This window comes from Ammospiza nelsoni, chromosome 2, assembly GCF_027579445.1.
Source record: "Ammospiza nelsoni isolate bAmmNel1 chromosome 2, bAmmNel1.pri, whole genome shotgun sequence".
NCBI lineage: Eukaryota > Metazoa > Chordata > Aves > Passeriformes > Passerellidae > Ammospiza > Ammospiza nelsoni.
In genome coordinates this window covers 1,261,119-1,376,388 of record NC_080634.1, presented here as the reverse complement: position 1 = coordinate 1,376,388, position 115,270 = coordinate 1,261,119, and the positions used below count along the sequence as shown (strand labels likewise).

Below are 115,270 nucleotides of genomic sequence, written 5' to 3'. Positions count from 1 at the left end.
GCCCGGCCGTGCCCGCCGCCCTCACGGGGCGCTGCCCCCCTGCCCTCACAGCCGCAGCCGCCCCTCACGCTGCTCAGGGCAGGACAGGAGTGTTTGGGAAGGGATGGAGAACCCCGTGGGTCTCACTCAGGGACTGACCCTCCCCAGATCCCTCACAACAGCGGTTCCGTGTGTTTCGCTGCTGGTTTTGGGGGCGACGAGAGCTGTGGGTGTGGAACGCCTCCCCCGGGAACCGGGGAATGGCGACCGGGCTACCCAGGGTCCGATCCCTGCCCTGGGTCGGGATGAACATGCCGGAGGGAACGTCTGTCCTTGTGCCTTTCTCCTGCAGCATTCCAAAGGGACACGCTCAGCTACAGGAAACGGAGCCTCCGCAGGGATTTTGGGGTGTTTAACCAGGTGCCCACCGGTCCCCGTGGTGGGGATGACAGGAACAGCAAATTCTGTCCCCACGTTCAGCTCTGAACCCCCTGAGCTCCCGTCTCCACAGCTCCCTGGAACCTGGGGAGACCCCCTGTGGAAGACAGGGATTCCTGAGACGTGGGAAGAGTTTGGGAAATTCCTAAAACGGGGGAGATCCCCAGCAGGCAGAGCTGGAGGAAAAACAAACCAGAGGCATCGAAGTCCATGGATTTTATTAAACAACCCCCAGTTGCTATGGAAAATGGGGGGAAATCCAGGATCTGGCTCTTCTGAGAGTGTATTCCCACGTGGAGTCCTCTCCTTTTGCTGGCTGGAAAACATTTCCTGGCTCTTTGGGTCACCATTTCCACCCAAATAATTTATCCTATTTAACATTTAAAAAAAAATCACACCCTAGTTGGCAAAAAATAATAGACAAAGCCCCCCTCAAAATCTCAAAACAGCACTGTTTCCTTCCCAAGAGGAAAACCACAATGGGAAATTTTGACAACAATTAATTCCAATTAATGTCTGTATAGAGAGGCAGCCCAAGCCAGTGGATAAATCCAAATTTCAGCCCAAATCCTCAGGGAACTTTTTTCTGGACTTGTGGCAGGACAAAATCTCTGTCACAGCAGGATTTTCAAACAATTTCCCTGATTCTGGGAATGTTCTGCAGCACCAGGATGTTTTGCAGCCCCACAGCCACGCACAAGGCTGTGAGTGTGGGCTGGCTGAGGAGGAGATTCCCTTTTAACTGCTTTGGGATCATCCAGCAGGCTGCTGGATTAATTTAATTCCTTCTAAAAAAGGAAGTAAAGCCAGCCAGGGAGGGAGAGGAGGGGAAAGGGCTTCACACTGAAAAACGTGCTGGAATAGAAAACATATATATATACATATATATAAATGAATAAAGTGTTCACTGTGCTCAATAAACATCTTTTATTTACAGCTGTCACCTGATTTGTGTCTTGACTTCCCCAAATAATCCAACCTCATGTCCCACAGCCCAGGAGAGTTCTAATTCCAGCAGGAGACAGGACAAGCTTTGATTTTGACCCAGAGGATTCCTCACTCCACTCGGAAATTTATTTCAGATGAGCACTTTGATGCTTGAAACTTTTCCTGGTTTACTTCGGCATGAAACACCTCCTCAGAGCCATTCTCAGGAAAAAACTGAGAATTTTGGGCATCGCTCCCTGTGCCCAGCTCGGTGAGGGGCAGCAGCTCCCCCACGGATTCCCAAATTTGGGCTGGGCACCCGCACTGCTGGGTGGAAACGGGGAAAAGGGGGATTTGAGGGGAGAGAGAGAGCGATGGATGGGAGCGGCTGGATGAAGCGCGGACATCCCCGGCGGGCAGCGGCTTTTTGGGGCTAAATGTCGGGAAAGAGGGGCTAGATGCGTGCAAAGCGGGCTTTTGGCGGCGGGCAGCGCCGGGGACGGCCGTGCCGGACTACAGCTCCCGGCGAGCCGCGCGGGCGGGCGGGCAGAGCCGGGCCCGGCGGCGGGAGCGGAGCGCAGCGCACCCCGCAGCGGCACCGCCGCCTCCGCCCGGTGAGGGATGCGCGGGGCGCCGGCACGGGGAGCGGGGATGGGACACGGCCGCGGGGACGGGGCTCGGAGCTCAGGGTGCTGAGGGGGGAGGAACCGCGCCGCGAAATTTGGCCGCAAAATTCGGGTATGGAGGGGGGGGAAGATGTCAGGGGTGCGGGATGAGGGCAGCAGATGCGGGTACCGAGGGTTGTGAGCACAGCGGGATGAGGGTGAGTGCACAGGGGTGTGCCAAGGGATGGGGGCATCCATCGGCTGGGATTTCCCGGGGATGTAGCAGTAGGGGTGATGGCAGCGGGGCTGCAAACTCCACGGGGAGCTGGATGCTCAGGGGTTCAGGCACTCGGTAAGGCAGGCACAGATTGCTGGGGGGTGTTTGTGCCTTGCCGTGCCCCCGGAGCTGGTGGGAGGTCCCGGAGGCCATGCCAGGGTGCCAAGCTCCCGTCACTGGGAGCTGGGATTCCCAGCGGATACGGGGGATACAGGAGCCATGGCCAGGGAATTGCTCCTGCCTGCCCCTGGGGTGTTGGCTCTGCTCAGGGACCTGGGGAGCGATGACTTCATGGCCTTATTAAGGACTAATTTCCATCCAGGCAGGGAAAATAAACAAGTGGAGGTGTCGTTCAGCATGGAAAGTTACTGGGGCTGTGGGGAGGCACTGCCTGCTTTCACAGCCAGCCCAGATTTCTGCCCTTACCTCCAGGCCGCTAATCCCTAAATCCCAATGAGATTAAGGCAGGAGGCAAGGTGGCCGCAGCGCTTCCCTCCCACGTTTCCCACATGACCAAACCCCGCGTCTGCCTAACCCCGATGAACCCGGGCGCTGAGCTCATCCCCCAGAAACACCGGGAGCAGCAAGGGTGAATCCCAGCGCCGGAGGCTGTGGGGAGGTGGGAGCCATGGCCAGAGGCGGGGGCGAGGCAGGAGCTGCTGTTTCACCCCCGTTGTTGTTCCCATCCCAGCAGATCCAGCGAAGCCCGTGGCAGCCATGGCGCTGGTGAAGAGCGGTTGGCTTTGGCGCCAGAGTAAGTGCCACCCTTGAGCTTTCCGGGTTGGGAGCTCCCCAGAAACACCTGGGGAGGTTTGCTGGGAAGAGGTGGGGGGTGGGGGACACCAGGAGCCCCGAGCTGGGCGGGTAATCCACAGGGAGATCGCGGCTCAGCCGCTCGCGGATTTGCGTCAGCGCAGAGAGAGAGGGGCTGCTTGCCATGAGGGCACGCACGGCTCCGTGCCCGGGGCTGGATCCGCTCCCGTGCCTCGGCAGGGCAGCACCCAGCGCCCTGATGGCTTTTTTGGCAGCCCTTCCCCGCTTACAGCCACCTGCTCACGCTGCCCTGGCTGCTCGTGCCAGGCACAGGTGGCCCAGGAGGGATCCACGTTTGGGGAATGAGATGGGGTCTTGCGAGTGTGCTGGCTGCATCCCACTGGCCCTGCTGGGCTCCTGCAGCTGCTCCCTGTCCCACCAGGCTCCATCCTGCGCCGCTGGAAGAGGAACTGGTTCGTGCTCTACCTGGATGGCAGCCTGGTTTACTACCATGATGAGACACAGCGGGACATGGACGGCCGGATCCACATCAAGTACAGCTGCCGGGACGTGCGGATCGGCCGCGAGTGCAAAGGTGAGCCGAGCCCCTGCTCCGGGCCCTGCCTTCCCAACCCCATCCCATGTGTGGCTGCACCCCTCTTAAACAAGGCTCCGGCTCTGCACATCCAGCAGACCCCCAAAATAACCCATTAATCACCCCAGGCTGCCCCGTGCACCCCTCCTTGCTCCCAGCTGGGAGACCCTGGATGGTCTCGGCCACTGCTTTTCCTGGGGGAAGGAAGGAGCAAGGAAGGAAGGAAGGAAGGAAGGAAGGAAGGAGGAACTCTCCTCCTGGTTAGTGCTTGTAACAAACAGGATCCCACGGCCCTGACTCATCGCTCGTGTCTCGCACAAACAAGGGAACAAAGCAGCAGCTTGGCGGGCCCCGCAGCCCACGCTGCCGCACAAAGCGCCTTTCTGGGGCTGGGAGCGGCCGTGGGAGCACAATCCCACAGCTCTGTGCTCTCCACACGCTCCTGCCAGGCCTCAGAGGGGCAACACACACAAACCTCCGGGATTGAAGATTTTGCCCTTGCTGGAGCTCATGATCCCGCTCCAGCAATGAGCATCTCCCGTTCCCACAAAATTTGGGAGCGCTCCACCAAGTTCAAAGCAAAGGCAGCTCAGCCTCGTGGCCTCGAGCAGAATTTTGGCATTTTGCTGCCCTTCCATGTTCCTTCTGCCACGGGGGCGGAGGTTTCTGCCCATCAGCTCATTCCTTGTGCTGGCTTTCACCCTGTGAGAGCCTGACTGCATCCTCCACCAGGAGACGGAGCCAAAACGAATCCCAGGGCTAATTTCCATCCAGGCAGGGAATGGCACATTGCTCTTGCGCCAGGAGGGATGTGGAGCCCGGGAAGCTCTGTGGGACACCTCCCGGCCCCGGCTGGATGCCACCCCATCCCTCCATCCCTTCCCTTGCAGACGTGCAGCCGCCCGAGGGGAGGAGCCGCGAGTGCCTGCTGACCGTGGTGCTGCGGGACGGCTCCAAGACCACGCTGTGTGCCGAGAGCGAGGACGACGCCGTGTAAGCGACTTTTCCAGCCCAATTCTCCCAGCCCGGAAGGGACCCGGGCTGCAGGAGAGCCCTGGCCTGCTCCCCTCGGCTAAACCGGCCCCCAGCCCCCGTTCTCAAACACCCTTGCAGGGCAAAAGGAGATTTGGGGCTCTCGCTGAATAACCCACAGCCAAAAGCAGCTGGTTTTGAGCAGTCCATCTCCTGATGGGGGAGTCTCCTCGTGGATAAGAAATCCCCTCTTGGGCTGACTGAGAAGGGTTTCATCATTATTTGGAAATAAAAAGTCTGAATGTGAAGCCCTCACTGGCTAGAGGCAAATTGCTCTTTTTAGCACTGTTCCACTCTATTTATTTCTAAAAAAAAAATTATAAATTAAATTTAAAATAAATTATAAGATTTGATTTTTTTTAAATAAGAATTTTAAAAGTTAGCAGTGGCAAACATTCAGCTGAACTTGGATGGAGGGATACATGCCAAGCAGAACTTCATCAACTGAGCTTTATCTCAGCTGAGTGGAAATCCATCCATTATGTGTTCTTCCCCCCAAATTTAGGTGTCATTTTCCTGCCTGCCCTTATTTTAGCCAGGGCCACCCTGTGGTGGCACCCTGTGCCCATCCCTGTGGTGTCAGGTACCTCCCGGCACATTCCCAATCCCAGCTGTTGGCCCAGCACTCATTTAACAGGGAATTAAAGAACAGTGCCACATTCAGGTCCCTGTGGGGAGGAAGGGGACAATTCCCACCCCTCCAGCACCCACCAAAAATTAGTAACTCTGTTTTATTTGCAGTGCTTGGAAGATGGCTGTGCTGGAGGCTAAATCCACCCCGGTGAGGCTTTGTCCCCTGAGCAGGGACACCGTCCTGGCACGGGATTTGGGATTCTGCATTTGGGCAGGGAGAGGTTACCCCAACCCTGAGCTTGGGGGGCTCCCCAACACCCACAGTGCAGCCTCAGGGCACAAGGAGGGGAGGGGTTGGATGCCACCACTGATGGCAGGTGACAGAGCCACGGTGACCCTGTGCACTTGTGGAGCGTGACGGGAGGAGGGTTAAGGTGACAGGGACACAGGTCAGGACATTGTTAAGGTGACAGGGACACCATTAAGTGGGCAGAGTTGATGTGGTGGAACACAGGTAAGGTGACAAGGGCACACAGTTAAGGTGACAGGGACAGTTAGAGGCAACAGGAGCAGAGTTGAGGTCACAGGGACACAGCTAAGATGACAGGGACGATGTTATGGTTATAAGGACACAGTTGAGGGGAATGGGGACACTGTTAAGGTGACATGGGCATGGTTAAGGTGACAGGGACAGGTGAAGGGTATGGGAGCAGAGTTGAGGTGTCAGGAACACTGTTAAGATGACACGGACACTGTTAAAGTCACAGAGGCACAGTTAAGGTGACAGGGACAGGTGAAGGGAATGGGAGCAGAGTTAAGGTGGCAGGGACACTATTAAGGTGATGGAGACACTGTTAAGGTTACGAGGACACTGTTGAAGTGGCAGGGACACTGTTAAGGTGACATGGACACCATTAAGGTGATGGGGCCACTGTCAAGGTGACAAGGAAGGGGCAGAGTCAGGGCGGCCCGAGCACAGGCTGTCCCCAGCCCTTGGGGCCGCTGTCACTCCCCAGCCCTGAGCCCCAGAAGCCCGTCCCCCCCGGGGAGCTGACCCCACAGTCCCCACCCGCCGCTGCAGGTGCACGTGTACGACCCCTACGACGACGACTACTACCAGACGGTGCCCCTGGACTCGCACCAGGCCGCCTACATCAGCTCCGGCCACTACGGCCCCCAGTACGGAGGTGGGTGGCCCGCTGGCCCCGGGGAGGGGTGGCTGAGGCCACATTCCCCTGCTGACACCCTCTGCCCCGCAGCTCCCGGGGTGACCCACGTCATCGTGCGCGAGGATCCCTACCGCGTCTCCGGGGACCAGATGGCGCTGGGGCTGCTGGCCGGGGCCGCCACCGGCGCCGCCCTGGGCTCCTTCATGTGGATGCCCTGCTGGTTCTAGTGGCTGCCAAACCGAGCCGCGGCCTCCCTTCGCTCCCCAGCCCTGCCTTGGACCCTGCCCTGAGCGCCCTCAGCCTTGCCAGAGGGACAGACTCCCACACGTGCCCTGCTCCCGGCCCCAGCTTCTGCATTAAACAACCCCCACGTGCTTCAGAGCCTCCCAAAACCCTCTCCAGAACCCCACAGCACCCAATTCCCATCAGCAAAGGTTCCCTGGGCCATTAGAAGAGCTTCCCCGTCCCAAATCTCCACAGGGAGCCGGCTGCAGAAATTCCGGGTTTGGGAGAAGGGGAAAGTTTAATTCTTTTAATTTAATTTGGGGGGAAGTGGCTGGATCTTTTTTGGCTGGGTGAACCCCACAATGCAGAGGCTTTTAAGGGAATTCTTGGCAGCAGAGGGCACCACAGGGATGCTCAAGAGGTGGATGCAAGATTAAGGAGGATGAAACCCTTTGCAGGATTTCTACCCCTTTCCAACATGCACCAGTCCCCTGGGCCTGGCCAAGTTAGAAACATGGTGCAAAACCCTCAGGAATTGGAGTTTAAACCTTGGGAATGAGGCTGAGAAGAGCCCAGGGAATATCCCAACCTCTCCAGCCACATGGGAGGGACACCCAGCATCCTCAGTTTCACCCTGATTTTTGGGATGGGCAGAAGGGCAGCTCTCCATGGGGACCAGGGAGCCTTTCTGGCAGCCAAGCCGGGACCTTCACAGCAGGGATTTGGGATTGAGGGGACACAGCAGGGACCTGGTCAGGCCAGGGGACAAGCAGCACTCAGGGTTTTGGTTGGGCAGTGGAAGAGGTGAGGAACAGCTGCCCAGTGTCACCCCTAGAGCCAGGATGGGATCCTGGAACCACGACTGACGTTGAGTTTAGGAATTACAGCCCCACAGCTGGATGGAAAACCACCAGTGACACCAGCACCCCAGCCTGCTCCTGCCTTTAGGTCAGTTCCTGTGCCCATCAGGGGATTGGGACATCCCACACACCATTCCCATGCTCTCCTGCATTCCCTGCCTCCCTCCTGCTGCGCACCTGCTCCCGGAAAGGGGAAAAAATACAAAAAAACCTCTTTGAATTCTAATAAAGGCACTGAAAAACCAGCCTGGCCTGAGGGTGAGTGAGGATGAGGAGGGAACGCTCTGGGGGTGGGAAGGATTGTGTCCCCCTGCAGTGCTGCCCAGGGCTGTCACCAGCTCCTCTTGTCCTCCCTGCCTTTCCAGCAGGACAGGGGGATTGTGTCCCTGAGCCCAGGTGAGAGCCCACCTGCAGCCCTGGGGACGCAGCAGGAGCAGGAGAGAGCCCAGAGGAGGCCCCAGAGCTGCTGCAGGGCTGGAGCCAGGCTGGCAGAGCTGGGGGTGCTCCCCTGGAGAGGAGAAGCTCCAGGCAGAGCTCAGAGCCCTGGCAGGGCCTGAAGGGGCTCCAGGAGAGCTGCAGAGGGACTGGGGACAGGGGATGGAGGGACAGGACACAGGGAATGGCTCCCACTGCCAGAGGGCAGGGATGGATGGGAGATTGGGAAGCTTTTCTGGTCAACCTGTGCCAGGGCCTCACCACCCTCACAGAGAAGAATTTTACTCTATTTATCAATCCAATATCCATTTTATGGTTCATGAGCCAAGGTGAGACACACTGGGAGATGGAAAGATCTGGAAACTTGTTACCAATAGGAACACAACCTAGAAACTGTCTGTCCTTCCCATGCCATGTCCAGCTGCTGACCTGTAAAGCTCCTTTTCCCAAGCTCACAGAATCACAGAATTTCTAGGTTGGAAGAGACCTTGAAGCTCAGACCCCATGCTCCTCATCCCTGCAGTACCTGGACATCCTGGACAGTGTTCCTGCTTCTCTCCTGCTGCGCTGCTCTCCCAGAGATCCAGGGACATGGAGCAATTCAGGCTGGAGCAGCCTCCAGCAGCAATTCCCGGGGTCTTCATGCAGGCCCTGCACTAGGGAGCTAAATGAAGCAGCAATTAAATATAAATAATTTTGGAAGCACAAGCAATTGATCCACAGCCCACAAACGCCTCAGCAGGGGCTTCCCAGGAGCTCGTGGTGCCCGAGAGTGGCACTGGGTAGGAGCAGAGGGACCAGGAGTGCTGAGGGACAGGGATCAGGGCTGACCTGCTCCATCCCCAGCTCGCAGCACTCCTCTCTCCCAGCAGGGAGAGCTGCTGAAGCTCCAAAGCCCAGAACAACTCCAGAGCCCCTCGGAAAAACGGGACCCGCAGTAAGGAGCAGGCACGAGCCTTTAGAGCCCATCGTGGCCACAAAATGCCTGGAAAATGAATCCCACAACTTCCCATGGCACAGGAGTCAGCTGGGGGCCACACTGGGCTCCAAACCCACTTGTCTGGAAATGGAGCAGCTCAGGAAATGTCAGGATCAAACCTCCAGTTTCCACACAGCCCCCTTCCCAAACTGGGATAAACACAGTGCCAACCACCAGTGCTGGGAGCATGGATAAACCCCATTTTCTCCCTTCCCTGCCCTGTACCCAAGGAGCCACTGGCTGTGGGAGAGACACTTCAGTGCTTTAATTAGCAGTACCTTTAATCAAGGCTTTAATAACATCCTCGTTGCAGACGTGCTCTCCGGGTGGCCCTCAGCGAGCACTCACAATGGCTCTAATTTATACCCAAACCCTCAGAAACAGGTGGCAAGTCTGGAAAATTCCATTTGGAAACAGCAGCAGCAGGGCAGGGCTGTGGGGCAGCAGGAGCATCATCACCTGCAGCCCTTCCCTACCCCTCATCCTCCCGGGAACGGCAGAGCTGCAATTCCACACGAGTTCCATTCCCAACATTAATGGGAGCCCAGCCTCTCCAGCATCCATCTGGGCAGTCAGCTCCATCCTGCTCCTATAAGAGGATCCTGAATATTTCATAAAAATCCACGTTTGACTTCACCACACGCTCAGACCAGGGTGGGGAAGGGGAAAATGGTTAAAGAAGGGGGGGAAATAAAATCAGTATCTTTGCCAATTGATGAAAAAATCCCTTAAACTGATGAAACAACAATTCCACTGGTGAAAGCCCAAGCCCAGCACGCCTGGAAAGGCAGAGGGAGAGCAGCAGAGGAGGAGGCAGCGCGGATGGGAGGAGAGGCTGCTCCGAGGTCCGGCTGTGTGCAGCTGCCTCCGTGACTGCCGGCAGCCCTGCCGCAGCCCGCCCGCCCCATTTATCTTCCTCGGGGCTGGGACATGCCCAGCATGGCAAAAGGGGCGGCCGCAGCAGGCAGGGAGAGCCCTTGCACTTTGGATTGCCGGGACTGGGGAGCTGGAAGCACAACCGCAGCCAGGGGATGCTCGGCTCGGCTGCCGCAGCAGCTCTGCGGATGCTGCCAGGTGGGTGCTGAGGCTCCTCCAGCCTGGCAAAATCAGGGCTGACCCCACCAGCCAGCAACGGAGCCATCAGCACCTTCCAATCTAAATCAGACAATCCCTCCTGGATTTTGGAGCCGGGCTGGAGAGGGAGCTCGACCCAGCGCAGCCATGAGCGAGTGGCCAGGAGCACCCTTGGAGCTGGTGGGTGCTCCCCACCCATTCCCTGCTCCACAGCAGCTCCATCCAGACCCCTCCACCAGAGGGAAGCTGGGAATTGGGACACCAGTGTGAGCTGAGAGTCCCAGGGCTACCCACAGCAGCAGCCATGGGAATTGAGGAGGTGAAGGTGGTGTTTGCAGAGGCTCCCAGCCAGGGCAGCAGCCGGAGGTGCTGGCTACAGGGAACACAAGTTCCCCCAGTGACAAAAACTTCCAGGAACTCATCTCCACCACACAACCGTTCCCATATCCCTAATTCCAGCACTACCTTCCAGTTTCACAACCCATTTATTCATGGTCCTTTTAACAGTGAAGAACTTGACCAAGAGACCGAGGTTTGGGCACACATCAAACCCAGGTAATTCCCCTTCCCTACTGGATGGGGCTTGGAGCAGCCTGGGCTAGGGGAAGGTGTCCCTGCCCTTGGATGCTCTTTAAGGTCCCTTCCACCCACCCAAGCTGTACTGCAGGATCCTCTCTGTCCCTCAGGAAAGCAGAGGGTAACTCACCCATGTGTCACTCACCTCCCGGCCCCACGGAGCCGGCTGCATCTCCAGCAGGAGGAGGCTGGAGGAGGATCCTCCCCAGGGAAGCTGGGCTGGGTGCACCGTGTGCCAGGGAGCTGAGGCAGGGCTGGGGCCGCACAAGGGGAGCGGAAGCAGCAGCTTGATGCACGGAGCAGGAGGGGAGCAGAAAGGCACAGCTCAGCCGGCACAGGCCGGGCTCCGTCCCTGGGGCGCTGGAAACAATGGCAGAGACACCGCAGCAACAGCAAACGCAGCCCTGCAGCACCCCTGCACGCCTTCCCGTGCCACAGAGCCCCCCAAAACTCCTCCTGCAGCACCCCTGCACGCCTTCCCGTGCCACAGAGCCCCCCAAAACTCCTCCTGCAGCACCCCTGCACACCTTCCCGTGCCACAGAGCCCCCCAAAACTCCTCCTGCAGCACCCCTGCACGCCTTCCCGTGCCACAGAGCCCCCCAAAACTCCTCCTGCAGCACCCCTGCACACCTTCCCGTGCCACAGAGCCCCCCAAAACTCCTCCTGCCCCACAAGAGCCTCCCCTGAGGAGCTGCTCCTCCTGCCCGCGCTGCGCTGCGCATGCTGAGAGAAGAGAGGCAGAGCTTTCCAATGAGACAGGTATTTATTTAGTTCAAGCACTACGGATTTGTTCTCTTGTCGTTGTTGGTTCATATTATCAAACAGAGCTGAGGTACCAGTGACATTCCAACATGAAGAAAAGGAACCTTTTTTTTTTCCCCCCTTACACAATTTCTTCAACTACTTTTACCAAGACAAAACGTGAGGCATGGAATAGCTGCATGATGGACTGTACAACGAGCAAGCCAGAGCAGGGAGGAGAAAAGAAACAGAGCTGAGACCTTCGCTCAGAAAATGGCACAAAAATTAGCATTAAGAACATCTGTTCCCATGGCTCCACTGGCCACACCCACAGAGTGAAAGAAAATCAAAATCTAAAACCTGACAGACAGATGGTGCAAAAAAACCCAAACCAAACAATGAACCTAAAGACCACGCTGCTCCTGTGCTCACCTTGGCAGTGTGCTTTCTCTGGAGAGCTGGAGTGAGCCCTGTTAGGCAGCACAGGCTACCAGCAAGGACATGCACTGAACGCACCTGGCCGTGCTCCTGCAGCCCCCTGGCCGTGCTGAACACGGAGCTGTGGCAATGCTGCTCTCCACACCTTTGTTTCCAGCCAGTTCTGGACAAACCTGCTCTCAGGTCTCCCAGGAAAAGCGTCCAGGCTGCTGGTCCATCACAGCCCGAATGGGCTAAGCCCGCTCCTTAAATCCAGGGCTTAAAGCTTGGGACTGTGGGAAGCAGAGGGTGCTCGTTCTATCAGAAGCAAGGGAAAAAAAAAGGATGTGCTCGTGGGGAACAGCCAAATGAGGACCAACAGAAGCTGCACGGAGAACCAAAGGAGAAAAAAAGCAAACCAAAGCAAAGGAAGAAGCAGCAGGATGAAGCATTTCAGCACGGTTAAGAACAGTACAACAAAGGAAAAGCAGCCAGGTTTCCTTCCCCCAGAGAGTTTCTTTTAAATAAAGAATGATCCTTTGTCACATATCATTGATGTTTATTTCAAGACATGCCACGTCAAAAAAATTCGCCTTTAATATTGCATTAGAAAAGCACTTTTACATCTCGTTCTGCCTTTAAGTTATTGTTGTGCAGAGTTGCTAGAAACCCAGGGCAGGGCATGAGCCTGGCATTCACCTCAGGAATGAGCAAATCCAACTCTTTTATGCCCGCTTCCTGGGGAAAGTGGTGGTGAGGACGATTCCCTTCCTCTCCCCCAGGTGGTTATATTAGATGGTAGAGAGAGGGGCAGAAGAGAACCAAGGAGGAGCCTGAATATTCCCTTGCAATTGTCCATTTAATCCACAATCGCAACACAGACTCGAGAATTCCTTCCTGCACTGTAACTCGGCCAGAGTCGCCCAGCAAACAATGTATTTACAATTGTGTTTATTAACTTACACAGCAACTTCACAATGACTAGTAAAGATTAAAAGGGTGCACTTCTAGTGTGTTTCATTCCGTGTTTCTCGGGTAGCTACATCTCGCAACATCAGCAAAGCTCTACACAGATTCCTCAGCCAAAGGAAAAACAACAAAATCAGCATTGGAAAGAGTAAAAAAACATTGAAGCCGAGAAATAAATATCAAAGAAAAAGAAAGGGTTAATTGTGAGCCTAATTCCATAGAAAACTAAATTACTAATTATTTCACCAAACTATACAGCTCTAGAGAACCAAACTAAACCAACTTGGAAGACTGAACATAATAATAATAAAAAAAAAAAGCTAAAAAATAAAGGCATAAATCTGCATAATCAGGAGTTGGTTTCCATCCTACTCAAGTCCCTCCCTTTCCATCTAAGATGCCTCAACTAGGATTCTGTAGGTTCAAAGTAAACACCCCTTCCCCACGGACCTGTGCCCACGCTCCGGAAGAGCGGGTGCCATTCCCCCTCTGCTGGGGCAGCCAGCTGCTCTTCCCTCTTTCTCCCAAATTTCCAAGGTTTCAATCGGCTCTGGCAGGTTTTAGTGCCAGTCCTGATTTCAATACTTCCCCTAGAAAAGCAAAGAAGCAAAATGCTTTCTCTTCCAAACAGCTGAACTGTTATGTTCCCATCTCTTGGGCAGTAATAATTCACTTCATTGGTGTTCTACTTAAAAAGGACTAAAAAAAAAAAAAAAAAAAAGCTCTGAAAACTCATTTTGCACTCGAAACATTATTTCCCTGTTTCCTGCAAGTGTTTTGCTAATGCACATCCACCCTTTCCTTCCCCCCCAAATCCTCCAGAAGCCACTCATCCCAAAGAGCCCGTCCGTATTTCCCAGTAATGCTTCCTTGGAAACGTGTCCCCGCTGCCTCGCGACAATTCCCAGCTCCAGAGCCAGCAGTGCCCAACCCCTGCTAAGGCCAGGCTGGCTCTGGACACCAGGCAGACTTGCAATTAAGAGCTTGGGGTTTATTTGTGTTTAATAATTATAAGCCTTCAACCCTCGGCATCTGCTGCCTCCCCCCGTGATTGCGCCTGCTGTCTACACATTCCCAGTTTCTGAGAGAAATTCCAATGGGTCAGATTTGCAAGCCTTCTTCTGCACATACATCTCATCTAGGTCCAATTCCAAACTTACTCAGTTGCCATCATTTCAAAGTGCAATATCATAACATATTAAAAAAGGAACAAATATTAAGAAATTGTACCTATTTTTTTTGTTTGGATTTTCTTCTTCTGGTTTTTTTTTTTTTTTTGCTTTTGTTTTTTTTTAAAGTTATACCTAGAATACGGTGGAATATTTTGGCCTTTTTTTTTTTTCTTTTCTTATAAATAATGAAGACACTGACATTTTTTTGGTGTGTGTGTGTGGGGTGTGCTTGTGAAGCTAAAGATCATCTCCACGAGACAGCCAGCGATGATGAACTGCGATACGTTATTACGGAAAGGGGAAGGTTCAAGCCAATATTCACACTGCAGTCAATGAAGAGGACAGGGAGGGAAAGCAGTGATGTTCTGGAGAAAGGTGGAAGCCACATGGTATTAGCAGGAACAGCCTCCTTCACTGACAGGCTGCTCTTGAGGCTTTTCCAGTTTTATGTCAATCACTGGAAGGAGGAAGTTAAGGCAAACGCATCTCCAACTCTGTTTCCCTACCAAGAGTGGGATTTGGAATGGCATTCTCAGTGCTTCCTGCTGAAATACTGGCAAAGACCAGCTCCAAAGCAAAGGTTTCTCACCTGCCCCTCCTGCCCTGGCACATGAAACTTGCAGCAGAAACCATGTCAGACCCCAATGTTTGTGTATAACCAGTCTGCTCTCTTGCTGTGGGAATTCGAGATGCATGGATCCACTGAAAGGTCCAATCACTGCTTCTGCAGAACCACAGAATCACTCAGGCTGGAAGAGCCTGCTGACATCTCCAAGTCCACCTGCTCCCCCAGCACTGCCAAGGCCACCAGCATCTCATGTCCCCCAGTGCCACATCCACAGGGCTTTAGATCCCTCTGGGAATGGGGCTCCGTGACTCCCTGGGTACCACTGCACACCGTGCCACCCCAACCTCCTCACCAAACCTCTCTGCTCCCCCAGCAGGCAGCACAGCCCTGCCACCAGCCTGCACTCCCCCTTGCAGGGACAGCTGATGTCCCACAAGGTCACTGCAGAGCTGGCTGCTCACAGCCTGCCTGTGACAAGCGACTCCCTCTGCAGCAGGGCTCAATTCCCAGCGGATGCCCTCCAGCTACAGCCTCCCAGAGCCCTTCCCAGGAGGAGCTTTGAATGCTAATCCCCAGCTCAGAGCTGTTCACCACAAGTCTCCAGCCTTCCCCTTATCACAGAACACAGAGGCATAGAGATCACACAGCTGGTGCTTCCAACTGATTTCTTCAGGGGGTTGAAGCTGCTTTTTAAAGAGGTTTGGAGAAAATAAACATGGAAATTGGAACAGAAGACAGGCAATTCATCTCCTGTGTTTGGTCCACTTGGCTGATTTAAAGCTTAAAGTGTGTTTAAGTTGGAGATCTTGACATGAGCCTTGCCAGCTTCATCTCAGAGAACGAATGGGTCAAGATCCTTGAACCCCCCATGTTTTGCAGAAGTGCCCCCGTTAATCCTAATGCAGCAGCCTGGGAGAGAGGATTCCATCCATCCCTGCTATCTGCAGGCAGCCCAATTCCCAGAGCCCTAAATGCACTCCCATTAGGGACTGCTGATCAAACTCCCTGCCTGTACACTCTACCCCCTCATTAATAAAGATTGTTGCTCATTAACCTTTTGGGGACCTGCATAACAAAATATTTCTGATCACTCAAGTCCCTACCACACAAAGCTTGTGCAGCTGCAATCCCCATCTTCCCAAACCTTCTTTTCCCCATGAATCAGATGCTCTGATGGAATTTCAATGCTAGGTCCCACAGTTCCTGAGACCTCCTTCAGCCAAGGCACAATTTCTCCTCTATTTACCAGCTCCATGATCCCCGCTGCAAATAAAACCAGCAATCCTGGTAAAGCTGCTATTCCAAGCACACCCCCCTGGCCAGCTTGGTGATTCCAGTGTAGCCATACTGCTTTTCAAGCCTTTTCCACCCCTGCTTTCCCTTGGCTGAGACAGACCCCATCAGTTGAGTCTGAGATGCTGCCTGGGGTCCCAGGCTGCCCTGGGAGTTTATGGGATCCCCAGCCTTGGAGATTTCCCAAGTTTCTCTGAATGTGACCTGGAGAAACTGGCTCAGTTTCGGAGTCAGCCTTGCTTTGAGCAGGAGGATCAGAGAAGGGGCCTTCAGAGGTCCCTTCCAGGACAGTTTGGTTTGGATTCGGTCAGTCGGGTCTGCAAGAACCACAGGGGTTTTTGTTCAGACCTCTTGGCAGCTGTTTCCTCCCACCTTTCACACACTCAAACACCAAGCAAAGAATCCTTTTGGATCACCATTCCTCCCTTGCTTCCCTCTCCACCCTCAGCCTTCCAACCCACCCATCCTCCTTGCTCAGCTCACAGGTTACTTGCCCCGGTTCCCCCTCTCTCTGGGATGTCCAGGGCTGCAGAGGATTCTCCTGGTGCAGGGTAATGCCTGGCACAGGCACAGAAAGGATACTGTCTTCTCTACTTTTGTCTTGTGTGCTTTCCATCCCGGGCAAGGCAGCTGCCACACGTCGGAAAAGCTGCAAAGAACCACAGAGGGAACAGATGAAAACAACGGCTCCCCCCGGCTGAGGCAGCTCAAACAATGATCCAACACATCCCCGGCACTATTTACACTGCTCAGCCCCAAAATCCTGACACCAAATATCACCTTTCTTCACAGAAAAGGGCAGAGCACAGCTCTTGTTAGTGGAGATCAGGGAGCTGTGCGCAGCAAACCTCCTGCACCTTCCCTGCAAACAAGATGGGAGGGATCCAGCATTTCACCCCACACCTGCCATGCATGTCCACAGACCCAACAGCCTCCCCAGGGCAGGTGGGAATTAGATTTCCACACTTCCCCAGAGGATTTCAGAGGAGCATGGACAAGCTGATGAAGGCAAACACACCATCCAGGAGTCTGTCACCACATCAGCTCAGCTGACACACATGGAAGAGTGTCTAAAATGGGATGTAGGAAAGGATTTCTCCCAAGCCTCACCTATCTGTGGCTCAGGTTCCTATGGAACAGAAAAATGAACGCAGCCAAACCTAATCCTCATCATTTGGTGCCCACTCCATGGATTTCCTATGCCCGCATTCAGGGCAAAAAGCACAGAACAAAGGCATCCAAAGCCTCTCACTTGGACACCACCTCCAGTTTCCCAGCAAGGTCTGAGTTCCAAACTCTCCTCAAGGTTTTATTCCACTTGAAGGCGGTGAGATGGAACAGGACCGATTCCCTCTCCTGCATTTCCTACCTCTGCCCCTGAGGTTTAGGCTGGTAATTGCCACCACACAGCTTCTCCTGGGCCCTCTGGGTGAGGACCCTGTGTACAATGCAGGAGAAGTGCCCTGGGTCCAGCTGCCTGTCGCCCTGCCCAGGATACTGTCCCTCCATCACGTGTGCCCTGTGCATCCCTGGATCCTGCGGCTCTGACGTCAGGCCTGGCGTGTTCCTCTGCTGTCCTGCCTCTCCTCAAATGACACAAAGCTAAAGCACTTATTCCCAGTGACCCACTTTGCACAGAAAACACAGCCAAGGCACTGCCAGCCTGTTTACATCAGGGCTGTGGGTACCCGAGCAGTCCTGGGGGGTCCCTGCCCAAGGGCTTTCGCCATCTGGGCTCTCCCAGTGTCCCAGTGATGCTCCCACCTTCCTAAGGTCACTTTGTTGGCTTTACAGCCCCTCCCAAGCTCACCACAAGCAAGCCCCCAGGTCTGTCTGGGATCTTTCTTGGCAGCAGTCTGGCACACACTGCAATCTGAGCCAAGCATGGGTCTGAGAAGTCGGGACTCGATGTAACTCCCTCATTTCAGCCAACGGTTCCGAAGTAAAAAACCCAGTACGCCTCCCTCTGTATTTCTGTGGACCTCTGCCATTAACCTGGACCTTCCAGCCTCCCTGGAAACCTCAGGGAAACCCTCACAGGCCAACCAGGAAGCAACAAAACTCCAGATGTTAAACTCTACCTAAACCAACAGCAGGAATGCCCACATACAGGAAGGGTGAGGAGTCTTTAAAAAATCCTCAGCTGATGGAACCGACTGGAATTCCTGCATTTAAACCACACTGCTGACAGAAAGGCTATTTAAAATGCAGTAATCCTTTCTTTACATTAAGACCAGGAATAAAATGATGCTTTTAGCAGCATTTCTCCCCTAAATTATCAGACTAAAAATAGGAATTTGGCAACTAAGAAAAATCAACTTTATTTCTTATTAAGCTTCTGCTTATCAGCCCCAGCATATGTGAATAAATCCAATTAGGGAAACTTCCTGATGGTTGGAAAGCAGCCTTCCCACAGGGCCCTCTGAGCTTCCTGGTGCTGTCAGCCCCGAGCCAGTGTGTGTCTGTACACACATGTACATGTTTCAATGTTTGTGTGGGTATAAAAACACAAGTATTGATGAGCATCCAGGACTTTTTTTTTCCAAGGCAGGAGTTAAATGCAGCAGCTGAAAGACTAAAAGCCACACAGACTCTCTTTCAGCACTCAACTCTGCAATCTGCTTGCTGATATAAACTCTGGAAAGAAGCCTCATCTCTCACCATCAGTTTCAAGTCATTTGCCAAACTGTGCCTTGCCTGCTACTCCAGCCAATAAATCCCAACAGATCAGGGTCACAAAGGACTGCAGGCACAAACCAGTTTTCAGCAATATGGAAAGGACAGGAGGATCGCTGTCCAGATGGAAAAGCTGGGCATGAACCCTGCTCCCCAACACAAGGCAAACGAAAATCTCTCCCTAATTCTCATTCTCTGCAGCTCTGAGGGTAATTCCTGCCCATCAGATGGGTAAGAATCAGAAGACAGGAGAAAGGCCAGCTCTGTGAGAACAGGGTCACAGAGGGGCTGTGCTCAGGGAGCTGCTGCCGTGAGAAAGTTCTTCTGCCAAGGCCCACATTCATCCCTGGCTCTTGCAGGGCCAGCGTGGAGCGTGCCAGGTACTGCTGGAGGCGGCAATTCCAGGGCCCTCCCTCCCCTCTCTTTCTACAAGACAGCAAAATGAACCCTGACATATTCTGGGCATGAAATCCAGGGACTAACAATAAGATTCCCTGAACTATGGAGTGCCGAGACAGAGCAGGAATCGCAAAGTCTTTGAAAGCTCAGTCAGGGCTGACAGAATGAATCACAGACTACAGTTCTCTGCATTAAAAGGAGCAACTTATCTACTTCTCTTCCCAGCTTAAGGCTCCCCTGGCAATCACGCTTTGCAGGATCCCAAAGCCAGTCTTTTCCCCTCTGCTGCACTGGTTTAACCCTACAATAACACCACCAATGCTTTTATTCCCTAATACCCACTCATTTTTCCTTCAGCACCCCCTGCCCAAAGGTGAGGAGGAACAGTAAGCGTGAACGACTTTGGGGACTGCAAACAGCTCTGCAGTCACAGGTCCAACAGCAGGCAGCAGTGAGGTGCCATCCTCAGAGCTCTCCCCTTTCCTGACTCAGGGAATGGCAGGAAAAGCCTGGCAGCAGCACCATTCCCTCTGCCTCTGCTGGGAGAAGATGCTGGCACTGGAACAGCTGCTGCTGGAAGTACAGAGCATCTCACCTGCAGGGGTCCAGCACAAAGGCAGGCCCTCTGCATGTGCAGCACAGCTGCAGGGAGCTGCAGGCAGTGCCCTTCCCTCTTATCTCTTCCAGCAGAAAAGCACGAACCAGAAGCTAAAAGCAGCACCAAAGGACAAAAGGCCCCTGGGTTCCCACTGTGGAGTCACAGCCATTCCCTCCCCGAGCAGGACAAGGAATTCAGCTGTTTCTGGATGAAAATGCTGTGCGAAGATGAACTGAGACTGTGATTGTTCTGCAGGATCAGAATATATTGTGGAAAGAAGTTATCAGTTATGGGAAGGTCAAATTTGCATTCAGCTTATTAAGGATTTCACATAGGTTATGGGAAGGGGACCCATTCTGCAGTTGTACTTTCCCATTTCACTGGGAGAGAATTTATTGCTAAGTTCTAAAATAAATTCACACCATTTAGCAGAGAAGCTGCAAGGAAACAGGGAGCTGTCTAAGTGGTGGTATTGAAGGTCTTATCCTTTGATAACTGCTTAAACAACTGCTTATTAAGCTAATAAAAAATGAGTTACAAATACTCTAGAATATAGAGCAGCTTTGAAATCCTTGAGAATCCCAGTCCACACCTGCAACACACGGATCAACACTCATAAGAAAAATCCATTTCTAATTCTTTTTAATATCTACTCATGTGTGTGCACACCATCACATCCCCAGGGTTCCAGCTGGCCCTGAAAGCCACAACTCCCTCACAGGCTCAGCTACAGAACCTGTGGAAATGTGGCAGGGCACAGAAACTCCCTGAAGGAAAGAGGGAGGGTAGAGCTCCATCATCATCATCATCACCATCATCACTCCTCTCAGTGAGGCAACTGCTCTCAGGGCACACCCCCAGGTCTAAGCACTCATTAAGGACTGCAGCACAGGATCCAAACCCTAATTATCTGTTGTGGCAGGATAATTGGGGGACCCTGGAAGCCAACACATCCATGGTGGGTGATGCAGTGAAACAGCTCTGAGTTAACACTGCTATAATTATCCCATTATACAGGGAATCATTTTGCTACTTAGAGGCAAAGTCAAGGGACATTTTAATAACAGACTCTTTAGTCCTGTCTAGAACATGAAGCAGTTTATAATCCTATTTTATCACTCCTGGTACCCTTCTGCACAGAAACCATTTGTGTAACTACATATATAAGATATATGTGGAATGTCACCCATACACACAGAATCCCTGATGGTTTGGGTGGAAAGGGACCTAAAGCTCATCCAGTGCCACCCCTGCCATGGCAGGCACACTTCCCACTGTCCCAGGCGGCTCCAAGCCCTGTCCAGCCTGGCCTTGGGCACTGCCAGGGATCCAGGGGCAGCCACAGCTTGTGTGTGCCAGGGCCTCCCCACCCTCACAGGGAGGAGTTCCTTTCCAATACCAAATCTATTTCAAATTGACAGAGTAGATTTAAACATAAACCCTCGTTTTTCTGCACTCCCATCAGTTCAAAAGACCTTTCACTGCTTTCCCCAATTCAAAAGCAATTCATCATCTTCTGGAAATAAATAGCTTTGGCTGTCCAGAAACATTTGCTGGCACTTGCAGTGCCTTCCAGCAGAGTGGGAACAGCAGTTGCTCTGTCTCCCTGGGCACTGGGAGCATTTTAAGCCATCATGCTCCTCCTTCCCTGGTTTGTTTCATTCACTGAAATACAACACAAACAGTCCTCAGACCTGTGCTTCCCCAGCTTTGTGTCTCACTCTCAGTCCAAACAGCAAATCTGGATTATCAAAAGCCCAGCAAGGTGTGATTCTGTACTCAAAGCTTCTTCCATAACTCCCCTGTTATTTAAAGGGAAGGAAGTCCCAAATCACGTGAAGCAAGGCCAGAGATCCTTCAGAAGCTCAGCCAACAATTGAGCTCTGAGGTGTTGCTTGCTGTGTGTGGACTACAATTCCCACTGCCCCCTGGGCCAAGGCTTCCCAAGATCCAGGGAAGTGCTGCTCCCACAAGGAGGGTGTGTTACCTGCAGCCACTCACCTGTTTTACATTGTATCCTGCTTTTGCACTAGTTTCAATGAACATTACATTCAACTCTTTGGCTTTCCTTTCTCCTTCCTCAATGGACACTTGTCTGGGGAAGAAAACACAGAGTTAGGGGAAAAAAACCTCATAAAACCCAAACCTGGACAAATACCTCAATAATTAAGATTTATTACACTTTAAAAAAACCTTTAAGTGCTTTATCTGAAAGCACCTAAAGGGGTTTTTTTTTGCCTGCATGGAATGTACAGCTGCTGACAGGTATCACCACTTCACTTCCATGGCACACCCAAGCAGAACTCAGCATTCCAGCAGAAAAGCCAAGTGCTCACCCACAAATCCCTGCCCAGGAAGCTCTGCTTTTATGTCTGAACAATTAGCAATCAGAGTCCCAAAATAATCATCAAAACCAAAGTATTTCCACAGAAGTCCAAGTGTAACCACCTCATTTGGGAGGCATTTTGTCCTGTTCTTCCCTGGATATGTGTTCCACCCATTTTTAAGCAGAACATTATTAAGAACAAATATTTGTAACCAGTTTATTCATTCACTGATGTGGGCTCTAGTGAACAATCCCTTCTCCCCTGACATCTGTACAAGCTGGCGATGGTTTTTCAGCCCTGTGATGGAAATTTGGCTTAGTCAAAAGAAAGAGGATTTAAAATTCAGATTTCTCTAGTCACAGCCATCTCAAGAAAAAACTAATATACTACAACATACTCCTTAAAACAGGAGCAAACAGCAGCAGATGAAGAAAAGCAGGATTTGAAAGCTGGGTGATTGGCCCATACCTCTTATCTGCTAGATCTGTTTTGTTCCCCACCAGCATGATGATGACATCGCTGCCCCGTTCCGTTCTGACGTCGTCGATCCACTTTGTGGTTTGCTGGAAGGAGTTTACATCTACCAGAGAACAGTGGAGAGGGTTAGCACTGCAGCTGTCCCTCACAGCTCACCAGGACACACATCTGCACTTGGAAAGAAAAGCTTCAATTTCCGCGCAGTCACGGAGGAGGGTGATGGAGAATCAGCGAGTGGAACCCTGAGTCTCCCCACTAAAGGACACAGAGCTCTGGCATTGGTTTCAGATGGAAAAGTGCCTCTTTACAGGTGGGCTCAAAGCCCCAGAGGGAGCTGAGTCCATCTATAATTTGGTTTTGACAGCACCTAAAATGAAAAGCCTTATCGCTGTGTTTCAGTTCATTTTTACATGAAGTATTTTCTGTTGGGAGCAGGGATTAATTTTTGCACTCTGCTACTCATGGCTTGTGCACCTACAAGTGTTACCACAGTTCTCAGAACTCCTCAATTCCAGCCTTGCATTTTGTACACTTGAATAAATTTTTATTTTCCTTAGGGAATCCCAGGGTTATATAACACAGCAGCAACTCCCATGCACTGAACGCTTGCCTTCAAAACAAAAACTCCTAAATCTTTGCATAAAACCAAAAGCAGAAATTTAACCTCTTCACAGGCACTTCATGTACACCCTTAAAGCTGCAAGGTAAGAATTCCAGACTCTGTGGTGCTTGAATGGTTGCATCCCACAGGGAAAAAGGAGTTGGAGGGAAGCTGCCACAGAGCTCAGCATTTGCCAGTTAGTGACACAAAGAGCATGTGAGCAGCCAAAGTAGTTTCAGTACTTAGGAAAGGGGGGGGCTCTGCAGCAGTTCTTGAAAAGTATTGATTTTTTTTTAATGGTTTCTACTGCAAAGTAATATATTGCATGCTAGACAGCCAAGACTTGATCACTTGCCAGTGTCTTAATTCCCTTTACTGCTTGGCAATATTGAATTTGCTGGGTCAGGAAAAAACTCAGAGTTGACAGCTAACCTGTAATTTTAGCTCAAAGGAAAGTGCCATTTTTAACAATTAGACCTTTTCTAGGTAAAGCCCCTATTCCTGGCTGTAATCTTCTAGTATTTATAAATCAAAGGACAAGAACTTATGCATTTGTGCAGAATTAGGCCATTGTTGTCAGTCAAATCTGGTTTAAAACTGATACTGTCTGAAGGTTTAGCTCCCCTACAACAGAATTTCTGCTCTTTGTCAGTGAGGAACTGGTAAGTTAAGGGGTGTCTGGACTGAGGGGAGGGACAGAAGGAGCAGGGCTGAAGAAGCACTATTATTTTAGTTGACAAAAATGTACATACCTTAGTAAGGAATGAAAGAGCAATTGTTAAAGGGTAAGAGCTTAGTAGTAAGTTTTGCATCTTGCAGCACGTGAGAGTGGCCGATTCCAAGGAAAATGTGATGTTAATGCCTTCTCCCCACCAGCCCGTGCCCAGAGTTCATTTGAGGGGGAGGGTGAATGAGGTGGAGCAAGCTACAGAAGTCTCCAGTTTGAGAATTCAGATACCCATGGACACAAAGACCAAAAGGCACCGGTGATGTTATGACCAAAGGCAGATGGAGGAGTGCAATGAGAGCAGGCAGGACTGGAAGACTGAAGAAAATGGGGTGGGGAAGGGTTAAAATGGCCTCTGTGAGACACTTTATACATTGCAACAGCAGCAACCACGGGGCTTGTGTGAAACAAGCAGAGAAACCACGGTTTGTCATGCCAGCACCAAGCCCAAGCAGATGACGTGAGAGGACATGCAAAGCTAAGCTAGAGGATGAAAAGGGCAGAGTATTAGAAATGCAGAATTCCCCCCACTCACTTGTGATATCATAAACAACAACTGCAACAGTGGAGTCACGAATGTAGCTAGGAATCAAGCTCCTGAACCGCTCTTGACCTGCTGTGTCCCATAATTGCAACCGTACCTAACAAAATCAGTCAAACAAGCAAGAGAAATGAGACAAAGGTCAAAGGCAGTGCAAATACCTACTTGTGATATCGTACACTACTACAGCAGCAGCAGAGTCACGGATGTAACTGGGAATGAGGCTACGGAAACGTTCCTGACCCGCAGTATCCCACAGCTGCAACCTGATCTGTGGGCGGGAGAAAATTAAAAAAGCCAAACTGCCACTAAAAGTAAAAGAGTCAAGAAATGTTTCACTTATTTTTTTTCTTCCAAAAAATATCTAAATAACAAGGAGAAACTCATGCAGGAGCTGCCTGGGGACTGGGAGCAGCAGGACACTGTCTCCCTACAGCAATCTCTCCCAAGGGGTAAGAGCAGCCAAACTGGGGGGTGCAGCTTCCCAAAAAATGCTTCCCTTCCAAAACGGGGGAGCGCAATGGCTCAGCTTCCAAACTGAGAGCGCCAACAAGAAAGCTACAGCTGAAGTGGTGGAATCACCACCCCTAGAAGTGCTCAGAAGGGTGTGGATGTGGCACTTGGGGATGTGGGTTAGTGGTGGCCTTGGCAGTGCTGGGGATGCCGGGACTTGGTCTTGGAGGACTTTTCCAGCCTCAGTGGTTCTGTGAAAAGTTCACCTGCCCTTCTCCCTACAGGAGAAATTCATGCTCTGCTCTCCTCGCTCAGGACTCACACAGGCAACCTCCAGCAGCATGAAGGACGGTTGCTGGTGGAAAAGCTCCTCATGTCTGGTTTTTGGGGATAAAATGCTTGTTGTAACTCTAAACTAAAAAATAACACTCACAGACAGGCTCAATGGCTCTTACCAGCACGGCTCTGGAAGAAAAGGCAAGGCACACTACAAGCAAGGTGTATGGCAAGGCGTGCAAGAGCCAGTTGGGCCAAGGAAAGCACATCTCATCCCTCAAGCCCTCTCCATGCAATCCCATTTACTGGGGGTTTATCCAATCCCATTTATTGGGTGTTCATCACAAGCTTCTGCAGCACTGCAGTTTTGTTTCTGCAAATAGCTCAACTGAGGCTGAATTTCTTAATTAAGAATCTGAGCTCATTTTAAACCACAGCTTTGCTTGCACAGAGGAGTGATTTCACTTGATGAGCTAAAACTGCACCAAGCAAGGAAACAAGTCTCATTTGTGCACTCATCAGAAGCCACCTTCTTTTTAAACAAGGAGTATTAAGAATGTGGAACCAGCTATTAACTGGCCACATTTGACAATCTGCATTTTACCTTTCTGTCTTGTGGCAGCAAAAGCTGAAGGGGTTAAGCATGGTTCCCCTTTCTCCAGACTCCCACCATCATTCACCCCTCAAATTATCTCTTTCTTCACAGAGGATGACACCACTTTTCCCATCCCCACTGCTGTGTCTCCACAGCACTTGTCAGCCTGGAAGCAGCTGGGAGATGAAGGCTCAGCCTGTGCTTCCCAGTGATCTCACAAGTGTGGGCTGCACAAAACCAGATGCTGGTCCTCGTTTCTAGTGTTCATAGAGAAAAGCAACAAAATCTTACTCACTGTTCGATCCTCCAAGTACATGGTTTTTGATAAGAAGTCAATGCCAATTGTTGCCTGGAAAGAGATGACAAAACCAAGAGCTTGTAAAAAAAATGTCAGAACACCTGCAGTGATTTTCAGGAGAGCAGCAGAAGCCGCAAGAAAACAGGTTTGGTTTCTTGTTTTTAAGATATAGCTTAATTCAATAATCAATTTGTTTAATATATTCACCACCAGAACAATTCCTTAAAGCACAAAAGGTTTTAAGCTTGACTTGGGGCATATTGACAGTTTCATCACACATTTATTTGGGTAGCAGCAGGGATTTCAATGCATGTGACAAACTGGTGTCCCCCAGCTAAACCAAGATTGGTGGGCACACTGCCTTCTACCCAAGTGCCACATATTTCCATGGATCTTCACTCTTCCAAGCAGATCAAGGCAGACACCTACATGATCCCTAACTAAAGCTTGGTTCATCGTAAAGCAGCAAAGCTGCACCCAAACTTCCCAACACCAGTGGAGAACATTTTAATGGCAGTGGGAGCCATTCCCAGTGTCCTGTCCCTCCACGCCTTGTCCCCAGTCCCTCTCCAGCTCTCCTCAAGCCACTTCAGGCCCTGAGCTCTCCCTGGAGCCTTCTCCTCCCCCAGCCTGTCCTACCACAACAGGGAAGCTGCATTATCAAGGAGTTGATCCCAGCATGCCCAATACACCAGACTTTTACTAAAACAGATGTGGGGCCACAGCACAAAGGAAACCATTCCCAGCACGTCCACGGAGGAGGGGAATGACTCCTGGTAAAAGAAACCCCTCCAATCACATGGTTTTATTCCAGGTGTCTGGGTTTCTGGCACAGCACAGCAAGTTCTTACTGACAAGACAGAGGGACACAGCTGAATTGCTCTCATCCAGCAGCGAGCAGAAGGAATCCAATGCACAGCACGGATTTTTCTAAATGGCAGCTTTCTATTTTTAACAGCTGAACATAAAGAGCCCATGTTCAAATGATAGGTTTCAGAAAAACAGGCATTCAAAATGTGCCAGAAACGTCCAGAACAAGCAGATCATCCCTGAACTCACCTCCTGCTCCAGCTACCCATGATCAGATGCATTAATACTGAGGTCTCAGGGTCTCTAGCCAATCCTGGGCATCCAAAAATGTCTGGTTTGGGTTGACACCAACAGGCAGTGTGATTTTGGCCAAATTCCTGGAGCTTTTGTGACTGGTTCCTTCTTCCAGCCACAGCACCCACTAGGAGGTATGGCCCCACCTCAGGCACAACTCCAGGAAAACCAAGAGGTTTGGATGAATGGCTCTGACCCAAGTCCCTAACACCCAAACTGGGCAGGCAGCACTGATGCCTAAATCCAAGTTGTCTTGGAAGCCCTTAGGATTTCTCACTGTTGTAAATGCCACTCACTGGTTTTACAATCATTTCATGTATTACATCAGACCACCTTTCCATGGTGATGCCCTAAAGCACACAGGGTGAAACCTCCTCAAGAAGAACTGGGACACAAACTCAGTAAGGAAAAGGAGCTCTCCTAAAAGAAAAATACTGGGGAAGGGATGAAATCCCAGTTTAAATAAAAGAACTGCCTTCAATGTCCATGTAATTACAGTGGGAGGAACATGGGAGGAAGCAGTGATGTGTGCTCCAGCCCTCCCACACTATGGAAACATGGCTCTTCCCACAGCTCAGGGACAACTCCCCATCCCATTTTTCCTAGCAGCAGCAAGGAGGAATTACTGAAGGAGGCAGCAGGGGAATCTCTCAGTTCAATGAGATCCTTGACTAGACACTGAGGAACAGGAGAATCACGTTTTCCTTTTTTTTTTCCTGTTATCTCCTCCTCCCAACCCCCTAAAAAACCTTCCCAGGCACCAGATTTTTCTCAGTTTCTGTATCCAGAACATCACCAACTGCAACCAAGTCATGAAACGTGTTCTGCTTGGAGGAGACACTTCAGGAAACCGAAACACTCTCATATCTCACCACATTGTCAGCTCATGCTGAATTCTGGGAGTGGGCAACGCTGACTGTTCTCCTGGGCTGCACAGTGCTCATTTGTAAAATTGCTTTCTAAGCATCTTAATTTTTTAAAAAATATAATGTTTTCTAGCTTGTGTCAACTTGTTTAAAAGACCTGGGTACCTGTTATGTTATTCACACACAGGGATTAGATTTGTGATTGTCTGATAGAAAATGGTGGGGAGAAAAAGCAAACCCTGGCAGATTTAACAACTGCTGTTCCCTGGATGTGCCTTGGATATTCCTTTAGAACATTCCACAGCTCATCCTGTAAACTCCTGGAGCAGAATCCAACCCAGAAGTGTCACTCTAGCTGGTGATTAAAATTAAGAATTTACAGTTGGCAATTCCTTGGTCAGTGCCCCAACTTGTCTGGAATGACTTTTCCTGCAATGGAAGACACGGCAACAGAGGAGTCTTACACAAGACAAAAATATGGATTCACTTACCTGGTAGGTGTTGTCAAAGCTGTCATACATGAACCTGGTGATCAAGGAAGTCTTCCCCACTAAAAGAAGAGAAAAAACCACTGATTCAAAGACCAATTTCAGAGCAAGGTTTAAGCAAGTGATTTAAAAATGGTTTACTGTGTCCAACAGATCCATTGTGTGCACTTAAACTTCCTGCAAGGACAAGAGCAGTTATTGACTTTACAACTGTAAAGTCACTTTTCTTTCCCCCTGTATCATTCCCAACCATCAGATTTGCTCTTAAATATTTGTGATTTGAGATGAAAATTAGTTTCAGTGTTCTGTGTAATTTTGGTTCCACTGAATGACCTTAACAGCCCCTGTAACAAATTATGAGCAACAAAAAGCTCTTCTCACTCATAAAACATGGGATTTACTCACTTTCAGACCCCATCATCCTCACAACACTTATTTTCTACTCCTCTAAGACAAACACCACAGCCTAACTCATACTTTAAAGGCTTTTTCCTCCTCCTGCATCTTCACCTGGAGGGATCAGCAAGATCCCCAGGAACTGGAACATCCCCAGCTGCCTCATTATAATGTGCAGAAATGCTCTTAATTGTAGGCCAGTTATTCAGGAAGCAACTCAGGGGTGCATCCCAGAGTTTTTCCCACCCTCCTTGCAGCTGGAATTTGCCACCTCCCATAGGCAGAGGAGAGGAGCTGTGCGACTTGACTTGGACACAAACACTGCATGTGCAAATAAAAGATGAAAAGGAGCGCTCAAGGCAGAGCTTGTCTTCTCCAAACAATATCCCAAGGATTTCAGTTCTCTGCCAGGGTGGCCATCCAGTGAACACAGGGATTTAAGGCAAGATTAAGGTCCCTTCCAACCCAAACCATTCTGTGATTTCTGGGTGAGTTTTGGAGGGTTTTGTTTGTTTGTTTTAGATATTACCATAAGTATGTCACCAAAATCTCCAGCGCCCAAATTAAGCAGCATTTTCATTTTCAGTTAACTCTGAAAAAGGGCTAAACAAACAGGAACCCAGCAGACAGCCTCAGAGAGATGAGATTCTCCCAAGCCAAAATCTGAATTCCCACATGAATTTCTAACATATTCTGCTCTGGAGGCAGAATCCTGTTTCCCAGCAAGTTAAAAAGCTCCTTCACAACGGCAGAGCAAATACTCCCTGCACTGAGTAGGTTTTCAGAAGCAGCACATCCCAGATGGGAATGATTCCTGAATCCCTCACTCAGATTTGTCCCATGGATGTGCTGTGAGGGAGGAGGGATTCATTCCAGGCCCTCAGGAGACACAGGCAAGCAAAGCCAATCCCCTCCTGAACCCCAGGAATTGATCTGCAGCATCACAAACAAGCTGCTGGTTTTCCTCACGTGGCCACTGATGCAAAGAGCCACATTTAACCCCTCACAGGCCCAGTCTCACCCAGGAAATTAGCTCTGGTAACTCACAGCCCCTGAAGGACAATGAAGTGTTCCAGAAAATTCTTCCCTTCTGAGTGACATGTCTTGGAGGGGATCTGTCCACAAATCATGAAATATAAAAATATTCTGTTTATTCCTGGAGCCTCCCTACACTATCTTCACTCATTTCACAAAAAGAGGGGAGAAATAACGTACTGCTTGGCTTGTTTATATTTCAGTATCTGCTTCAACCAACATTTGGAGAGAGCATCCTAATGGACTGAGTTCCAAGGCATCTCTTCTCTGAACAGACCCAGGTTTATGTTGACAGGCAGCAGATCAAGATGGCATTAACACCAACTGCTCACCGCTTTAATTCCATGAACACTGAGGCATTGCCATTCCTCCTTTTAAAAAACCCAAAGAGACTCCTTTTAGAAATGCTGGCAGGAATGAAAGCCCACAGTTCCCACTGTACCCCTAATTTCTGCTCTGCCTTGCTGGCTGTATGTTCCTCAAATTCCCAGAAGGCAATAATTTGGGAGTGACTGCAAGCAAAGGAGGGCACAGATTCAGAATTCAAATTCATCTTGGAAAACGCCAAAACAACCTCAGGAGGCAATGAAGCCCAGCAGGGAGAAGCAGAACAAGGTAATACCCAGAGACAAGAACAAGCAGCTGCTTAAAATCCAGATGGGAAACAACTGGATAAGTAATCCAGGGGTCACAGCCCAAGGAACAGATAAGACACTCAAGACTTCAGCTTTGTTTCATTAAGATGTTGGTTTGGGGTTGTTTTTAACCTAGTGAGTTAATTTAATCTCTTGGAAAAATTTCCACACACAAGCACGTCCAGGGCAGCATTAGTCAGCAACGCAATAAATATCCTGTAGGGCAAAATATTCCTGGTATGCTGCTGGAACAAACCCAAGGAAAAGGTCAATATCACATCCTTGAGGGACAGAGGTGGGGAGGAAATGCTGGGAACGGGAATTGCTTTGACTGGACACACTGACAGCTACAGGAAGCAAAGGGAAATCTCAAACAATTCAGGAGCTGAGAAGGAACTTTGTGGCCAAAATCCAGGCAGCCTGCAGAGCTCACAGCAAGCAGCTGAGAGGGGAGGGGCAGGAGTGACCTGCTGCTCAGGGAAAGCTGTCTGCAGCCACTTTTCCCTCTGTAGATTAAGCTCTAACAGCCAAAAGCTGAGCCCAGCCACAACCCAAGCAGGAAGGGCACAGAACTGGGAAATTGAGGCAACTGAACTTCAACATCACTTATTCAGCTGGGCAGTGGATTCTCCTCCCTCCCCTGGCATGCAGAGTTGTCAATGCCATTCCACTCTAGGAATTTACATCCATAAGTAATTAACCAAAGAAACCATTTGGTTCAACACCAAGCCTGACATTCTGGACATTTTTCTGTCATTAAGAGGCTGAAAAATGGTTTCACCAAATGAGTTCTTGACTCCTTCCAGCTGTCCATCCAACAAAATCCACATCAAACAGCTCCTGATCACACCGTTGTGCCTCACACACCATTGCTTGAGTGATTGCTGTGATTATAAATTCTTTGAATGTTTTGGGTTGGAAGGGACCTTGAACACCAGCTCATCCCAACTCCTTGTCCCCAACAGGGACACCTTCCTCTGTCCCAGGTGGCTCCAAGCTCCATCCATGCCGGCCTTGGACATTGCCAGGGATCCAGGGGCAGCCACAGCTTCTCTGGGCAGTGCCAGGGCCTCAGCATCCTCCCAGAAAACAATTCCCAATATCCCATCCAGCCCTGCCCTCTGGTAGTGGAAAGCCATTCCCTGCGTCCTGTCCCTCCATCCCTTGTCCCAAGAGCGTCTCCAACTCTTCTGGAGCCCCTTTAGGGAGCTTTCAGCTCTCCCTGGAGACTTCTCCAAGTGAACAACCAGGTCTCCCATCCTGGCTCCAGCCCCCAGAGCACCTGCTATCACCTATCAATGTTCACTTCTGAAGGGATCCAGCTCCCACAGGAAGTTTTAAGCTCAGATCTGACTTGCTGAGATGGTTTTCTTCAGCTGGATCAGCTCTGGAACAATCTGGACCTGGTGGCTCCCATCATGAACTGGCTGCTCACCCCATGGCCATGAATTCTGCAAGGCTGTAGTGTTCCCCTATGTTCTGGGACAAGAAGCTGGCTGTTCTGATATATAAAATTAGGAGACTGCTAAAAGGAAAGGTTTGATCATTGGTTCAGCACAGAAACCGGTAGATGCCCAAACACCAACACCCTCCTGAATCAGCACCTGAACCGTGGCAGCAAAGAGCCAAGTGCCCAAAGATGACTGAGGGGAAGTGGTGAAGATGCCATCAGAGGCATTGCCATGAAGCAGGAGGGGCTGAATTCCAAGGCTCCAGCTCCTGGAGGGCCCCTGATCGATGCCCTCTGCCTGGGAGCCTGCAGCCACTGCCTGGCAGGGATTTCACAGAGAACTCAGCTGCAGGAGGGAATCAATACGCTGATCTCGTGCTTCCAGCCCCTCTGATCCCACAGCAGCCCTGGAGACACTCCAAGGTCACTCCATCTGATTCCTGCAGGCTGCCTCTGTCCTGCTCCTGGGGACATCTGTGTGCCCAGCAGCAGCCCCAGAGTGCCACAGATCCACGGTGGCTCTGGGGAGGAGGGCCCAGAGCCCTGAGGTAACACAAACCCCTCCCTGCCAGCACCAGCACGGGATTACAAAGTCCTTTGTTGCCAGAATCTGCAAAGGGCTCAGGCACCAGCCAGGAGTGACCTGCAAGGAAAAGTAATTGGGACTGTGCCACCTGGACTGGGTGATGCACAAGGAGGAGACTGACATCCCCCCCTCATTTTAGGCACATCACACTCACAACCTCGCCAAGGATTCTTCTGGAGAAGCCACACTTAAGTCACTGACTTCATCCTAGTGGTTGTTTACAACTTTCAAAGCATCAGCAATCAGGAAAAAACCCCAAGAATTATCTTGAAAGCAAAATAACCTTAAAGGTGATCAGCACATCCAGCCTGTTCAAGTGGAAAGCTGTCCCTGGCCTCTCCCAGCTCTCAGGAGCAGCCTTGGCCAAGAGATCAAACCTGCTGAAAGCCAGAGCTAAAGGGAGGAAGAAGAGCAAAGCCTTCTCCTCACTGTGTAATCCCCAAATTTCACTCGCCCTTTGCAGGACTCCTTTCAGATCTAATTGAAGGATAAACCCCAGTGACACTACAACTTTCATACCTAAGCTCACCTCAAAATCTTCACTGGAATTATTTTGCTGTGGGAAAAAAAAAAAAAACCACCCAAGGCACGAAAAGGAAAAGCATTGCTAAAAACAATATACTGAATTATGAATGCCTCAAAACCATTTTTAGATTTGTGTTTAAAAAGCAGCCCCAAAAGGAAGATGCACACAGTTGACTTTTACTGATCTGTGTGAGCCAGTAAAAATATTTTTAGGTACGTCACTCCCAGCACTGCAAACAGAAATGCTGTATTAAAGGGATTAAAGCAGCTTCTTTAAAAAAATTTAAAAACACCCCCCATCCTCCCCTGCTGTTTGCTGTCAAGCCATGGAAATTTCACCTGGTTCCCTGAAAGCAAGACACCAAACTCATTCATGACCCAAGGCGCTGGCAGAGCCAGCAGACTGCATCCACCCAAGGGATTCCAGGCAGGTGAAATGTGTCTCAGTCCCATGAGGAACCTGGAGGATGGCACCCAGCCTGGCCCCAGGGAGCAGAGGCAACAGCCACAGGTGAGGAGGTCTCATCTCCTCGCTCTAATTAAAGGTTTTTTTACCCTGATTTTTTTCCCTATTGATTCCACTCCTGCTCTATTGTCAAACCTATTTTATTCTGCCATTTCTTTCCTGATGGGACATGAGATCAGACCAAAGGACCACCTGAGCCAATTCCTTACAGATTTAAGCCCTCATTTTTTTGAAAGATCAAGAAAAACTAAAATTAGCAGAAAGCCTGCAAAATACAAACCTTCTTTAAATCCATGCATGGACCCCTCTAAGTAGTATAAAGAAAATGGTTCAAACAGCTCCTTTTAAGATAATTTATTCCCAGCCTAGTAAAGATCTAGGTTATAAATTATACTGTAGAGATGTGCTTCATTATTTAAAATTCTGTTTAGGAAATTAATGTAGAATATCCAGAGAGTTACAGGGAAACAAGACCCAGAAAAACAGGGACAATTTAGGTTTGCTGTATATTGCTTTTTGAATTCGAGAGGTGCTCCATCACTTTCTACCTTAAATATATTTCATTTCATTCCTCCCAGAGAACAACTCACCTTGACTCTGGCTGATTCTGGGTTTGATACTCACTGCAAGAGGAACAAACAATGGCCTGGAGCTGGTGGCAGAGATCAAACAGGGAGATGAGGAAGGGAAATGAAAGCAGGGATGGGGAATGTGCCGGCTCCGAGGGCACAGGGAGCACCCCTGAGCACAAAGCCCCTCAAATCCCAGCAGCTCCAGCCCTTGTCTTTTACCAGCATCAATATTTATTGTCTGCCAAAGGACATCTGCAGCTGCATTGGCTCCCACAGAAGCGGTGAGGAGCCTGCACACAACGTGCTGGTGCCAAATATTGGTATTTAGGTGCTTCTTTGGCAGCTCAGGACACGTTTTGTAGCATCCACAAGGATATTCCTGAAGTGCATGGAAATAAATCACAGAACCATTTTGGTTGGGAAAGCCCTCCAAGACTATGGAGGCCAACCATTCCTCCAGCACTGCCAAGAACATCACTAACCCATGGCCCCAAGTGCTGCATCCCCAGGGCTTTAAATCCCTCCAGCAATGGGGATCCCGCAGCTCTCACAGGGCTACAAACAACACCCACATGGCAAACCTCAGCCCCAAAATAAGTCAAGAACCTACACACAGGCTGCAGAACCTGCTCTGAGCCTCCTGCAATGGCAAACAGCCCCAAGGATGCTGCTGGCAGCAGCTTGTCCATGGCTGCAGGGGAAGGGAGGACAGGCAGCAGCAGAGCAGCCACCTCCAAAGGGGTTTTGGCACTTGATTTCTGGAGGCTTTATGGCATCCTACCTCGGAAAGGAACCCTAGAAAGGCAGACACAATCAATAACAACGTCAAACAACTGCAGCTGGCCTTTCCAGACCAATGAATCCCTGCCAGTCCTTCATCTCTTTTCAGGTCACCACCACAACAAAGCCTTTATTTTGCCTTTTAATTAAAAGCACTATTGAAAACTGTTTGATACAGTCCTGGATCAATTACTTTGGCTTCAGGCATTGCTGGCAGCCTGGAGCTCTCAATTTGAGAATGGCTGGCCTGTACCCACAGAGCAGAGGAGAAAACACACAGAAACACAGGGACTGGCAGTGGAGCACTCCCACACCCAATTCCATTCCCAGGGCAGCCTGCTCAGCCCTGCTGGGCTCCAGGGAAAGGTGCACTTGGCCTTGCCCTGTTTTTCATTTCCATCTCTTAGGCAGCACTTGACAGTGCCATAAGAAGTAACTCCTCTCAGCCATCACCACAGTTATTCAAAGACTATTTGCAGAAGAAACAATCACAATTAAAAGCTCTACAGAAACCAACCAGAGCACAAGGGAGGCTTCTAGAAGCTCCAGGTAATCCTGAAGCATTTGGATGCCCTGGAAGAATCCAAGGCCAGGCTGGACAGGCCTGACATGGCACTGGATCATCTTTAAGGTCTCTATTAACCCAAACCATTCCAGGATTCTGTGATTCATGGGAGAGTGTTGAGCCTCTTAAAATTAAATTGGTTTTTTAAACCTAGATTTTAACCCCTTTCCAGATGATCACTAATAGCCCTGTCCCAGTGTTCCACACAAAATGGGGATGGATTTAACGAGATCCAACATGTGCTCAATGGAATAACACTGGTTATAATAGATAATATTATATAGTATTTCATAAATATAATACAAAATAAAGTGGCCTCTTTCCTCTGCCCTCCGTACATAGCCCTAAGTATTTTAAAGTATTGAGAGATCCTGAACAAAAAGTTGATTATTTGCTCATTGTAAATTCAATTCCCCTGGTCCTTACAAAGATTCTATCTGGACTGGACTTTTCAAAGCAATATGAGACAGCTTTATGACAGCTGAAGGTGGAGAGATGAGTTTTACTCATTTAATGAAATAAAAAAAAAAAAACCACACAGCCAGAATTTTGCTGTTGCTGAGGAAACTTCCATTTTCCTTTCACCCTGTGACAATCAGGTGCCTTGAACTTCAGTCTGCTCTTTGTGATGGGAGAATTTCTGAGCTCAACCTTTTAAAGCCTCAACATCCCAGCAAGTTCCTAAAGGAGGAAGTGTGACATCAGCCTTCAGCTCCCCAGCACGGGTAAAAAAAGCTGCACTTAGCAAACTGGAACAGACCCTGAGCCAGGGAGAGGAGCCTAAAGGGCTGGTGGGAAGCGCTCATGAATATTTATGAGTGTCTGGTGCAGAGCAGCGGGAAGGGAAGCACGCAGCGGAGCGAACCGGCTCGATGTAACAGGGAATAACAAGGAACGACACCTACCCAGCAGATGAACACACAGAGCTGCTCCGGGGATGGCTGGCATCATCTGCAGCTCGGCCCCACGGGCTGCAGGAACGGGATACAAAGGAACGAGCCAGGCCCTTTGCACAGGAGCACCACTTGAAACTCTGGGCATGTGAAAAAAGCTGCCTCATCCTGCATTTCTCTTATTTGTCATACCCAGACAGAGGGTAGAACTTAGTTTTTGGTGTAACTCTTAGCAAAATCATCTGCTGTATTCATTAAAGCCCCAGGAAAACAGGGAAGTGCAGCTCCTCAAGGCTCGGGGCAATGTCCTCAAAGAGCAGCAGAGCTGTTTGTCACCCAGGAGAGGGACAGTGAGACCCAGCCCTGTTTGTCACCCAGGAGAGGGACACTGAGACCCAGCCCTGTTTGTCACCCAGGAGAGGGACACTGACACCCAGCCCTGTTTGTCACCCAGGACAGGGACACCGAGACCCAGCCCTGTTTGTCACCCAGGAGAGGGACACTGACACCCAGCCCTGTTTGTCACCCAGGAGAGGGACACTGACACCCAGCCCTGTTTGTCACCCAGGACAGGGACACCGAGACCCAGCCCTGTTTGTCACCCAGGAGAGGGACACTGACACCCAGCCCTGTTTGTCACCCAGGACAGGGACACTGACACCCAAACCTGTTTGTCACCCAGGAGAGGGACACTGACACCCAAACCTGTTTGTCACCCAGGAGAGGGACACTGACACCCAGCCCTGTTTGTCACCCAGGAGAGGGACACTGACACCCAGCCCCGTTTGTCACCCAGGACAGGGACACTGACACCCAGCCCCGTTTGTCACCCAGGAGAGGGACACTGACACCCAGCCCTGTTTGTCACCCAGGACAGGGACACTGACACCCAAACCTGTTTGTCACCCAGGAGAGGGACACTGACACCCAAACCTGTTTGTCACCCAGGAGAGGGACACTGACACCCAGCCCTGTTTGTCACCCAGGAGAGGGACACTGACACCCAGCCCTGTTTGTCACCCAGGACAGGGACACTGACACCCAGCCCCGTTTGTCACCCAGGACAGGGACACTGACACCCAGCCCCGTTTGTCACCCAGGAGAGGGACACTGAGACCCAGCCCTGTTTGTCACCCAGGAGAGGGACACTGAGACCCAGCCCCGTTTGTCACCCAGGACAGGGACACTGAGACCCAGCCCTGTTTGTCACCCAGGAGAGGGACACTGACACCCAGCCCTGTTTGTCACCCAGGACAGGGACACTGACACCCAGCCCTGTTTGTCACCCAGGACAGGGACACTGACACCCAGCCCTTCTCCCAGGCCACCACCAAAGGCTCATCTGCAATGGCCTCTACAAGAAATTCATAATACTCATTTCAAGCCATGCCAAAAATGAAGTTTCACACACATTTGGGATCCTGTTTAAAGACCTGCCCTTGCTGCTGAGAAGCAAATACGACACAGAATTTTGTTGCCACCCAGTAGCCATCAGAGCAAAGGGGTTTCAGTCCCAGTCAATCTCTCTGGGCAATAATCCATGGAAACAAGAGTTTTCATGCCTGCCCCTGCCTGTCAGGCATTTCCATCATGTACAAAAAGGGACCAATTACTCCCTTATCTACAACAACCAGTAATAAAATGATTAACACTTCAGTAACTACCTTATAAAAAAGATGCCTATGAAAATATGTGTTAGCCTGAAAAGCTCATTAATTCTCATTCATTCTTCTCTTTGGGCACCTCAGAGCACACTCACAGGGTTCTTTTCCACAATAATTCATCACAGACAGAAGGAAATGGAGGCTGATGCACTTTTCTCACCTAGAAAGTGCTTTTTTCCCAGGGTGTTGCTGACAGCAGTGCCCAGCAGGGCCTGTAACCCCACTCCCCAACTTTTCAGTCAAATTCAATCCAAGGCAGAAATCAAAGATTTATTTATTTTCTTTCTTCCCAAGAGATGCTTTTCAAAATCTACCAGTTCAAGGCTGGTTTATGTCTTAAATTTGAAGCTCTCAGCCTTGCTTTAGATTAGACATACATCTGGATAGAGACAAGCACTTGGGATTAAATCTAGCTGAACATCTCTCTGTAACTTATAACTGCAGAGCTAGTTAAAGTTATTAAAAAACCTGCTCTCTTCTCCCTTAAATGAGAACATTTTCATTTTATTCCTAATCCTGCAGCATACATGTATAGTTCCTGCTGTACACTGCTGCAGTTTGCTTTAAAGATTTGGCAAAAGAGTTCCCACAGAACGGGATGGGTTGGAAAAGACCTTTAAAGGTCATCCTGTCCAAGCTCCCTGTTGGCATCTTCATTCCAAACAGCTCAGGTGGAACTTCCCTTCCTCAAGGGAACCCCAAGAGTACCTCTGCCAGCGCAAGAGATGTGAGCAGGATCCTTCCTTTTACACAGCCATTCCCACCATGTAAAAACCCAGGAGGGTTTTACAGCTGGCAGCTCCACATTGAAGGACAAGCAGAAAAAAGCCTGCCCTGCCCCTGATCCAAGCATTCAGTGCCATATGGATGCATTTTATGCAGTCCCCAGGCATTTTAAAACCAGCCAGAGAGGCAAAGAATTGTCACTTGTGTTTAAAGCTCAGCAGTAGCTAAAGGGAAAAGGAAGAGGCAGAAGAGAGTATTTTGTATTATCCATCTTTTTCTGAGGCAACACCAGCCTGTTAGCTGTGTGCAGGCAATTTAGAATCCTTTAGAATTTCTTGAGGGAGATGCCAGTTAGTTTTAGCTGGTATCTGTATTTCTCAGAAATAAACTGAGGCACAAGTTAAGACTGATCATCACTGGTCCCAAGGCAGAAGGCACAGCCTGGACACATAAAACTGGGAAAGGTTCCTCTTAGCATTTTGGGATGTGAAAGGATCACACAGATGAATAAAAATGTGTGGAGACTCATTACAAGTTGAATGACAAACTGAGAACTCCTTCCCACTAAGCAAATCCTAATCAGCACTGGCAGAGTTGATAAAAGTAGAACAATATCCCTGATTATTAACGCACAGGCAAGATTTCCTTTGGGATCTACACCAAGCCTTGTGACAGGGACAAAAATACCCAGTGATAAATAGCTTCATTAATTCTTGTGGGTTTTGTCAGTAATTAGCTTGACTCTTCCTCCCAAAATGGGAAATAAATGAAAGAGCACAAGGCAAACAAATCTTGTTCTGTTTGCTCAGTCACAGCCACAAAGAAATGAAACAGTAAAAAGGGGTCAGCCTCTGGTTCTGACTCAAAATCACACCCTGGAGTTCTTTTAAACAATGAAAAGTTTTCACATAAAATTGGGGGTGTTTTTTACCATCCCACTGTAAAAAAGGATAGACAAGAGTCAACCCTGAACAGGGTTGGAATAGATCTATTAAATATAACAATTCAATTACTCTGTCAGTATAGTAAAATATGGAAATGCTACCTCCTAAGCACAGCTACAAAAATTCATTTTAAAACCTACACCTTATGTTCTAGAGATGAAACCTCTTGTTTGCTTTGCTGCAGAGGAACCCCAAGCCAAGCCTGTAACAACCAATGCTATTTTGACAGTCTGAAAGGTTTCTGAAAGCAACAGAGCCAAAAGGAGTGGCACAAGTGGAAGACCTCCAGGCAATCCCAGCTCTCCTCCCCCAGGATAAGTGACACAATGCCACGGGAGGAGCCAGACTCCCAGTTTGCTGCTGCAGGAACAGCTGCCATCTCTCATGTTCAGAGTGCTGAGCCTCCCATCGCTTCACACAGAAGGGGCAAATATTCTGATTAAATATGGCTGAAGTCAAGTCCTGCCCATTTCTGAAATGCTTGGTGGGTTTTCTACATTTAGTTTAGGTTAAACTGGTGTGGAAACCAGAAACCATCTTCAACTTCCAATGGCCAGGCAAAGCAAGAGGTTCGACTTGGAGGAGGAGCCTTGGAATCCTGTGAAGAGCTGAAACCCAAATGCTGCCATGGGGGAAATGAAACATGAACACCTGGAACTGCAGGGAACAGCAGGAAGGGAATCCCACAGCGCCAGTTGCTGCACTGTGTGGTAAACGTGGCTTCATTCACATCAGAGAGAACAACCCAAGATAAAGCAACCAGAAGATCAAGATTTGGAGGAGTTGTGCAGATAAGGAAAACAAAAGAACAGGGAGGCACAAGAATTTTGCCCAAGCTGTAGGGGATGAGACAAAGCACCTAAAGGAAAGGCCCCAACAATTCTCACTCCTAAGGGGTGCAGGACAAGTGTGACAAAAGCATGGAAAAGCCAAAAGACATCTCCAGCTGTGTCCCATGCTATGTCACAGCATCAGGGCACAAAGCTTGGCCCCTTGCAGTGGATAGATAAGATTTACGCTACAGTGGCTGGGAGGGAAATCCACACTAGGATGCCTCTCACTTCCACGGGGATGAGTTTGACCAGAGAACAGGAATTGTGGGGGATACACTCATGTTCTCATGGATATCACTTGGCTCATTAACTAAAGGGTACTCACAGGCCACCTTTACATTTCAAAGGCTTCTCTGCAGTCTCTCATTTGCCAGGAATGCAAAAAAACTTCAAAATTTACAGACTCACGAGAATTTTTTTTCACCACAGCCTGAGGACTTGGCTTTGCTTCTTATCTTACATAGTTAAGGTTTTTAAAATAGCTTCCAATGAGGCTTCAAATAGTCTCCAAAGGATTTTATCTTTACTGCTCACAAAAAGCCTCAGGACTCTCAGCTTGGTAACACAAGGCAGCACTTGGAAATATTGTGAAGCACATGCCAGGGACCTTCTGACCAGGTGAGGATGACTGTGGAGCTGAGGAAGAAGGAAGATTTAGTAGCCCAGAAGTCCATGTGACCACAGTCTACCCAGAATTGCTCAGGAGCAAGGCGCAGTGAGTGGAGGAATGCCAGGGGGACCTGATCAACAGCTCAGCTGGCAAGTGCAGCACAAACTGGAAAGAGGAGCACATTCCATGCAGGAGATGTCACTGGGAAGCTACTCCTGCATCTCAGAAATTATTTTTCTAAATATGATGAACAGCAGCAGTTCTTGCTAAGTCACCTCTTTTGGACTCCTCACTCTGGTTTTAAACACTGGGTTTCACCCTGGGAAGACAAATTACAAACCTGGACTGGATCCTATCCCCAGCATTTAGTTAGGTGATATTTCTAAGCACATTTCTGTGAGAAAAGAAGCACATCTAATAGCATATTTGTGAAGCAGAGGACTTGGGGGATGACTGGGGAAAGGAAGGAGGAACAGTGACAGATCCTGGCTAGTGACACCCTGGCGGGTGACATTTCCTCCTTCCCAAAACAGCCTGCTCATTATTGCTCCAATAATCCCAACAGCACCACTCCAGATAAACTCAGCACCATCTCAGCAACTCAATTTCTGGACAAGGCATGGATGCTGGATTGCAGTGTTTGGGTTGAAATTTCAGAACAACTCAACTTTATCCCAGGTCATTCAAGTTTTGCTTGAAGCACAATGAGACAAATTAAATTATTTTAGAGACACATCCAAAAAAATCTATTCCATTCACTTCTCACACAAAAATTTCACCTATCAAGTTTCAGAGCCTAATGCTGAAGTTTTATTACTGTCATGCAAAGACGGCTCAATACTCTTTATATATGATGGCAGTTAAAGCCCATGGGGATGAAATCACTTTTTGAAGCTGCATCCAGGTTCTATCATTCCAACTTTCCATTAAAAACCAGTGCAGGACTGAGCAAAAACCCACCAGGAGACTTTCTGTAATTAAACATTTGTAAGATCCAATTTTTACATCCCCGTATTTTATTTTTAAATACCTAATTATCTGCTTGTAAAAGGCCTGAAAGAAATAAAATGCTACATATGGAGAAGCAACAAAAGTAATTAAGCCACTCTGGACAGACATTACCTTGGAGGGGTGGGGAGTGGCTCTGGAAAGCACAAATCACATGGGCAAAAGGGGAAGGAGCCAAGAGCTCTTCCATCACCTGAAGCATGATGGTTCCCTTGAACTGATTTCCAAATTTACAGCCACTTCAAGTCCTCAATTTAAGTCAGAGACTAAATGCTACCAAGCCATTTTGGAAAGAAGCAGCAGACAATGAAAACAATTACGAAATTCTGGTTTAGATACCTTTAACACAGAATTTGTTCCCATAACAAACAATATTCACAGGCAGTTTAGACAGAAATCTGCATAAAAACCCTCAAACAGAACACTTCCCAAAAGTAACTTCTGTTAAATAAACTGCAAATGATAGGCTAATGCTTCATCCAATATGGAAACACTCCTGATTCCTCAGAGTTCTATTCCTGAGGCAGCAGGGAGCAGCCACCTGAGGATGCATTTCTGAAGGGAAACATTCCCTGCTCTGAGCACTGAGCATTATCCCCAGGCAGGCTACACCAGCAGGTGCCAGCATCCAGCTGAGGAAATCCAGGCACTGCTTCCCTGGCCAAATGGAGCCCTTGGAACAAGCTCCAGCTCCCTCCCCAAAGATGTTTTGCCCTTGAAAGCACAACAAGCACTGCTAAGTCAGCCATTTCCAGCGAGGAATTAGAGAAGTTTCAGGAGACCTATTAAAATGCAAGGGATTACCATCCCCTTCCCTTCCCTCCATCCTTTAACTCAGTTAAATTTTGCCTAATGTTTCCCCAGCACCATTATCCCAGTGGCAAAACAAGCAAATGCTTCCTCTCCTGACTCCCTACACTGCCACAAAGAAATTTCTGCTCTCTCATACTGTGTGACAATTTTCCTGCTGGGGGAAGGAGAAAAGAAGAAGGAAAAGAACAGAAGGGGATGAGAGCTGCATATAGCCATCTCCTGAGCGATTCCATCTGATTCCCACAGCCGACCATCTCCTGGGAGCACTGGAAGGATCAGGAGCTGTTCTCTGCTCTTTCCACACAGGAGGTGCAGAACAGCTTCCACAGGAGCTCCTCAAACTCATTCCCCAGGCAGACACACAGGCAAGGGTTTCTTCAGAAGCGACTTTGGACAAGATGCTAATATAATCCTGATTTAAGGTGAATGCAGCTGGCTTATGAGGATTCAGCTTGCAAGGAAAGGAGTGCCTGGAGTAGCCTCAGTAAGCACAGCTCTCCTGCAAACATCTGCTGATGTGAGCTGGCAGGGATGGCTGTGGAGAACACCTGGGGACTGCTGTGACAATAACCAGGGACACACAGGGGTCTGTGCACGTGATGGAACTGCCCTGGCAGGCAGAGGGCAAACAGCTGGGGTCAAACACAGCACAGGGACACCACAGAGTGGGCAGGGCAGCACAGAACCCCGGGCTTTGGGACCAAAAACACCCCAACCACAATTTGGTTTTAGCAACAGAAACCCAAAGGGTGTACAACTGTGGGATCTCAGCACCTCAGGATGGAGGTGCAGAGAGGCCGAGACCACCCTTGGGGGGCTCGGGAGTCCTGGAATGTTGCCAGAAGTGTCTGGTGGCTGGACTTTGATCCTGCACAGGAGACGACACCTGTATGAGGACTGGGAAGGTTTCACTGGGTGAATGGTGAAGGGATAAGTTAGTTAAAGTGTAAAACACAAGGTTTAGGATTTTGGTACAGGGGGGTCTAAAGAAGTAAGATGGAGGAATTGGGGTGTGTCCTGTTCTTCTTCTTCTTCTTGGCCTCCATCTTCTGTGGTGATGGTGGCACTTTGGGATTGGTCATTACTAAAAGTGCACCGGTTAATAAGGGTAGAAGGTATTGGGGAAAAATGATAAATATTGTACACGTAACTTAGGGTATAAAGATAAGTGACCGCCCCGGGGGCTCGCAGTGTGCCCATGGCTGACTTGCTGTGCAGACCTCTGTCGGGCTGAAAGAAAATCTTTTAGATAAACAATTAATAAACACCAAGACCGAGACAAGATCAGAAGTCTCTCCTCGTCCTTTGAAGCGTCGGCTCTTCAAGGCCATCCCTGGGCCTTTCCAGGCCACCTAAACAGCAGAAACAGAAAACCTTACAAGTGGCGTCCCTGGACCTAAACAGCCTAAAACAGCAGCAGAAAACTTAGAAGCCTAAACAGCCGAGAAACCGAGCAAGTGGCATTCCCTGAGCTATCACCAGGACATAAATCAGCCGAGCAAAGAGAAAAGAGAAACGCCGAAAATCTACAAGCAGCGTCCCTGAAATATCTCAGGACGTAAATCAGCAGCGAAAAGAAAAACATGGAAATCTACATACAACTGAGAGCAGCACAGCTGAAGGAGCTACGGGCTCTGGGCTGCTCAGACACCTGTATGGGGCCAGCAGCACAATCCTACAATCCCTGGCATTAAGGGCTCAGGGAAGGATATCCTGACACCACACTGTCCCTTCCTCCTTCACACCTCCCGATCCTGAGCTGCCCCAGCTCCTCTCCTGGGAACTGGGGCAGGATGGAGGCCAGCAGGCATTCCATGCTCCTGCTGACTGCACTGCAAATTAACAGCTCCAAGTTAAAGGATGTTAAACCATTACATCAATTCCCAACTCTTCAGTGGGAAACTCTTCCTCCAAAATCTTCCCCTCTTCCTCTAACTTACTCCAAACTGAGACACTGACCTCTCCATATGGAGCTGACAATGAATTCGTTCCTTCCCAGCTGTGCTTCACAAATGCCTTGGGAAGAGCCACAGAGCCTGAAGGCTCTGCAAACCCAATGTCTGATATTCATCTGCTATCATATTTCCAAAGTCCTGTACCTTCTCAGATATATTTCTTGGGGGCAGTTCTTCACAGCACAGACTCCTTCTTCTTCCTCTGCTTGTTGGTCAGGGCTCCCTCCAGGCTGTCCCTGCCTGGCCAAGCCCAGCCCCTTTTATCCCAGTTACCTGCACTGGCCACAGCTGCAGCCCAAGGAAGGACATCACAGCTGCAGCCCATCTAGAACAACAAGGGCTCATCAGGGCAAGGCCGAGACACAGATATCCAAGCACAATATTTCCCCCTTTTCTTTTACTTACAGATATTCAAGTACTATATCCATCTGAAATTAAAAATAGCTAGCCTTTAAAAGGCAGAAATTTGGTTGCAAGTAGTAAAGGGAACAAGTGCTGCTTGTGTTTTATTCTGATGTCTTCTAGATGAATGGATATTCCAGAAGGAATTGAAGGATTCAACTACAGAAAAAAAGGAAGTGTTTATATGAGAAACTGGGTTTGGAGCAGAAGATCCTTCGGACAAGAATTATCTACACTCCACCTGGGATACAGTATCTTGAAATAAATACTCTCCTCCAGCAGTATTTTCCAGAAGAACAATTCCTCCATATTAAGGACACATAATAGTTGAGTTCCTATTTAATTGTAATATTGATTCTCTAAGAATTGTATCTGACTTGAGCAATTCCTTGTATAAATGAGCACAGAAAATACTTTGGGGTCTTCAGGCTACCCAAAACCAGCTTTTAAGTGTTAGCTCTAAACTCAAGTCCTTAGGCAAGCAGCTGAGAAGCACCAAATCCAGGGAAAAGCACGGAGCTGCTCTTAAAAACATCTCCTGTAGGACACTTCTTCCCCCCCTCCAGTTTGCAAGAGGTAAAGCTAAAAAAGCCTTTGCTCTTGCTGGGATCTGGAAGCAGGCAGGCAAACCCAGATCTCCAATCTCTGCCATGCAAGGCTTGCACAGACCAAACAACCAAATTTAAACTATCAGCCACACAATCCCCCAGGGACATGTTTCTCTAGATGGCAGGATTTACTGGAGGCAAAGCGTAGTAATTCACACAAGGCTCCTTTGAGTTTCCTAAATCTCTCTTGCATTTTTAAGCAAAAATGTAGAATTCCTAAACCCAAGGAATTTATTTGTAACTGTGAATTACTCACTGTGACAGTACAGAGTCCACCAAGCCTAGAAACAGAGGCAACCTATGGACCCTTTGCATTTCACCAGAGAGGGGGAAATATTTTAACATCAAGATTGGAAAAGCTTTTTTCACTGGGAAAAGCTCTTTTCAAGTCTGCTGTTGCACAACAGCATCCAAATAAAGAGGTCAATTTTATGGGACACAAGTGTTTGATCTCCCTACTGTTCATGCAGTGTCAGGGGGAAAAAAAAAAACACCATCCTCTTCTTCAAGTCACATTGTGGTTTAAGAGCAACCAGAAATAAAAATAAAAAAGTGGAAGAGAATTATGGTCATGATTGTACAGTGGTGGAGAAAACTGATGACTGCCCAGTGAAAAAAAAAGCAAAGATAATTCAGCTAGGGCAGACAAATGGGAAGCTGGAAGAACAGAAAGAGTAGGAACATAATTATGATTTGAATACATAAATATTTAATATTAAGGGGCAGCTGGAAAAGCTGAGAAGAAATTACAAGAAGTGGTGAGTAAGCCCAGCAGTGAGAGACTGGAATAGACCAACCCTGTGAAATCCTCTTGGTAAAGCATTCCAAGGTCAGGGAAAAAAAGGAAACAAACAAAAAAGGTTGGGATTTCCTTGTGATGATACTCCAGCCGTCTTCAGCCATCAGCCCCTCTTCCAGCTGTGTCCAGCTGCTGCTGAAGGATTCACCTCTGGCTTTACCCCAGTCAGTGGTACCAGCCCAGCTTGAGGAGAGCCATCCTGGGTTTGAAGTGGACACAAGTGACTTTGCAGCCATTTTGAGTGAGCCAAGGACAAAACACCCAAAAGCTGCTCCAGAATCAAGTAAGGGGAAGGGGAAAAAAATAATGAGGTGCTAGAGACAAGACAAAGAAGGGAGCAAGTCTCTAGCATGAATACTTGCCTACTGTTGTGAAGAAAGTCAGAAAGGAGCCAGAACTTCCTTCTCCATCTTCTCCACCACTCAGACACCCACTGCATGACTCCATCACCCAGCCAGTTCAGATTTCTCTACCAAGCCTTCCTTCCATCAGGCCACTCAAAAAACCCTCCAGTCACTGACACCAGGGGTTCTCACAGCCAATGCTGTACCAGCAGAGGAGGACAGGAATGAGTATTTTCACCTTCCAGAAAAGGCAACATCTCCATTAAAAAAGGAAGCTGCAGAGAAACACTGCTGCGCTCACATTAACCCAGTGCTGCCTGCCCACTCCTGTGGGGCTCCAGAGCCTCTGCAGGACTGGAGCCCAGCTGTTATCTTGTTGTATTCCATATTTCTAGAGTCCCACACTGTCACAATCATATTTCTAGAGTCCCATACCTTCTCAGTGATATTCCTTGGGGGCAGTTCTTCCCAACACAGACTCCTCCTTCCTCTGCCTGTTGCAGCCCCCCCAGCCAGGGCTCCCTCCAGGCTCTCCCCGCCTGGCCAAGCCCAGCCCCTTTTATCCCAGTTACCTTCACTGGCCACAGCTGCAGCCCAGTGAAGGACATCACAGCTGCAGCCCATCAAGAGCAACTGGGGCTCATCAGGGCAAGGCCGAGACACAGATATTCAAATACAATACAGATACTCAAATACAATACAGATATTCAAATACAATACAGATATTTTACTGGGACTCCTACTACAGAGTCCCAACCTGTTAAAAAGAACTCTCTTTTCCCAACTCCAGCAGCAGCTACCTAAAGCCCACACTGGCAGGGATCTCACCAATCCTGCATCAGGCACTGCTTGGAGCTTTGCCAGGGATGCTGCACCCTCCATGGGCCCCTCTCCTTTCCAGTTTTAATCCCCCTTCTCTTTGTGTTGCAGATATCAAGAACATGATGAAAATTAACTTGCTGTAACTCAAACCTAGACAGGGGCATGGGCAGGAAGCACAGCAGGAAGCCTTTAGTGGAATGGAATAAACTGGCCCCTGCATTAATTACAGAAATGCTGGAGTGGGTCGGTTTTTTCTGCAGCAATCGCTGATTGCTCCTGAAGAAGCAAAGCATTAAAGGAAAGTCACTTAGCAGGATAAATGGCACTCCTCTGTATGGTGCAAATGTTAATAGTACAGAGGTTTAAAGGGTCACAATTCAAGACAGAGAAAAGACCAACTCAAAGTTAAGACATTTTCTCATTAGCAGGTTTAGCTGCCCCTTCCTGCTTCTGCCTGAAGACAAAATACTGCTCATCAATATTGCTCCATAACTCTTTCAATTCTGGGCAAATATGCTTCAGAGTTAAGGCAAAGCCTTAATTCTGTGTGTTGGTAACACCTACACATGTCTGGATGAGAGAACACCACGAGCCTGAGAATCTCAGAATAGCTGGGTGCCATCTCCAGGGGATGCTGGCAGCTGCTCAGGGCACGGAGACTGCTCCAAGGGAGCCCCAAAATCCCTGCTCCATGGGGGACAGGCAGGGACAGTGCTCCAAGGGAGCCCCAAAATCCCTGCTCCATGGGGGACAGGCACAGACACTGCTCCAAGGCAGCCCCAAAATCCCTGCTCCATGGGGGACAGGCACAGACACTGCTCCAAGGGAGCCCCAAAATCCCTGCTCCATGGGGGACAGGCACAGACACTGCTCCAAGGGAGCCCCAAAATCCCTGCTCCATGGGGGACAGGCACAGACACTGCTCCAAGGGAGCCCCAAAATCCCTGCTCCATGGGGGACAGGCACAGACACTGCTCCAAGGCAGCCCCAAAATCCCTGCTCCATGGGGGACAGGCACAGACACTGCTCCAAGGGAGCCCCAAAATCCCTGCTCCATGGGGGACAGGCACAGACACTGCTCCAAGGCAGCCCCAAAATCCCTGCTCCATGGGGGACAGGCACAGACACTGCTCCAAGGGAGCCCCAAAATCCCTGCTCCATGGGGGACAGGCACAGACACTGCTCCAAGGGAGCCCCAAAATCCCTGCTCCATGGGGGACAGGCACAGACACTGCTCCAAGGCAGCCCCAAAATCCCTGCTCCATGGGGGACAGGCACAGACACTGCTCCAAGGGAGCCCCAAAATCCCTGCTCCATGGGGGACAGGCACAGACACTGCTCCAAGGGAGCCCCAAAATCCCTGCTCCATGGGGGACAGGCACAGACACTGCTCCAAGGGAGCCCCAAAATCCCTGCTCCATGGGGGACAGGCACAGACACTGCTCCAAGGGAGCCCCAAAATCCCTGCTCCATGGGGGACAGGCACAGACACTGCTCCAAGGGAGCCCCAAAATCCCTGCTCCATGGGGGACAGGCACAGACACTGCTCCAAGGGAGCCCCAAAATCCCTGCTCCATGGGGGACAGGCACAGACACTGCTCCAAGGGAGCCCCAAAATCCCTGCTCCATGGGGGACAGGCACAGACACTGCTCCAAGGGAGCCCCAAAATCCCTGCTCCATGGGGGACAGGCACAGACACTGCTCCAAGGCAGCCCCAAAATCCCTGCTCCATGGGGGACAGGCACAGACACTGCTCCAAGGGAGCCCCAAAATCCCTGCTCCATGGGGGACAGGCACAGAGACTGCTCCAAGGGAGCCCCAAAATCCCTCCTTGCTCAAACAGCAGCAGCTGCCATGGTGACATCAGCACATGTCCATCCTGGTTTAGAGGTCCAGCAGAATGGAAATGCAAACCAGGATAAAAACCAGGCAAGTTACACCCTGACTCTAAGAAGTCAAATGAATTAAATGCAGCATTGTGCTGGACAGCTGAATAAGAATTTCCTTCCCAAAACTCCTCTTTGCCAGACCCAACAGGAGGCAGCCAGAAGCAAGCAAGGGGCCTGACAACTCAGAGCTCACCCCGAATTTATTTACATTCAGTTTCACACAATATTTGCTTCCCAGATTGTCTTTTTTTGCGATGCACTAGGCTTCATTTGGGTAAGAGTTAAATTGTACTGAAACACACAAAAAAGTCTTTTTTCTGGTTAATATCACTCAAATATTCCAGAACATGCTTTGAACATAAAAGGAAAATGTCTGACATAAAATAATTGATGGAATTGTTCACTGTCCCTGGGCCTTTCATAATATTAAGAGCCAGAAGAGTTCGGTTTATGCTGAGGGGAAAGCAAAGAATTCATTTAGCTCGTCAACTTCTGTGAGCTCAGTAAATAAATCAAGCAAAGAGACCTGAAAATTTTGACTTTCACTGCAAGTCCACATTTTGCTGCTGTTTGTTTGCCAAGACACACATTTTTCATTTAAACTGCTTCCATAAATAATTTATATGAACGTGTCAAACCCATCACCATTTTGATGACATCTGTTAATTTTCAAAGCAGTGCTTGTAGGTTGGAAAAGACCTCCAAGATCATCAAGTCCTTGATCACCCCATGATCCCAGAGGTCTTTTCCCTGCTCCAAACTGGCAGAGATGGATCAGCATTTCCACACCTGTTCAGAAACACCCGTGTATCACAAGGTTACTGTTCTTACAGGCCTCACAGGTAAATTCTGGAGGTTGACTTGAAAAGTCTGATGGTGTTCATGTTGAGGCAGAAATGTGTGGGTTTTCCTGAGCCACGTTTCAAAGCACTGAAGGGTTTAGCTGGCTTGTTTTGCTTGGTTGGCTTGTGGTTTTATAACCATTAGTGTGCACAACAGGTACTTGTGCACGCATGAGAACAACTAAATGCCTTGAAACATCTGGACTAAATTAGCAGGTAACTAAAAGGCAGCTCTTTCCTCACAGACTGATTGCAGAAGACAGATTTTTAACCATCACTGAAGCTGAGAAAAATGGCTGTGGGCTCTGGTAATTCCCAAATGCCACATCATCTGCTAAGGTGGGCTCAGATGAGCTTCCCTGCCTTTGTTTCTCCATTAGTCCCACTTCCAGCTCCAGCAAAAGCTTTGAGGCATCTGCTCTGCAGAGCCTGGCTCCCGTGCCAGGTACCACCAGCACCCCAAGGGCTGCAGATAGAAAATCCATTATGGCACATCAAGGGAAAAGATGATCATTTTCCTTCCAACTCACAGATTATTTCTGAGATGCAGAGAGAGAAAAGCACAGCAGAGTTCAGCAAGGCACAGCTACTCCTCCTTTCAAGAACAGACACAGCTCCTTCAGAGGATTCCACAAATAGCCAGGGATCAAAAGGCACCGTGAGAACAGGCACCACAAAACACTGAAGTCTTTTTCTCTGTGCTCCTTCCCCACGTTGCTGTAGAGAGGGATTTTTCAGCGATGGAGAAGAAGAGAAATGGTGGAGCTCAAGATCTTGAAGGATCAGACACCAAGCACACTGCACTGTGAAAGAATCCCAGAACAGTTTGGGTGGGAAGGGACCTGTCACCAATGCAGATGTTCAACAGGGCTGATCCCATGGCCGAGCCCTGAGGAACACAGGTGAAAACTGAGGCCAAGGAAGTCACTGAGCGCCTCAGCCTTCTCCTGGGGTAACCAGGTCTCCTGTGCCCTTCTGGAGAGACCCCACACTTTTCCTTTATTGCCACAGAAGCTTTTCTTGCTGCCCCTGATGACTGGCCAGGTTTAGTTCTATCAGGGCTTTGGGTTTCCTAACCTGATCTCTGGCTGCTCAGACAATTTCTGTGCAACCTGCCCCCACTTCCACCCTCCCAGGCTTCCATTCTGCGTTTGAGCTTCTCCAGGAGTTCCTTGTTCATCCATGCAGCCCTCCTGGTGTTCCTGCCTGACTCCCCCTTTCTTGGGATGCACTGCTGATGTTCCACTTCCAGATGTGAAGCCCAAGTTTAGAGACTCATGGAAAATTCAGAGAGTCCAAAGAGAACCCCAAATATCTGAAGGCCCAGCCACAGGAAAACCACAGGGTTGGGAAATTACCCGGAGGGGAGGGGAAAAGCCTTTAAACCACCAGTGCCACAAGGTAACAGCCCTCTGGAGCTTGTGAAACTGAGAATCCCTTAAAACAAGGCAGTTTTAGGCAGCACAGGGAGGAGCGTGTGCCTGCTGTGAGCAGTGCCACAGCAGCCCCATGTCACACACAGAGCACCTGCAGCTCCCCAGTTATCTAATGAGCCACATCACACTGCTCAGCAGTGCCTGTACCAACAGCGTTATGCAACAGAACAGCTCATTAGTGCTTTCCAAACTGTTATATCTCCAAAGTTATTACACTGCACTTATCACTGCGTTTCAATATTAAAAATCTCAGCTCCTGATTTAAAAAAACCCAAATGCAACTGGTTCTAATTTCCTTCAAGAGCTTCTGCAGAAATGCTGGCACAGAGAGACAGCTGGGAGTTCTTGTGCTTTCTGCACACGTTGGTGCCCTTCAGACCTGCTTGCCAATGAAAGCTGCAGCAGAAACTCACGTGACAAACAAATATTTCTGTTGCAGTGCCCCAGCATTCACTTCTGCCCACTCAATCAAAAAAAATCCATTTATTAACAAGTAGAGGTGTTCCTATGCAGAGCAGAACCAAGGAGGTTATTAATATTTGAATATGTGTCATATTTATTGCGAGCCACCCCAATGTAGGTGAAGCGTCCACTCCCTGACGTGACCCAGAAATCAGAATTCCTTAAACTTGAGGTATTAGGACTGATGAAAACCACCTGATAAAACCAGATCAAAGGCAGTAAGAAACATACTTCCTCACACACAATAGCTCTATCTAATCCCTCAGCACTGAGAGCTCTCCCTGCCTTTTTAGCAAAGATTAGCATATTTAAAACTGCTAAACTCTGTATAATCTTCAATCATTGAGAAAAGTAATTCAATTAAGGAGAGTGCTGGTGAAGTTGCCTTCTCCTAGCCAGCCAATGCCGTATCCCTGTAGAAGTTAATAAAAACAGGGATGGGAGGAGAGGAGAGGATTCTTCTGGCTGGGCAGGGATGATGCTGCAGGCTCGTGATGCACCCCCAGCACACGCTGCAAGTCCCCAGCTGGGCCTGGGAGGGGCGTGGGGGACACAGGCCCCAGGGACAAGGAGATCTGGGGGACTGAGGAGCAGGGAAAATCAGCATCTTAGCAGGGGAAAGAGCACCTGCAGTGGTGCTGAAGGGCACGAGGCAGAGGCACTGCAGTCCGTGCGAACGCTGAGGATACGGCACCGAACTCCCACAACATGGCTGAGGAGAGGAGAGCAACCCTCACACTGCATCCATGGGCAATCCCACCCTCACACGGAAATAAAACACCCAGGGATGCTTCTAGACCTGCCACGGAAGGGCCGCAAAGGCTGCCCAGCAAGGAGCTGCAGCTCAGATTTCCTCAGCCATGAGACACTCGTCTATTGGCGAGGCCGTGTACAGCCAGCACAGCTCTGGATGCTGAGGCAGCTAATGGCCATCACAGCCCTTTGTACCATTTCATTTGTCATCCTGAAGGCCCTGGATGTAAGTGGAGGCAGAGCCCTCAGCCTGCCACCAGCAGCCAGAGCATATCTCTAATTATGGCCTTCCAACAGGGCACAGAACCTTTCATCTGAACAGGAAGCAAATGCTGCAATCCAGCGCAACAGCTGTACAAAGATCTCCTGGGTTAGCAAAGCTGCTATGCTAAAAAACTTTTATTTCTGCATCTCCCTTAACCCTCCAGACAAAGAACAGCAAGGTGTGAGCACAGCCCACTCCAGCTCCCTTCCTGCAACACCAGATTCTCCCGCAGATTTCTCCAAACGTCACGAGGGCGTCTGTTCCTCCAGGACAGCTCCGCATCCTCCGGGCAGTTAAAGAAATAAAAAAATAAAAAGATTACAGGGAATGACATCATGACAGAGACCTGTGAAGAGCTTCGCTCCGGGAGGAAGGGCCGTGTCCCAGGGAGGCAGGCTCAGGGAGCCGTGCTGGAGCGTGCCCACGCTGCAGCACCCGCGGGATGCGCGGCCAGGAGCGAGCTGGCACCGAGTCAGCCCAGACAAAGGCAGGGGCAGGGCTGGAGCCCACCCTGCAGCTGCCAGCCCTGCCTGCGCTCCAGGCAGCTCCCGGGCAGCCCCCAGCCCCAGCCCCGGCAGCACAGGCACGGCTGGGACTGCTCGGCCAGGAGCATTTCGCTGGGCCGTACCCACAGAATCCCTCCTCTCCTCCCTGGGCTTGGTGCTGTGACTGGGAATTATTTAAAACCTTCCAGTATAAAAACACATTAGCTTTTAGCTGAGAGGGAAAAGAAAAAAATTCCTAGAGGAAGCAGATATCTGACATTATGTCTGCTAGAGCAGACAAGAAATCCACGTGTGAAGGAAGAGCTGCTGAGGTTTAAGGTCTGCACCGGGTGCCACAACCTTCCAAGGATGGATTTGAAAAGCCTCGTGATAGTGAAGCTCAGAAATCATCACAGCCCTTTGTAAATATTTCAGATTCCTGTTATCAAATACCTGGGAAAAATACCAACAAAAAAACCCCCCAGCATTTTCTACACATGACCCTCATCCAAAATCCTCATAAAATGGCTGGCCAAATAACACCTTACCAAGCAGATCAGGTGACTTACCCAAAAAATAATAAATAATCAAGTTGCACTCGTGCTCCCCAAATCCCTGATATGAGAAGAGCTGTTTCAACCCCAAAAACACAAAATAAAAAGGGAATGATTCAAGGAACAGACTAAAGGAAATTGCCAGCACACAGGTAAATAATTTCAACCGCAGCCTTAACATCATCTAAGTGAGGAAACACCAAGATACAACTAATTTAGCCAAAAAATTAAACCAACCAGTATTTCATCATCTCCTACCACACAGACCAAAGGTGGCTGAGGGAGCAAATACCCCACCCCAAGACAGAAAATATTTTGCACCTATTCATTATGTCATAGATCTCACAGTACCTACCCAGAATTGCACAAAGCATCTCATAAAGGAGCTATTTTTTTGCTTTTTTTTTCAGAAAACTCTTCCAAGGGAAAAATTTGGAATGCAGTATTGAGGCCTTCCGCTGAGGAAGGAGGAGACATTGTTTAGGTTGGGCTTTTTTTTTTTTTTTTTTCATTACAAAGACAGGGAAGAAAACCTCATTGACTGAATTAAATATTCAGAGCGTCGCTCTGCCAAGACATAACTCCATTATGGAAAAACGCTGGATTTCCACAGCAAACGCTGCGGATTGAGACTCCTGCCCCCCAAAAACGAGAGGAGCAGGACCCAATGAATCAGCAACTGCTCCTGCAGACGGGCTTTGCTGGGTGGGGGGGTTAAAGCGGAGCTGAACCCCACGGAGCCCCACCAGGGTGGGTGGGTGTCAGGGATCTCATGACAGGGATGGGTGTCCTGAAGAGGGGGATCCCATCAGACCCCAAAAGGGTGGGTGGGTGTCGGGAAGGGTGAGGAGGGGGATCCCATCAGACCCCATCAGGGTGGGTGGGTGTCAGGGAGAATGAGGAGGGGGATCCCATCACACCCCATAAGGGTGAGGAACGCGATCCCATCAGACCCCATGAGGGTGGATGGGTGTAGGGGACAAGGAGGAGGGGGATCCCATCACACCCCATGAAGGGTAGGTGGGTGTCAGGAAGGGTGAGCAAGGGGATCCCACCAGACCCCATGAGGGAGGGTGGATGTCAGGAAGGGTGAGGAAGGGGATCCCACCAGACCCCATGAGGGAGGGTGGATGTCAGGAAGGGTGAGGAAGGGGATCCCACCAGACCCCATGAGGGAGGGTGGGTTTCAGGAAGGGTGAGGAAGGGGATCCCACCAGACCCCATGAGGGAGGGTGGATGTCAGGAAGGGTGAGCAAGGGGATCCCACCAGACCCCATGAGGGAGGGTGGATGTCAGGAAGGGTGAGGAAGGGGATCCCACCAGACCCCATGAGGGAGGGTGGGTTTCAGGAAGGGTGAGGAAGGGGATCCCACCAGACCCCATGAGGGAGGGTGGGTGTCAGGAAGGGTGAGGAAGGGGATCCCACCAGACCCCATGAGGGAGGGTGGATGTCAGGAAGGGTGAGGAAGGGGATCCCACCAGACCCCATGAGGGAGGGTGGGTGTCAGAGCCGCTCCTGAGGATGTCGGGGAGGATGAGGAGGGGGTCCCTTCGTGCCCCCCCGAGGGCAGCCAGTGTCGTTTTGGGGTCCCGGCCCTCGGCGGGCGGTGACTCACCGCTCTGCTCGCCCAGGAACACCAGCTTGAATTTCCGCAGCGGGTTCCCGAAGTCCCCGCCCGACGACATGATGGAGGAGCCGCCGCCGCCGCCCCGCGCTCGCTCCGCTCCCCGCGGCGGCACCCGCGACCGCTTCTCTCCGCCTCCGCCTCCTCCTGCCGCTTCTCCTCGTCCTGCTCCTGGCCGGCGGAGGCTGCGAGCCCCGGTGAGGTGCCGGTGATCGGTGTCGGTGTCGGTGCCGGTGTCGGTGCCGCCGCTCGCCCCCCCGCGCTCCCGGAGCCGGCGCTCTGCCCGCCCCGCGCAGGCGCTGTGGGCGCTTCCCTCGGCTACGGGCCGGGAATGGTTCGGGCTGGGAGGGACGGGGAGAATCAGCCAGTGCCACCGCTGCCGGGGGCAGGGACACCTTCCTCCGGCACAGGCTGCTGCAAGCCCTGTGCTTGGGCACTGCCAGGGATCCAGGGGCTGCTCTGGGCAGTGCCAGGGCCTCGCCGCCCTCACGTCCTCAGCGCCCGGGTAAGGGCTGCAAGGTGTTCCCGGCCCGCACGGGCGTGAGGGGACAACCAGCAAAGTCCTTAAAAGCAAAGGCTTAAAATCCTACCCTGGCACAGATTCTCCTTTCAGAGGAGATCTCTGGGGAGCAGGTCCCTCAGAGCAAGGCGATATTTCCCAGTGATCCGCACTGTCATCCTTTGACAGTGGCTCAGGGCCCTCCACCTTTTGCTGGAGGGGCCCGCTTTGCCTTTCACTAGTTTTTGCCCATTTTCCTCCACTCTGCCCTCAAAGTTCGGTGTTTTAGGAGGTTTCCAGGCGCATCCTCACCCCTCCTGTTTAAACCTTGGGTGGGTGATTGTTCCAGAGCATCTCTGCTCTGATAGCCAGGGAAAAGGCATCTGCTACGTGTTTAGTTTTGAAAGCCTTTCTATTTTTGATCATTTAATTTATATTCCCTCAATGTGATGAACTGCTTCACCAAGGGCTGGGCTTTTTTCACCCAGGCCTTGGAGTACCAGAGAACTAAAAGAGGAAGATGTGTCTTTAATCCGGTGATTAAATTTAAGCAAGTTTTAATAGATATGAGCAGAATCTCCCATCCAGCTCTGCACTTGTCATCTGGGAGTGCTTCCACACTGGTTGTGTGGCTGAAAAAAGGGAATCCAGCGTGGCCTGACATGATGTCAAATTTTAAATACAGACATTGTCCTTGTTTTTGTGTCAGGGTTCATTCCAGGATCTTTCCCATGAGTCCCAGGGAAAACAACAGCTGAAGGCAGAGGAGGAGACACGTGAAACAGAGGTTTTCTTCTGAGGTCTGTTTGAACACTTCTTGATTGTTTTCATCATTGGATGAGTCTGAAAAGAAGTGGAGGCAAGGCATGAGAACCCTTAGAAAGGAGAAAGAGCTTCCTGGAGTATTTAAGTGTGGTGCAGGAAAAAGAAGTCATCGAGTCCCCTCAACTTCTCCATGTAAATGTCACAAAAAGGTTTGCATAGTAGGAGTCCCAGTAAAATATCTGTATTGTATTTGCATATCTGTATTGTATTTGAATATCTGTGTCTAGGCCTTGCCCTGATAAGCCCCAGTTGTTCTTGATGGGCTGCAGCTGTGATGTCCTTCATTGGGCTGCAGCTGTGGCCAGTGAAGGTAACTGGGATAAAAGGGGCTGGGCTTGGCCAGTCAGGGACAGCCTGCAAGGAGCTCTGTCTGAGAGGCAGCAACAAGCAGAAATCTGTGCCCCTGATGTGATGGAGATATGCAGCCTGAGAGCTGTGGAGGCAGAAGGTAAAGGTCTCTAGGAATTTGATAACAACAGGTTTGGAAGCTGTGCTCCTGCAACAGGGATGTGAAATGATGCAAAAGAAAGGCAGCTGGAAATAAGGACTGTATCCTAACAGAGAGGATGCTCAGCCACCAGAACAAGCTGCCAAGAGCAGCACTATCTTTGTATCCAGGGAAAATGGAGAGGAGCCCTTGTGAAAAAGATGCTTTCACAGGGAGAGGCGTGATCCATTCCATAGGGCCATAAGTCACTGGAAACCAATCGAGTGTGACTTGCAGGAGAGTGAATTCCCTGATTTAGCAGTCCCTTTTGGCCTTAAAATGTACCCACCTATGATGGATGGCAGAGACATTCCTCACTGCAGGAGAGGTGGACTTGTTTCTCATGGAGACACAGAGGACAGCAGCAATCCCTGCCATCTGTTCCTGCCCTGCCCCGCACTCAGCCACGTTTTGGGGGTGGAACAAAGGTGAGTCCCCAGGAGGGGCAGAGGGAATTAAGGGGTGCAGTCCCACTCCAGGGGCACACGGAACTGGAGGGGAGGGAATTAGGAGTCACTTTCATTAATTGTGGTGCTTAAGGCCAGGTGGGATCAAAGGGCAGGCAAACTTCCACGTGGGCAGTTCTGTCACGTCCTGGGAGCGCCAGGAAAACACAGCTCGGAGCTGGGAACACATGTCCTTGCACTGTGGGGCAAAGAGCAAAGGTGCCATGGAGTCCTCTGCGCTTTCCATTTGCTGGGCAGGTGCAGACACAAAGCTTGTCCCTTCACGTTCCTTCTGTCCCCTCTAGCACAGAGGAGATGGACCTCAAGGGTGTCCAGTGTGTGTTCGGAGCTCCAGGCACTGAGAAATGCAGGACAGGGCTGGGTCACAGAACGGGACATGAACCTGCCACGTGGATGAGCCGAGGGGGAAAGTCCACGAGGAGCTCTGACAGCTCTGAGAGCAGTTGGAGCAGTCAGCAGGGAGGGAAATCCTGACTCAAAATCCGGCTTGCGGGCAGGGAACAGCTCCAAGAAGGGGGCTCAGGGGTGTGGGCTCCCGAGTGAGCACCTGCTATGGAAGAAGGGGGAACTGGAGCCACACTGGAGACAAGGGAGCCAGGAGCAGGCAAAAGAACCTGTGGGAAATTAAAGTTTGTGTGGAAGAGGCAGTGAGACACAGGATGTGTTTCCCTGAGCCAACTCCAGACTGTCAGGCCCGGTGGGCAGAAGACTACAGGCCCATCTCCTCCCAGGCAGATCCCCTGCCCACCTGCTCTCCCACTGGGAAATCAGAGTGGAGGTCCCTGCCAGCCCAGTCTTCCTACGCTTAGAATTTCGTGATTATAAAAATTTTATTTTTTTAAGCGATACCAAAAGCCTAATGGCCGCCAGGCCGCCGCACCGCGCTGGGGCGGGGGCGGGCACCGCCCTCAGCCTTGCAACGTGGCCATGCCACACTCAACATGGCCGCTGCGCCCTGATGGACGTGGCTGGGAACCAATCAGTGTGCGAGGACGGGCGGGGGGCGGGCCGTGACGGGCGGGACGCTCGGTGATAGGCGCGCGGCAGGGTGCACTGTGCAGCCGCTGCCACGTGGCGGCGCTGCCCACCGCCTTTTGGCAGACAGGAACGAGGTGTCCGCCGTTACTGCCCGCACCCCCGCGTCCTTCCCGCTGCCTCCTTCAGGACACCAGGGCCCCGCCAGTACCGCGGGTTGTCCAAAAGTTGTTGCCTGCGGGAGTTCTCGATGGGCGGAGCGGGGAACTGTCCGAAAATTAAAATTCCCGGGAGGCCTCGGTGGGCGGAACGCGGGAGCGAGCCACTGGACTGGGGGAGCTGAATGGGGCAGTACCGAGGCACTGAGGGGGAACGCTTTAACCGACGGACCGCGGCGCCGAAAGATGGCGGCGGTGCCGAAGGTACCGGGGATGGCCACGGGGAATGGGAGCGGGAACGGGGAAGGACACGGGGACAGAGGAGAGGGCAGGAACGGGAACGGAGGAGTAGCCTTGGTCTCTGGGACTGCTGTTGGAGGCCCTGATCCGACCCTGGTTTCGTTTCGGAAGGAAGTGTGGGGGTAATCCTGAGGGGGTCCAGACCTTGAGATCGTGCCCTGGATCTGGCTTGGTGGTTTCCACCTAAACCCCTCCAGACACAGCTCCAGCCCTTGCCTGGGTCCTGTCCTAGAGGTGGAGTAACCTGGATAAAATTCCCGGCAGATCTGCCACCCTGACGTGTTTTAACTTCTGCAGGTGCTGTGCTCGGAGAAGGGAGTGTTGCTCAGGCAGATGTTGGCCCTCAGCAGGTGAGAAAACATACAGGACCAAAAATTTGCAGTTGTTTCCTTTTTTTTTTTTTTGCCATATCTTCTCCTCTAATAGTGGAGGTAAGACTTTGAGCTGGGAGCTGAAAGGGATGGGGAAAAGGGGGAATCTGCTAATAGGATCAGGCTGTGCCTTTGCAAAAGGACATTTGGCCACATGTTTTCTATAAGTGAGGGAAGTCAGAGTTATCAATTATTGCCTTGTTTCATACAGACTTTTAATTGTTATTTTGTTTCCTACAGAGCAGCAACAGCCAGAGAAAACCTTCTGTGTGCTGCAGGTAAGGTCTGTTGTCAATCTAGTTTTGAGGCAAAAATTCACTTTCCTCAAATAAATATTAAACATTGGAACATTTGTGTTTTGTTTTGGGGTATTTTTAAGTGACTTTTGGATTGGTTAAATAACCAGAGCAGGCTCTGCCACATCTATTTGTTTTTTTCCAGCATTTTCTTATTTTTTTGCCCTGTTTTTGACTAACTAGGTGGTGTTATGTGACCATAATTTGGGGCTCTCAGAGCACCTGTAGCTATTTGATTGCAGCTGGAAACAGTTTGCTCTGCTTTCATTTTCAGGTGATGCACTCCTGGCTCCCCACAGATCCTACAGGTCCCGCCCCACCCATGGGATTGGGAGGTTTAAGTACCTGCTCCCAAAGGAGGTAGGCAGAGGGATTTCCCAAGGTCATCCCGAAGCATTTGGGTGCCTCATCTCAGAGGGCCAGGCTGGATGGGGTTTGGAGAAGCCTGGAATAGTGCAAGGTGTGCCTGCCCATGGCAGGGGGCTGGAATGGGATGAGATTGAAGATTCATTCCAATCCTAACTCATGATTCTATGAAATAGCCAGTCAGCACACTGCAGAAATGCTTCCTTTTGTCCAGCACATTCCAGCTTTGGAAGGGAGGAACCTCCTCCTGATGTTAATTAATTCAATTTAAGGTTTACTAATAATTCAGTTTCACACCTGAACATGGTGAGCAGCTCTCACTTGTGTGGAACCTTTTCACACTCCCTGAGATTTGGAAAGACATCAATTTCTGTGGCAGGAGGAAACAACAAGAAGTCAGCTGCCTTTAGGCAGGAACTGAAATTAACAGCAGGTTTATTTCTACTGGTTTTACGCCTTCCTTTTTTCCTCTGGGAGAAATTAATCAAAGCACGAGTGTGTGTGAGGCCACCCAAGAGCTGGGCCTTTATTCCCAGCCTTGCTCAAACCAGATACTCTTTATTTTATCCTGCTGTGTTTTCTTTTTAAAACAGGTTCCAAAGAGGAGAAAGGAGAAGGTGCAGATGAAGGAGATCAGTGCTGGCACTGAGTACCAGTATGGAGACATCAACATCCAGATGACTTGCCATGACCTGTGCCTGGTGGAGCACTTTGCTCAGTATGTGCACAGGCTCTGCAACCGCCTCTGCATCCGGGTCAATGAGAGGTAGGGGAGGTCTGTCCCCCTGTCCCCTGGAACAGGGCCCCTGCACAGCAGGGCACACTCCAGTCTCCCTGAGGGATTCCCATCTGGGTGTCAATCCAAGCCTCTTGCCTGCCCTGTGCTCTTCTTTTGTCTACCTGTACAATTTTGGATGCTTTATTTAGAAGCACTGAATTTTTCAGGCACTGACTTGAGCAGATTCCAAGGAAAAAAAGCCTGTTACATCTCCTTCCTCTGAGGAAAAGGCTTTGAGCCTGTGGGTGCAGAGCTGGGAATTGCTGCCATTTGCTGCTGCTTTTCCTTCATGGTTTGTGATCCAGGCTGTGCATGCCTGGAACTGGAATGAGCTTGGGAAAGCCCTGAAGGTGCTGGGGGAACTTCCTGCTGCTTCAGCTTAGGGGGAGAGGATGCTCCAGGAGCACCCTGGTTCTCCAAAGCAGGAGAATTCCAGCAGCCACCCCTGTGGCTGTAATGCCTGAGGAATGTCAGGGCATTCATTTATTCTGGAATAAAACCAGTGGGGACTCTCTAAAGTGTGTGTGCTTTTCCCTTGTGCCTTCTGGGGTGCCTCAGTGTGCAGAGAAAGAAAGGATTTGCCCTTCAGACAGGGAATTGAGGGGAAAAGGTGGGTGGTAGGATGGAGCTTGGATGTGGGGATGAGGAAACTGAGGTCTCTAAGCATTGAGCAGAGTCTGGTCCACTCCCAGTCACATTGCCATCAAATCTGAGGTGCAAACATATTTTAAATGGTGCATTGCAGCAGCAGATTTTACTGTGTCCCAAAAGACAAAATAAGTCACAACTGTTTCTTTTCTTGAGCTGTGCAGAAGGTAAAAGTTCTCAGGCTGGTTTTTGTGCTAATCCAGGTTTTTGCTGGCAGAGCTTCCTCCTTATCTCCTGCCAGCAGAACACCCAGCCTCTGGCAGCACCTGATTTGCAAGATACATCCTTTGCATAATTAATCTCCCCTGCAAAGTTCATCTGCTTGCCCGTTCTGTGCTGGGGAGGGTGGGTATTTACAGGGTTCATCCCTGCAAATGTCCTGCCTGTGCTAAGCCCTGCCCTCTGCTCCTGCAGCTACGCCATGCCCACCAGAACCAACGAGGTGCTGCTCCTGGAGGAGAGGGGATCCAAGATGCAGCTGGATGCAGTCCTTACCACCCACCAGAGGGTTGTCCAGGTAGGAGCTGGGATCCCATCACGGCCTCCACAAACCCCTCAAATTGGGGCGGAAATGGAAGCAAAAAATCTGGTTATGTTTTCTGCTGAGTGTTGCTCCTAAACTAGAAGCCCAGGAGGATTTGCTGGCTCTGTGTTTCAGGCAGAAGATGTGTTATCTATTTTCTGCTGAATGATTGGTATGAGGGGTAGAAGAGTCATGTTTGGAGATGGGTGAGGGCAGAAACTCCCAGGGATGGATGGGATATTGGCAAGGAATATGTGAAGGGTGGGGAGGCGCTGGCACGGGGTGCCCAGAGAAGCTGGGGCTGCTCCATTCCTGGGGGTGTTCAAGGGCAGGCTGGAACAACCTGGGACAGTGGAAAGGGTCCCTGCCCATGGCAGGGATGGCACTGGATAATCTTTAATGTCTGTTCCAAGCCAGAGTCCCCTGGGATTGTTCTCCTGCAGCTCTGTCATTTCTGCTTTCAGATCCGCGGTTTGAGCTCCACGTTTGCTCCCATCCTGCTGGAGGTCATCCAGAGCAGCCAGCCTGAGGGGGTGCACCTGCTGATGAAACAGGTATGGCCACACTTCCCAGTGCTTCCCCTTGGGGAGCAGGGAAGGGTTGGTGTGATCCTGATTTGTGCTGCTTTTCCTTTCCCTCCCTCCACAGCACACGGAAGCCGATTTCAAGAGCCGGCTGAAGGCTCGACCAGAGCTGGAGGAGCTGCTGGCAGAGATGTCCTGAGGTGAGGAGCAATGTGCTGCCATCCCTGGGCTGTTCCAGCCTCCAGAGGGTGCCTCCATGAGCTCTGTCCTGGTAACTCTGTGAATTGGGAGGAATTCCCACTGTTGGCGACCACCTTGTCTCAGTAAAAATAAACAATGTGTTTATATCTCACTGGTTTGTACTGGGAGAAAATGTGGCACAATGGAAAGTGGGTTTGCTTTCCTTCCTTTTTTATTTTTTAATTCCTGGCTATTTTGCTTTTGGTAGGTGGGAATTTCTGCAGAAATCCCTGTGCATGAATATTGCTGTGCTGCAACAATCCCAGGAATTGTTATAGCCAAATTTGATGGATGCCAAGAGAAACTGTTCCAGAAACTGGTTGGTTTGTTTGGAGGCTTTTTTTATCCCTTTCTAAAGACCAGCTTGTGGAAAAGAGGGAAAATAATTGATTTATTTACACTTTTCCCCCAAACTGGGGCTGTCCAGGTGTTGCTTGTGCTTCCATCCCCAGCTCTTGGTATTCCAGCACCCACATCCCTGGGAAATGGCCTGGAACCTTCCTTCTGACAAAAGCCATGCAAAAAGCAATTTTATTTTCTTTCTCATGGCTTATTGGCCAGCAGGTGGTGGTCAGATGAGCATCCCTATTCCTCCCATTCCTGGTATTTCTGTGGCTTCCCAGGAGATAAACCCCATCCTGTGGGATGTGAGGTTATCACTGCTGGGAAAAGCCTTATGATGGCACAGAGGACATGGAGTAAAAATTCATGGCAAGGCTGTTCCAGCCTGAGTGCTGTGAATGCTCCTGGATTGGGACATTTTGGGCTGGAAATCCACAACCACAGAATCATTTTGGTTGGCAAAGACCTCTGGAATCGTTGAATCCAAGCTATGCCCAGTCCCCACCTTGTCACCAGCCTAGAGGGCCGAGTGCTGTGTCCAGTCATTCTTGGGGACTCCAAACCTCTCTGGGCAGTCTCTACAAATGTTGAAGACCCTGTCCATGAGGGAATTGCTGCTTATGTCCCACCTGAAGGTACCATGGCACAGCTCGATGCTGTACGTTCCAAACCAGCCCCCCTCTCCCACTGGCACACACCAAGCCGAGGGCTGCCGAACTCCAGGTTTATTTCCCAGCAGTTCCACCTGGGTTTTTAAGGAGTTGGATAAAAAGCAAGCCGGAGAGGAGGGGTCTGTCAGTCCGGGGGCTGGGCCGGGCCGGTGCCGCGCTGCCGCTGCTGCTGCCGCCGGGCCATGCAGGCTCCGAAGGCGCGGACCTGCTCCTGGCAGTGCCGCCAGTCCCGCCGCTCGGCCATGCACTCCTGCAGCTGCCGGTGCTGCTCCAGGCAGCCGCTCCGCGCGATCCTGGCGTCCAGCGGGTCCTCGCCCTCCTCTTCCTCCTCCGAGCCCCGCTTTGCCGCCGCCGCGCCGCTCCAGCCGTGCCCCGGCCTCGCCATGGGGCGCTGCGGGCGGGACGGGCGGCGGGAGCCGGTGACTTGGGGGTCCCCGGAGGGAGCTCTCGGCAACCCCCGGGCACCAGCTCTGGGTGCCCAGCGCCCTCCTCCCCTCCCAAGGCTCCCCATTCCCAGCAATCTCCCGCCCCTTCCATGATCCCCTCCCTCCCACCCATGGGCGCGGCCCCCGTACCAATTCAGCGCGGTCCCTTTAAGGCGGGAGCTCGGCACGGCGCTTCCGGGATGTGGCACGGCCGCTGCGGCGCTCGCTGATTGGCTGGTTTCTCCCCCTTCCGCTCCCGCGGGGGCCGACGGGAAGCAAGGAGGCGGAAGTGTGCGATTACCTCGGCAAAGATGGCGGCGACGCTGCGGATCCAGAGCGACTGGAGCCGGGCGCTGAGGTGGGAACGGTCCCTTTCTTTGTCCCTGTCCTTGTCCTGCTCCCTGCCCCGCTCACCGCCCCTTCTCTCTGCAGCAGGGACGAGGGCGAGGCGTGGCTGAGCTGCCGCAGCCCCGGTGAGTGGCCTGAAGAGGCCTCGAGGGAGGCGTGAGGGTGAGACGGGATCAGGGAGGATCGAGAGGGGTGTTCAAAGAGCAGAAACGGATGGGGGTGATAGGGGGACCCTTTGGAATAGGGGTGGGATGTGTGTTAGCAGGGAATGGGGCTGCTGGGGTGTCGTGCTGTCCCTTAGTTTAAAGGGACTGGGGTGGTTTGGGGATCCCTTTGATTTTAAAGGTCGCGGGGTCATTTAGGGATCTTGAGGGGGTTAGAAGGGGATGGGGGTGTCTGAGTTCCTTGCGGGTGAGGGAGGTTGGGGTCCCTCTGAGTTGGCAGGGGATGATTGGGGTCCCTGTGGGTGCTGGGGCTGACGGCTGCTGTCCCCCAGGGAGGGCCACCCTGTATGGCAGCGTCACCCGGCGCGGGCTCAGCTCCGACGGCGTCCCAGACATCGTGGCCTCCGAGGGATTCGTGGTCGGGGAAGTCACCAAGGTGCCAGGGCTGGGGGGAGAGGGGTTGGGGACATTCCCTGTACCTAAAGGGGCTGCTCTGACAGCCTAAGCTGTCACCCTGCCCTGCACAGTCCTGTCCTGCTGTGCAGGGCCCTGGAGCTGGACCCTGCCACCCCACCTGCATCCTGAGGACATGAGCCCCACACTGACCCTCCCATGAGTTTTCAAACTCTGGAATCCCACAGCTGGGTCCAGTCCACAGTTGTGCCTTGGCAACCTCTGTTTCAGGACTAACAGCACTTCTAATTCCTTTTTTAACTTTTCCTCCCCTAGAAAAGCATCCTCATTTCTTGTCCTCATGAAAATGTGTCCACAAAGTTCCTGGCTCCATACACAAGTTTTTGCAGGATCCATCAGAAAAGTGTGAGTAGCTCTGTGGGGTGGGACTCTGTGGGTGTGGCTGGCAACTCTGACATCCCTGTCTGTGGTGTCCTTGTGGTGGGGGTGGCCTGGGGTTGCAGTGGAGATGGAACTTGTGGTTTAGGGATGGTGTTCCCACTGAAACACTCTGGACCACAAGCCACTCACTCCTTCCCCACTTCCCCTGTAGCAAATGGGGATTGGAGGCACAAAAGACAAAGTTCAGGGGTTGAGATAAAACAATTTACTGAGAAGAACAATGGAATAAAAACAGTAGGAACAGGATTAATTAATCAAATGCACAGGACAGGGAAGAGAACTGTTCAGCACAAGGAACATGTACAACCAAATATCCCAAATGTGCTCCTCCCTGCTCGTATAAAAATTAACCCTGTCCTGGCCAGAACTAGGACATTCCCCACCCACCATTCTATCCCATCTACTCATGCCCACATCCCACACCACCCAACCATATCTATACACACAAATGCACAGGAATCATTCCCTTCATCAAAGGCTGTCCCTCCTAAATGTCTCAGGATACGTATTTATATCCATTACACTGCTTTTCCTTGTCACCAGTGGACTTGCAATCTCTCTCATTGGTATCCAGGGGCTTTTTTACCTGACTTTTAATTTATTCTGATTTTTCTTCTCCTGCTGCCATTTTTTCACTTGTACTTTGAGCCTTATGAAATCAATGCTTTAAGACCTTGGTGTGTTCAGCGTTTTCCTTGGGAGCTCTTCTAAATGCCTGATCTTTGGCAAGGCCTGGCTTTGTAAGGCTGGACAGCAGGCAGGACAGCGGGCTCGCGGCAGATGGGGCAGGTGCTGGAATGTTCCAGGAGCCACGTCCTGATGCACTCCCTGTGGAATTCGTGGCCGCACTCCAGCTCACACGCGCTCCTGCCCAGCTCCTCGTGGCATATCGAGCAGGGATCATCACCGCAGGCTGCCAGTTCCCTGGGCTGTGTTTCCACATGGGAACAGGGATTCGCTCTGTAGTCCCAGATGAAGACCTTTAACTCGAGCACCCTCAGGTTGCTGCTCCAGGAGATGGATGACAGCGCCTCGGCGTAGAGCGGCGGCGCGCTCCTCCTCAGCGCCTGCCACGTGTCCCACGTGCAGCAGGCGCTGTCCAGATCTTCCAGGCACCGACTGTTCTGTGCATTCCCAAAGAGTATGTCGGCCACGGATAGCTCTGTCAGGTACTGCACCCCTTCCAGCCTGCTGCTCCAGCTGTCCCTCCGCAGCAGCAGCTCCTCGGCGGTGTAGGCCGCCCTCACGCTGCCCACCAGGCGCGTCCACAGGCTGTGCCTGCCTGGCCTCCGGCCGAGCCCCCTGTCGATGGCAGCGTCCCGGGACAGGCGGCCCAGCTGCTGGGCCTCGGAGCTGTCCAGCCACACGCCCACGTGGGCCCCTGCAAACCAGCACTCGTACAGCCACAGCAGCAGGGACTGATCCGCACGGCGCCTGAAGCGTTCCCACACTGACCGCAGCTTACAGTAGGATTCGCTCATCGCCTCTTCTTGTGAGGACTCTTCCTCCTCTTCATCATCTCCGTGCCTCACTAAGGAAACTAATTCAATGTGGGATGTGTTCTGTTCAGGAGCGACTGCTCCCAGCATGGGTTGTTCCTGTGGTGCAGCTGCAGTTTGAGTGGCCTCGCTGCTTGTTGGTCTGTTTTCCTCCTCCTCTTGCTCCTGAGGGGGCTGGCTGGTATCCAGCAGTGCCCGATACAGAGTAGCCAGGGCCCAGCAGAGTGCAGTAAGTTGCTCCTCCCTGGAACCACGGCAGCGTTTCTCTTTCAGGTATTCTGCCGCTCTAACAGGGTCCCGTATTTGTTGAGGGGTGAACTTCCAAACCACTGGAGCTGAATACTCCTTCAGAACCTGGCCAATTTTCTCCCACCTTCCGTGCCACTCATCATGATCCACTCTCTGAAAGATCTTCCCAGAAATCTCTTTTGTAACTCTGAAGATGAAGTAGACCATCAGGGTGATGTAGACCAGAGGGAGACACAGCAGACAGAATGACAATGTACTTTCTTCAGTTTTCAGAGGCAGCTCAAAAAGTGCTTTAAGAGGCTTAAAGGAGTTAAAGGAGGTGAAAAGGTTGTGAAAGTACTCGTCCCCTGCTCCCCCCGCGGACTGGGAACCACTATTAATGGTCTCCTGGAGGTGGTGTATAACCTCACAGGTTACTAGCACAAAGTCCACGGACAAAAGAATCTTGAACCATCTCTCTAAGCTGTTAAAGTGCATTATCAGGACCACACAGGAAAATATAAACCTGCACAGGTACCACTCCACGAAGAGCTGACCAAGCCACATCGTGACCAGCGACGGTACCTAACGCCCCAGACACTCAGCTCAAACTTGTCCCCAACCCGCTGCGGGCAGAGCTGTCCTTATCTCGACCCCTGGTGCCGCACGATGGCCGCTTTGCGATTGGTGTTCCCGAATTTAGCGTTGCCACGCTGGGCTCGGCGGGAGGCTGCAGCGGGGAAGCGGAGCACGAAGGCAGCGGGACGGGGACGGAGCGCGGGGACCCGGCCGGAGGGAAGGGAAGCGGGAAATGTGGGACTTTTCCCGCCGCCGCACGCAGAGGCGGGAGCAGGAACATCCTCCTGCTGGCCCTGCCCCTCCTGCTGCTGTGAACTTAACCCTGTCCTGCCTAGAGCCTGTCTGCATTCTTTTCCTGTCCATGGGTTTTACCGCTGTAGTGGGGTTTTTGTCCCCACCCACAGCCTGGAATTTTCATTTTAAAAAAGCAATGCAAGGGCAGCTCACAGAACCACAGAATTCCTAATGTCAGAGAAGACTTTTGAGATCACAGAGTCCAAGCTGTCCAATCAATTCTATTGATTTAGAATGCTGAGCAATTGTTTTATTAAAACTATATTATATTATAGTACAAAGAATACAAAAGAAAAAGCCATGAGTGTCTTGAGCTAGCTTGGACACAGCTTTGACTCAACAGGCTAACAATTATCACCTGAATCCAATTAGGAGCTCTCTTTAGCCAATCTTCCTAATGCCTTTCACCTGTGCAAACAGGAGCAGCAAGTAGAGCCAAGAGTTGTTTTCTCTTCTTCTCTCTGGGCTTCTCTAGGAAAAAGCCTGGGAGAGAGAATTCTCTCTCTGTTCACCTTCCCTGGACATGCTCCCTGCTGCTTGTGCAGGCTTCTGCCACAGCATTCCTTTTTCTCCTTGCTTTGCAGAGCCATAGGCAGGGAATGTACTTAGCAGGTCTCCCCCTGTACAGAACTAGGCTCTTGAGCAGAAGTATTTCTATACAGAACTATGTAAAGCTAATTCTTGGTGCTTTTCCTTTCCTGCAGATTACCTGCCTTGACATTTCCAGTGGTGGAGGACTCGGAGTGTCTACCAGCACGGATGGGACCATGAAAATATGGCAGGCTGCAAATGGAGAAATAAGAGTAAGAACGTGTGGCTTGGATGTTTTTGGGTTGTCTGTGACATTCCTGAAGGCCATGACTTTTGTCAGGTTGTGCACACCCTGTGAGCAATCTGGCTTTTTAATGAAAAGCTAATTGAAATTGAATCTTGGAGGCTTTAAGTCAAATCTGTTGGAAAAGTTGGCTTCTCCCAAGAGGGTGTTGCTCAGAGAGGTACTCAGGAGTAAACAGGTCATTGACAGCCCCTATCCTGCATGGGAAGAAAGATTTGGGTGCTGGGGAGAAGGGTTTTGGTGCTGGATTAGCCACATCCTGGCTTGTGGCCTTCCTAGGGAAAAGCTCCTTCTTGTGGAGGATTTTTGGCAGAGGATAAAGACATTTAACCTTGTATTTAGAAGCAAATGTAGTATCTTTGTCTGTGTAATTAGCTGCTCAATTGGCAGAGGGAGCCCCAAAGTCTCCTCTTTGATTGCCCCAGATTCAGAGCAGTCCCTTGCAGCAATGCAGAGCCAGAGGATTTGGGGTTTAATCCTGAATGCCAAGTTTTCCAGGGTGTAATTCAACAACTGCTCGGCACAAGGATGATGACAATGGAACTAGCATGTAGTTCTTTGTTTTTCCAGAGACTTCTGGAAGGCCATGTGTATGATGTGAATTGTTGCAGGTTTTTCCCATCGGGCCTTGTGGTTCTCAGTGGGGGAATGGATGCCCAGCTAAAGATCTGGTCAGCAGAAGATGCCAGCTGTGTAGTAACATTTAAAGGTCACAAAGGAGGTACAGAGCCCTTAAAATGCTTCATGTGCTGTGTGTGTACTTGCCTTGCACTCCAGGCTGATGTCCAGTCTGCAGCCTGCTGCACTCTGTGTTTCATGTCTGGAATGTGGCATCAAATGCCCCAAACTCTACCCCAAATTCTCTCTTCCTGAGCTGCCAATTGCTGTGTACAGGCTCTGGTTTTCCCTGTCTCATGAGGTGCTGAGCTTCATTGAGAGGTTTATAAACCCTGTGTCTGGCTGCCCTGAACTTGATTAACTCAAAGACCCATCTCGTGCTGAACCTGCCATTGTTCTTACATGATTTGGGGGTTGGAACTTGTCAAGGTCCCTTCCCACCCAAGCCATTCCAAAATCTGTTTGTGGGCATTAAAAATGCTTTTGCTGCCATGTCCCCTAACCAAACCAGATGGTGTGGCAGAACCTTGGTCACAGTGACACTGCCAGTCACTCTTGAGGTCACTTTAGCCACTGTCATTCCTCCAGCCCAAACTGCTGCAGTCTGTTTGCTTGGCTCATCCTGTCCCTTGAGGTTCTGTAGGGAAAGTGCCAATTAAATCTTCTGACCACCTGGCTGTTCTCTGCTGAGAAAACCACTGCCATTTTTCAGCTCCGAATCTGACAGTAAAATAAAGTGGTTAAGGGATCTTAGTGCCAGCAGACACTGCCCTTTGGATGTTGCTGTAGCTGGACAGCAAGGGTGGAAATGAGAATGTTTCAAAGTGCCAGGCTCTTTTCTGCCCAGATTAGAGGTTAATTTTATGTGGCACCAGCTCGGGCTGAGGTCAGGTGTTGCTGATCATGTGATTGGTAATATCTATAATATCTCTTTGTGCCAGATGGTGGCTCCACGCTGTGGGGTTTTCTGGGAGCACAGCTTGTCTGTGTGTGACTGCTGTCACTGGGGCAGGCACCTTTTCCTGGGAGCACAGCTTGTCACTGTCGCTCTGCCGTCACTGGGGACGGCGGCCTGGAGGTGAGCTGGGGAAATGGCTGTTTGTGTCTGTGTGAGCAGAGTGCTTGCTGTCCCACAGGTATCCTGGACACTGCCATGGTGGATCGGGGCAGGAACGTGCTGTCCTGCTCCAGGGATGGCACCGCCCGTCTCTGGGACTGCGGCCAGTCCTCCTGCCTGGGCACCGTCGCCGACTGCGGCTCGCCCGTCAACGGCATCGCCGTGGGCGCTGCTGACAGCTCCCTCAACCTGGGCTCCCCTGAGAGCCCTCCCAGTAAGGCCTTGCCCTAAACCCCTCATCTCCCTGGCCCGGGCTGCCTGGCCTTGGCCCCAGGGATCCCAAGGGCTGGGAGTGCTCTCTGTGCCCTGGTCCCCCCAAGGTTTGCTGTGTTCTTACCTGTTGCCCTTCCTTCTGCCAGGTGAGCGTGAGGTGGGCACCGAAGGGAAAATGCTGCTGCTGGCTCGAGAGGACAAGAAGCTGCAAGGAGTGGGACTGCAGAGCAGGCAGCCAGTAAGGATCTGGGAATGGCAGGGCACTGGGATGGGGAATTTAGCCAGGTTAAACCTAAACTGGAGGAGAGGCCAAAGCCTGGTGCAATAGAGGGATGCTCTCCCTCCTTCCTCCTGGACAGATTTTTGTGTGAGGAGTAAGAATTGCTCAGGATTTGACTTGGGAACAGGGAAAGCAGTATTTAAAATTAAACAGTGGCAGCTGTACTGTCTAAATAAATGACTGCTTTCCTCTTGTGGGTGTCCCACGTGCCTGACACTTGGTTTGTTCCCAAATCCTCAGGTGTTCCTCTTCATGGGATCTGATGCCTTCAACTGCTGCACGTTCCTGTCAAGCACCTACATCCTGGCAGGGACCCAGGATGGGAACATCTACCAGCTGGATGTGAGAAACACAAAGTGAGTGAGTCAGGGAGTGCCTGGGGCAAACAAGCAGTGTTTGGCTCGAAAAGTGAGTGAGGCAGAGGGTGCTGCCAGGCAGTGCCACTTCCCAGGGTGCATCCCATTGCATCCCGAGCCTCTTGCATTATGTGGATGTGCTGCATTGTTATGAAAACGTTGATATAATTTTATATTTATCTAATCTGTGTGCACATGCATGTAGATGAATTGGGCAGAAAACTTCTTATCATCAATATTCCCCACTCTCACACCGCCCATTTCTTTTCCCTCATGTGGATCCTGGTATCATATTTATCATGATCTTTACCATGATCCTGATTCCAGCACAGGGCTGGAACTGAGCTGTGGAGTTTTATTGCTGTTCCCTGCTAGCTCAGTCCATAGGAAAGAGTCCTGGGATGGTTTGGGTTGGAAGGGCCCTCAAAGCTCATCCATTCCCACCCCTTTCCATGGCAGGGGCACCTTCCACTGTGCCAGGCTGCTCCAAGCCCCATCCAGCCTGGCTTTGGGCACTGCCAGGGATCCAGGGACAGGCACAGCTGCTCTGCACAGCAATCCTCATCCCTTGTTTCTGCTCCTTTTCCCAGTGCTCCAATCCAGGTGATCCACAGGTCAGGAGCACCAGTGCTGTCCCTGCTCCCGTACAGAGATGGATTCATTGCCAGCCAAGGTAATTCCAGGGCTCTCTTGTGCCCCTAGAAATCCTGGAATCAAGTCAAGGAGCCTTGTGCTCTTTGTGAGTTGTGCTCTTGCCCCTTTGCTTTGGGGTCTCCACCCTTCACATCCCTCATACCCCTCCAAAACCCCTCCCAGGAATGTCTCACCCCCTGGAGCCTTTTCCCTCTGCAATTTCGGTCTGTAATTGAGTTTGGCTCCTTCCACTAATTGCTGTGCCTTGCTTGCAGGGGATGGCACGTGCTTCATTGTTCAGCAGGACCTGGATTATGTGCTGGATCTCACTGAGGCTGACTGTGACCCCGTGTACAAGGTGGGGAGTGTCCCTGAGGAGAGGGTGGCCAGGGAAAGCTGATGCCAGGCAGGAGGCACTGCCTTCACCTCAGGCTTTTCTCCTCAGCACATTCCTTCACACAGTTGACTTCTGAGCTTATCATTGTCCTTTCTACCTGAATAATCCTGATGTTTTGCATAAAGCAATCCTCTGCAGAATTCCCTGGCTTTATCTCTGTTGTGCAGGACCTGGCTAGAGTGGTGGAGTTGATGAAGCAGCTCTGTTGCTATAAAAAGTGTGGATAAAGGGTGCTGGGAGAGTCCTGAGGGTAAAAGCAATGTGTTCTGCCTAACCCATCTTGTTCTCTTCTTTTTTTTCCCCTTTTTCAGGTGGCTTCCTGGGAGAAGGAAATCTACACGTGCTGCAGGGATGGGACAGTGAGGAGATACCAACTTTCTGACCTTTAGGTGTTTGAAGGGGCCAAAAAAGGAGAAACACGTGGGAAAGGCTCTTCCAAGCTGATTTTCCTGGGATGTGTGTGCACAGCTTTGAGGCTGTTGTCATGACCAGGCTCCATACAGTGTTTTTGTAACAGGTCATATTTTTTTCCTACAATACGACTGGGATCAATTTTTAATTTAGAGAGGATGTTGTGTTCCAGTGATGTTGTGGTTGCATTTCCAGTGCTGAAAATACGCTGTTTGTAGTGGGGGGAAACTAATAAATAAAAGGGGAGAGGAGGGGGTACAGTGCAAGTGACTGTCACAGTTTGGAGGGCAATAAACCGCTGCTTTGATAACACCTGTTATCAGCCTTCTGTTTAACACATGACATGTGGTATATGTTAATACATGTGCTATATGTTAACACATATGTTAATACATGTGTTTCCATGGAAACTTGGGGGTTTTTAAGAAAAAAAAGAGCTGAGGAGTGAGGACTGAGAGGGGCCGGCAGAGGGCGGGAGTGAGCGGGAGAACTACATTTCCCGTGGTGCCCCGCGCGGCGCGGACCGGAAGTCGCGTCGCTATAGCAACGGGACGCCATGGGGCTGGACTACTACGCTGTGCTGGAGCTGGACCGCGGCGCCACCGCCGACGACATCAAGAAGGCGTGAGGGGACCCTCGGCGTCAGAGCGACCCCCGGGGCCGGGAGGCAGCCGGGAGTGGCCGTGCTGGGCCTTGGACAGTGGGGGAAGGGTCTGGGGCCGTGCGGGCAGCCCGGGCTGATGGGGGAATGGAGGGGCCGGGAGGCGCTCTGAGGGCTGGAGCTCCTCTGTTGTGCTCTGGGAGAGCTCACCTGGAGAGGAGAAGGATCCAGGGAGAGCTCAGAGCCCTTGCAGGTGCTCCAGGAGAGCTAGAGAGGGACTCGGGCCAGGGAATGGCTCCCACTGCCAGAGGGCAGGGATGGATGGGATATTGGGGGTGGTGAGGCCCTGGTACAGGTTCCCCATAGCAGCTGTGGCTGCCCCTGCATCCCTGGAGGTTGCTCCAAGCCCTCTCCAGCCTGGGCTCGTGGAAGGTGTCCCTGCCCATGGCAGGGGCTGGGAATGAGATGCTGTAAAATCCCCCTGAAGCCAAGCCCTCCTGTGCCCCTCAGCTATCGGACGTTGGCTCTGAAGTACCACCCGCTGAAATGCAAGGAGCCCTGGGGCCCCAAGAGGTTCCACCAGCTGGCAGAGGCCTACGATGTGCTCAGCGACCGTAAGTGGGACTGTCCCCCCTCCTGGAGTGTGTGTCCCCCCTCCTGGAGTGTGTGTCCCCCCTCCTGGAGTGTCCTGCTCCCTGCAGGACCGGCTCCTTTGTGACCCACAGCCCAGCTGGGAACTGGCACACACTTGCTGGGACCCCTCTTCTCTCTCTTCTGCGCCCCAACAAAGCCTGAATCTCAGGCTGGGGCTCTCCCCCAACACCTCCTTGTCCCCTAAGCTATGAAGAAAGGCATCTACGACAAATTTGGGGAAGAAGGGCTCAAAGGTGGCATCCCCTTGGAGTACGCCAGTGACAACCCCTGGAGCGTGGGCTACGTGTTCCACAACAACCCTGAGAGAGTCTTCAGGGAGTTCTTTGGAGGGGACAACCCCTTTGCAGGTAGGCTGGGGCACTCTGGGGCTCTGCCACCCTTCCATGGCAGCTCTCCAGGGATGCTTCCCTGCCCGGCTGCCCTCAGATCCCTGTGGCGCTCGGAGGGGAGGTCCTGGCTGCCATAAACACTCCTGGAAGGAAAGCCCCTGGGGCGGCTCTGGGTGCGGGGTGAAGAGCCCGGAGCCCGCTGAGGGCTGTGCCCCTGCTCCCTCCCGCAGAGTTCTTTGCCGAGGATGGCTCGGAGGTGCTGCTGCCCTTCGGGGGGCCCCGGGGCCGGGGGGCCCTGCGCAGGGACCCCCCCATCGTGCGGGACCTCTACGTGTCCCTCGAGGACCTGTTCCACGGCTGCACCAAGAAGATCAAGATCTCCCGCAGGGTAGGGGCGGCGCTGGGCCTGGGCTCTGCCCTCCCTGGGGGTTCGGGGGTGGCCCCGTCCCCGGAGCTGGTGGCGGCGAGGGAGTAGCACCAAAGCCAGGAGGAGCCGAACCAGTGGTCACCTCCCGGCTTGGCAAAGGGAATTGAGCACGGGTTCAATGTGTTCTGGGCTCCCACAATGCCATTTTCACACTGCTTCGTGTCTCCTTTTTGTGCCCTTGGTGATTTCTGTCCCCCTCCTTGCTGGCCCAGCCCTGGGCCTCTGCTGCTCTAGGGCATGAGGGAACAGCCCCAAGCTGTGCCAGGGGAGGCTTAGGTTGGACATTAGGGACAAGTTCTGTCCTGGAAGGATGGTCAGGCACTGGAATTGGCTGGAGTGGAGTCCCCGTTCCTCACAAAGCTGTGTGGTTGTGGCACTCGGGGATATGGGTTAGTGCTGGGGGAACATTGGACTCCATGGTCTTGGAGGGCTTTCCTGACCTAAATGACCCCACGGTTCCACAGATGTGATGGTTCCATGGATCTGGTTCATGATCTGCCAGGCTCTGCCATTCAAGCCAGGCTTGCCCTTTGCTGCTGACCCTCCCTGTGCCCTGTGCCCAGGTGATGAACGAGGATGGCCAGACCAGCACCATCAGGGACAAGATCCTGACCATCGACGTGCAGCCGGGCTGGCAGCGTGGCACCAGGGTCACCTTTGAGAAGGAAGGAGACCAGGTGAGCGCAGAACCACACGATAACCAGGCACCCCTGCAGATCAGCTCATCCAACACCCCTGCCCAGGCAGGAACCCACCCAGGGGGGTTTGGGATCTCTCCAGAGAGGAGACTCCATGCCCATCCTGAGCAGCTGCTCCAGTCCTGTGCCCACTCCATGGGAAAGGCTCTTCCATGAAGAACTTCTGGTTTCCCACTGCTGAGGGCAGCATGGCCAACAGAAGCACTCTGAGGAGCCTGGATTTTCCTCAGAACAGGTTAAAGAACAAATAATTGAAAGGGCTGGTTTTCTTCCTGGCAGAAACACAGTTCTGGATGGTCGTCTTTGATTAAAGATTACTTTTTGTCTTAAGGGAAGAAAATTCCCTTCTCTCTAGCCAGCTGAAAACAGCAACAAAAGAGGGGCAGGAGTTTGTGTCAGTTTTCCCTGTGTAAAATAATTTTGAGGTTTCCAAGGACAGGCTGGATGTGGCTTGGGGCAGCCTGGGCTAGTGGAAGGTGTTTCTGCCCATGGCAGGGGCTGGAACTGAGTGAATTTTCATGTCCCATCCTGGCATTCCATGATGGTGTGACCTTTTCCCCCTCAATCAGGGCCCAAACATCATTCCAGCTGACATCACCTTTGTTGTGCAAGAGAAGCTTCACCCAAGGTTCAAAAGGATCGAGAACAACCTCCTGTACGTTGCCAGCATCTCCCTGGCCAAGGTGAGGGGCCCAGGGAGGGGACAGAGGGTCACCTCTGGGCCCGGGGGCTGCCGCAGCAGCTCCTGGTGGCCCTGCACGCCCGGCAGGCGCTGACTGGCTGCACCCTGGACGTGTGGACGCTGGATGGGAGGCTGCTCAACATCCCCATCAACGACATCGTGGAGTAAGTGCCAGGGAAAATGGGGGTGAGTGGGCACCTGGGAGGAGCTCAGGGGGCTCCAAAGCCTTTTCCAGCAGGTTTGGGGCTGCAGGAGGGGGAGAGTGGGTGGCTCCGTGGGTCTGTGGTCGCACTGCTGGGAGCAGAGGCAAGGAGAGGGCTGGATCAGGGTAGATGCTGAAGAGGACAGGCCCTGGTGGAGCTGGAGGAGCAAATACCCTGTGAAACCACCTGGGGCTCTGGGGATCGTGGCTGCGTGTTGGGATCACCCCAGAGCTCCCCTCAGCCCCTCCCTGTGCCCGGCAGCCCCAAGTACTACAAGAAGGTGCCAGGGGAGGGGATGCCGCTGGCGCAGGACCCGCAGCGCAAGGGCGACCTCTACATCTACTTCGACATCCTCTTCCCCAAGAGGCTCAGCCCCGAGGTGAAAAAACTGCTGAGAAGCGTCCTCCAACCCTAGGGACCTCCCCGCTCTCCCCCTCCCTTATCCCCCCAATAAATGGCTTTGGAGCCAGCACTGGGACTGCGCAGAAGTTCTTCCAAATGCTGGGAGCCCTAAGACACAGGAGCACCCTAAAATAACAGCCCTGAGGTCTGGATCGGGTCCAGCTGGATTGGTGGTCTCTGCTCTCCAGCTGCCACCCTGCAGCTGCAGCAGCCCTGAGGAGCCAAGGGAGGATTTGGGGGGATGCAGGGAGGCACCCACGGCGCAGACCCTGCCCGCCAGCCTCAGTGCTTTATTTTCCCAATCCCAGAATCTGTCCCTGCCTCAGCTGAGCCCTGACAGCACAGGGAGAGGTCAGATAACCTGTATGTTTTCCAATGGCACTCCAGGGCTGAGAGAATGCCCTAAAACGGGGAGGAAACTCTGACCCTGCTGCCATGAGACCCCACAGGGATGGTTTACTGCAAATGCCAGTAAGGGATAATGGGAGGCTGTGCCGGGAAAAGCAGTACACAAGGGAGCATGCCAGGCTGCTAGAAACGTCATTTCCAGGGAGTTAACCCCAGCAGAGAGCAATGAGGAGCCCCGGGTCCCCGTGCCTGGCCCCACAGCACGCTGGCCGTGGTGGGATCGCCCCGAGGGTCCCGGCGCTCCGGGGCTGCAGTTCCGCGCGTGTCCACAGGAGGGCAGCACCGCCTGCCGTGTTTAGCGCTGTGCCCGCTGCCGTCCCGGCTCCGGTCCCGGCCGTGACCCGCGTTCGGTCCCATTGCTGGCCCAAACCCACTCCCGGTTCCTTACAAAGTTCATCTCGACTTTGCAAACACCAGCCCCTGCTGCACAGAGCACCAGTTCGCAGTGATATGCACTTCCCTGGAAAACCTGTGCCAGCCACAGCCTGTTGAGCACAAGTTGAGAGGTCAGAACCCTCACCTGCACTGCTGCACTTGGAGCGAGATCCAGCTGCAAATGGAATTCTGGAAACAGCCTCAAAAATGCTGTAGGATGCTACTTTAAAATGTGTTCAAAATGCTGCTCTCCCCTGAACAGCACAATTCCATGTGGGATCCCGAGGGATCGCACGGCAGAGCCTCGGCGGTCCCGGCCCCGCCAGGACTGCAGTACCGGGCATGTCCACAGGACGGCAGCACCGCCTGCGGAGAGCCGGTCCCGCCTGTGACCGCGTTCGGTCCCCGTGCTGGCCCAAACCCACTCCCGGTTCCTTACAAAGTTCATCTCAGCTTTGCGAAAACCAGTCCCTGCTGCACAGAGCACCAGTTCGCAGTGATATCCAGTTCCCTGGAAAACCTGAGCCAGCAAAAGCTCAGCCAGGCATTGCGATGGACAGGTCAGAACCCTCACCTGCACTGCTGCACTTGGAGTGAGATCCAGCTACAAATGGACTTCTGGAAACAGCCTATAAAATGTTACAGGATACTACTTTAAAATGTGTCCAAAGGGCAGCAGTTCCTCACCCCTGAGCAGCACAATTCCGTGTGTGATCCCGAGGGATCACAGGGCAAAGTCTCGAAGGTCCCGGTCCCCTCGGGGCTGCAGTACCGCGCGTGTCCACAGGAGGGCAGCACCGCCTGCCGTGTTTAGCGCTGTGCCCGCTGCCGTCCCGGCTCCGGTCCCGGCCGTGACCCGCGTTCGGTCCCATTGCTGGCCCAAACCCACTCCCGGTTCCTTACAAAGTTCATCTCGACTTTGCAAACACCAGCCCCTGCTGCACAGAGCACCAGTTCGCAGTGATATGCACTTCCCTGGAAAACCTGTGCCAGCCACAGCCTGTTGAGCACAAGTTGAGAGGTCAGAACCCTCACCTGCACTGCTGCACTTGGAGCGAGATCCAGCTGCAAATGGAATTCTGGAAACAGCCTCAAAAATGCTGTAGGATGCTACTTTAAAATGTGTTCAAAATGCTGCTCTCCCCTGAACAGCACAATTCCATGTGGGATCCCGAGGGATCGCACGGCAGAGCCTCGGCGGTCCCGGCCCCGCCAGGACTGCAGTACCGGGCATGTCCACAGGACGGCAGCACCGCCTGCGGAGAGCCGGTCCCGCCTGTGACCGCGTTCGGTCCCCGTGCTGGCCCAAACCCACTCCCGGTTCCTTACAAAGTTCATCTCAGCTTTGCGAAAACCAGTCCCTGCTGCACAGAGCACCAGTTCGCAGTGATATCCAGTTCCCTGGAAAACCTGAGCCAGCAAAAGCTCAGCCAGGCATTGCGATGGACAGGTCAGAACCCTCACCTGCACTGCTGCACTTGGAGTGAGATCCAGCTACAAATGGACTTCTGGAAACAGCCTATAAAATGTTACAGGATACTACTTTAAAATGTGTCCAAAGGGCAGCAGTTCCTCACCCCTGAGCAGCACAATTCCGTGTGTGATCCCGAGGGATCACAGGGCAAAGTCTCGAAGGTCCCGGTCCCCTCGGGGCTGCAGTACCGCGCGTGTCCACAGGAGGGCAGCACCACTCAGCGCTGTCCCGGCTCCGGTCCCGGCCGTGACCCGCGTTCGGTCCCCGTGCCGGCCCAAACCCACTCCCGGTTCCTTACAAAGTTCATCTCAGCTTTGCAAAACCAGCCCCTGCTGCACAGAGCACCAGTCCTCGGTGATCTCCACTTTCCTGGGAAACCTGAGCCTGCCCCAGGCTGTACCAAGGTGAGCGCAAGTTGAGAGGTCAGAACCCTCACCTGAACTGCTGCGCTTGGAGCGAGATCCAGCTGCAAATGGAATTCTGGAAACAGCCTCCAAAATGCTGTAGGATGCTACTTTAAAACGTATCCAAAGGGCGGCCGCCTCTGCGCCGTGAGCAGCACAATTCCGGGATCCCGAGGGATCGCCCCGTGGAGCCTCGGGGGTCCCGGCCCCCGGGGCTGCAGTACCGGGCCTGTCCACAGGAGGGCAGCACCGCCGGCGGTGTTCTGCGCTGCGCCCGGGCCGTCCCGGCTCCGGTCCCGGCCGTGACCCGCGTTCGGTCCCGGAGCTGGCCCAAACCCGCGTTCGGTCCCGGAGCTGGCCCAAACCCGCGTTCGGTCCCGGAGCTGGCCCAAACCCGCGTTCGGTCCCATTGCTGGCCCAAAACCGCTCCCAATTCCTTACAAAGCTCATCTCAGCTTTGCAAAACCAGCCCCTGCTGCACAGAGCAGCAAACCACAGTGACCTCCAGTTCCCTCGAAACCCAGGCTGAACCAAGGTGAGCACAAGACTGGACAGGTCAGAACCCTCACCTGGACTGCTGCCCTTGGAGTGAGATCCAGCTAAAATGGAATTCAAGAATTAAAGAAAAAGACAGAGGGAGTAGCTGTCAGAAAGTGTCTGTGAGCACACACAACCCTGCTCTGTCAGGTATTTTGTATTTTTCCTTCAGACCTCTGAAGCTTTTCTTCCTGGTCGGACGTCATTAGCATATAATTAGGGTGCCAGATGTGTGCCATTTTCCTGTCTGCTTAGTGGGGTGAGTTCCTGAGGTTTCTGGGGAGCTTTCTTCCTCCCAAGCTGAGGTCAAACAGTTACCCAGTCATTCCTTCCCGCCTGCTATTTGTAAGCCACAAGGAGCAGGATGTGGTAACATTCTCCTGTGCTTCACCGTGAGGAAAAGATCCCATTTCTCTTTGGAGACAATCCCCAACAGCTCACCAGCAGCAGAACTTCTTTTATGGAGTGAAAATGGGGGAAAACCTCTCTGTGTGTGTGTGTGTGTCCTGCCTGCCAGGTCCAGCACAGAGGAAGCCTTGGTGAGAACTGTGCTCCCCTTCTGCCCCTCCACACCTCTCCCTCCTCATCATCAGTCATTCAAACTTAAAGCTCTTCCTCAAATCAAACACTCTGTTTTCCCTCCAAAATCCCCGTCTTGTCCCCAAGGGTTGCAGTGCTCTGGGTAGAAATTGCAGCCGAGTCTTGGAGCATCCTCAGAAGTGCCCAGAGGGGAAGACACCAACACCTGGAATCCTTCCTGAGCCTGTGTCCGTGTCCTGGCCCTTCTCTGAGTGACTCTGTGGGTGAACAAAGGAGCCCTGAAGGCTCCATCGAGTCTCCTGGTTGGCAGGGAGGAGCAGGGATGCTGGAAATGCAGCTGGAAAGGCAATTATTGCCTTCCTCAGCACGGGAGCCCCAGCCCCTCTTCAGCTGCACACAAAGGGAGAGACAAGAGGCTCCCCGAGACCCAAACCCTTCTGAATGGTGAGGAGGAAACGTCCCACGGGTTTTGTTTGTCCCCTCAGGATGTCAGCATCCTTTGGGAAGCTTTGTGTGGGAGCAGCTGGCCCCACCTCTGCTCAGCAGCGCTTTGCTCTGGGAGGAAGGAGCAGAAAACATCCCTGGGTTCAAAGAGACAACTTCCCCGAGAGCAGCTGGGTGTTGGCAGAGATCACAGCCCTCAGCCTGCCCAGCACTTGAAGCTCTCCCGATGTTTTTCCTTTCCAAGACGCTCCTTGATGTCTGTGTCCATCCCTCCTCCTTCCTTAAGAGCCTGAGCCTCTAAAAACCACAAACCACAGCAGCACTGAGGGGAGCTGGCTGTGTCCAAAGAAGCAGCAATTTGCCTTAATCTTGCATTTCAATGTGGTAATTTTGGAACCTTTTGACAATGAAATTGCAAATATTGGCGTTTTTCACTCTTCAGCTGCTTCTGGTTGTAGTGGGAGTGTCTAATGTATGGGCTCCACATATATTCTTGTGTTTTCAGAGTAAAAACAAACCTCAACCTTCCTCTCCCTGCCAGGCTGAACAATCAGCTCTGTGTGCCTGTTTGCCATACAATATCCACCAGCATCTTGAATACAAAACACGAGGGGGGAACGTTCAATTAATGCAATTAAATAAGACACAGAATCGTGTTTCATGCTAATCGTTTCTGTAATCCAACAAAAGCCTGCCCCACTTTTTTTTTTCTTTTTTTTTTTCCTTTAATCTGGATGTCCCACCCAGTTTCCAGTCTGCTGCACCAGAGCCATCCCCAATGTAGGTCAGGCTTGCCAAGGCCACTTGTGCGTGAAACAAGGCGTGTTCTTCCCCAGGGGCAGAATCCTCTGCACCCTCCTGCTGCCAGGGCTCAGCCTGTGACAGTTCCTGGTGCTTTAGGCCAGTGGGGAGTCCCACCCCACCTCTGGTACCCTCGTTCTCAGGAGGGTGACCATCCATGTCCGAACATGAGCCTGGTGCCACCAAAAAGGGTCCAGGTGACACCGTGACAGCAACTGCCAAGCCATTCTGGATTCTGTGATTTCACTATCAGGAATGATTGGAAATCCCTCTGGCATGGCTGGGAGGCTTTCCAAAGCAGCCTGGCTTTCCTTTATCCACAAGGAGACAAGCCCACAGGGGCAGCAGCCCCAGGGAGATGCTGGGAGCCTGAGGCAGGCCCCTGGCTGTGGCTGTGCACTGGGGTGGGAAATGGGCTCCCTGCAGCTGCTTGTTTCACACAAAATGTTCCTCATCCCCTTCCATGTGGAGCTGGGGAGCTCATCTGCACGGGCTGGGAGAGGCCACCGTGACAGAAACCTCTGGGGATGGTGCAGGAGGGAGGAAGAATGAAAATACAGAGGAGTGGGAGGTCAGGGAAAGTCCCAAACGGAACAAGGAACCAATGTGCCAAACCCATGCAGCAGCTGAGCTGCTCCCCTTGTCCTGAGTGCTCTGATGTGACAGTGGGAGGAGAAGTGAGATTCCTTTTCTGCCTGCCCTGCTCTGCTCCATTCATCACCTCCAGCTTTGGGCTGGAGTGCTCAGGCTGCAGGGACAGGAGCTGTCCTGGCTCTGTCTCCTCAGGAGCAGCACTGGAGAGGGAGCAGCACTCCCTGCTGCACCTCTGAGCTGGTAATTAATGGAACACAAAAATCAGCTGCTGTTAATCAGCAATGCACCTGTCAGTGATGTGCAGAGAGAAGCTCCAGAAGGGCTGAGACAGCCCAGAAATGCTCATGGGCTGTGTTGGCAACCACGTCGTCAGGCAAGTGTTCATTCTGCGTCTTTGAACTCATGGCAGCTCCTCTCAGAATCTTCTGGAAATGACATAATCCCATTTTGGGACTGGGTCACCCACAACAGGTGGGTAAAGGAATGCTGAGCCTCCACAGCCCTGTTTGCTCTGTCCGCTCTGTTCCAAGAGTGGCAGCAGCGACTGCAGAGCTCTGCACGCTGGCTCTGGCTGGCTGGGGCAGCAAACACACCCCGGGGAGCTGCTGTCCCTGGAATGCCTTGGAGCAGACACCGTTTATAGAGCTCCAGAGCAGACCAGAGCTGCTGGGCGTGATGGCTGTCCCCAGATCCCCTTGGTTCTCAGGGCACTGGAGTCATCTTTGCAGGGGCAGGGCGCTGGGGAGTGTGCCTGGAGCCCCAGAAGCAAAGCACACACTGCTCTCGTGGGAGCTGGCAAAAAGCTCTCCTAAAAAAAAGCTTTTTTTTTTAAATTAAAAAAAGAAATTAAAATTTCTAAAATACATTTATAAAATCCCATCCATGTCCCCATCCCTGTGTGTGCCTTCAGTGCTGCAATCCTGTGCCTAATGAATCCCCGTGGCCCCATAAAACCCAATTACTAATGTGTTTAAAATAAAAGATGAATGTGTATTTATAACCACGTGTAATATTTTATATAACACTCTACAACAGATGTCCAGGGAGCAGCAAAATTTTAATTAAGGTTTTCTCATTGCTTTTCCTAAGGAGCCCAATCAAAGTCCCACTGAAAGACAGGAGTGAGACATTCAAAAAAACCCACACAGTGACAAATGTTTACATGTATTTTATAACTTATTCTGTAAAGGACATCTGTGGCTCATCTAGTGCAAAAAAGAAAAAGCCAAGACTATCTGGTATGAGGCTTTGTTCTACTTATGCTTCTGTAATGATCATGCCATGAGTAGAGTGGAAAAACCTTCAGTGGCCTGGATTATTTTTTGTGTTTCTCTCATGATTTATCAGCACTTTGTAAAGAGGCAGGAATAAGTTTGATCTCTGGCCTGATGGGGGTCTCTCAGCAGCTCCAGCTCTGCTTGTTCCATTGGATTTAAACCACTTTTGGGCACAAATAAACCTCATGCCCTGTTTGCAAAGAGGGGCTTGAAGGAAAAACTATTACTCCTCATGGAAAAGGAGATTTTCCTGAGTTCCAAGGAATTCCTGAACTGGTCCTGGAGACTGCAGTAAAGCTGCTGAGGGCATGCTTGCCCTAGTGCTCCACGCTATTTAGGAATTATTAACTGTGATTAAATGCAAGATCAGGAGACAGAGCTGCTTCCTTGGATTGCATTTCACACTCAGAGAAGGTGCTGGAGCATCACAGGGTGAGTGATGGCATGGAAATCAATTAACAGGTGGAAAAATAGGCTGGTACATGCAAAAAAGTCTCTGAAAAGGGCACCCACTCTTCTTCCTTGGGATCTTACTCATGAGACAACAAAAGGGAACCCACACAGATGAAGGCTGAACCATTCATCTGGAAGTTTTAATTTCTTCCTCAGGGGAAGCTAAGGAATATTTTTAACGTGTCTGCAGTGTTAGAAGCACTCCTTTTTTGGTCTCAAGCATTTGTTTTTATAGTACATCTTCTCTGCTGGATGCTGGTTTCCCAGGATGGTGATTTCCTCAGGGCCTGGTGGGGCTCAGGGGAGGCAGCTGTGGTGTGGCCCTTGCCAGTGAGATGGACAGTCCTTTCTGCAAACTGCTGGTTTTAAGGGGCACCTAAAGCCTCTCCTCATTGTGTTTCCTCTTTTGGGTCCTGTGTTTGAGCTTGCTCTTTGAATTAGGCTGATTTTTGGAGAAAGCAACTTCCAGACCTGTCCTCAACTGGCTGTCTTTCCAAACTCCTCTCCACTGCTTTTTTTCCCCATGCTAACCTGGCAAATTAAGTTTCTGAGGCTCTTTGCTAATGACAAACATCTCCTGAGATGCTCTGGGTGTTACCCTTCCCTCTTTTCATAATATTTTATTGCTGTTTCTGTCCTTTAGCACCTGCCCTGCTCTGAGAGCTGCAGCCATTCCTGGCTGGGGCAGTTTGTGCACCTGGAAATTGGCCCTGTGGCACTTCCAAGGGACACACAGGACACTGTGCACACCTTGCTGTCAGTGCTGACACAAATTCTGGAGTTTGGTCTGGGTTTCCCAGACATTTAGCAGATTGTCTGGGAAAATTGTTGTCTTTCAGGCAGAGTTATTACAGCTGACAAGGTAGCAAACACGAGGGACATGAGGACACAGGGGTGCCACATTCCCCACAGGGAATTTCCACTGCCCTGCCTTCTTATCCCTTCTGGCTGTGACAGAATCCTTGCTGCTGATGTTGGAGAGAGAGATTTGTAATTTCCCTGGCAGAAACAGGCCATGTAGGGAAGAGAGAGGCATTTCCCCATCCCTAGAAATGCGGATGCTTGGAGGAAAGCTCACTCAGATCTGCACTGGGGCCTGGCAGCACTGAGGATCCCTGGCCAAATCCCCCTCCTGCCCTTCCCCTGGGAGCTCCTGGCCCTGCCAGAGGCAGGGATGAGCCCCAGCCACACACCCCACACCCCTGCGGCCGCAGCTTCTTCCCAAGCGCGCCACACTGAACGGAGCAGGGGGGAAAAGCCTGCAAAACAAACGGCTGGCAGATGGCCTGGGAGGACAAAGCCGGGTCTGAGAATTAAGCAGACCATAATAAAAGCTGTCATTACAGGTTGTCATCATCGGTGAGTTATTTATTAGCCCTAAACTGTGCTCCCCTCAGACACCAAATGTCAAATGCTTTAATGTGCAGGGCCCAAATCTTGCCCTTGCAGCTGCTCCCGTCCCGTGCTGCCAGCTGCACCGTCTCGTCCTCAGGACCTGCCAGCATTAACACACCTTATTATGCACATTATTTTGCCAGCAGAGGCCAGATGAGGCCAAATCATGCTGATAATCAGCCCTGCTGTCATTAAATGCTATTATGCATGCTCCTGTTGATCCCCAAACCTCCACAGAATATTGATGAGGGCACGCTTGGCATTTGCTGCAAGGATCCTGATGTGGATGAGTTTGGCATTCATTGGATCTGTGGCTACACCAGTCGCTCCTGTAACTCAGGAGAAAAATATGAGGTGCCTGGCATGGAAAATATCCCCAATTCTGAGAAGATTTCTTTCCCCTTTTAACAGGAGGCGTGGTTTGGGGGTTGGATTTGGATCCTTAGAAGGAAAGAAAGGAAGGAGAAAGGAGGGAAATGCCTGAGGATGATCCAAATATTTCGTTCTCGTTTTTTGAAAACCTGTTTTAAGGTCAATTTGAAATGAAAATGTCATTGTGAAATGAGGAGCTGAAAATGCCAGCGTGAAAATAGAAGCTGAAACATTTCAAATTCTCTGAATGCTTTTTTTTTCCCCCCCACTGAAGCAATGTATGATATTTTGACCTGAAGTTGTGACTAGCTTTGGTTAAGCAAGAACTACATTTTTCTGTGATTTTATTGCTTTAAGTGTTCTGGCTTTTGAGGAGAGTTATAAAGTTATTTTGACTGAAGGTTTCAGCTGTTATTGGAATAGCCTGATTTCTTAAGGTATTTATACTTCTAAAATACAATTATTTTTTCCTTTTCCTGCCCATTCTCTGCAAGTATTTTGACAGTTTTTATGTAGCATGATTCCAACAGGGCAGTAGCACGTAAAAATGGTGGGGGGAGGCGCCACAAGCTCTCCATTGTAATCTGAGCATAAATTCAAATTATTCCAGTTATGGGTGGCCACTTCTGATACCTAAAGGTTAAAGCCTCCCTGGCAGTGATTAACTAGCCAGGATCTCAGCCAGATTTCAGTGCTTGAGCAGCCACTACTGTGGAAAATGACTTGAAATCTTTGCCCTGACCCTTTTGTCAAGCTGTCGGTGCCAGTGATTGATTTCAGCTCGTGCAGAGCCCGGGGCTGTCTCTGAGCTCTAACTGTGACCTGGTGTGCAGCACTGGACAAGTCAAGGTGCATCCCTGCATTCGTGATCTCCTGTGCACCCAAGAGCTCACAGGGGTGTGGGATTGAGCTGTTTAAGAGCCTCAGTGACTTGGAGAATTCAAAATTAGCCAGAGAGATCGGAGCAGAGCAGCCCTCTGGGACGGCAGCATTGCATTAACAGATATTGGCCTGGGGGAAAGCTGAGTTCTTTTTGTTTTGTTTCTTCTGCTCAAAGAGAAAATTCGGGTGTTAACACTTTTGGGACCTCTTTGCAGAAGCTGAGCTGATGGCATCAGGCTCGTGTCACATGCTGGAAAAAGGCAGGGTAGGAATCTACGTCAGCCTAAAACCATCCCAGCAGAAAGCAGGCACCTGCATCTTTTCAACAGACAAATGGTTGTAGATTAGAACATACCTTTAAAAAACCCCAACAACCCCTTAGATAACATTTTCTGTCACCAAACAGAAAGAAACCCAGAGCACAGGCTAAAATGAGAGTCAGAGGAAAGGACCAAGGTATTTTTAGCTTGTCTGGGTTCCCAGCCCGAGCGAGGGAATGGCTTTAATCAGATTTAGGGCAGCCCCAGCCATCCTCCCATGGCTGGTTCCAGCTGCACACGTCCCGTCCTGGAGCAGCCCTTCCCAGGGGCACACAGGCTGCTTTGTTTGCAGCCAGGAAGGGTCGAACGGGCTCCTCTGGAGGGAAGGCAGAGCGAACGGAGGCGCTTTCCTCTGAGTGATCCTTGCCCACAGAGGAAGCTTTGTAACTTCACGAGCCAGGGTACAATATGTTCAACATATGTCAGTCTTTCCTCCCAGCTAGAGAGATGAATCACCTGTTTTCTGCAGAAGGGAGGTGTTTGAATCCTCTCTGTTCATGAGGAAGAGGGAGCAGTTTTCTCATTGTGATGGAGATTAGTAACAATCCCAATGAGGAGTGCAGCTGATGCCTCACCACTGCTGCTGGCAGAAGGCATCCTGAGGAAAGGCCTGTTTTCCATGAATAATGCAAATTGTTTGCAGTGTTAATTCAAGGCCTAGGGTAGGAAGTTTGCTCCATTCTGCTTGGGGTCACACTTCCTCCCCACGGGCACTGATGCTGTGGCCGGGAGCACACAGAGGAACTCTCCCACCTGGGGGAAACAATTTAGATGGTAAAACCACAAAATTTGGGTCTGGAGAGGGGTGAGACAGGCAGCACATCTCCCAGGGATGGGGACTTTAAAAAACACCTCCATCAAAACATGCATGTGTGGGCTTGAGTCCAGCCCTGCTCAAGAAAGCATTTCAGTCCAGTGTAACAGCAACAACTCATGGGCTTAAGTGCCTGCCAGAAGCCAAGTTTCTGTCAGAAACTCCCCAGAATAAGTGTGGTTTGCACATCAGGCTGCAGAGCTCAGGGAAATATTGCTGTGTAACCTCAAGAAGAGCTATGGAGGCTCCACCGTAAATCTGTAAATCTGATCCTTGCAATTATTTCCACGATGACAACACCCACCAGCCTTAGCTGGAACCCATTTGTGCTGGGGATGCTGCAAATAGGGTAAACAAAAATGTTCTTCCTTCAGAGAATTTGTGAGAGTAGTGTGTGACCAGGCAGGGAAGGGCAGGGGGAGCCTGAGGAAACCTGAAATGATTTGTCAGGTGCAGGGTTTCATTTTTGTTGGTTCTTACAGATTGCAGCTCTTTCTTTCAGCTGGCTACACACAGCATCCTGTGACACACTCAGGAAGGCCCCCAAGCTCATTTTACTGTTTGCTTTGAACCAGCTTCTCTTAAAATTGTCATGAAAAGGGGAACATAATTCTTCCCCTGCCTGGCAGGCGCAGGGAGAAATATTACTTTGAAGAGGCCAAATAGTTTCAACTGTTTTTGCAACCAGGTTCTCTCAGTGGATGAATTGGCCAGTCACACACCCTGCTTGCACCAAGGTGAACACACAGCCCAAGGCAGGTCAGGCTCCCTCAGACAGCAGGTTTGCCCTTCATTTTCACGTGAACAAGGAACAAAAATGCTCCAAGAGAGCACCCTGGGCACTCAACATCACAGTTTGCTTCTGCTCATGGGGCAGGGCAAGAAGTGGGAGTGGAGTGCAACACAGAAGTTGTTGCTCTAAACTCGGGTTGAACTGAAATAGTTCAACAAGTGAAAACTATTGAAGTACCCTGGGAATAAAAATATGGAAGGATTTATGGGGGAAGCAAGTAGTTAGAGCAAACTTCAAAGACAATCCGTGCTTTGTGATTTAAATTGTGTGCTGTGCTCCCTAAGCCTCTGATCCCTGGAGGCAGAGGTGGGTTCTGGGGAAGGAGCACCTTTCCCACCCTGTTCTGTGCATGTGGACAGGCCAGGTGAGCTCATGGAGAGCTCCAGGAGGGCATGTCCAGCTCCACATCCTCCCCTCCACGGTGCTTCCAAGCACTAAAAGCTTCTCCTCCTGCCCTCATTGTTCATTTAATGATTGATTGGTCCCAGCCTGAGTGTTGATCAGGCTGAAAGCTTTCCTCAGCTCTCAGAGTACTTCACTGTGCTTAGGGAAAAGGGCAGATAGACCCCACTGGTCAATCCGAACCCAGCTCCTGCTGGTGCCTTTCAGCCATCTGCAGCACATCCTGCTCGTGTCAGCAGCTCCCGACATCTACTGCTCATTTTAATCCTCTGTAAAACATGCAAGGCAGTATGGTGTACATAATGCATGACCTGGGCTGTTAAAGTGTTAGGAATTCTGTTCCAATAGCTCTGGGATCTTAGCAAACCCATTTGCTACAGGCAGAAGAAAATAAATCTCAGTGTCACTGGGCCACCCCACGCTGCCTGGGTCTGAGTGCTGGAGGTGCCAAATTTCTCACAGCACTTTGAACCCTGCTTGGAAAAGCCCAGAAATATTCAAAGTAAATATGCTAGCTCATGTCAGGATCATTTGGAGGGTCATTCTTGTTTTCAGAAACATTTCTTCTTTGAAGTTGGAAAGTTTAATTGCAGCCCCAAGCACAAGGGTTGTGGCAAACCCCGGGGCTGAGACTGTTCTGCCTTTGGATATCAGGCAGCCTGGTTTTACACACCGTGTCCTCCTTCTGCCAGGATGGAGGGCTAAGGTTCTGCAAATCTGCTTTGGAATTAGATAAAACATTTTGCCTTTGCAGCCTGACAGTTTATGAGCATTGACTGAATGCATAGGCAGCACTGCAGATTAACACCTGTATTTTAACCTGCCCATGGCCCCACTGCTGCCTCAGCCAGCTCTGAGCCCATGGTGGGGAAGGAGGGAATTTAGGTTGCTAAAAAATCTTTTTCAAGATTAATTTTAGTCCATCTGTGTAGCCCAGTCAACATGATCCCTATCTTTTATTGCCAGAGGAATCCCAGATACATTAAATTAAATATGGGCTGTTTGTTTAAAAAGCCAGTTTGACTTTTTAGACCCCTTCAGTCCGCTTCATGTAAAATTCATGGCAGGATATTTTAAAACTCTGCCTTGTACCCAGGTGTGTGATTCTCATGCATTTCATTGTGCAGGGGGTGTTTTCCTGTATGGAGAATCAATTGAGCTCCCTACAGAAAAGTCCCAGGTTTGCCATCTGCCCTTGCTGTCCGTGGAGGTAACGCAGCAGGAATGGAATACCCAGGGATGGATCAGGCCCTTGCTGGGACAGAACTGGTGCTGGATGCAGAGCCAGGCTCCTGGCAGGCAAAGGGAGTAACACAGAGACCCCAGGCTCAGAAATTCTCCAGGAATTATCTGGATTTACCACACTGCATTTGCTCCGGCTGATCAAGGGCTCCGTTTGCAAACCCGAATTGAAGTGTCCAAATCTTCTGTGTCTACCAATTCACTTCATGTGCACACACCAACGTTTTATGGAGTTGTAGCTCCTCCTGCTTGCTATAAATCTCTTTAGAAGGGATTAAGCCATACATGCTGAGAATTCACAAAGCATGTTGAAATGCTGGCCCCACTCAAATGAGTGGGAGCCTTGCCTTTGGCTTCTGTAAGTCCAAGGCTTTACCCACAGAATATAAAGAACAAGAGGATTTCTTTAGGCTTTAAAGTGGTTTTCTGCTCCTTGCTGGCATTTAGAGTTATACAGCACTTTTTGATTATCCTTTTTTTTTAAACCTGATTTTGCCTTGCTTCAAGAGCAAGCAAAGGCAGGCTCTGAAGTGTGTTCTCTAAAGAGAACTGAGTGCCTCATCTGCTAATGAACTGTAATTATCCTTTTCTTCAATAGAAATTGCACTTAGCCCTGAGCCTTGTGGGTTGCTGATTCAGAGGAGAAGCAGGTTCTGGGTAAGTTTTGTACATTAGTAGGTGCACAGCAATACCTGTACCTGCACACAGACCAGCAAAAATGGCTTTCCTGTGCCTATCAACTTGTTTATCTGACTTGCAGAGCAGCAGAACAAAAATAAAACAGAACTCACAGTAATTTGGCTTTACCACAAATTCCTGTCAGCCTGCTCATGGTGTATTTTTGTCCATTTGTCTCTGCTTTCCATGGCTTGAAAATTCTCAGTGTCAGCCCTCAATTTGGGAAGACATTGATGTAAGTCCTCAGGCACTAGATTAGACATCTTTGTCATATGTGTGCAGCTAAGAAACACCCAGGAATATCCCTCAACACAACCAATTCCTACACTGTGCCCATCCTGAATTCCTGTTACACGTCTAGATAATTGTGTTTACTCCAGGAATAATCTCCAGCAGAAACTCAATTGAATTGTTGTATAATCCGGGTACAAAATTCTCTGTCTCGGGTTGGACTTGCAGAGTGAATTAGCTGGTTTGCCTCAGAGGAGAGGCTCAGAGAAGGTCAGATCTGCCTTGTGGGGAGCTCAAGAATGCTCTGGCTCTGCTGGGGTGGTGGAGGAAAGGTCTCCAAGGTCTCCAAGGTCTCTGGCTCCCCTTGATGTTCTCCCAGTTTCCATGAGAGAAGGCATCGCTCCCTTTTGGGAGTGCTGCCCTTTCCTGTTTTAGAGGCCCACATTCCAATAAATCCCTTTTTCTGCCACTCAAAGGGCCTCACTGCCAATCCAGATGGGTGCACTGCAGTCACAGCCAGATCCCTTTTGTTGCCTCTCCATCTGTGCCTGCTGCACAAGACCAAAATGAGTATTTCCAACACTAAAAGCAGCCTCAGGAGTATTTTTTTTGGTTTTTTGGAGGCAGTGGCACTACACACTCCTTTATGAAGAGCTCTCTCTAGTCCTCATTCGTCATAAAACATTCCAAGGCAGGGGTGGTCTGGACAGATTTTGGAGCTTTTTATCTGCTCCAGCCCCTTTGTGAGAGAGTTGGCAGCGAGGCCTTGCTGTGCCAGTGAAGATGAGCCTTTTTTCCTCCCTGTGGGAGAACGATTTCTGTGACAGAAGGACACACATCCACACACAAGTGATGTGCTTCCTATTTTATTGCCTTTGTCCTCAAATTAAGTCTCACAGAGAGGCCTCAAGTCCTCTAAAGGGCAGCCAGGCAGGGCTGTGCCTTCCCCAGGGCTGTGTGCTCTGAAGTTGTGGAGTCACTGTTCATTTGCTTGTGATCAGCCCAGCCTGAAGGGGAATTTCATTACTTACTGAGTCCTTAACATAACCCTCCTTATTTGCAGGCCCTTTGCCTGCAGAGACCATTTGGGCCCATATGCAGCACTGTTTGGTTTTAAGTTTCCATTCTGTTTTTAAAGAACAAGAAGCCTCACATGCCTAAAACAACCCCTTTCCCCTCGCTGCTCCCATTAAACCAACTGACAATTGACATGTTTAACTTTGTCAATGTTGGTTTTTTTTAAAAAAAATCATAAAGTTCACGGCAGGTTTATGTGTGGAAAGGCTCTCCTTTCCTCAGAGAGCCAGCTGGACCAGAGCCATATCAAAAACTTCCTGTGAGGAAGACATAACCAGAAAGGAGAGAGGAATTTTTCAGTGCCCCTTTCTGCATTAAAAGCAGCCCTGTGGCTGCAATGTCCCAGCTGTCACATCCACAGGGACACTTGTGCAGGGCTGGGTGCAGAACAGGGATGTGGATGGAGAGCAGCATCCACGTGGGGTTTTAATCAGCCCCAGCGTGAACAGCAGAAGTCAAGACCTGAGGGTGCTGCAGTGCTGTTGTGTCTGCACAAAACCCCATACCCTGTGTCCTTCAGAGGCCTCAGCTTTGTGCAGGACATCTGCACACCCTGCTCTGTGCCTTGGCTGGCTCCTCAAGCACTGTCCTGCCTGAAGCTTGAGGCTGGGTTCCAGCCAGCCGAGCACAGAGCAAATCCTTCCTCTCAATGACCTCCTCAGCCTGGTATTTGAATCGCACCAGGGGAAAAAAAAAATTAAAAAAAACCCCAGCCAGTTAATATTTGCCAGGGAAAAGGAAAATTGTGATGTAATGCATGTGCTGAGTGGACTGTCCCTCCCTGAGTCCTCGTGGCAGGGCCAGGAAGCTCTGTGTGTGCTGCACGTGCTGGAGGAGCTGCCTTGGCAGAACCAGCAGCACTCTGAGACTCTGATTTTCCCCTCTGGAGCCTGGAGCTCAGCACCTGATTGTGGCTGCTCCAGCTTCAGCTTGCACTTTGCTGTGCAGGCTCCCTGGGTGGGGTTTGTGCTCCTCCAGCAGAGACCTGGGCTCACTCTGACCCTCTGCAAAAACCCCGTTGCTTGTGGACAACAAATGTGGTGGAATCTCAGCTTCCCAGGCTGTTTGAAATGGATATTTCAATAATGATGATGATGATGTCCTACTGGGCAGCAGAACCCCAGCAGCTTTGGGATGGAGCCAGATCCACATCTCCAGAGCAGGGCAGGGTGCAGCACAGCAGATTTCCCTCCTGGCAGGGCTCGCTGCTGAGTGAACCCCTGGTGCCTTGCCCTGGAATCTGGTGAGAGTTTCAGTCACTGAGCTGTACAAACCAGTGAAGTTCAGCTCAGCCCCAAGTAGCTGGATTTCAGCTTCCTGACATTTTGTGGTGATACCATTTCTGCCCCAGGCCAGCTTCCAGGATTGCATTTTTGGTGCTGCTGAAAATGTTATTTTTGTCCAGAAGTCACAGCAGGGAGCAGAGTGGAATTCTCAGCATCCAAACCAAGATCCTCAGTTAACTCAAGAACATCCACCCATTTAAAAATCCTGCTTTATCTCATCTCTTCATGTGCCAGAAGTTTTCAAACACAAGTAGTTATTGTGGGTGTGAGCCTGTTCCTTCCTATTAGCTGCAGACAGCATTGAGGCAATCTATTGTCTCTGATATGTGGAAATAAAGCCAAAACTACCCAAAAGCTCTTCTCCCTCTATCTGGAAAAACCTGAATGAAAAATCTGTTTGCATGTCTGAACGGTGCACCCCCAGCAATTTTTGTTTCCCAACAGGAGAGCACCAATTCAAATTGGAAGTTCCTTACACGTAGGGGAAAGCACTTTATAGACTTATTTTTGAAACCCACAACTTCTCAGCATTTCCCACTTCAGCTTGTAACCAATTTACAGCTGGAAGGGCTGAGGGCTAGAACCCAGGTAATTCAACAAGCAATTAAAACCAACTCAATTCTACATGCAGACACTCTCAAAAGTGGTTACTGGAGCTCCACTGGAGATTTTTATGCCCAGGGGAACGTCACTGAGGTAATTGCCTTTCCATTTAGAATAAATATGTTTTATTCTTTGCCTCTTAACGTGGTGTTTTTTAAAAGAACCATCCCCATTAACATGAAAAAAGAGACACTGCTCTCCAGGCAAAAAAAGCCTGAAAGTACTTGTTAAACAAACAGAGCATCTGCCATGAACATTAACTGCTTTGTAGCTGATTTTTGTGGGTTTTTTCCTTTCCCAGTCTAAGCAGAGTTCGTCTGCATCGTTTCAGGACTCTGTGCAAACTCAAGCACCTGACAGTATAAGAACAAATATCTTATTTTTCATTCACCTCTTTTTCATTTCACTCACTTATTTTAAGCTCCTCTGCACAATTTTCCACCTAAAGCATCATTCATAACCATGACTAACACTAAGTCATTCTTGTTGTCTGCATGTGTTACATGTTTTACAGGTTGTGGGGAGTGTTTTAGTCATTCATAGTATTGGTTTGATTTGAATTAAATCTTTCTGAATGTGCATGTTCAAGTAGCTTTCTGCTTCCAATTAAAGAAAGGAATGGGATGTCACCAGGCATCCCCTCCCAAAATGAAAACATGGATACAAAAGGGATGCAAAGGGAAGAGAGGAAGGAAAAGGCTTGGTGTCTCTGACAGGAGAAGGGCAGGAAGATGGAAAGAATTCAAAGGGAAGGCAGTAAAAACCCCACCAGATACAGCTTGACATAGCACTGGGAGTGCACAGAATCTCCTGTGGGGATATTTTTGGTCTGAAAGCTGTGAGCAAAGAAATTGGCTTCTCCTGGAGGATTTCTATGGGCTGAGTGACACAGAGCTTTGTTTTTTCCAAACAAACAGGTTTCTGTCAATAATAATAATTATGTCACCAGGTCCCCAGTTCCACCATCAGTTTCTCCTCCTCTGATTGCTGCCGATGGCTCAGATCAGAAGGGCTGAGGAAATACACAGCAAATTCTTCTCGTGCTGTGGGGAATCCCTTGGGCTCACTGAGGACAGGACTGGAAGGGTCCTCAAGAGACCAATCCCACACCTTAATGCAAGATCAGCTGGGCTTAATTCCCCTGATAGATGTTACTCCGGCTTATTCTCCAAACTTTCCATGGCTTTCCGAGGCAAGCTGGTCCAGATCTTTGTCCAAAGCTCATTAGGAAGCTTTCCTTACAATTAACCTGGATCTTCCCCTGAGGCCATTAATGCTTCCTCTGTACCCTGAGCATGTGAAAGAGCATTTATTCTTTCCTCTGTGCATTTTGAGAATACTGGCATCTTTTCCTTCATTTTTCCTTTCTTTAGCCAGAACACTTCCATTCCCTCCAATCTGTCCCCACAGGTCTTGTTTTTAAGACCCAGTTCCCTTTGAAATATCCCCCACCTCACATCCTTCTTGGAGAACAGTCCCTAAACCTAGACAGAGCAGCCAACATCATCACAACGTGACCCAGCAGTGTGAAATGATTATTTTTGTTGGTCTTAACTCATGGTGTTCCTGCCTGTGCCTCTCACCACTGGGTGCTTCCTTCTCAGCAGTTGGTCACTACGGATCCACGTTCATCCTGCAGCCACTAAACCACCCAAACTTCTCCTGCAAAACCACTCTGCAGGTGGCTGTGCTGCCCAGTGCTTGTGGGGACAGCTCAGGGCAGCCTCCCAGGCTGATGGTGAACGACTGAGAAGTGTTATCTCACCATCTTCCTCTTCCTCCCTCTATTTTTGGAGCTGTGGGCAGCTGACAAAGCCGCTGGCTGAGCCCTGGCCTGGAGCTGAGGTGACTGAACAGGATGTGGGAAACTGCTGGACAGGACATGAGAAACTGCTGGCCCTGACAGATAAGGACAGATAAGGTGGGGGAAATTCCAGATAAGGGCTGGGTTCTGCAGATGGCCAAGGAGGTGTTGAGTGAGGGTGGCCAGGAGTCACAGATAGCTGGAGAGAATCCCTAGGACCATGCAAGGGCAGAGATGCACAGGTTGGCACACCCAGGAACACCAGGTGGGGACAATATCACCCTGATAAGGACAATATCACCCAGGGACCACTGCCACAAACACCAGACTCACTGCACAGGTGGCAAAGCTGGGACAGGTGAAGAAAAACTCATTAGGGGTGGGTGGAGAAATGGGGGAGGAAGAAAGCACAGCACAGGAAAAAGGATTTATGGATGGGAGGAAAGGAGGATGAAGAACTTGTTATAGATACATAGTACAATATTGGCTTTTTGCAAATATCAAAATGGATTTTATATCTGTGGTGTTAAAGTAACATTGCTATGAAGAGATAGTTTTTGTTTGTGTTGTTAATTAAACTTAAATATAGTAATGAAATAACTAATATAAGTATAGTTGTGTTAAAAGACCTACTTAAATAACATCCAATAAGCATATGATAAAAACACCTACGACAGATATACCAACTATCAACACTCACTGTCTAAAAACAAAAGTAATAATAAAACTAAAAGTACTAATAAAACCATAGTCAAAAAATACACATACTCTAAAAAAACAAACCCAAAAAAGAAATATACTAAACAAATCTTAAAGCATGATAACCAGTTTAAAGAAAAGTTTATTGTGCATAATTGTTTATTAATATATAACAAGCAATAGAAAGAGTGTTTCCAAAATAGCAAGTGTGCTCTCGGCTGAGTGCCAAGATGCACCCAACCATAATCTTTACTTTATTGTCTTTATCTCCTATTGTCCTTTATTCAACTTTTTAAATTTTTACAAGAGAATAAAACATGTTTTTCACACACTGCATGCCAGGCTGAGTTTGATTACAGCTTGTGTCCCAAACCTGCTGCCCCCATCATCCCACATCCTGTGGTCAGGAGCATGGGGACAAGGAGGGCTGGCAAACCCAGGGAACCTGCAAGGACAGGTCAAGGATCCTGGTGGCAAATCTGATGGCATCACCATATTCCCAATGACTTCCCAACACTCCTGCAGAGCTTTTATTCTCCACAGACCCCATGTGCTGCTGCTCAGCAGAGGGAATTAGAGGCCAGGAGAGGCATTTATTTAAGCTAAAGCCTCCATTCCATCAGACCTTGGCTCAAGAATACAAGAAAATGATTTTACGCTGTTGCCTGCTCCTAGCCAAGATTCAGACCCTTCTGAGTGAAAAGTTATGTGTTCCTGCCTCTCATTTCCTCTCTTTCCTTTTGTTCAGACATTTATTTATCATCCAAAACCAGAAACCTGGGGATTAATTTATTCTTTACAGAATGCAAAGAAATGTGGGGATTTTTTCAATTTCCAGATCTTCCACGCAACAAAGAAGGAATATTTGTCAGCTACTAATTTTTCCCCCACTCTATTTATATTTGTATTCCTTCTGTCTGTGATAGCTACTTCACTTCACCCCCCTGACATTTATTAGACAAAAAAATGGGAAACTCTGGCCCCACTGACGTCAAGGGGAGTTTGGGTATCGATTTCCCTGAAAAAGCAATTTCAAGCAGCGAGCTGGCAGCCTGCACAAACCTGTGCCCAGGCTGTCACCCTCATCACACAGCCCTTTCATTTTCCTCCCCTCCAGCTCTAGATGCAGCTCAGAGATACTCCCAGGAATCAGCAACAGGCTGCAAAGATGTGAGCCTTGATGTTAACTCTCTGCTTTTATGGTTTCTCTGATCTTGGCTTGGGTTACCCATAACTGGGGGTCATGCTTGGCTGCCAAGTCACTGAGCAACCTCCTCTGTTTAAACAGAATATATAAGCCTCACTCTGTTTAAACAGAATATATAAGCCTCCCTCTTTCCCAGAGTTCATGACTCCTTTGTAAAGTGTTTTATGATACAGTTGTTACAGAATCCACCCTCACAGTAACAGCTCCAGACAAGGCCTCGCTGTGGGCCTGGCTCCCAGCCCACTTCCTTCCATGGAGGTTTTTCCATCACTATAGAATTTATAGCACGAATTTATCAAAGTGCACCCCACTGAAACAACACTGCCATGGGGTTTGGAGGGACATGTCCAGTCATTGTTTCTGCCAGGGAAAAATCAGAGGTCAGGAATCCAGCCCAGTGCAGAGGATCCTCGTAGCCTTTGAGACCCTTCAAACAGAGAGGCCTAGCAGTGGTGCTCAGCCATAACATCACAAAAACCTCCCAATCATCTCTTCTGTCCCTTACATCCATCACTTCCAGAGACTCTGTGTAAGATTTAACTCAGTACTGAGCCCATGGAGTGTGATCCATGCTTTTATCACAGCGTTGGGTCAGCTCAGCTCAATAAGTGGTGACCTTGCATTACTAAATGGTCTCCAAAGGGCTCTGAGCTGCAGCTTTTCCTGCACTTCCCACAAATTTCAGGGCACAGATTTCCCACAAAAGAAATGGGAGTGTTTGGGAGATGGTGCCAGTTAAGGAAAAAGGTAAATCAGCATCTTGTATCACTTGTAATGGTGTCACACTAAAATCACAGTTCTCTGTGAGGCATGCTGCAGATCAGCTTTTGGATGTCCTATTTTTAAATGCAATAATTATCAGAGGAAAGCATAATCCTGGTCTTAGGTGTTTGAGGTGACTTGGCTGTTTTGTGTCTGTGTGAATCATGGTGCACTCAAGTGCTCCTGTCCCTGCAGCTCAGGCTGAACACCTCGAGCCCCTCAGATGGGACTTTTACTGCACTGGAAAGCTCATGGTTTATAGGAAAAAATGTTAATACATCCTCATACAGGCAGAGCTTTTGATCCATTCCTTTATATTCCAGTTCATCCTTCGTAGCCTGACTCCAAGGAGTGACCGATGCCAGATGCTGCAGAACAAGGGCTGGACAATTTTAGAGCACTGTGGATAGAAGGAAATCGTTTTTCCCAGCATTAGTTTGAAGCACCAGTTGGCCCTAGTTCTGAAGCATGTGGGGGAAGAGAAGGGGTGAGGCTGCACTTTAATTCCCCTTAATGCAGATTTGAAATGGTGGGTTTTGTTTCCCATATGAATGCAGAGGTTTTCTCTCTCCTATTAAACATCATCAAGGGGAAAAAAAACCGTTGCGAACCAAAGGTTTTAGAGCATTAAAAGGACAGAAAAATCTCTCTGGTGACTGCTAGGGCTCTGCTAATGCTGAGTGCCCAGTTGCCCTGGTCATCTGCTTTCCTAAAGCTCCTCCTATGGAAGTATCTGGTTTTCCAGCAGTAACTGTTGTTCCCTGTGCCTGAGGGACTTCAGCAAATTACTTCAATTGCTCTATTTCATTTGCTGTGTTTCTGCTTTTAAAGCAAACCAGCCCAGAGTTTTAAATCCCTTTGTAAGGGACAAGAAAGTACCGAGATTCCCTGGAAGTCTCTATTAACATGCCAAATCAATTACAGTGTAATTAGCCAGAACTGTTACTTGTTGAAATCCTGTCAACAAAAATAACTCAGCTTCCCCTTCACATGGCTCCAGCACCTCCATCTTCTTGACAAGGACTTTGGGAGAGAGACCACCTCCCCCAGCTCCTATCAGACCCAAGGCAGGGAATGAAACCCAGCTGTGTTCATCATCACAAACACAAAATGCTTTTTTGTGAAAATGGTGAGGAAAAGGAGGACAGAGCTCTCCTGGCCACACCACGATGCCTTTCCAGGGCAGGATAAACCCCGTGGGCAGGCTGGACCCTGCTGCTTTCCCTGGGGTAAAGCTGCAGGCTGCTGCATTCCCTGATTTATGCCAGCCCTGGGAGAGGGAGGCCCACTCCTGGGAAGCTTTATCTGCAATTCATTTAGGAGAGAGGCAGGTCCTCTCCTCTGACCTAATTGAAAACAGGCAGCCTCCTCCTAATTGTGCACTCCAACCAGTTCATGTGCATTAAGAGAGGAAATTGGAGAGGAAAAGGGTTTGAGTTGGCATTCATTTCCTGCACTTGAAGGTCCATATGGCAGCTGTTTATCTATCTATCTATCTATCTATCTATCTATCTATCTATCTATCTATCTATCTATCTATCTATCTATCTCTAATTCACGTTGTTCTTCTCTCTGCAGAAACTTGACTTCAGGTAAAAACAAGGACATTTTTTTCTGTTCTAATTCTAGACAGGTCTATAGAAGGACACTGTTTTTCCAAAAGGAAAACATTTGGTTTTGTTCTTTTTTTTTAAGACTAAAGGACCTCTTAATGCCAAAAGAGTTAATATTGCTCATCATTACTTTAGAAAGACCCTTTTTTGTGTTGGGCTCTGCCTGCCCACAAAGAACACTCCAAAAAGCAGTCAGTTTTGGTTAAAATATTGCAGAGCTGAAGGAGAACTTTCATCCAATAGCCAACAGGAGGAGGAAGGGAAATAACCTCATCAGTCAGCAGCTTCAGGAGGTTTAATCCTCCAAAGTCATACGTGTTCTGAATGTAAAATTATATTAAATAATACTAAATCAGCAATAATAGAAAATGAAAAAAATAGAAAAAAATAGAAAATAAGTTCTGGTGATATTTTAGGGGTGTGTTTGCAGTTCCAGAGATCAGGTATCTTTACAGGTCTCAAGTTTTGTGAGCACTGGAGCAGCCAAATAACTCAGAGTTGTTTCAAAGTCACCACAGAGTTTTGGAATCTTGATTGTATCTATCTGATCATACATTGAATGTGCTTAAGCAGAAATAGAAATGACTTTTAATTGCAATCAGGCAGCTGTACATACCAAAGTCACCGCAATATGCTAATGAGATGCTAATCTATCCCTTTGCCTTTGCTGCAGTCTCTTTTAGGATTTTAAACCCCAAACAGGTTTTGCAACACACATATCAAGGTGGAGACTTTTGGAACATTGCTGCTCATTAGGTGGAATTTTGGGGAAGCAACAAAACTGGGGGCCTCATTTCCAGGTTGCCCTGGACCACCAGAATGGACAATGCTTGAGTTATGACCTGGGCTCTTTCCAGCTCCCCAAATGCATGGGGAAAAGGGAACCTGCCTTCACTGTTATGGTTAACTGCAGAGTTATTGATGGGAATTTTAATACTATTTGTCAGGTGGAGGTTAGGGGGGCAGAAAAGGGGGCTAGAGGTTTAAAGCAGTTCTGCTGGGTGCTGGCCAACCCTGTAGGCCAAGAACTGAAAGTGGGTGGTCTTGGAGCAGAGCCAGTGGAAGTCGGGCCAGGAGATGGTGTCATCCTTGACTCCAACACATTCATGTGTTGGCTCTCCAGCAAGGGTTATTTTTTCTCTTTATTCTGCAGTTCAACACAAACATCTCCTTCGTTTTCTGAGATCCGTGGGCTGAGGTGTTCCACCTGCCAGGTGGAAAAGCAGTGCAGAAAAATCACAGTGAGTTCCTAGAAAGAAGGAACAGAGCAGGAGCAGGCCCAAGAGGAGGTGTCACACCTGCCAAGCCACCCAGCCAGGAGGATACTTGGCTTTGGACTCTCCCAAAGGTGTGTGAAAGAGTCTTGAGAATCACAAAACAAAGCAGTGTGATGTCTGTGGGACCTGCCCACACACTGAGCTTTGACACTTACCTTGAAGTATTTTGGTGTGAGGTGGGTGTAAGGCTTTGCTATCATCCCCTTAGTGTTCAGCAGAAAGCTGAAGTTCTAAGCAGAGCAGCTTGACATTTTCCTAGAAGTAGGAGGGAAGCTTTTTAAATTTTTTTAAATTTTTTTCTCAGTAGGGGCTGGGCACGTGCCTGTGGATTTTGCAGCACTTTGAAACCTAATTCCATCTGAGCTGAGCTGTGCCCTGTATCCCTGCAGGGCTCTTCCCAGTCCATGGATTTCCAGCTGGGCCTCCCACTACTCACTCTTACCATGGGGTTGAAAAAAACATTTCAAATGATGCTGTTTGTGTTTTACCTTTTTTCCTTTTACATTTTCTCTATATTCTTCACACATATATTTGTAGCCTGCTGTATTAGTGACTAGTTTTGCCACTGCTTTTCCATGGCTTTTCCCTTGGCAGAAAGATAAAACAAATTCCAGAGGTCCCAGACCTGGGGCCCTTGGTTCTTCCTGGGAGCCAAGGATGAAAGCAACTCTTTGAGATATATTTCATGGTCAAAGCACAGCACAGCTTGACCTGGGAGGGAATTGTATCACCACCTGTCTTCCTAATTGGTGCTTTTATCAATTATACTGATTTCCTAAAATATATAAATGTACTCACCCCTGGGTTTACCTTTCCATAACTGCCTTGGAAGGCCTTCATTAAAGATCCCCTTTTATGTTACCTCCTTACTAAAACTATCTCCAGTTTTCATTTCCAGGTTGGGAAAAATTTAAACATAAAGAGTTTAAATTATAGGGACAGGGCACAGGGAATGGCTCCCACTGCCAGAGGACAGGGTTAGATGGGATTTTGGGAAGGAATTCCCTGTGAGGGTGGGCAGGCCCTGGCACAGGGTGCCCAGAGCAGCTGTGGCTGCCCCTGGATCCCTGGAATGTCCAAAGCCAGGCTGGACAGGGCTTGGAGCAGCCTGGAATAGAGGGAGGTGTCCCTGCCGTGGCAGGGGTGGGATGTGATGAACTTTAAGGTCCCTTCCAACCCAAACCATTCTGGGATTTTATCACAAATAGCAAGATTAGATAAAGAGCATTTCAGAAGAGCTGGCTGGATGCTGCTTAGGGCTGAGAAAATAAAAGGGATCTTTCAGTACATCTGCCAAACAAAGCAAATCAGCTCAAAATCCCTCTGAAGTGTACAAAGTTATCAAAGATTTCAAATTCATTTCTTCCATGAGGGGAAAAAACTCAACTCCCTCAAAAAGACATTATTTTCTGCACAAAATAAGGCCTTCAGCTTGAGCAAAATGCTGATTTCTGACCTTGTGAAAGGAAAAACAAACAAAAAGAAAACCAGGGCATTAAAATCTGCAATAAGAAATGTTCCCCATTTCAGGGTTGCAAGGACTCTTTGGGATGTGGGTAAATTTAGTTCTTTTTTATTTTGCTTGAGCAGAATTGCCTCCCATCTCCCAACCTTCAGGCAATTTTAGGAATCGTTTTCTGAAATAAATGGATTTTCCCCAAATAAATGTACCAGCACAGACAGTTCTCAAGACACTGATGATTCCAGAAAGACTGAGGGCACATTTTTCAATGAATTTACTATTTTATAATACATATATAAGTGTCTCTGCCCCCGTCTAGCACAGAATCTTCTGAATATCACTTAGCCAATGTGTTAAATGTCTATTTTAAGTTGTTTTCCCACACTCTGAGCAGTGAAAACAAGTAAGAGATGTGGAGATCATAGCTTGGATGTGGGAAGCCTTTGATTGATACCTTCATCTGCCTTGGAGGACCTTTGTTTTCCCCCTTGGAGGAGCAAAACCACGTCTGCAAAACAAAATATTCAGCAAACAGCAGCCAGAGAAGGGACACAGCATTAATGGGCTCCCAGAACACAGATGTAAACAGAATCTCCTGCAGCAGCAGAGAAAGCACAGGCCAGGCTGGGTGAAAAAAAAGATAGTTTTAGGTGTTGGCAGCTAAATTGGTCTTTAGATGTTGCTGAGGTATTTATAGAGCTCCTGGAAAGGGATTTGAAAATATGCCATAATTAAACATTTGAACTGGGATAATGTTGTGATAAATGATCACATGGAGGTCCCAAACACCTTAAATAGTCACTGTGTGCTCCTAAACCAGAATGTTATTGGCCCTGATCTTGATTTAATGTCCTCAAAAGGGGCTTTAAAAACAAACGTGAGACAGAGAAGTCAGGCATCAAGTTTTTATTTCGGGATTCAAAAGCATAATGAGGTAAGGAAGCTACCAAGAGATCCATAAAAAGAAAGGCAAAAGGTTGAGCAGTCCACAGCCTTGCACAGGAGGTGGTTGCAGATGTGCATGATGCACAACACGGGGCAATTGCTAAACTTGCTATTTAAATGTTAATCAAATCCTTTGGAAATAGAAGCAGGGAGAAAAGGGATAATTCCTTTTCCTGTACTTCATCAGATGGCAGTGGGAGAGCCCACCAGCTGTGAGGAGGCTGTGGAGTGCTTGGCTTCTGTTCTGGTGATGAGGTTTTGATGAGGAATGCACTTTGCACCAAATAATGGCTTTCCTCTGGTTCCCAACCCAGATGCAGCTGAACTGGCACAGGGGCTGATGGACTGGGGGCACAAGGGACCTTCCTTGGCCCTTCATGAATTCCTTTCCACCACAGACACGTGTCACCCCTCAGAACAACTGGGTAGCTCTGGATGAGCGAAAGAATCCAGAACTCCGGTGGTGATGGACAGTTAAAACTCCAGCATTTTGGCACATCCTCTCTTGGCATGGCTGCTGAAGGAGCTGGAACAATTTACATCTCCTAAGAGACTTCACAGACATTCCTTCTTTATTGTCCAACTAAAAATACGCCAGCCTTTTGGCTTGGGCTGTTTTTAGAGGTGGGATGGTGGGCAGGCCTTCCCCAGCCAAATGCTGCAGTGACAGTGAGTGCTGGGTGCTGAAAATGCCAGTGGATTTGTCATGGACGGCCTTTCCTCTCATCTGCTGGCCTTTCTGACAAATTCAGGACACTAGTTTTTGAGGTGTCCAGCTAGTTAGTTTTTCTCCCTCCACAGTGAAGTCTGGGGGTCAGACACATTTCCCTGGGCCCCAAAGAAAGAGCAAACAAATTGGGGAGCTCCAACAATTCCAAACAGGTATGATCTGTCTTCTTTTATTTTCTCAGATCTGTGTTCCCTCCCCACACACACACCAAACAAACAGCCTGACATCATCTTCATTCAGCACACAAAATCTATAGCAAGAGCAAACACCCTTTTCCTTCCTCTTTAACTGTGCAGAACCTAATCCCAACTCGCCACAGGAGAGATGGTCTGTGTGTATTTTCCTCTTCCTGTTCTTCTGTAAATGAGCTGAGTTTTACATCATTGTCTATTAAAGCATCGCTGTTTTTTTCCCCTTAACTCTTTGACAGGCAAACTGGGCAGGATGTAGTCCTTGGTGTTTACAGCAAGTCAACTCTGCAAGCAAAATGGTGCTGAATCCAAATGAGGATATCAGATGTGGATCCTGAGGAGACCTGTACCTTTAGAATATGAAGAATGCTGCAAGAGTATTAAATCTGGATTCTCCTGACTTCTGTGTATAGAATCTGCCTTGGGTATAGCATTACATTCATTTTTTCCCCGTCATTCAGATGCACAAACTAAGCATGCCAACGTGCCCATACAAATGTTAGGAGCATTTGAAGTTCCTCAAAGATTTTGTAAGCATAGGGAAAAAAGCTAAATGGAACAATTATTCCAGCATAGTGTTACACACAGCAGCCTCCTGAATAATTCCATATGTGTGCTCTCTCAAAGCAGTGAAATCAATCAGTCAAAGCAATCGGTCCGGTGCAAATTGGCAATGTGTGTGAGGAAATAAAAAGACATGAGGGGCTTTGGCCACTCCTGTGATTTTTTTAAAGAGCTGCTAGACATCCTTTGTTTGGGGTGGGCTGTTCAGTTGTCACCCTGGCTGTGCTTGAAGAGCCAGAGTGTGAATTAACACATCTTTGTGTGAGAAGCTGACAGGGCATATTTTCATTTTTCCTCAATATGCCCGTGTATAGAAGATACGTGTACCACACAAATTTATCCGTGTCAGAGTGAGCTGCAGTGTCACATGCCTGCTGGCACAGGGCTGGGACAGGCTTCCAGAGCCTGCCAGGATGTGGATATATAAATATATAGACATATGTAAAAATAGACATATAAATGTAAAGATGCATAAAATGTATAAAATATATAAAATATGATCATATAAAATTATAAAATCTATAAAAATAAAAAATTATGAATATATATATATTATATAAATATATAAAAATACAAAGTCCCCAGGCAGAATCTGCCCTGTGTGTAGTCTCTGCTCTCACTGGCCATGTCCTGCCAGCAGCCCAGCAAGAAGCAGGGGCAGCTCCTGGTGGCAGTGGTGGCCAGGGAAAGGCCCCCCACCCCTCCTGATGGCAAGGGCTGCTGCCATTGACAATCTGGCTCTGCAGTGAGTGTTGCAGTGTGGCTGTCACATCGCCCTGACAGGAGCAAGTTGCTTTGAAGGCATTTTCAAAGCAGTAACCACGGGATATTTTTAACTGACTTGTGCTTGCAGGAGAAATATAGTCACTTTTATTTAAACACAACCTGAAATTGCTCAGCCCACGTTGATAGGGCATGTCAAGTGGGATGTGTAATGCCAACATGTCCTACAAGCATCATGACATACCTATATATAGAGGAGCATCCACTTTGTATGAAAATCCCTGTGCTGAGCATGAAGAAAATGACTTTTCCACATCTGATGTTTGGAGGGGGAGCACCATAAAATCAGCTCTGAAAGTGGCTTCTGACCTTTCTCCTGCCACACTGTGCTGTCCAAAATAACCCTTCACATGCAGCAGCTTAACACTTCCTTGTCTTGGAGGGGACCACACAGAAACCTCCTCCCCAGGGAGGTTTTGGGAATGAAACCTTTGCCAGCATTGATGGTTGAGCTGCCTCCAGCCAGGCCCTGCTCTGGGACCATCTGAAAATATCAGAGCCCCCCACCTTCATCCGTGATTGAAAGAACCCAAACAGTGAACTGCAGCAAGCTGTTGGAATTGTCACCCTTGCTCCTCCAAGGCAAAAGGGTAACAAAAATACAATAAATAACAAAACCCCCCAGCCCACAGAGAGCAATCCTGCATGCTCCTGTCAAGTGCAGAATCAGCAAAAGGTGTCATTGCGCCTGTATCACACCTGTCAAAGCCAGGGAAGGATGAGGATGTGAAGCAGAAATCACAGACAGCTTGGAGAAGCCAGCCAGAGGCACACAGAGACACAATGTACCACGGAGGGATTTTTCAGGCTTTGGTGACAGCAGATATTTGGATTCAGGAGCATTTGCCAGGGGCCATCACTTGCTGGGGAGGCTGAGGCTGGAACCATTCCCCTTCAAGGCAGCCTGGCTGTGCAAGGCCTCAGGTTACTGAAACAAATGTGGTTTATAATCCATATAATAGCTGAAATGATATATTAATATAATAGATTATATTTATCTAGCTTCTTGTTTGTGGCTGTGTTATTGCTGAGAGCTCTTTTCTACTTGGGTGGATCTTGACCTGACCAGGGATGTTTTTAGTGTTTTTAAGTTCCTGCTTAATAAATTAATATTGGTTGATTTGAGGGGAGATTTCCCTCTAAGCATCTGCAAAACTAATTTAGGCTTTTCCTCCTAACCCCCATGCAAATGCTCCTTTTTGCAGGGCCTGCAGACAACAGACATCACTTCTGGAGGATTATCACAGTAACCAACACTTTAACCCCCTGTTATCCTGCTCCTCTCCAGCCACTATAAAATCAACAAGGTTCTCCCTCACTCGGCTTAGCTGGGACAGGGGTGCATTGCCCATTGCTCCGAAATCCTCTTCTCTTTGTTTCCTTCCAAATACTGGAGCAAGCAATATTTTAATTTCTCTCTTTCCCACACCTTGTGGGACCTTCCCAAAAAGCAGTGCCAGGATTCCCAAACCGTGTGATTCTGGATAGCATCCAAAGCTCAGCCATCCATTGCTGCTGAGGTGAGGGTTAGGTTTCGGGCTCAGTTTGTGTCTATTTTTTTCCTATCCATATGAGAATAACAAAATGGCAGTTTAAGGTTGTTTTTTTCTGTTTAACCTCCTCCTGGTGCCCCAAAGTGTGCTGCACACAGCCCTTATCAGGGCTGCAGGGCAGGTTTGAAGATAAGCATTGTTTCTCTCAGTCACGATTTTAGAGTGAAGTGGTGGGAGTTTCATTATCAAAGGCTGGCCCAGCTGCCAAGTTTTAAACAATTCTGAGATCAGCTCGTTGTGCCTCCCTCCTGCTGCTCCCTGGCCCTGCTTTGAAGTGACTTTTGGGAAGGAGTTAATCAAGTGCAGAGCTTCCAGGCTCTCCTGCAAGCCAGGCTCAAGCACAACCCAAAATTTAAGACTGTGGGGGCCACGAGGGTTTTCCTTGCTTCACTTTACCCTGCTCCTAATATCCCTGCTTGTCCTGAGTGTGCATTTACCTCAGAAAGTGTCAGTTCACATTTTGGGGTTCTGGGCTTGGATTTGGGGACTTTTTTGCTTGATTTTGTTTCTCCCATGGTGAAGGGAAGCAGCCCAAATCCAGCAGAGCACCTGCTAACATAAAATTCATGTTTTTCAGGGTTGGAGCTAATACAGATTTTTTTCTTAGCCCTACATCAATTAGGAGGATGTGGCAGCCCAGTAGGATCCACTTGACAGACATGCCCCGAGGTTTTGAATTGTCTTGGTCTTTTACACAAATTGAACAAATCCCACAAAGCTGCTGGATGGCTCCTGTGCTCCAGTCGTTCTGGGGCTGTGTCCTCCTGCCCTGAAGTGAGCTGAAGAAACCTGCCAGTACTCTGGGAAGCAGGAAAAGCAGGAGCAGAGTCATTCAAATGCTTAACACCTCCCCTGAATGCAATTTGCATTGTAGGAAGACCAGGTAATTTCTCCGAGTGACAGACAGAGAGGAGATGCTTCCCCATTTTACACATCAAAGAAAAGGAAATCAAGGTTGTAAAAGCTCTGTTTTCCTGTCTAGTTCCTCTCAGAGATGGGGGAGGCTGCTGGTTTGTGGCTTTGGAAACATCTTAGGAGGCACCTGGTGGGACACACACCCAGCACATGGTGGGACACACATCCAGGATTTGGTGGGACACACATCCAGGGCCTGGTGGGACACACAGCCCGGATTTGGTGGGACACACAGCCCGGATTTGGTGGGACACACACCCAGGACCTGGTGGGACACACAGCCAGGATTTGGTGGGACACACAGCCAGGATTTGGTGGGACACACATCCAGGGCCTGGTGGGACACACATCCAGCACATGGTGGGACACACACCCAGGACCTGGTGGGACACACATCCAGGACATGGTGGGACACACATCCAGGACCTGGTGGGACACACACCCAGGATTTGGTGGGACACACAGCCAGGACATGGTGGGACACATATGCAGGATTTGGTGGGACACACACCCAGCTCTGACCCCAGGCAAGGATGACTCCATAAAACCTCTCCTGCAGGCATTCCCCGAGTTCCCACCCTGCTCCCCTCGCAGACCACAGCAGCTCATGGAGGAATGCAGCTGCTCCTCATCAGCATGGAAATGCTGCTCTTCCAGCTGCAATCAAATGGTTATTTTGCTCCAAGTGCCAGAATTCAGGCTCGCCTGTGCTTCCCTCACGATCTCTAACAAAAAGTGATGCCTGACTCATGGCTGCACTGATTCACACCTGAGAACTCCCAGTACTGGGAAGAGCCCTGCAGACACTCAGGGAGAGATGGTTTTGGGGGGTTTAGGAGAGTTGGCATTTCTCCTCACTCTGCCTCAGCCTCCCATGGGTTGGGCTGGGGGTGAGTGTCTGAGGGGGGAACCTCAAAGCCTTGCACCCCCAAAGTCACAGCACTGTCCCTGAGGAGCCCCTTGGATTTTCCCAAGGAGAAATGGTTGTTTTCTTCTTGTTCATGCAGCCCCAAAACATCTGAGCTTGGTCCATGCAATTGCTCTGCCCTCCACACCCCTGCCCAGCCACGCTTGAGAGCCAGGGGATCCTGTGATCTAAACAGGACAAGAGTGACAAACAAGGCAGGAGCATGTCCCCTCTAGAGACAGGGACATGGGGGTGATGGATGAGGGGAGGGGAGAGGATTGATGGCAAAGAAAGGGTTTATGGCAATCCCCAGCCTAATAAAACTCAAATAGGGCAATTTCTTATTCCGAAATCCGTCAGTGACCTTTGGCAAATCAATTCATCTCTGTCTGTGCCTCTAGTAAATGGGAATAATACAGCCTTGCTGTCTGGAAAACCCTTGGTGATTCTCAGATGAAAGATGTTTTATTGGTGGCAGTATCATCCTTCACTGTCATTAGCATGATAACAGATCCATCACCTAGCAACAGAGCAGCCTGTCCACGGATTTCTCCTGCATTTTGGCTCTCTAGCAACCTGCTTGTCACTGCAAGAGGTTTTACAACCTGTGGCTGCTCTCCCCTTCATGTCCCTGCTCCAGACAAACACATCTGCCATGCCCCAAGCCCTCCTGCCTCCTTTCACTGCCCCCTTGTACCTCTCACCATCACAGCCAACAACATTTGCTTCTCTTAGCTAAAGCATCTCAGCAGAAGCTTTGAACTTTAAAATATAAACTTCATGCAACCCCAGGAGTATAACTATCCTTCAGATGTGCACAAATTACAGGGGGGGGAAGCAGCAATCAGGAAGCTTTGTACAATTTTGCAGAAGGCACGGTTTTTGAGGACAAAGTTGCACGTACATGAATGCCACCAACCACTGGGGATCAGGAGTCCTGCCAAGTCCTGTGGTGCCTTTAGGGATGTGACAGGAGCAGCCCTTCCACCCTCAAGTGGTGCACAGACCCAGCTAAACCACTAAAACCAGCATCAGCCACTGCCTGGAGAGAGGATCAAAGGGAAAGATAAGGATAGCAAAAGCATTGTCCTGCTTTTTCCAAGACAAGCCATCCCTAATACTTATATTTTGTCTAAGCCCTCTGCTCAAGCACAGCTGTTTTGGGAAGGCTGGAAGAAATAGGGGGGAGTTGAGCACAGGGATTTTCAGCTATTAAGGAGCAATAAGATTCATGTCTATTAAAATACATGAATTCATGACTGCAACCCTTGGGTTACATGACTGGTTATTAAAAAATACTGCACAGTCAGTAGCTCGTTCAGTTTCTGAAGGCACAGCAGCCACTCCAAGGCATCAATTACTTTTTCTTTCAAAGATGAGAACCCCCCCAGAGCCGTCTCAGGTTTCCAGGTCAGCACCTGGGCCCGAGCAGGGCTGTCACCATGGTGCTGGCAGAGTGTGACACTGTGACACGGATAATTGCCAGCAGTTTGCCTTTCTTGCCCCTCATCACCCCAGCACAAAATACAGACCTCAATAGCTTGAAGAAGTTGCCTTTTAAGGTTTTATTTACCGTGCCTGAAAGGATTTGAGGATGGGCAGTGTGAAACCCCTGTAAGAATTGTTTCTGAGGTGCCAGCAGCCCTTTGAAGAGGTGAGTGTGACCTTTCCTAATTGCTGTGTAATCCCATCCTCAGCATGGGAGGCACAGGTACATAAATAACCAAATAAATAAATAAATAAATAAATAAGCTAGCAATCAGGTTCTCAGCCTGGCAGTGGTTTGGGGTTTGGTGTCTTCATTCAAAGAGGGTTGCAGGTAACTCAATAAGGATGATCCTGTCCACACAAGCTGCTCTCTTTCAGTGCAAAATCTTCTGAGCAAAGGGTGGGCTGGAAAGAGAAGGAATTGGTGAGCATACAGTGTCAGGCTCTCCCAGCAAGGACACAAATGAGGAAGGCGTTTGTTTCTTCCTTCCCTGTAAGGTTGAGCAGCCCTAAATCAGTCCCACAGGATGCAGGTCCCCAGGCACCCCAGAGCACAGGCCCTGAGAGGGCTCAGTGGGTGCCACGTCCGTGGTTTCTGCCAGCATTATAAACACCAGCAGGATTTTCATCCTCAGCCCCATCACTCCTGCATTTGGATCAGCTCTGGTGGCCAGCGAAGTCCCATTTTCCATGGAATCACTTGTTTGGGTGGCAGGGGAATTCTCCATCCCTGCTGGCCCTGAACACAGAGCAGGAGGGGCTGTGGGAGCACAGGGCAGCTCTGCCCAGCTCAGGTTCTGTCTCTGCCTGGCTCATTCCTGCTCCTGCAGCCCAGGCCACCCTGGCCTGCCTGCAGAGATGCAATTCATCACTATGGAGACTGTGCAAGCCCCAGCTGGGCTCAGGGGCTCAGCCCAGCACTAGGCAACAGCACTGGGAGCCTTTTTGGAAGGAGATTTTTCCACTGGTGTGCAGTGCCTGAAGGCAAGGAGAGGCTCTTCCCTCCCTGCTAGCAGTGGGGGTGCAGGTGGGGCTTCCTGAGGCTGGAAGGTCCCTCTGACATTGAGCAGGTCCTTGCCATGGTGGGAATCAAGGGCTGTTTGTCAGAGGAATGGCTGGATTGGGCTTTTTGAAGGGTCTCCCAGCCCTCATGCTAATGAAGGGTTTTAACCTCATGGAAAATCCTGCAGTGTGTGTAAAGCCTTGGCTCAGGGGGTCCATCAAAGGCAGGGAAATAACTGGAAACCACAGGTCTTCAGGAGTGTCCATGCAGGGCCATTGTCACCTCAGGTCCCCACGGCAGGGCTCCCAGTCTGGACCACAATCCCAGGAGCCCATGAGCCCAGCACATCCTCCCTTCCCTGCAGTGAAACACTGGAATGCAGTGCTGGAAGAGGGCTGTGGTGATCCACTGTCCTGGGAAGGCGCCAGACACTCTGCTCTGCTCCCCTGACATCTCTGCAGATGCTCACTCAGGGCAGCAGCCACTGCCCAGCCCCAGTGCCCAGGAATTCCTTAGTAAAACACAGTGGAACAGCTGCCCACAGTGCAGTTTGGGCTGTGAGCAGCACTGGGCAGCTCCCAGAGGGATTCTGTGGGGGCCTCTCCTGCTCACACAGGCACCCAGGCCCTCAGGGACAGCGCCTGGGATTTGAGCAGCTCTGCCTGGGCCAGGCCTAAGCCTCTCTCCTGGCAGCCCTGCCTGGCACAGAGCCTCCCTGGCAGCTCCTTTCCATCCCTCAGATGTGGCAGCAGCCCTGAGAGTGAACATTGCTCAGCAAGGGCTGCTGGCAGTGCTGGCTCAGCAGAGAAACCCCAACACAGCTGCTGGCAGGGCTGAGGCCTGCTCTCCACAGCGCCATTCCACTCCTTTAGGAAGGGGAAAGGTTAACATAGGGCTATTTTCAGATGCCATTTTACCTAAATCTGGGTTTGCAGGCACTTGGTTTTCCCCAGCCTCACATTCTGAAGCACCTTCCCTGCACAAGCATCCAGCTCTTCTCATCCAGGCCTCTGCACCCAGACATCCATTCTAGCTGCACTTCCCACAGAGCCCTGAGGCTCCAGAAATGTCAACAGCACATTGAAACCTCTCAGATTTGCTTGGGAGCTTCCAGGCCAGGAGAGCTGGTGGCCTGTGACAGTTTTGTCACCGTGTGCTGACAGAGCCAAACCCTGTCCCTGAGAACTGCGTGACAGCTTTGCACAAGCCTGCTCTGTCCTCCTTCTCCCAGGCTGGAAAATCTCAATCTTGTGTCTCTGGGGCCAGGAATTCTGAGGCAGACCCACTGCAGATCAGTTCTGTCACAAGTGAAATCCCCTTTGTGCTTAAACAAAATAAAAATCCTTGGGTTTCTGCTCATGAGCTGTCAGAAAAGTCATGCCTGGGAGAACCTGTCACAGATCCCATCCCAGCACCCCTCAGCCTCCTGAAAAAAGAGCCTGAGCCCTCCTGGATGCTTTTGACCAAAGGGAGAGTGAAATCAGACATTTCCCAGGTTTTGTGAGGAGTGGTGACCAAGTAGAGGAAACTCCAATGAGTTCATTGGGATGCACAGGAAACATGGTTCCACACATGGCAAATTTTCTGGGAGCAGCAGAGATGGGAGAGAAAAACCTCATTTTATCCAACAGCCATCTGGAAATAAGGCCTCTGGTGACCTTTCTTTGTTCTGGATTTTGTCCTTTCTGCTTGTAAGAGATACAAGGAATTGGGTTTTTTTTTCCTTGCATAGGTAGAAGAGTGCTCCTCATACAACATTAATCAATATATTTCTTTCAGTTTTAAAACAAGCTTAGCACCTCACCCTTACTCGATAAACATCTTATTTTCTTCTCAGCTGGCAGGGAGAAGCAGAGATGCTCCTGCAAGTTCCAAACCCACTCTAGGCTCTATCCAGAAGCCCATTATTCTTCTGATTTCTCTCAGTCATCTTATGACAGGCTTCCTTTGGGATGAGATATTGAGGAGCTCTGTGAAGCTCCAAGGGAGGGGGGATACACAGGAGAAAATAGGCCATTTGTAGCAACAGAGGATGGAAAAATCAGGGAGGAGACATGCCAAACCCCAACTCCTGCCACAGCAGCAGGGCCTCTGGATTTTCTGCTCACTTCTGGATAAGCATGGCCAATGTGAGCTTGCTGCTACAAGCAGTGAAGTTTTTCAGTATTTAGCAGCCCATTTACAGGAGAAGCACAAAGACCAACACCTTCAGCAACAGCTGCTGATTCCTGCTCCTTCTCACTGAATAAATCCAACACCTGTTTTTCCAGGCAGAAGAGCCTGAACAAAACCACTCTTACCACTCTGGCTCCTGAACTGCTGCCCAGTGATCAGCCAGTTTGCAAAAACCCTCCTGTAAGCGCTTCACAGCAGCTCAGAAAGGCCCCACAGAGGTGTTTGCATTCCAAAGCTCAGAACTG

At 50.0% G+C, this 115,270-nt stretch overlaps 6 protein-coding genes across 13 annotated transcripts; 4 read left to right on the top strand and 2 right to left on the bottom strand.

The window, feature by feature from the left end:
* Positions 1–1,897: 1,897 nt before the first annotated feature.
* On the top strand, positions 1,898–7,678 carry PLEKHB1 (pleckstrin homology domain containing B1). Of its 3 annotated transcripts, none has more exons than XM_059466883.1 (7): positions 1,898–1,958; positions 2,921–2,980; positions 3,422–3,574; positions 4,465–4,567; positions 5,348–5,387; positions 6,261–6,366; positions 6,439–7,678. In XM_059466883.1, exons 2-7 carry the CDS (start codon positions 2,944–2,946, stop codon positions 6,573–6,575), a joined length of 576 nt encoding a protein of 191 aa, XP_059322866.1. In that variant the 5' UTR covers positions 1,898–1,958; positions 2,921–2,943; the 3' UTR covers positions 6,576–7,678. The 3 variants fall into 3 exon arrangements, with proteins under 3 accessions (XP_059322866.1, XP_059322864.1, XP_059322865.1); XM_059466881.1 differs by having other exon boundaries at positions 1,901–1,958; positions 2,918–2,980; XM_059466882.1 differs by lacking the exon at positions 1,898–1,958 and adding an exon at positions 2,049–2,082 and having other exon boundaries at positions 2,918–2,980.
* A 3,564-nt stretch (positions 7,679–11,242) lies between these two features.
* RAB6A (RAB6A, member RAS oncogene family) lies at positions 11,243–56,090 on the bottom strand. 4 transcript variants are annotated; one of them, XM_059492733.1, is made up of 8 exons: positions 55,819–56,090; positions 28,088–28,146; positions 25,624–25,677; positions 24,170–24,275; positions 22,127–22,238; positions 21,333–21,426; positions 16,241–16,307; positions 11,243–14,254 (listed from the first exon to the last, which is right to left on the bottom strand). In XM_059492733.1, exons 1-8 carry the CDS (start codon positions 55,886–55,888, stop codon positions 14,190–14,192), a joined length of 627 nt encoding a protein of 208 aa, XP_059348716.1. In that variant the 5' UTR covers positions 55,889–56,090; the 3' UTR covers positions 11,243–14,189. The 4 variants fall into 4 exon arrangements, with proteins under 4 accessions (XP_059348716.1, XP_059348708.1, XP_059348724.1 ...); XM_059492725.1 differs by lacking the exon at positions 24,170–24,275 and adding an exon at positions 23,999–24,104; XM_059492741.1 differs by lacking the exons at positions 24,170–24,275; positions 55,819–56,090 and adding exons at positions 23,999–24,104; positions 47,129–47,218.
* Positions 56,091–57,588: 1,498 nt separating this feature from the next.
* Positions 57,589–63,621, top strand: MRPL48 (mitochondrial ribosomal protein L48). 3 transcript variants are annotated; one of them, XM_059466741.1, is made up of 9 exons: positions 59,395–59,502; positions 59,836–59,888; positions 60,150–60,187; positions 60,480–60,565; positions 61,165–61,337; positions 62,412–62,514; positions 62,985–63,074; positions 63,169–63,244; positions 63,493–63,621. In XM_059466741.1, exons 1-8 carry the CDS (start codon positions 59,485–59,487, stop codon positions 63,241–63,243), a joined length of 636 nt encoding a protein of 211 aa, XP_059322724.1. In that variant the 5' UTR covers positions 59,395–59,484; the 3' UTR covers position 63,244; positions 63,493–63,621. The 3 variants fall into 3 exon arrangements, with proteins under 3 accessions (XP_059322725.1, XP_059322724.1, XP_059322723.1); XM_059466742.1 differs by lacking the exons at positions 59,395–59,502; positions 63,493–63,621 and adding an exon at positions 57,589–58,066 and having other exon boundaries at positions 63,169–63,396; XM_059466740.1 differs by lacking the exon at positions 63,493–63,621 and having other exon boundaries at positions 59,397–59,502; positions 63,169–63,396.
* On the top strand, positions 63,525–73,788 carry PAAF1 (proteasomal ATPase associated factor 1). Its single transcript, XM_059466738.1, has 13 exons — positions 63,525–63,603; positions 64,896–65,080; positions 65,155–65,195; positions 65,567–65,670; positions 65,964–66,053; positions 69,394–69,492; positions 70,095–70,245; positions 71,279–71,473; positions 71,619–71,710; positions 71,993–72,108; positions 72,699–72,781; positions 73,017–73,099; positions 73,450–73,788. The coding sequence occupies exons 2-13, from the start codon at positions 65,034–65,036 to the stop codon at positions 73,525–73,527; spliced, it is 1,179 nt and encodes a 392-aa protein (XP_059322721.1). The 5' UTR covers positions 63,525–63,603; positions 64,896–65,033; the 3' UTR covers positions 73,528–73,788.
* On the bottom strand, positions 63,649–64,929 carry LOC132070123 (cytochrome c oxidase assembly factor 4 homolog, mitochondrial). The gene is made up of 2 exons (XM_059466743.1): positions 64,873–64,929; positions 63,649–64,688 (listed from the first exon to the last, which is right to left on the bottom strand). The coding sequence occupies exon 2, from the start codon at positions 64,680–64,682 to the stop codon at positions 64,422–64,424; it is 261 nt and encodes an 86-aa protein (XP_059322726.1). The 5' UTR covers positions 64,683–64,688; positions 64,873–64,929; the 3' UTR covers positions 63,649–64,421.
* Positions 73,789–74,105: 317 nt separating the features above from the next.
* DNAJB13 (DnaJ heat shock protein family (Hsp40) member B13) lies at positions 74,106–77,558 on the top strand. The gene is made up of 8 exons (XM_059466141.1): positions 74,106–74,173; positions 74,661–74,764; positions 74,990–75,151; positions 75,364–75,521; positions 76,124–76,237; positions 76,828–76,941; positions 77,028–77,104; positions 77,405–77,558. The coding sequence occupies exons 1-8, from the start codon at positions 74,106–74,108 to the stop codon at positions 77,556–77,558; spliced, it is 951 nt and encodes a 316-aa protein (XP_059322124.1).
* The last annotated feature ends 37,712 nt before the right edge of the window (positions 77,559–115,270 follow it).

Coding starts and splice junctions, on each gene's coding strand:
- PAAF1 (XM_059466738.1), top strand. CDS start 65,034: ATGGCGGCGACGCTGCGGATCCAGAGCGACTGGAGCCGGGCGCTGAG. Junction 69,493..70,094: donor CTGCAAATGGAGAAATAAGA/GTAAGAACGTGT, acceptor TTGTTTTTCCAG/AGACTTCTGGAAGGCCATGT. Junction 71,474..71,618: donor CTCCCCTGAGAGCCCTCCCA/GTAAGGCCTTGC, acceptor TCCTTCTGCCAG/GTGAGCGTGAGGTGGGCACC.
- RAB6A (XM_059492733.1), bottom strand. CDS start 55,888: ATGTCGTCGGGCGGGGACTTCGGGAACCCGCTGCGGAAATTCAAGCTG. Junction 22,239..24,169: donor AGTAGTGTACGATATCACAA/GTAGGTATTTGC, acceptor GTTCTCTGGTAG/ATGTAAACTCCTTCCAGCAA. Junction 14,255..16,240: donor AGACAAAAGTAGAGAAGACA/GTATCCTTTCTG, acceptor TCCTCCTTCCAG/TGATTGACATAAAACTGGAA.
- DNAJB13 (XM_059466141.1), top strand. CDS start 74,106: ATGGGGCTGGACTACTACGCTGTGCTGGAGCTGGACCGCGGCGCCACC. Junction 75,522..76,123: donor AGATCAAGATCTCCCGCAGG/GTAGGGGCGGCG, acceptor CCCTGTGCCCAG/GTGATGAACGAGGATGGCCA. Junction 76,238..76,827: donor TTGAGAAGGAAGGAGACCAG/GTGAGCGCAGAA, acceptor CCCCTCAATCAG/GGCCCAAACATCATTCCAGC.
- LOC132070123 (XM_059466743.1), bottom strand. CDS start 64,682: ATGGCGAGGCCGGGGCACGGCTGGAGCGGCGCGGCGGCGGCAAAGCGG.
- PLEKHB1 (XM_059466883.1), top strand. CDS start 2,944: ATGGCGCTGGTGAAGAGCGGTTGGCTTTGGCGCCAGA. Junction 3,575..4,464: donor GATCGGCCGCGAGTGCAAAG/GTGAGCCGAGCC, acceptor CTTCCCTTGCAG/ACGTGCAGCCGCCCGAGGGG. Junction 5,388..6,260: donor TGGAGGCTAAATCCACCCCG/GTGAGGCTTTGT, acceptor CCGCCGCTGCAG/GTGCACGTGTACGACCCCTA.
- MRPL48 (XM_059466741.1), top strand. Junction 60,566..61,164: donor AGTACCTGCTCCCAAAGGAG/GTAGGCAGAGGG, acceptor TTTTTAAAACAG/GTTCCAAAGAGGAGAAAGGA. Junction 63,075..63,168: donor TGCACCTGCTGATGAAACAG/GTATGGCCACAC, acceptor CTCCCTCCACAG/CACACGGAAGCCGATTTCAA.